Source organism: Brassica napus, chromosome C3, assembly GCF_020379485.1.
Source record: "Brassica napus cultivar Da-Ae chromosome C3, Da-Ae, whole genome shotgun sequence".
NCBI lineage: Eukaryota > Viridiplantae > Streptophyta > Magnoliopsida > Brassicales > Brassicaceae > Brassica > Brassica napus.
The window spans coordinates 13144593-13286799 of NC_063446.1; the positions used below are offsets into that span (position 1 = coordinate 13144593).

The window sequence follows — 142207 nt, forward strand, 5'->3', positions numbered from 1 at the left end:
TGAATGGTTCTATGAACCTTAAAAAATTTAGAATCAAAATCTTTGGGTTTTTGGATGAATATAGAGAGAAAGTAAAAGAGATGTTGTTTTTAGTTCATAAGAAATGAGATAGAAGGAGTAAAAATCGATTTTTATGTGCATTAAGAGCTTCAAATTGATTATACATGGTGGTTTGTGTATTGATAGAAATGACAATATTGCAAATACTTGATGAAAATGAGGATGAGAGAGTAAAAAACTTATTTTCGAAAAAATGATATTTTTGTAAATAATCCAAAGTTTTGGGGTGAATATAACAAATACAAGTTTAGAATAAAATCATGGGTTAGTTTTGTGTTTGACTTTGAGTTTTGAGTCATATTTGCAAGAAGCCCAAAAAAATATTATAAATTATAAAAAAAAATTACGTAGATGATCTTACAAAAACCTTTTATGAAAATTCTCGTCGACTAAACCATCATAAGCGGCTTTATAAAAATCCATGTCTAATGATTCTCTTAAAAAATTATGCATAATTCGTATCTTCAAAATTCCTAACACATACCTCTTAATGTAAAAATTCCTGAGCCTCCACGTCAGCAGGTAAGTGAGTTCCACTTTTAAAAAATATGAAAAAGTGTCAAGTCTGTGACTCGAATCCGGATTACTGAGATATAAACACCAACATTTATACCACTAAACTAAATGATACTTTGTACATTGATGACCGAAACTAATATATATTTATGAAGGTCGGTTTAATAATGTCCCACAAATAAATGAAATGATTTACAAATCATGTTCTCTATTATTTGCTAATTGATTTGTGGGCTTATTTTTTAAACTCGCTATCCCATCTATTACATCAGCTTATACATTTGATTAAAGCATAAACCTATCTTAATAAACCATAAAACTGGCCCTAAAAAGCCTGCAAGTCATCAGCTCTTCGTCTTCGACTGAGACCTTTGGTTTTCCCAATCCTGCGCCTCCCCTCCAATACACAGACGCTACTGTCTAAACTTCTCCAATCAAATCCATGGAACTCTTAGTCTCCCTCTATCTCTTCATCTCCCCCTCTTTACGAACACCATCAAAAACGCTGGCGTCTCATAACTGATACGAACGGCTTCGCTATATATAGGTCATGCTAGATCCACGAGTCCAACCTCTCATATCTACGAGCACTGTTTTTTTCAATTGTTGAGCATGTCTGTCTCTGATGCTATTGTCGTCCTCCCCACCACCTTCAACGCTCTCCGCCTTTGTCGGTCTTCTCAAGTTTGTTGTTGGCCGTCTCCTCAGCTACCGGGATCCCCGTAACATCAATAAAAATGGTGAATTTATGGGAATCACCCTCCTTTTGCTAGAAGAGAAGGTATCGTCATCTTCACTCTAACATGAATGATTTCTTCCTTTCATATTTCATAAAAACTAAAACTATTGGTCTACGTATTTAACTCTTTTTACCGACAATCTTTACGGACGGCAGCGATCGTAGATGATAGGTTTGAAGTTGGAAGATGGACAGAGGTTCGATCATCTCCTGGCTCTTGCTAACACAAACTTAGAACCCCCGGTATAGTTTTATATATCACAGTCAAATTTCTCCAACGACGTACATTCATATTAGCTATTGATTCTTAATTCCATTTGTTAACTTTCAGATGTTGTTGGCCAAAAACGTTTTCTGCTAGGCACTGACCTCAAAAACGCCTCAACAACTACTCGGCTTATGGTTTGTTTTAATCTCATTGACCCAAGCCCGCTTTCACATAATTGTCATGTTTTTATCCATTTGCTCCTGCTTTAAGAAAACTTATATAATCTCATACACCAGTACGGTGGTCGTGTACTTGCTTTGTGTGACTGACGATGATGCGGCCCCTTTAGGGGTCTTATGAACTCAGATGATATAACCCAGTTTGTCATGGTGGTCACCACGGTCAGTCCAAAAAATATTTAGGGATAGTCATCTTTTTTTTCTCAAGAAACATGTTGATGCAAAACAATTTCTGCTGAATATAGTACTTTCATGCATATATTTAACAGAATAACATCATCTAATATAACACACACGTACAACTGTGTTTCAGACTGTCAGCAGCAACAAAACTCCAGACGTGGATTTCCAATCTATACTACCAGCAGCAACTGTTAGCTACACGGTTCATGTGCCCAGGAGAGCCGAAGAAGTTGATGAAGCAATGCCAAGCTTTGAAAACGAAGAAAAGAGGCACGTGAGTGATTGTTTCAAGTCCATCAAACAATCATCCCCACTTAGCTTATGTGTCAATGAAATAACCATTTTCGTATGTTTTTTCCTACTTTCAACTTTGGTTGTCTTTAATTATCTTCAAACTATCTCCCACCAGGAGAAGAGTTATTTGGTCTTTAAATAAAGGGAAACGTTGATGGGTCTTTGCATTTCGTGAAAATAAGCATGTCTTTTGCTTCATGCATGAGAACATGTTTAGATAGTTACATGGCATCGACGTTAAACAATGCAACAAAGAAACCAACTAAAATTCAATAGCCACCAAAACAAAACAAAAACCCCAGAAAAAAGTGACACAAGCACACCATCATATGTTCCTCGGTGGGAATTGGGATGCAGACAACTAAATACAAAATATATATATGTATCAACTGGTCTTCGTTCACAAAGCGCCCTACACGTAATTAACAACAAACAGCTGCCTCCCTTCATAAGTGGAGAACAATGCATACCCAGTTCATCATCACAACTCTAACCCTATAACAATAAAAGAACTTGAAAAACAACTCAAAACGTAAAATTCACAACTACAATAACCCTAGCAAATATTGAGATGAAACAAGAACTCTGTCCACAATCCCGCGCGCGGGGGCAATGCCCATAGTCTATAATATAATAGCACAGTTTCCTCTTTCCCGAGGCGACACGTCAGTATTTTGGTGGGTCCCACTTTTAAAAAGTGTGAAAAAGTGTCAAGCCTGTGAATCGAACACGGGTTATTGAGATATTAACACCAGCATTTATACCACTAAACTAAAGGATACTTTGTACATTGATGGCCGAAACTAATATATATTTATGAAGGTCGGAAACCTTTGCTTCTTAGGTTTTCTCGGTGGGCCGGGCCTACAAGTGTATTATGAGTTTTATTTTTAAATTAGGTTCATCACGTTATATGAAAAAAAAACAATTATAGTTTTTTCATATTGTAAACTGTCTTCGTTTAACACGAGTTAGGGTTCTTTTCATCATTGTCTCAGACAAGTCTGAATTACAGAGTTGCGCCGTGTATCTGTTCGTAATCTAATTTTTAACCGGTGAACTCTTCATCTCCCCATCTTAAATCGCTTAATCTTATATGTTCCTGATTTGTAGCATTTCTATAAACCATATATATATATGATTCTCATCTTTGATGAACCCAATCTGCATCTCCACAAAACTCATTGATTCTTCTTAGCTTTAACGATCTTCTAGAAAATGTCTCTCTGCCTCTCCAGTTTCTCAAACCGGCGTTTGCGGCATCCGTCACTCAACCTTCAAGTCTCTCCGGGTAGGTCATAGTAGTCAGAGCATAGCCTCTAACCTCCTCGCTTATGGGATTCCCTGAACTTCAAGAAAGACAATGAGTTTATGGGAATCACGGTTCTCTTCCTTGATGAAAAGGTAAGTTAATCTTTGATTTATCACACTTATTTAATATAATTGTTTTTAATTGATTTTCTGATTCTTTGTTAAATAATATTATTTACAGATTCCGTGATTCATGAGTTTATTCCCGCCGGACGTGCTAATCATTACATGCCATCTTTGAAAGTCGGTTCCATTGTGAAAGTTTATCGTTTTGAGGTTGCTAGGTGCTCAAGCATGTATAAGATAATTGATCATCAATTCCTCATTCGTTTCATCTCACCAACTATTATTGATGAAGTTATCTCGGGTGCTCCAGAGATCAATCTCCAATCATAATTAGACTGTTTGACAATTTTCAAGTGATTGCGAACACAAACCTAGAACTCCCAGGTATATTATCATATTGCATTTGGGTTTATAATATGTTTCGTTATCATAACTGATATTTAAACTCGCAGATGTGGTTGGACAAATCCGTTATGTCCAAGGCTCTGACCTTAGCAAAGAAACAACTCCAAGTCGTTATCCGTCTCCTCATTGATCCATAAGAAATAATCAACACACAATTCCCTTTATATTATTATCTATATTGTGCTAACATCAATAATCAAAAATATTTTCTACCCAAATTTTTTGGGTCATTCCAAAACCAATCACCTCAACTAAAACTCAACGACACATATATCGAGTCTGCTAAACAAATACAAACTACCCGGCCAGCTATTTAACAATTTACAAACTTACTTTCGCAACGAAGAAGACGAAGACGACAACCAAGATCAGTGAAATTACCTAAACAAAAAAACATAGTAAGTTATGAACTCTGATAAATACAACTAACAATGATTTTTGTTTACATATTACCCATCAAATAAAAGATAAACAAACACATCCACAACAGAAGATAAAAGAGACAATCCCGACAAACACAAAGGCGGCAACAACAGCTTCACCTGCTCACTCCTCTTGTCTTATAAAAATAGCTTACATGTCCAATCTCAACAGGCCAATGCTATTGTCTTCTTATGAAAAATACATAAATTCGTTTAAAACTCATTAAAACCCAAATACTCAGAACTATCACTCATTTTATAGTTATTTCTACAAGTCTTCATGTATTTGTTTTAAAGGTCCGGTAAGAGCAACAAGTTTAAAAATAAAATAAAAACATATAACAAACCTAATAAGGATAATAAAAATTATTACTTAATACACAAAACTTACACAACTAAACTAGAAAAAAAATATCCAGAAACAAAAGATACTCTCAACAACTTTAATATAATTTATGTACTCTCAACAGTACAAGAAACAAATTAAAAAGACAAACAAACAATAAGTCTCAGTGACACAGCAAACAACAACACGAACTATATCAGTCACATTACTAACACAGTTTAGTCATTCATAAGTGGAGAACAATGCATACACAGTTCATCATCACAACTCTAACCCTATAACAATAAAAAAAACTTGAAAAACAACTCAAAACACAAAATTCACAACTACAATAACCCTAGCAAATATTGAGATGAAATAAGAACTCTGTCTACAACTCCGCGCTTGCGCGGAGGCAATGCCCCTATTATTTAAAACCCCTAAGTTAAATATTCACCATTTACACAGCAGCTAATGTATCAGAATAAATTAAAAACTTATTCTTTAGACAAAAATATAGCAATATAGTACCTCAGGGCAAAAGAGGAAAACTCTGAAGCCATATTTTTCCATAAATACACCCACTCACCATCTATGAACATCAGCCCACATCCCTTCTCTCTCTCTCTCTCTCTCTCTCTCTCTCTCTCTCTCTCTCTCTCTCTCTCTCTCTCTCTCTCTCTCTCTCTCTCTCTCTCTCTCTCTCTCTCTCTCTCTCTCTCTCTCTCTCTCTCTCTCTCTCTCTCTCTCTCTCTCTCTCTCTCTCTCTCTCTCTCTCTCTCTCTCTCTCTCTCTCTCTCTCTCTGTGGAAGCTACATAAGTATATACCGCATAAAAAACTAAACAATGTCGACAGAGTTGACGGAGGAGGAGTCGTTGTCCGGCAAGGATTACCAAGATCCACCGCGTGTTAAAATTTTCGAGGCGAGGGAGCTAGGCAAATGGTCCTTCTATAGAGCAGTGATCGCTGAGTTCATAGCTACTCTCCTCTTTCTATACATCACCGTCTTGACAGTCATCGGTTTCAAGAGCCAGACGGATCTCCAAACGGGTGGTGGAGCCTGCGCCAGCGTCGGCCTTCTTGGCATCTCTTGGGCCTTCGGTGGCATGATCTTCATCCTTGTCTACTGCACTGCAGGCATCTCTGGTCTATTTTCTTCTCTGTTGCTTCCTTATAAGTAATATCCATCTTTTGCATCCTCTATAGATGTTTTAGTACCATCGACCATATAGCTCTCATTTCATCTTATGTGAGTTTTCAGATTTTTAGCAGTTAAAACAATAAGTTTTCACAAATCCATTACATGATTTTTTTTTGATTAACCTGGGTATCCGAGACCTATGGGCCGTTACATAATTTGCATAGTTAGTTAATGAACATGCATCATAATTCAAGGCTCTTAAGAGGCTCGTAACAAAGAAGCAATATTTCCAAAAAAAAAAACTAAATGAAACAACTATAATCCTCTAATGATTAATGAAACACAATGATGACCACTATACAGATGTGGTAAGAAAACATAGCTTTCAACAAAATTTATATTCCCACCTATTTAGCTGTTTCTAAAGATGTATGTTTCAGATTTTTTTTCAAGAAGATTAATGTTTTATTAGTCCTACGTAAAATTAATGTTCCATATCTCATAATTCACGCATACCAATAAGTTCATTTCAATGTAAAATTTATATTAAATCAACAACTTTAATTACTTGATGTTACATTTGATATTCCAAATATTTACTGAGAGTGTGAAAACTAGGCATGTGACTTATTATCCGAAATCCGGATTCGATCCGAGATCCACTCCGGATCCGCTTCGAAAATAGGATATCCGGGGTGTCCGGATCCGAATCCGGATAGTAAAATCTTGGATCCGTGCAAACCGAATCCGGATCCGGATATCTTAATTTTTAGGTCCGGATATCCGGATCCGGATCCGTATTTTTAAAATACATTAAATTTTTAAATTTTATTAATATTTATATTTGATATATTAATATTTATACATGAATTAATCTTATAATATTATATTTTAGTTTTTACAATATTATAAACATATATAAATATATTTATAAATATTTAATTTATGTATTATATTAAAAAAAATAGTATTTTTTGTTAAAAAAAATTATTTTTAATTATTTTGACGGATCCGGATCCGGATCCGGATATCCGCGGATAATAGAATATCGAGACGGATATCCGAAACCCGGATATCCGGAAACCATGAATCCGGATCCGGATATTAAATCCACGGATCCGACGGATCCGGATCCGGATCCGGATACCCTAAATTTCCTGGATATCCGGATCCGTCCCAGGGCTAGTGAAAACACACCGAAGTTCACAATTTCAAAGGAAAAAAAAAACTGAGGAAGTAATTAGCTTACTTGATTAAAATACTAACCCTCAGCTGTTTCAGCTGGTTTAATGAAATTAATAATCATATATACATGTGCGTGTGTACATAGGTGGGCACATTAACCCCGCAGTGACGTTTGGACTATTCTTGGCTAGCAAAGTGTCGTTGGTGAGAGCTATATCATACATAGTGGCTCAGTGTCTCGGAGCGACTTGCGGAGTTGGTTTGGTGAAAGTCTTTCAGAAGACTTATTACAACCGTTATGGCGGTGGAGCCAACGTCCTCGCCGATGGATACAACGTTGGTGTTGGTGTTGGTGCTGAGATTATCGGCACTTTTGTCCTCGTCTACACGGTCTTCTCAGCTACAGACCCCAAGCGTAATGCCCGTGACTCTCACATTCCTGTAAGCAATTCCAACTTTTTTACTTTATATTTCGATAGAAACTATAACCGTTGATGTTTAAATATATTTTTATAAAAGTATCTTCGATGGTGAGTTCTTGCGTGAGTCTCTCACCAAAAAAATCTAATAATAAAAGAATAAGAAGTATGTGAGAGAATGTAAAAAAAATAAAGAGAGGTCTTCTATATGAGAAATCCAGCAAAAAAATTGAAAGACTCAATGACTATATATCTTATTACGAATTGTCTAAATTATAAGTTCTAGATACCCACAAAGATAGTCTTACCACAAATAATATTCTAAGTATATACGGAACAATTAATTGTGTACTATTTTAAAAGATTTAAAAAGTTGTTAACTCAAAATACTTTTAAAACTATAACAACTAACTAGAAATTAAAGATGCTAAGTATTTCGAACTAAAATTGATAGTTTTCTTTCTCCACTTATTTTTTTTTAAAATATAGTACTAGTGATGCCAATCAAAGTTGGAAAGAGATCAGGATATTTTTTGATTCCGTTGTCGCAACTTTGGACCCAGGGACGTAACAGAATCTAGTGCCAGCTCTAGAAAGCACTATAAATAGTTAAATACTGAACACGACCTCTTCTAGCCATTTTGGCCTAAACGAAAATAATACGGAGCAAGTAATAATAAGTGTAGCGTCTAATTTCTTCTATGAGATAAACGACGAAATTGTGTCCAATTATTTTTCATTCATCTCTTGTATCTTTCTTTGGTACCAAGACGTCCTTTCAAGATGTAAAGACATAACATCTTTGTTCAAAAAAAAAAAAAAAACATCTTTGTGATTCACGTCCCTTCATCACATTCACATGTCTTTGTATGTAAATGGTCCACTGTTCACAACGACCCATGTGTTATATGTATTTGTACATACATGCATATTTGTACATACATGCATGTTCCATGATCTTAACATCTCCTTTCAAGAATGATTCATTACAAAACCAAAATCTTTCAGTTATGCAACATTGTACACAGTACACACTCATTCTCTTGACTATTCTAATAATACTTGTACATATACCTCCTTCAAATTGATGTCAATATAATTGTTAATAACCACACGAAACTGATTTGTTTTGTGTTGAAATGAATTTATTGAAGGTATTAGCCCCATTGCCAATTGGATTTTCCGTGTTCATGGTTCATTTAGCCACAATCCCAATCACTGGAACCGGAATTAACCCGGCTAGGAGTTTTGGAGCTGCAGTCATCTACAACAATCAAAAGGCTTGGGATGATCAAGTTCGTATTTTTTACCACTCTATAACTAATACTCGTTTTTGAGCCCTAATTAGGTTATGAATGGAGTTATAATTTATTATAATTAAATGCAGTGGATCTTCTGGGTGGGTCCATTTGTGGGAGCATCCATTGCAGCTTTGTACCATCAGTTTGTGTTGAGAGCTGGTGCTATGAAGGCTTATGGGTCAGTCAGGAGCCAGCTTCACGAGCTTCACGCTTAGAATTTGATTTTTTTTCAAACTATCTAAGTGGTGAAGATTTCTTTGGGCTAGGAAGGAAGGAAAAAAAAATATCAAGTAATAATAATAAAATTTTATTGGTGAGTAACATTTAGTGTCGTATTTGTTACTTTGAGGGGGAGGTTTGAGGGTGACTTTTTTTTTTTTTTGTAAAAGTAAAGGGTTAAACCCGGGTCTATTAAAGACACAGACCTAACCCCCGGGTGGGAGGTGCAGCCCACGGATAGACCCTCTCCCGGGTATTCAAATGGGCCGAAATGCAATAGCCCATATCCGTGTAGGTGACCAGGAAAATATGACTTAGTTTCGCATGGTAGGTGGATCGAACTTGAAATGTGGTGACATCCCAAGCCCTTCCCCTTACCACTTAGTTTGAGGGTGACTTTATAAACCAATTTGCAATATCCACGCCTGTAGAATGTATGTTTTCATTTGATGTATTTGTGATTTATATTCTGTACTTATCAATGCTTCTATATTTGATGTATGATGTATCAAAATTATTAAGTTTCTACTTATTTAATATCACTTTCTTCCTTCTAATATAAATACAGTTTAACATTTCTCACATAATTTAAAACCCAAATTTTTTTCCACAACATCTGTCTTTATTCATTTCGGTACGTAAATGAAATATTTTTTGTCAGCATTCACATTAATACTTTTCGACTAAAATAATACTTTTTCCGTTTATGAATAAATGTCACTTTGATATTTTTCACACAGATTAAGAAAATGGCTGAAATATATGTAAATTATTATTAATTATACCTCTCTGGCCAATATAGTATTTGAGATAAATAAAATTATTTAAAAAATCAATGAAGTTTACAATTAATTTTAAAGTGAAAGTAAATATAATTTGCATTAGAAATGTAAACTGACAATTTTTGTGTAACAAGAAAAAAAATGTTAAAATGACACTTATTATGAAACAGATGAAGAAACAGATGAAAGTGTTACTTACTAGGAAACAAAGAGAGAATAGTAACTAATTAACCAACATTCTTATTTTTTTCCTCCAAACAATTATATTAATTCAACTCATTCAACCATATATACTCTATATAAAATCTAAGAGCATCATTAACCCTAGAACCTCATTAGGGTCTCTTAATGACTTTTTAAATATTAAATATTAGTTAAGAACTTAGTTAAGAGACACCAACATTTTTATGCTCCAATGCTGATCTCTAAATTAAGAGTTCTTAAAAAAAAATTATGCAACATCTTCCATCAACTTTACTTTCTTCTCCAAAGAAAATGGCTTGGATGTTATATTCTCAACAAGCTATAAAAAACGAGTACGTGTCTAACCATAGATGAAACGAATAAGCCATCCAAGTTTGTATTGAAACACACAAACAAAAGAGAGATGCTCATCAAACAGAAATAAACAGAGGACTTTTAGATCAAACAGACAACATCTACCTCACAAGAAAGGTAAGTAAAACTAATCTGAATACCTTAAGAGGCCCATGCTGCACTCCAATATTCCAACCAAAAGAGCCAGCACCTTCTCAGACACCTACTTGTCCCTAGTCCACCTTTGCAGCCTGTGCATAGTTATATCTGTTTCTGTTTTAATACAAAACATGTCTTAGGCAACCATGTCTTCCAATATGATCTTCTGTCTCCCAGCAGCTGAAACAAGAGACACGTAAGAACATAAAGAAACAAAAGATTCATTTAAAAGAGGAGGTTGTTCATACATATAGGTCTTCACCGTCCTTGGACTCAGCCTTGACACCATCGGATCCCGCTTGGTTGACCATTGAGATGAGCTGCAATTAATCTAGAAACAATCACCGAGACTTAACAAAGATTTGACTTTCTATGTTTAGAAGGCATTTGCTTGATTCAACGTCCTATTAAACCATAAACACAATCACTATGAGAAATAGAGATTGAGATCTTAACATACCTTCAAATTCAAGTTCTATCTGATCCAACAGACTCGAACGTTCAACACTTTCATCACTTACAGCTCCAACCTAAACACAAAAGAAGATAAAAAGCCCTTTAATTTTACAATGAAACTAACTTTGCAGAAACCTAACATCATCTGCCACCAAAACAATCACGAGAAATCAGATAAGAAACACAGCTACAACGATTCATATATACTAGGGTTTCGAGGTGAGGACCATCTATACAGCTTAGAAACCATGTTCGGAAATGCGCTAGGCGTAACGCGTGCGTTCGGACAGGGCCTAGCGCCGAATCAATTAATCAGGGATTATACGGGGATTAATCGGGAAGTAATTTAACGTACTTATACACGTTTTTATGGGTTTATATATTAAATAGGTGAAATATTGACAATAATGGTGCATGGTGTAGTGGTCAGCTTTCTTTGTTATGTCTCACCCACCACATGTTCTAACCCCTAGTCCGTTTTTTGTCTATTGAAATTGAAATTACAGAAATAACTTTATCTTCTTCCTCACATCTGCGTTTCTCAGAACAAATTACAGCTGCCTCTCCTTTTTTTTTTGCGATTTCTATTGTTTTTCTTGTTAATCTTATATGTTTTAATCAATATATAACTAATTTGTTAAAGAATAATCAGTTTCCGATTCCAAATCGACAGTAACGATGAGTTCAAAAACTTTCCGATTAAGTAAGCGCCTAGGGTCAAATCGCCACGGTTGGAGGCTGCACCACGTTTTTCCGGCGACTTTCCGGCCGCTTCAGCCGCGTTTTCGAACAGAGTTAGAAGCAGTGGACGCCATATGGTAGAGAAACTCGGGATCTGAGCCGTCATCCTCTTCCTATGTCTTCTTCATTTCTGCCAATTGGATAGAATCTCAGAATTCGCTGCCGCCTTCGACGCTGCTCCACCTTGTAACCAGAGACGAGAGACGAGAGAGCAAGGCGTGACGGAGACGAGGAGATGCGGTGACGGAGACGTGGAGGCTTCGCCATCAACATAGATGATCTGTTTCTAGATTTTTTTTTTTTTTGTAAAGAGAAGAGCGTAGAGAAAGCTAGAAAGGAGATGCTACAGATCTGAGAAGTGTTAGAGAAACATTTTGTTAGGGGATTCGAAGGGTATGTGAAGGAGAGGAGACTTCGGAGAGAGGTAATGAAGAGAGAAAGGAGATGGAGACGGTAGAGACACGGAGAGGAAGAGAAGAGACCGTTCTTGCCATCCTTAATTAAGATACTTTCTTGTGTTTATTACAATTTTTCTTTCTTTTTTAAATTATAATTATGCTAAGAGACACATTTAAGAGCATCATTAATATTATTTACTTTTTAAGTAGTAAATGTGAGTTAAGAGACTTAGTTAAGAGATTTTAACATTTATATACTCCAATGCTAATTTCTTAACTAAAGGTTCTTAAAAAAAAATTCCAAAGTCCTCATCTTTACATCTTCTTTGATCTCCAACCATGGATTCAAAAACATCCAACATATTATCCAAACTTTCAGTATCTTCACCCATCTCCTTCATCGCATATACAATACTCTCTATTGTCGACAAACACCCCTCTCTTGGCACCAAGTGCTTGATTCCAGCTTCGATCTTTCTCTGAAAATGCCTTCAAATTCATATTCAATCTTTGAGTATTCTAGTTCTTGGATCCTGGCTTCCTTTGCATTGAGATCAGCTCTAGCTTCCTCGAGTTTGTGTTGGAGATGTTTCACCTCCTGCTTCAAGATCAGTACCATATTCACAGATCCAACAGATCCTTCATTACTCTGCCTCCACCATATTCACAACCTCATGATGATCACGGACTTAAGAATACAAGGAACAACTAACCATAATTACCATACCGCGATAAAAATGTGTGGCCGTGAAAAAAGAAGAAGCAAAGAAGCTCCATTACCGTATTAGAAGCAGCACCTTGTGGCCGGTCCACAGCAGCTAAAGAAGCCTCCATTGCCTCCTCAACAGCATAATCTCAGAACCATCCTCGAATGGCTAGGGTTTCGATTTTCAACTCAATAGAAATAGACAAACAATCTCCAAAACCTTAATCTCCTCTCCTCCTCCGAGAAATTGAAGAATTATTTATACGCAACAGTGCAGCCGCCCAATTAGCCGTCGCTGAATCCTTCTGTGGCTCCATCGCGAGATGTGGAGCAGAGAAGATTTTAGGTGTAGATGGAGGAAAGGAGAAAAAATGACATTGCTTTACAGGTACTTCTGCTGTGAACGATGGGATGACGAGGTTCACGGCGACAATGATTTGGCAGGAGATAGGTGAACGAGAGAAAGAAAGAACGCGACAAAATCTCCTGCCCAATATAATTATAAGACATGTTATATAAGAAACGTCCCTTAACTTAATTGCTATTTTTCTTTTCTAATTCTAATTATACTAAGATATCTCTTAAGAGCCCTGGATAATAATGTGCTCAGGATGTTTTAAGAGGCAAAGTTTGAAAACCAAAAAAAAAAAAAAAAAAAAGTTGTCAATCAAAAGAATCCAAAACAGCCCAATCTATTAAAACAAGGCCCATTAAAGATTCCTCCACAAAAGAAAAAAAAAAGATGAAAAGGTAGCAGCAAGTAGAAAACGACCTCTTTTCCTCACTCTCTAGAACTTCCCACCACCTGTCTATATCACTCTCATTCTCCCAAAAACCCTAATCTCACCAAAATGGCAGCCGCCGCACCTCCCCCACCTCCAACCGCAGCACCAGAGCCAAACATGGTCCCAGAAACCTCCCCCATCGGCCACCCCGTCTTCTCCCGCATCCGCCTCGCCACACCTCTCGACGTCCCCTTCATCCACAAACTCATCCACCAGATGGCCGTCTTCGAGCGCCTCACTCACCTCTTCTCCGCCACAGAGTCGAACCTCTCCTCCTCTCTCTTCACCTCCCCTCCCTTCAAATCCTTCACCGTCTTCCTCCTCGAAGTCTCCCGCTCCCCATTCCCCGCCACACTCCCTTCCCCTCAAGACTTCACGCCTCTCCTCAAAACTCACAACCTCGATCTCCCTATAGAAGACCCGGAGAGCCACAACTTTACGCCGGATATGCTAAACGACGTCGTAGTGGCTGGGTTTGTTCTGTTTTTTCCGAACTACTCGAGCTTTTTGGCGAAGCCTGGGTTTTACATAGAGGATATCTTTGTGAGGGAGCCGTATAGGAGGAAAGGGTTTGGGAGTATGCTGCTGACTGCCGTGGCGAAGCAAGCGGTGAAGATGGGTTACGGGAGGGTGGAGTGGGTTGTGCTTGATTGGAATGCGAATGCTATTAAGTTTTATGAGCAGATGGGTGCTCAGATTCTTCAGGAGTGGAGGGTTTGTAGGCTTACTGGTGATGCTCTTCAGGCTTTCGATAACGTTAACATCTGAGAAGACATGGTGTGTTTCCGCCACTACCACTTTTGGTTGTGTTTTAAAAGTTTGTTGTCTTGTCTTTTGTGTTTTCCTGTCTTGTTTGTAAGTGTTGGCGTTGATGATAATGGATGATGATTCTCTCTGCCATTTGACATACAATGAGAAAAATAAAAACCTTTTGTTGAATGAAAACATGTCAAGTTTTAAAAGTAGATGTGTAATTATAGTGAATCCTCAACGTTTAGACAGCTTGTGATGTTTGCTTTGTCTCTTTTGTTCTTCTTTGTCTTGCAAGTGTAGGCATTGCCACTCAGCACAGAATCAGAAAAACAAAACGTTTTGTTGAATGAACAAGCTTAAAGTAGGATCGTAATTGAAGTTTCTCATCGTTTAGACAGCTTATGATGTTTTGCTACAATGGTCGGACCACAACGAGGCACAAAGTCTTTAAGATGGTTGCCAACAAGCGTTCTTTGCTTCAATTACTCTTAGTTGAGAAGATAGTCTCAGCGTCTTGGATAGATAGAGAATTGAGAAACTGAGGACTTGGAGATGCTGTGTCAATAGTTATACCAACATCATGTAGACCACAACATTATTCATGTATTAAGCTTACTTTTGGTTCGTTCCGAAGAGCTACAAACACCATCCATGTGTTATAAGCGTTGACATTGATGATAATTTTTTTTTTTGGACAAAAAAAAGCCTTTTGTTGAATGATTCCTCATAGTTTAGACAGCTTGTGATGTTTTGACAATGGTCGCAATGAATCTCACAAGTTTAAAAGATTGTTGCAACTATATTGGGACAAGCCTTTTTTTGCTTCAATTAGTCTTAGTGGAAAGAAGAAACTAAGTTTTAGTAGTCACTGTTTCTTGGATAAATAGAGAACTAGTAAGAAACATGAGACTTGAAGAATACATGAAGTTGAAACATTAGATCGTTATAACCAACATCATTCATGTATTATAAGACCACAACAAGAAGGTTACTTTTGGTAATAATAGTAAAGACATAAGTAAAACAAATCTTAGTAGCTGATTACATTACACGGTGCAATTAAATCACGGTCACGGTTTGGGTACAAGGTGATTTTATTAGTTGACGACGCGACAGTTTCTGCGAATCTCACCACCTTCATCTCCAAGTGTAAGGACCTTGATGGAGCTCATCTTGATCATAGACCGACCAAACTGAGCAAGAAAGCTTTCAGAGTTTTGGAAAACACTAGCAATGTGAGCGGCTGAGGGATCAGTCAACAAGGCAGCGTCAGAAGTGAAGAGTCCTTTGTGTTGTAGGAGAGATACGAAGTAGCCACTGTCGAAGGAGAGTGCTCCTGTGGGGTCCATTCCGACAACTGCGGAAGAGTTGAGTCTTTGAGATTTGTCTGAGCATTTGGATTTGAGGAAAGAGGCGTAGCTAGAGTTCAGGGAAGGATCTGTGTCCCCTTTTCCGGTGAAGTTCAACAGTCTCCGACTAAACACACCGCAACGTGCTGTTCCTATTGTGTGCGCTCCTGTTTCATATCACATTATCTTAATTTTAGTAGAAAATCATCTCAAACTTTTATCGACTCTATATATCAAGACGTATATCATCGGATGGTAATGATTTATATATTTTTGTGTCTTTAAAATTTCCTTACATTCAATATGTAAAGTGCAAAAGTTCGTTTTAGAAGTTAAATCAGATTCGCATGAGCTAAAAATGATTCATATGAGCTAAAAAATATTTATAAAATAACTATATATAGTGTAATAGTTAGTTAAGTTTTAGGGCAATACAAAAGGTGAACAAAATTATGTAAACAATTTATGTTATTATCTTAATCAAATGGAGTATTAATAATTTTAATTTATTAAAATAAATATGTAATTAGTTTTATAGTATTAATGTGAATATCATATATAAAGAATCTATTTATTAAATAATGTTATAGAAATGTGTAAAATATCTGCTTGTTTATTAGTTAAATAGTGAGTAAATTATATGATAAATAACACATGATTTATAAGAAAAAAAATTCAATTCTGAACATTATCACGTGAGACGTGTCTTCCAAGACTACCCTCAAATATTTTATGTTCAAAATATATTCTCTACTTTTTATAGTATAAATGATATTTATACTATTTCTTGAAGATGGGAGAATTAAATTTGTAGCATCCCATCATACACTTCCTAACATGGACATGCACGTGGTCTGATATTCCCGCGATTTTCTTATTTCATTGTCCCCTATTTCATAGGCTTGTTTTTATCAGTAACGTAAGAATATTGTGTACAATACATATGATTACAAAAAGACAATAAGTAGAAACGGTAACCTGATAAAGCAACGAGGTCAACGACGTCCAAATCGCTCTCGGCAAAGAGTTTCTGTAGAGAGGTGAAGTTTGCCCCAGCGGACGGCAAGTCTCTGCTGGCCTCAGTCGCCAATGACACTCTTCCATCAACACGTCCGGTAAAGACATTCCATAGCGGCCGACCATACTAGAACATCATTTCCCCAAAAATAAGAAATCTCGAATTTCTGAAGTTTTGTTATATAGAACCATCTAAATCATAAACCGTAATCTAAACAAAGTTCTAAAAGTCAGATCACGGCAATTGTTTAGGCGGCAAATCAGTTATAAACGAAACAATTTTAATAAAATCGGCAAGACGTCCCTTTAGACACTAGTCCCCTATAAAATGCTTAATTACAACATAGCGATTTCTTGAACATTAATCTGAACTATTCCAATAATCTTCTAAAACTGAAGAATATATCGATTCTTGATTTTGATCAGCAAGATGTTTTCTCGCACACTACAGTGCTATTTATTGTTTGGTTAGAAAGTTTCTCTAATCATGAATATATATAGAGATACGAGTTTGTTTATATTACTTGGTACGAGACGGCATCGCGGGCGGCTAAGGTGAGAATGTCAGCGCAGGAGACGGTTTTGGGACATCGTTTTTCAAGAATGGACTTGATCTCATCGATGATTTCAAACCCTACAAGCGAGAGATTAGGTCTCGCCTCCTTCTCTGACGCGGCTTTGCCAGCAACCGAATCTAAAAGCAGTGATGCGTCACACCCCTAGATAACATCAATGCATCCACATTATAGTTGATCTTTACTATAAAGATGTTCAGGAAATGAGAAAAAAAAAACGTTTAATTGCAATACATACCCTAACAAAGCAGTCATGGTAATGAACCCTCAGTAACTTGGCAGCTAAGCTAGGGTTTGCTTTGACTTTCTCGGACACGATCTCGTTCACGATATCCTCGGCTTCAGGACAGGTCTTGTGATAGAATTTCATCTTCAGCTTACCCTCCCATCTTCCTCTCCTCGTCGCATGGCCATTGTTATGACCATTATTATGACCATTGCTGCGACTGTCTCCCTTACCGTCAACATAAAGTAAGACAGCCAAAACCAAAACAAGAGAAAATAGAAACCGAGCTAGAGTCTGCTGATTCTTAGTCATGACTCGACTCTAGACTTTTATATTTGCTTTGAAGTATTTGTGCTAGTTGTGTTTGAGGAAGCACTTGCCCGGGCTGCTTTATAGTGAAGCTGATGCCAACACTCTCCACTTTTTTTCTGTTCAAAGAAATTGAATAATCATTGAAATTATTATCAAGTAAAGTTCCCTGCATGTGTTGTGAGAATGAAGGATTAATTATTAACTTACAAGTCAACACCATTAGAAAATATATAATTCCCACAAATCATTTAGCTTCATTAGCTGAACCATATATAACGTGAACATCAATAATTTATTTTTATTTTTTTGAAAAGGGAACATCCATAATTTAGATCTATATATTTATGGATTTCAATGCTGTCTCCAGGAACAATTTACATTAATCAGGCAATGTTTTTTATATACTTTCACTGTCCTCTGAAACTTTAATTATCAATCTGTGAGGAAAGATTCTACTTCAGCGGGCATGACCTCGATCCTTCTACTTTGAAATAGCCTGGATTGGCCCCCGTCTATATATCAACTCCAGATACAAGTATATCATCTCAATATTGACATACAAGGTGAATGGTGGAACTGAAGAATGGATATGAAAAAAAAAAGAGAAGAAGAATAGTTATGAAAATATCCCTAGTACAAAACCATTACTAGGAATATGATGCTTTTTTGTCAGCCAATTTGTGAACAATATTATTGAGGTCCACAAGACTGCCCTAATTCTTAGTTGAAGAAGTTAGATTTGCAGACAATAGATTACATTGGCATATCAACGGGTGGTTCTTATCCTCTCTAATCAACATCCATAAGAACATTTCTTTTAGGTGATGTTACAGGATACAACAAGGTAAGCTACAGTCACCAAAAAGTTTTGTTACTAGCTTTGCAGATACATATTAAATGTTATCTACATCAAGCTAGAAATGCCTCCAAGAAAACCTGATACGGTTTCTATATGAAATTTATGCAGATACAGGCAAGTAGACTGGATTGGATGATTTAGAAGCTGTTAATTTGCCGTTTTAATATGCACTGCAAGTTTAGATTTATGTTTCTTAGGTGATACAAGCACCTCGATAAGCGGCTAACATGCAGCTAACGCGACATGACTACAAATACTTGTTTTGAGTTGCTGAATTAAGATTATTATACTTCTACAACATAATCCAGATGGAGTAAACTAAACGTCTGCAACGTCTTTTAACTCCTCTGATTTGCTCTCTTCGGTGCCTCTGAATCCAAGTCGGCTGATTCGCTAGTTCCAACACATTTCTTACCATCTCCTTTAACGTCAGATTCTGAGACAGAGCACTTAGCCTCTGGTTCGTCTAAACCACCAACTGTTGGATCCTCCACTGGCAAGCTTTCCTCATTCTCTTTCTGGGAACTTAATGCTGAAGACAAATGCTCTTGTTGCCCCTCCGATTCTTCTTTCTCCACCAAGACACCAGTGGCCACATTATCTTCAGATTGATCGCTTGCATTACCAACTTCACCCATCTGTGTGGCCTCCTCGGTTTCATCTAGATTTGTGGACACATTCTCTGGCTGAACGCTGGCTTCACCATCAATCATGTCTCTATCTTCCGAAGGGTTCTCAGCCTTGTTCTCTTCCTCTGAACTTAAGGCTGAAGATAAATTCTCTTCTTGATCCTTTGATTCTTCCTTTTCCTCCAAGACACCAATGGCCACATTATCTTCAGACTGGCCGCTTGCATTACCAGCTTCCTCCATCTGTGTGGGCTCCTCAGTTTCAGCTACATTCATGGACAAATCCTCTGGCTGAACCGAAACATTAAAACCGCTGGCTGAACCATCGGTCATGTTTATCTCTTCTGGTGTGTTTTCGGCCTTAGTCATGTTTATCTCTTCCGGTGCGTTCTCGGCCTTGGTTTCTTTCTCGGAACTTAATGCTGAAGACAAATGCCTTTGTTGATCCTTTGATTCTTCTTTCTCTTCCAAGACACCAATGGCCACATTATCTTCAGACTGGTCGCCTGCTTCACCAACTTCATCCATCTGTGTGGACTCGTCAGTTTCAACTAGATTCCTGGACAGATCCTCAGGCTCAACAGAAACATTTATACCCCTGGCTTCACCATCAATCATGTCTGTATCATCCGATGGGTTCTCAGCCTTGTTCTCTTCCTCTGAACTTAATGCTGAAGACAAAGGCTCCCGTTGATCCTTTGATTCTTCTTTTTCCTCCAATACGCCAATGTTATCTTCAAACAGGTCGCTTGCATTACCAACTTCCCCCATCTGTGTGGGCCCCTCAGTTTCAACTAGACTCCTGGACAAATCCTCTGGCTGAACCGAAACATTAATACCGCTGGCTTCACCATCGGTCATGTTTATCTCTTCTGGTGTGTTTTCGGCCTTAGTCTCTTCCTCTGATCTTACTGCTGAAGACAAAAGCTCTCCTTGATCATTTAATTCTTCTTTTTCCTTATCTTCAGGCTGGTCGCTTGCATTACCAACTTCCCCTACCTGTGTGGGCTCTTCAGTTTCAACTAGATTCATGGGTAAATCCTCTGGCTGAACTGGAACCTTTTTACCGCTGGCTTCACCATGAATCATGTCTCTATCGTCCGATGGATTCTCAGCCTTGTTCTCTTCCTCCGAACTTAATGCTATAGACAAATGCTCTTGCTGATCCTGTGATTCTTCTTTTTCTCCCAAGACACTAACGGCCACATTCTCAGAATGGTCACCTGCAGAGCCAACTTTTCCCATCTGTGCAGGCTCCTCAGTTTCAATTAGACTTCTGGACATATCCTCTGGCTGAACCGAAGCATTCATACCGCTAGCTTCACCATCAATCATGTTTTTCTCGTCCGATGGGTTCTCGGCCTTAGTCTCTTCCCCAGAACTTAATTCTGAAGACAAATGCTCTCGTTGATCATTTGATTCTTCTTTTTCCCCCAAGACACTAACGGCCACATTATCTTCAGAATGGTCACTTGCATCACCAACTTCTCCCATCTGTGCAGGCCCCTCAGTTTCACCTAGGGTCCTGGACAAATCCTCTGGCTGAACCGATGGATTTATATCAATCATGTTTCTCTCGTCCGATGGGTTCTCAGCCTTGTTATCTTCCACTGAACTTAAGGCTGAAGACAAATGCTCTCGTTGATCCTTTGATTCTTCTTTTTCCCTCAAGACATCAATGGCCATATCATCTTCAGCTCGGTCACTTGCATCACCAACTGTTCCCATCTGCGCAGGCTCCTCAGTTTCACCTAGGTTCATGCACAAATCCTCTGGCTGAATCGAAACATTTATGCCGCTGGCTTCACCAGCAACAATGTTTCTCTCGTCCGATGGGTTCTCGGCCTTGTCTCCCTCTATCACTGGTAGAGACGAAGGGGAGTCTGTACCTACTAAAAATAAATTGAAAGATATATTTAGAGTTCTTCTTTTGCCCCTAAAGTAGTCATGCTACAAGATGTGTCATTGATTTAATGAACGTGCATACCTCCCACTTGCTCTGCAGAGAAAGGCAATTGAACTGATGCATCCACCATCTCTGTGTCAGCGGTACTAGCTTCTCCACCAAGTTTACAACTGTCACCTCCTAGAATCGAAGCAGATTCTCCAGAATCTTGTTCTGCATTGGCAGAATCAGATAGAGGACTACCATAATCTTCATGAACAAGTGATATAGAGTTCTTATTGCTGGTCTGGGTCTTTAGTCCATCAGTGTGCGGCATCGACAATTGGATTGCAGCAGAACTTGGTCCAACATCGCATATCTGATCATCCGGACTCTCACCTTCTTTACGTTTTGCCTCGTCCTCTTCACTCGTCTGATTTGTAGTATCGAGAGATTTGCTATCCACATATGAACTTTCATCAATTCTCATTGGAGATCGTTGAGATTCCTCATAACTTCTCTCAAGCACATGAGACCCAACTGTGGGCTGCACATTCATCTGTTCTACTGGAATCAAGGGGGTAGTTCCTTTTTTATCACCATCGATTTCTTCACCCTTACCTTCAGTAGATAGATTTGTTACTTGCTGTTCTGTTGGCAAAGGTTCTGTAGTTGTCAACGATGCAACAGAAGATAAAATATCTCCTGAAGACAGTTGCACCACAGAAGAATCCGCTTCAACACCAGATATCTTGACAAGGTCATTTCCGGCATCTGCAACAACCACAGACAACTCGGTGCCACTATCCCTGTTTGTAACCAATTCAATCTGACCACCAGACCCAGGGTGAGCAACATCTGAGATCAGATTTTTCTCATTCATCGGAAATTGTGAAGATCCGGGATTGTGAACACCACAAGACGTCTCTTCAGTCACAATCTGGTCTGCAAGAGCTTCCTCAGTCGAAGTATTAGGTGGACAATTCGAAGTATGGCCTCCAGAAATCATTTCAGCCTTTTCGGAAGAAACAGCATCATCGGAATTAGTAGGATTTAACTGCAGATTTTTTTTTGCGGCCGTATCACCCAATTGAGACCTCACACCTACGGCATCCTTTGCCTCCTCAGGATCAGGGACACACTTCAGATCATCGGAGTTAGCTGTCAGAAGCTCGTTCTCTACAACTTTTTCAGATATGGAAACACTCATCTCCAAACAGCTTTTAGTCACAGAATCATTCAGGTTTTCAGGTACCTCTGTGCTAGTTCCAGAAAAATTGCTGCCACCACCAACTTCAGAAGAATTTGTAGGAGTAATGCGACAATCCAAATCAGCACCGCTAGGTTTATGGATTTCAGGTGACTCGGGTTTCTCTGGAGAACCATGTTCAATGGATGCTGAAGGCATTTTCGAATCTTCAACAACACAAACAGAAGAAACTGGAACAGTTTCTGAGGAATCCTTCGATATCAGTCCAAAATTTTCAGTCATCTTCATTGCTTGAGGAGAAACTGAAGGTGATATAGATGGCCCTGCCTGTTTATTAGGAGCCTCAGCGGAATCAGTATTAGGAGTTGGTAAGCTTTGCACATTACCATCATTCTGAGGCTCCGGTGATTGACTTTCTTTGATTATCTCAGGCAAAACCTCGTCTACAGGGCTTTTAGAATCAACCGGGACAGTACCTTGAGCTGGAGTATCATCAGATTGATCCACAGGAGACTTAGATCCAGGTGAAGGTTTTACGGTCTCATGGACCAGCATAGAAGAATCAGAAATTTTCTTTTCTTCTGAAACATTGGGAACAGGCGCTGCTATTTGTACCTTTGGATCAGTTGATGTTGCTACTTTCTGTTCCGTCTCAACTAACTCGCTACCCACAGGAGGTTTTGAGTCAACGAGCATAGTATCTTGAGGTGTTATATCATCAGAGTGAGTAACAGAAGCCTTAACATCAGATGAAGTCTTAATGATTTTATCAACCACGACTGAAGACTCAGACTTTTGCTTTTCGGCCGTAACATTGGAACTGGTTGCTTCTACTCTCAAGTTATGATCGGCAGGTTGGATTATATTCTCTGCCTTGCTGGTCTTAGCTATGTGCATATTCATCGTTTCCGGGGATTTTCCATCTGGCTCATTTGTTACCGTTGTTTCAGAAGGCTCCCCAACTTTATGCTTTAACAGGGAAGTCTCTGAAAATATCTCTTTCATGACACGAGCAACATCAGTCACATCAGTGGTTTGTTTCCTTCCAGTACCACCAACACCTGATATTTCTTTTCTTTTTTCCTGACTTGTACCGGCAGACGAGTGTGCAAGTGACGGGTTGAAATGGGGTTGTTCTTGGACCACAACATCAGACTTGTTTCCAACTGATGTAATTTTGGATCCTGAGGAATCACCAACCTTGACCTCAGTTTGTGGTGTTAATATTGTACTCCGTGCAGAAGAGCCATCAGCAGCAGGTGAAGCTTGAACATGTCTCCTTCCTCGCCGTCTAGGAGTTTCTCCTCTGTTTGGCGTCTTCCGCCCTTGCCTCTTCACAGGCATGGGTGCAGGTGGAGAAAGAACACTGGCGGCTGCAAAGACGACAGTGCATAACCAGTATGTAACGGTTAAATTGAAAAACCAAAACAGTTTAATTGAGTTTCGATGCTTCAAATATTTGTACCTTCAACTGTAGAACCAACAAGGTGGGGACTCAATGGCTGATTAGCATTTAAAGGTGGCTGATTAGCATTTAAAGGTGGCTGATTAGCATTTAAAGGTGTTGTCTGGCTTTGACCTGGGGCTGCCAAAAAAAAAAAATTGATGCTGTTAAGATTCTTGTGAACAATATCTTCTGATGCATGTATGTGAAAACAATTAAGCGATGTGCTTAGTTATATACCTAAAGCAGTAGAGCTTGGCATGTTAACTGGCTGTTTTTGAACTCCTGAACCCTGGTTATTTCTTACATCTGGAACAGCAGGCTTGTTCTTTAAAGAGGCTGCCTTTTTTACCAAGGAATCCTCCGATACATTTAGCGGCTGAACATGTGATCCAGAACCAAAACCAGGCGGTGCATCTAGCAGGCTACTTTCTTGTAGGGAGACAGCAGGAGAGGGCTGCACAGCAGTAGTATCAGAATGTATGGAAGGCCCCGACTCAAGATTAGAACTACTTCCTTTAATAGGCTTAGGGACTTTTGCATCAATAGCAACCGAAGAGACGGGAAGAGTTACTAAATTGGACGCTACAGGATCACCAGAAAGAGATGCTCGGGCATTAGTTCTCTGAGTACCTATGGAACTGTCAGCACCCTGCAATATATTTTCCACTCTCCTTCCTCTACCTGCGCCACGTCCCCTGCCTCTTCCCCTGCCCCGACCTCTCGTTGGCATTGGGGAAGAATTGGAAGCTGGAAGTGGTTGAAAACCAGGTGGAACAGATAAATCAGGGGAAGTAAGACTTCCAGAGGCAACATCGGAACCAATAACTGGTGATGATCTGGTATCCCCTGTTGCATGTGTCCTGCCTGGAACTGATGCAGATAATTGATTTGGCGTTTTATCAGCTCTTTTTGGCCTGCCGCGGCCCCGTTTTACAGGTTCTGTTACTTCTTTCAGTGGCTGCTGTGATTTCTGTAGAGGTTCCACGGGTTGTGGAGTCAGTGCCAATGCTGTAGATGTAGGGAGCACTGTGTCACCAGTGCTTCCAGCCAGATTATCTACTTTATCAGTTGCCAAACTCTTTTCACCAGTGTTTCCAGTCAGAATATCTACTTTATCATTTGCCATACTCGTTTCACCAATGTTTCCACCCAGAATATTTGATGTAGCATTTGCCAAGTTCTTCTCACTTTCTTCTTCCTTGCCTCTGGGAGAATCGGTTGACTCAGTCTGGCACATCTTTTCAAATTCCTCCTCTGTCAGTTGCTCTTCATAAGATCGAACCTGAGAAGTTGCAATTTTGCCAATTTTAAGTAATAAGTAAAGGTGATACCAGCAGCATCATAGTAAGGTACACAATTGAATATTTAAATAAAAAAGACTCAACAAACCTCTCTGGCACGTTTGCCTCTTCCATATTGCTGAGTATCCAAGCCTCCTACGGAACCACCCTTCCGCTTCATGCCAACATTTGGTTCTACTGCAACCATCGGGACATTATTCATTTTCATTGCTTCATAGAGCAGTTTTAAGTCATCCTCGGTAACAAGACGAGAAGGGATAGGTGGTATGGGTGCAGAACTTTTTGACCCTGACCCCTGTACGAGGCTCTTCCAGGTTTCCTACAGGGCCAAGGCAGATTAAAATAATATCATAAAACCTTAATAAAATGGAAAACCAAATTTAAAGTTGTTGAGGAAAACAGGAAAACATACCATCTCATCTTCTTTTCTTTGATTGTCGATGGATTCAAAAATATCAATCTCTGACTCCCTAGAAAGACAACGGAAATGTCAGATCTACAAGAAATGCATGGAAATGTAAAGAGAGTAAAAGTGTAGAAACTCATGCCATTTAACAGCGAGCACATGAAAATACCTAGTATGGAAAACGACAGCAGAAACTACTTTACATTAAGAAAGTAAAAACATTCAATAAACCCGTTTGAACTAATCATAGTGCAAATTTAAGAAACCAAATTAAACCAATATATATGCACAGGTAATATTCTACAAGAAATGGTAAACCAGCAGTCACCTTCGGGCTATAATATCATTTAAGGCATCATCGTCCAACACTGGAGCAGCCTCCTCTTTCTTTGACTCACGTAACAGGGATTCCAAATATTCCTTACGATCTTCGGCGCTGTTATAAAACAACAACGTGATTACATTAGAAAGTTGGTAGCTAGTACTCTTGAAGTAAAAATGGATGTCTCTGGGTTTACCTTGTGTTATTGTCGAAGAACCCAGCAGTTATACTCTGGTTAGCAACTCCAAGCTTATGTTCGGCTGAAGCTCTAACTTGCTCCTCAACAGTATTGACCTTAAAAAACAAGAAAGAAATAAGTCAGACGATTTTAATAAACTAAATATAGTCATGAAAAACAACAATAGATTTATGAGAAGTGCACTAAATTAAGAAGCCACATATCTTTACAGGAATTTAAATTCCTTGCAAACAAGAGCAAACTAACCGTTTCAAAACGAAGAACTAGAACATCTCTTTTCTGACCAATCCTGTGAGCCCTTGCTTGAGCTTGTAGATCAACCTGAAATATAAAATATATGCTCTTCAATATCCGAACTGATGTCCACAGCAAACTATAACTTGACATGAAGGACTGCTATGTCTAACCTGAGGATTCCAGTCGGTGTCAAATATTATAACGGTATCAGCAGCTTGAAGATTAACTCCTACTCCACCAGCCCGTATGCTGAATTCCCATGAAAGATTCAGTTATCACATCCAGATACTTATGAGTATTAAAGCTACTTTACTATGACCGGTAGAGAATTTAATGACAGCGGTTACAACTTGTAATTCTGAATGTAACATGAATCATTCTGATAGAGCATAGAGATTTTTAAAGAAAAGCGAGCCATGAAAAATCATGTGTTACCTCAACAAGAAAATGAAATATGGTGAATCAGACTTGTTAAATCCGTCAATAAGAGCACCGCGATCACCCCCAGATGTGTGCCCATCTAACCTAAGGTATTTGTATCCCTTGAAGGTGAGGTAATCCTCCATAACATCAAGAAGCCTCGTCATTGTTGAAAAGAAGAGAACCTGCGGAAATTCATGCCAAAAAGTAACGAACACTTAGATGCATCTGCAGTCAAATTTGGGTTGACATGCAGCAGAGTAATAAATAATGGCATCCTTGTGCATTTCACAAGAAATAGTATTCTGCATAGTTAAAGCAATAAAGTAAAGGAGAAATCTAGTTGAAATATACTAAGCTTACTCCCAAAATTATAAATGCCTCGTGCAAACAAAACAAATATAAATAAAATTCATGTGGCCAATCTCTAAGAGGCCAGGGCACTGGAAGATACATTAGCCAATTACATGAAATCTCGTAATACAACTTGAATTAGAAAAAACCGTTTCATTAACATGATAGTGAAGAAAAATCATTACCCGATGGTCTGTTGCTTTTAGTTTGGGCAAGAGCCGGTCCAACATCTCAAGCTTCCCACACAGTCTTATTACCGGAGGCAGATAATGCTCAGGAATTAAGCTATTGACCTAGAGAAAGTGAATTACGCAGACCCTTCATCAGAACTTTCTTTATTCCCTAACCAGAAGTTCTTTGCATTTACGTAGATTTTTAGGGGAATTATTACCTCCTCTGTATGAAGTTGGCTGAGATATGGATGATTGCAAATATTTCGAAGCTCCATCACTGAGTTGTGCACTGCACGCGACTGTAAAAAGAAAACTAACTAAGAAATAACTACATAGTATAAAAAATATGACAATAGAGCACAAAACAGCACCTTCATGTTTCCAAGCGAGCCCAGATTATCCTCAACTCTCTTCATCAACAGCTTCTGATATGCAGAAGCCTCGCACCGTATGAGTCTCTCTATCTTTTCAGGAAGTTCATTTTCAACCTACCAAAATAAATTAGATGATGCAGTTAAATTAAAGTTAACACAAAAATACTCAGATGCATGCATTTTATGGCAATATCCTACCAGATCACTAAAATACTGAAAGCGATACTAGAACGACATGGTTGGAGACTACAAAATGAAAGGGAAAAAGGAACTATGTTGAATGGCAAATATCATGTTATGAACCTTATGTTTCAGCCGCCGCAACACGAATGGTCGAAGAACTTGGTGAAGACGATTGATAATCAGCAGATTCTCCTCTTCCGATAGCAACGCCTACTCAAATGGCAATCACAAGGTTGTAGTTAAAACCACAATGTCTTAAGATTAGTATAACCGTTGTTATCTGTAAAAGAAGACAGTCAATGCTACCTCTTCAGCAGAATTATCTCCATTACTTTGAAATGGTTTGTTAAACCACTGTGAAAAGTCTTCTGATGAGTTAAATATATTAGGCAACAGGAAATTAAGCAGAGCCCACAATTCTTCCAGGTTGTTCTATAAGAGATAGAAATGATGAGTAATGTCAACGGCATAAATTAGTAAAATCAAGAGCATGTGGCATAATAGAGGTTAGAAGGAGAAGGGGTGAAATATGCACCTGCAATGGTGTCCCAGTTAACAGGAGTCGGTGGGAGCTATTGTAGTGTTTCAGGTCCGCATTTAACTTGCAAGAAGCATTCTTTATGCGATGTCCTTCGTCAATAATAATGTAATGCCAAAGGATCTTGCTTAATTTAGGCCTATCGTGCTTGTTCATTAGATATTCATATGTTGTCAGAAGCACATTAAACTTCTGATTAACAATTTGCTCCCTGCAATTAAAAATAATAATAATAATGAACCTTTAAATCTTAGACATAAAGAACAACAGTAATTGAACTTTTCTCATCAGTACTTGAAGAGCTTGCGCCTCTCCTCCGGAGGGCCACAATAGACAATTTTCTGAATTGTAGGGGCCCAAAAGTTAATTTCTGACACCCAGCCAGGCAGTACAGAGGATGGTACAACAACCAAGAAGGGACCTCTATCATTTTTTGTGTCCATCAGATAGCAAATCAACGAAATAACCTGTAACAAGAAATAAAAATATATATAACTTATACAACAAACGCATCTTATAACCAATTTAAAACAAATATATCATGTGCATATATGTACCAAATGCAAATGGGTGTCATTAAATACCTGAACAGTTTTCCCGAGACCCATCTCATCAGCTAGAATGCCATTTAAATGATTGTTGTACAGGGAAAGAAGCCACCTTAGGCCATTCATTTGGTACCTAGGAAGACAGATTTTGTAATTTTAAGCAACCCACAACATACGTGTAACAATCTGGCAGGTGCTCAAACGTATAGCTATAGGAGTAAAAAGCGGGTACGGTCCACTTACTCCCTCAATTTTCCACCCTTTAGGGAAGCTGGCTGCTCGCTAATATTTTCTTTTATGCTGAAAAAGCAAAATATTCCTTATAAGCAGAGGAAAGATGATCAAACAAAACTCTATTTTACAAACAACATAACAACCATTTTGGATAAAAAGCGAAGGGAAAAAATGACAATCACGGTATGATTGAATCAGAAAACTATAAAAACTAATTATAGGAAGAAGAAAGATTACCTGTGAGCCATCAAGTAGTATTTTTCATTGCTTTCCAGGTAGTGCTGTTTAGAATACAGATGGTAACAACATCAGAAAAAGATGGGAGGAAGGCTCAAAGAAAATGTAATCTTAGGAACGATGACTTGCCTTTGCCTGGTCACCCTCATCGTCATTATCAACAGTTTTATCCTCAACAGGTGCCTCATCTGCCTCATTCTCAAATCGACTGGCCAACGATTTTGCCTCCTTTAACTTGGATCCAAGCTTTTGAAGGTACTTCTCTGTCTCTTTGAGTAGTTGCATCACTCGATCTGACTTCGCATCCTATATATTTTCACCCATCGACCTTATTTCACAGCCAAGAAGAAGTAACGTAACCCTAAAACTTCCAAAGTTAGTTCAGAGATCAAACCTGCACCATACGAAGATAACCCTCTACATCATTAATCTTTAACAAATTAATCTTCTCCCGCTGAATTTTGTCGATCTTTTCACGATGAAAGCGTTCCTTTCTTTTGTGGAACTCCTTTACGTATCTGTTGAAGCCCTTCCACCTTTCTCTCCTAGCTTTGGATAAATCATCTAGCCTTTCCCTAAAACAAGGTTCAATCAAAATTTGATGTTTAAAAAAGTTAAAACTCAATACACTAATATTCTATTAGGCTCACAAAACAGGTCAAGAGAAAAATATGACTTAAGATGGAAAACTAATTGCATTTACTTGTGAACTTCTATCTCCCCAAAGAACTCCTTCTGCCTCTCACGAATTCTCCTCTGTCGCTCTTCCTTCATCTTCTGCTCATACTTCTCAAGCTGTCTAATCCGCCGGCCATGCTTATGTTTTTTATATGACTTTAGGTTCTCAACATCATTTGCAATAGGTTTGAAGAAGTTGTGAAGAAATTCACTGCAACAAATTAACAAAGAATTAGCAACTGAGAGATGATATGAGAGATGATATGACAAGTTGAACATACAGATAAAATTTGCATTTCCGTCTAGCAGTTCAGAATAGCTAGTTGAATGTCTTATAACCTCGACATATGGGGATATTAGGCATTAAAAGAAGGTGAAACATCCAACCAATGAGAAAACAATCTTAACATTTTTTAAACCAATTACCTTCTCAAACGACGTTGCAGACTCAACAACTGAAGCTTTTTCAGTTCTATTACACTCTTGGTCTTTGTAGATATATCCTCCGAGGAAGTAACAGATTCCTGCTTATGAAGAGATGTACATTAGTCCAAAAAATATTCGCGAGTTACTTCAAATGTAAAACTAAGAAGCAATTGCAAAACAAGCAAAATTATACATGGTCAATCATTTACCGGATAACAATAACATGTCTATCTATATACAGATATAGATATATAAATATGGCTATTAATCTTCCAATCATAAGAAAAAAGGGTATAGAAACCACCAGAAACAACACGCATAATGCATAAAGTTGAACACGGAAAAAAAAATAAGCAGTACTAAGAAATAAGAGTCGAAACTATTACAAGAAAAAGTAAGACAAAAGAAAGGGCAAAAGAGAGACCTTCAACTCATTGAACCGTGCACCAATTGCCTGGTCTGCTTTCTGCTGTTTAAGACCCCAACTCCGATCAACCAAAAGTCTCTTATTCTGTCGATCCATAATCCACTTCTGTGACATGGTGTACTTAGGCGGCGGTAGCATGTTACCTTCCTCTTGATCTGCAAGGTACCAAACATCCATATTAGAAAATTATCAACCACAATAATCCAAACTTTTCTATCATCAACAATTCGCTCATCTAAGGTAGTCCACTGACCTGGAGCACATAATTCGTCTGATTCAAAAGTGAAAGTTGAGGCGTCATTACGGTTAATAGTTCCGGTCCACCCCACCATCTCTACTGGTGCGTGTTTGGTTACACCGCCTGAAGAAGAAGCCAGCTCAGAATGACTCCCAGAAACCTGATTTTGCGCTGGAGCGTCTGGAGTGTTAGATGCCAGAAGAAGCTTTTGTCCATCAGGAAATATGGCATTTGAGATTTTGTCCTCCAATCGTGGGATCGCTGTTTCTTTTGATGAGAAGTCCATCTCAGCCAATCTTCCGGTAGGATTATCCATTCTTGCTGATGGAGCTGAGACTTCGACAATGCTACCCGATTCACTGAGAGAATGTGTTCTTCCTTTCTGATCCAAGAGTTCTCTGCGAAAACCATCTGTATTGCAGGACAATTACAATCCAAGAGAAGGCATATCGAAATAACTAAGCAAATAACCTAAGAGAAAGCAAATAGTTACCATCTTTGGGGAAGACATTTCCAAGGGCGATATCAATGTGCAGCTTCTTTGGCATCAATCCATTTCTAGGAGAAGGAAATCAGTCAGACCTTTTCAGAGTAACAATTGCGCCAAACAGAATAAACAAGAGGTTAGGAGACTGAAATTACCTGAGAGCTAAGAACACAAGGCACTGGGCTCTGAGCTGCTTCAATTGTTGCTCTTTAAAAAGTTGACCTGAAGGCGGAACATCCTCTGCTGCGACAGATTTTCCAGTATCCCTATGAGCTGGAGGCCTGATTGCTGTGATTTCACTGTTTTGCCATCCACCCTGCCATTGAAACGAACATGCCGCGTCAAGAGGACATTGTTATTAACTAGGCTTAGGCAGAAGTAAAAGAGAAGAAACTTTTGTAGAACTATATACTTGGTTAGACTATATGCATGTAAGATCCAAAACCTCATCGAATGGGAGGTTTTGACAGAGATTGCGCTTTTGGAAAAGAATGACCAATAGAAATTCAATAAACTTATCTTAAAAATCAATGAAAATAAGGGAAAAATAAGGGAAAAAAAAAGATGAGATTCTTATGAGAGGGACAAATACTTCCGCAAACAAGTCATCATGTGACACGACTGCATCTCCTTATTCAAATTTCAAAAATGTTTAGTGCAACGAATAAGATTAGTGCAAAGTCGTACCATATGATTTCAACAAGCAAAATGCTATGAATACAGCATGTAATGGAAACCAAAGGATGCCAACAAACTCATAGTGTAACGGTATATACCTGAGGAGTCGTGTATGCATCTGATGACAAACCGACATGCAAATTCTCAGCGTCACCTGGGTTTTAGTAAGAAAAAAAAAGTATACAATTAAACTAACGAGTTAGCAATTAACGGCATGCACAAATAACAGCATAGTAGGATGCAATGCTGTTATCCTTAACTTAGAAATTATAAACAAAAAGGTTGTGTTAAAATTTGTTGATTTAAAAAAAAAAAAAACACCTGTAGCAGGCATTTCCACTTTGCTCATTTTTCTAGTCTGGTCATCAACTGTCCCATGAGTATCAAATTGCTGAGAATTATCCATATTCTGATCCCACGAAAACGATGATTCACCCCTTTTTCTCTTTGCACCTGACTTGGCATCTCTTTGATTCATTGTCTCATTCCTATCGTGAGACTGGGCATTTCCCGGCTTAGAATCCAAGCTGGATGGACTGTCATGATCGAAGGATCTGTTACTTCGAGTTCCAGGCCCTTGGTAAACGGCTTGTGATGCACTGGTTGATCCACCAAGCTGCCTAGCAGAAGTGAATGCATCATATTTTGACATCTCATTTTCAACTAGACTTGCTTTGGGCTCATTGTTAACTCCAACGACTTGAGAAGATCCTGTATGAAAATTTAACACAACAATAAGACACAAGTACACGAATTTTCACATTAAAAAAAAAAAAAAAAAAACTCTAAAAGAGAGAATAGATAAATAAATATACCAGCAATATGTGCAGATCCAGAATCTTCCATTTGGGTACTACTACCACCAGCATGAGGAAGACGAGGGGACGTCAAAGCTTCAATGTCAAGACCATGTTGACTGACCACAGTCTCCATTGCCCTAGAAGTTTTGGAAAGAAAACATCAGAAGAACTAAAGTGAAAACATGAACAAAAGTTATAATTCTCTAAAGCACGAAATGAATAACTATTTGCCACATTGCAAGTGAATTAAGACTTTCATGAAAGCTTAGGTACTTAATCGAGGCAACTTTGTAAATGAGAAAACCAGCAAAGTTTCAAGTAATATAGACACCGTATGTAACCAACTCTCCATCACCACAAGCAGTGTCTTAGTGCAAAACAATACCTTGATATGACTTGATACGGCATTGAGTGTTCCTTCCCACTGGTTTTCATGTGCTGCAATATCTGAAGCAATCAAAAAGAAATACATAAAGTTAAAGCAAATGGTTAAAACCTCAAATCAAAAAAAAAAAAACTAAGCCACACAGACAGACACACACCACATAGAGTTTTGTGGCTAGCTTCGAAGGTTCATCTTTGGAATCTTGAATGAGCTTGTGCAGAAACTTAGCTGCCTCCAGCTCAATATTATGTGAAGAAGAAGACGACATCTTTAAATTCTTATTACACCAGCAACAACCACATCATGTAAGAAAACCCTGCATCACTGAAACCGAACTGATAATTAGATGGCACATCATGCTCATAATCTCCGACAAAAAGCTATCATCTTTGGTTCGTAATTGAGTTAATAGAGCAAGAAAAAACGAGAAAAGTCGACGACTTTCCCCCAGGAAAATGCAACCCTAATCAAACGAGACTTGATGAAACCCAAATCGAAACCCTAGAAAGCGATCTGACGGCAAAATAGGAAGAAGGAAGAGCTTTAGAGCTGTACCCAGTCGGAGATCTGAAGGTAGAAGCGACGGAGAAGACTGGAATTTGAGGCGAGAGCGTTGAGGTGAGGCGAGATTGGAGTGAAGGCGTGTGAGAAATGGCGTCGTCGCTTTGAGGAACCAATAAAAAGAAAGCGAATAGAGTTCCTACTTGTATGAAGGGTCTAAATATAAACCACTGTATACTAGCTTGTATTTATTAAAAACGAAAAAAAATCTTAAAACATTTATTTTAGATACTTCCTCGATTTTAAAATATAGATGTTTCAAAAAGGTGGTGTTCAAGTAAAATCTAAATTGTGCAACTGATTATATTTTGTAATTTGTTTTATAATTATATAAAATGTTTAATAATATTTGAAAATAAATTTATCTTTTTAATATTTGTGTTCACATTGTATGTTTCGAAATTTAAAATAACTAATATGAATATCTCAAAATTGAAAACTTTATCTAATATTTTTTTTTTATTTACTTATATCCTAGCATAATTCTTTGGATATTTTGGATAGAGATGCTCTTGAATTATAATACGGACTATTATTTCTATCATTTATTGTTGTTTTACAAAAATCTATTTTTAATTATTTTAAAAACAACAACAAATAAGTAAAGTTTTAAAACTTTACACGATGTCTACAATTTCCATCATCCGATATTTTTTTATGATAATTTGCTTGTCAACTTAAGTGATCATACCCGGTAACGGAACTAGGAAAATCTTTAAAGACGGTCAATTTTGAAGTTAACATACACTATACAGATCCGGACGAGCTCGCTCAACTGGTAACACCTCAGGCTCTGATCTGAGAGGTCACGAGTTCGAGTCTCAGGCGGGGAGGAGTGTCCAGGGCCGTAATGGTACAGACAAATGCTGGCTCCAGGTTTAGGGGGATTAGGGCCGAACGCTTGAACCTCCCTGATTAAGCAAAAAAAAAAAAAAAAAAAAACATACACTATACAGGTCATTTAGCTAAAATGTGCAATAATTATCTAGATTTTAAGAATTATACTAGTAAGGGTTGGGACATTCTCACATTCATACACCCTAACCCTAATCAAAGATGGCTCTCAAATATGTGCCATGATACCTTCTTCATCGATATCTTGTCATCGTTTTTGGTTGCAGTGTGAACACTGAATTTTCACTTATTTGGGGTCTGGAAGAAAGATTTTTTTGTTTCTCTTCTTGTTTACATTTTTTTAGTCTGCGTTGGTAACTTCTTGTTTCTAGAGTTGGAAAGTAATTTCTACATTTATTTTAGTCTCCGTTGGTAACTTTATGTTTCTACCGTTGTAAAGTAATTTCATGTGGTCGAGGTTCTCTTCCAATTTTGGTGCTTCTTCATCCTTTTAGATTTTAGTGTTGTAGTTAATGAATTTTGGGTTCAAGCTTTAATTTGTACCCTTTAGGCTCTTTTCACTTACCATGCCTTCTTGGTTCTTTCCTGGTTGTATTGGGTCCGATTGGTATATAAGCCGTTTTCATTATGTTAAGTTTTAATTTTGTGTTTTTTTCGCGGTTACGGTTTCATGGGGTGTGGTCGTGAAGCTTTTAGTTCCAACGTTACATTTGTCTTGATTTGTAATTGTAATTTTTTTATTATGCGACTGATGATTGTGAATTGTGATTAGTCTCCGCATGTTTGATCTCAATGTTATGAAAGTGATTAGACTTTATGTTTCTTTGCTATGAAACTGTCACTGGGCTTCTATAGGTGACATGGATAGCATTATCATGATTTTTTTTTTGTCAAATTTTTTGTATTCAATATTGTAACATAAAAATTGATATGATATATCGTATAAAGAAAACCAAAATAAACTCTTAAAAAAAATCTAATCCTATAGAAAATATGATATGACAAATATAATCAATATTTTGGTTGGATGTTGCGATTTCATTGATATCCGAATAATTTTATTCAGCAATTTTTAACAATCGAAATGTTTTTCTGCTTCACAACGAACTGCAACCATTTTTATTGTCTAGACAATAAAAATTATCCGATTGAAAATATATTTTTTTCTTTGGTAATTAATTTTTTAAATCACCATTATTTGGGTAATAGTTTTAGTATTAATATTATCTTATCAAAAAAATCAAGATTTGCTTACCATTAATAAAAGAAAAAAAAATCAAAAAGAAGATTTTATACCATTAATATAAAAAGGGAAAAATCTGCGGTTTTGGAAAATAAAAACAAGAGTAATCTAGAAGACGTGAGTACCAAAGCCACCTGTTCTGTCTTCTTCACATGGCTTTTTAAGTCAAATCATTTCTCTCCTCCTCTTCCTCCTACTGATCATCCTCGAGAAGAAACTTCTTCCATACCAACAAACGCTAATGGATCCTCCCTTCGGCCACTCACACCACCTCCACCATCACCACCAACGCGACGACAACGAAGATGATCGTCAATCCTTCGGCGCACCACCACCGCCACGCAACAACTTCGCCGATGCTCCACCACCCCCTGGTCTTTACCAGCCACAGCCTCATCTCGATCCCTACGCGCCTCCTCCGCCAGTGCCGTCGCCTTACGGATCCGAACCTCAATACGACCCCTCCGCTCCTCCTCCGCCTTACTTCGCAGCTCCGGCACCACCGCCTCCGTTCGGTCACGTGAGCCATGTCAGCCACCACACTTCCGAAGAACCAGACCACCACCGTTACGGAGCTTACCCGCCGCATAATTCGTCCATGGAAAGCTACGGAGACAGCACCGGCGTCGTGCACGTGTCCCACCATAGCTCACACCAAACCGACATGCCTTCTGGTTTCCACCACCTCCCTGATTATGAGAACCGTCTTCCTGATAACCTCGCCGGACTCGCGGGCAGACAAACGGTGAAGGTGTATTCCAAAGCAGAGCCTAACTATTATCTGACGATCAGAGACGGTAAGGTCATTCTCGCCCCAGCCGATCCTTCTGATGAAGCTCAGGTATCATTATTACATCATCTCTCTCTCTCACAGAAAGATCCATACTTTATGCTTCCTCTGTTTTGCTTCCTTGTCCGAACATGTAATTATAACAATTTTAGTTCGTATAAGATTGAATCTTGTTAATTAGAAACAGAGGTTTTGCTTTTTTTTTTTTTTTTTTTTTGAAACACAAACAGAGGCTTTACTTAGAATTAGTTTTGTGGTAATGGTTTACAATGTGCAGCACTGGTACAAAGACGAGAAGTACAGCACTCGTGTGAAAGACGCAGAGGGCCATCCTTGCTTCTCTCTTGTAAACAAGGCCACTGGTGAAGCCGTGAAGCATTCTGTTGGAGCTACACAACCCGTAAGCATGGCCTTGCTCTCTTCCTTTCCTTGGACGAGAGTCTTTTTGGTCAATGCTGTTTATAACTTTAGTGGTGTTTGCAGGTGAATCTAGTCAGATATGATCCTGATACTCTCGATGAGTCTGTGCTGTGGACTCAGAGCAAGGATTTGGGTGATGGGTATCGAACGATAAGGATGGTAAACAATGTGGGGTTGAATGTTGATGCGTTTCATGGTGACAGCAAATCTGGTGGTGTCCGTGATGGCACAACTATTGTCCTCTGGGACTGGAACAAAGGAGATAACCAGCTTTGGAAGATCTTCCCTTTCTGTAAGCTTTCTTATTAACCTTCTCTGCTTGGTTTTAAATTTTGCTTTTCTTGGATTAAACTAGAGACCAAGTGTTGACATGACTTTGACACCATGGTTATTAGATATATGAGTATTGTAAGTTAAGTAGAGAAGCATTGTAATCATCCTCTTTTTATTTGAATGTTGTAACTGCAGGAAATTTGGCGGGTGGGAGTGGTAAAAAGTGGTATGTGTGTTAATGAATAAAGAAAATAAACAAAACTTTGTTTTGTTCATTGTTGTGGTGTCTGTAAGACTTGAGTTTGTAACATTGTGATCTGTAGTCTGTTTTAAATCATATCTTAAAAGTATGCAATATTACATATGTGGTTTATGTATTTTATCATCTTTTTATATCTTTTCTTAATCTCTAAAAATATTTTTTCTAATCTTTTTTTATTTGGTTGTTGAAAAGATCCACAGATTTTTATTCGAATCATGTTTGATAATGTATTTTAGCAAGACTTGAGCACACGTTTATCTGATTTCTGATCACAGCTGTGTTCTTTGTTTGGCCCCATCAACTATAATGTATCAACAACACAATCAACTTGCGATCATCATTAAGTTTGACAAATCATCTGGTTTTTAATGTTCTTGATGGTTGGGCAGACCATCACGGCACCTGCAAGCTATGAGCTCTCCACACGTGTTAGACAATGAAGTAAGATATTGGTATAACTAGTATATTGGTAGACCAAACCCAAATTAAATGATATATTGTTTCTAGCGGTTTCAAATGCTAATATTTCTTTCGTTACTATTGGGTTAATGTTACTGAAAATAGTAATCATACAAATGTTGTATTTATCAAAATTTGATTTTCTTCTTTCATCTATGCAAAATGTTGAGAAAACAATGATTTAGGATTATAGAGAATATTATTTAAAGTGATACTTTGGTAGATATTGTAATTTATCAAGGTTAAGTTATGATTAAAATGATAGAACATCTGTTTGGTTAACCAACTCAAACAAACTAAGCATTTAGATTTTTTTTTTGGACAAACTAAGCATTTAGAGTTTATTTTTTGGACAAACTAAGCATTTAGATTTAAAGTTTATTTTTTCCAACGTAAGATAAAGAGTCTGCATAGGCTTCATAGGCCTCAACTCAAGGTTAAGTTATGTTTCTCCTTTTAAGCCGTGGTGCTTGAGTTTGGAGTCTTCATAGGCCTCACCGATCCTTCAACGTTTTCTGCTCTAGCATCAGACAATTCAACGGCCACGATCGCAACTTCGTTCAGATTGGTTTCATTTGTTGGTTGATTCTCTGTAGATATGAGTTTTGGCAAATCCGTTTTCTTTGAATCGTGATACATCATGTATAGTATCATCTGAGCTATACCGAACAAAAATCCAAGAATGTTTGGCATCTGAAGACAAGACAATAGAGTATAATTAGTATATAGTAATGTTAAAATAATGTAATATAATGAGATATATTTACAGCAATGAACTTGTCCTCGATAAGAAGTCCATAAAAGAACCACATGACGGCGTTAAGAGTGAGAGACAAGGAGAGAAGAAGCGGCATGTATTCCACACTCTTTGTCCTTATCACCTTCCTCTACAAACATGTAACAATGTAACACGTTACACGTCGGTTTTTCAATTTCCAAATCACAATATAAATGACAAGATGTTTGAAGATGGTGATGATGGATCACCATAACGCTTAAGGGAGAAGCAAAGACGGCGAGACTGTAAGCAGCACAAACCCATCCAACCGTTGAGACTCGGTGTTGTTTTGGAATCAAAAGATCAACGAGAAGAATCAAGAGACCAAGTCCACCTATGTTGCATATCAATATCAACTTCAACGTGAATATCTGCCATGGTACATCCACATTAGTTAGGTACTTAGGTATACATAATATCGCAAATCAACATTAGTCCACCAACGGGTATATGATTTACAAACCCTGGCCTCTCTTGGTGCGTAAATGATATAGAGAAACAAGTAGGAGATTTCAATGAAACATCCAAAGGTGTTGATGCTAATGATGAGATAGGCATGTGTCTTCATTATTCCGTAGAAGAGAAGAAGAGTTGCACTTGCAAGTGCACATATGTATGGTATCGACTGAAACCCTTTTGATGATTTCTTCTTGTATATCCCATAGAACGTTGGCCTGTATAATCATATATATATTTATATGTACCTTTTAGATAAATTATATAAATTATATATATATGGTTGAGAAAGAAAAAAAAGATGAATTATATATACTACAAATTCACAAGTACGTGTCTTACACTGGAGACAAGAAAACCCCGAAAGACACAATGTTGCCTGCAAGCAAAAGCCAAAGTCATGAGACATTTGTGTGTATATATGTTCATATAAGCAAAATGGTTATAATACATATATATATATATATATATATATATATATATATATCTATGCATATGTACTCTATTGAGAATATATTATATGTCACTTTCATAGTTGATTTTAGTTATGTTATTTTTTTCTAAAAAATAATGGGAGTTAATTACCCAAAAGACCAAAGAGAAAAGCAAGTTGATGAACTTTGATGAACACCATTCTTCACTTCTCTCGTCCTGATCTCTTTCACTCTTTTGCTAGTTTAAGGTTTGTTTTGATGTTTGTTCCTTCATGCAAACCCCCCATTTTATATTGGTATTGCAGGAGAGTGACATTCTTGTCTTCTTTTTTCATTTACTTGTCTTTCTCTTTTTAAACTAAACACAAAAGTTTGGCTCAAGTTGTCTTGGTTTTTGTTTTATCATAAGGGAGCACTTAATTAAAATTATTGCATGGCTCTTAATCGTTTGTCATTGGCTGTTTTCCTAATTGTTAGGCTTCAAGGAATCCAACTAAGAATTTCACGTTAGGCTCATAAAGATATAGAGTCAAATCATCCCCATCAATTAATTAGCAAATATCACACACGTTAAGTAGCAATCTCTAGATTGTTCAATTTCGAGTATATAACCAAGTTGATTTATAAGAGTATTATGTTTGGAGATGCTCTACTCATCACTCACCAGCTAATTATAAGAAAGAAATGACAATTGTGTAGTCTATTACAACCTTCCATATATAACTGGTTTCAAGAACCAAATGTGATAAGATTATTTGGTTGCACATATCACCATGAGAGGATTTGTGAACATATTAATCAATATCTCTCTCTATATTCAACAATTTAGAGCTGATCTTTAGATTAAAGCTTATCAGTTTTAGGCGTCAAATTTTATATAAAAAATTAAGGGCATCAAAAAATTTAATGTAATGACTGTGTTTTAGACGGCAATTACATATGACCGAACTAAAGCACTCGAGAAAGTATTTTCATTAATTTTATGAGCAACAAGTCATGTGTGTGAGTTGGAGGCATAGATATGTGTTGTTAGGAATATCTCCTGAAGCCTTTCTTGTTTGGGCTATTTCTTTGTTTTATTTTTAAATTTGGTACTGAACAAGACATAAGCTTAACGTTTAGACTAAAGCTAAGCATTAGTCTTAAATAGTTATTGAGTAAATTATATTAAGTTAATCTTATGAGTTATGAGTTGCAATCGAGAACCCCTTTCCTTTTAATCAGAAGATACTTTATTTTCGGTGATGCATGGAATAATACCAGTGGTAAACAAACAAGAATACGAGGCCAGATGTGATCAACTTAACAACGATCTCGTTGAATACGCAAACACATAATGTTGATTCGAGAAGTGACTTAAATCTTAGTGCACCGAATATGAGAACATTTGCCATTTTAAATTATGTTGTGAATTATTCATTCATATAATTAGTATACAAATCCTAAAAGGAACATTTGTATCAATTGAGTTTATCTATAAATTTTCTTGATTTATTTGAATTTGATTCGCGTTTGTTCACAAGTAGAAGATGCAGTTTGATGATATCTCGGAGTATACATATAAGTTTGAACCAAACATAGAAAATGCTTCACATTTGTGCATACTTTACTTCTAGAGGTACTCTCTAAAGCACTTTTCTAGCATTCTTGCTCTCTTATCTTCCTTCATACTCTCGACCAGATTATAATGTTACTTGGATACTCCAAGAAATTGAGCAAAGCTTGGATACTTCGGCTCCCATCCTATTTCCTCTCGTGTCCGAGAGTTGTTCAGCTTCTTCCCTAAAGGACCACTGGTGCCTACACAAAGCAAAAGTTGTCAGACTCTATGAAACTTAACCAACATGTCAGATGTCTGAAGAAACTCACTCGTGAAACCTTTGAACTTCTTATCATATTTTCCGCTTTGATCCATCAGGTCCATCACTTCTTGCCTGAGAAGAATGCGCCATGTTATACTTGTATCTGAAAATATCTCAAACTCAGAAAGGAGGCAGTTGCTACCTTGACAAAGGATGGTTGTCGCAACCCACAAAAATCCGACCACCAGGTTTTTTCTTCATGATTGCAACTGCCAGCGATGCTGCATCCTGTTCAGTAACACAATACAGAACATGATAAGAGACTATGTGACATGTCAGAAAATAATATATGTGAGCAAAATGACAAATAAACCTCATAGTGAATGAGATTCAGGATATGATCAGGACGAGCATCGACTGTCTCCTTACTCAACCAGTAAGTATGTGCACCTCTCGTCTCTGTGTATAAAAAAGTTCAGGAGAAACATAATGCTCTAGAGACCAGAAAAAGCCTTTCATCATTTGCTGATTCAGCTTTCAATATATAAAATACCAAAAGGATATGTAAAGCCCTGCTAGTCTAAGGACGGTCCCTCCACTTTCCAACACTACTTGTTCAGCTCTAAGAAGCACATCGGTTCTTGGGCTCTTTCCTAGTGGAACTACCGGAGAATCCTGCAGTGAAGGGGAATCCACCTCAGAAATGTTTACTGCAGTGTCGTCTAGAATATCTAATGATCCAGAGACTCTCTGTCCTAAACTACGTTTACTGAAATAGAATACTAAACCTCATTGCATTCTCCATTATCAAAGCAATCATAAGGTGCAGAACTAGATGTGAATAAGAATGATCCTTCGCCGTTCCACTTGGATGCTGCCATCCTGATTATAAACACAAGCAAAGACCCCATATAAGGCATGGCTGAATCAAGGCAAAAAAGGTAACTCTTCTGTCTCATTAGAGGAGCATTAGACTTCATCTTCTTTCATAGCTAATCAAGTTAACCGCACGAGAGACCCCTATTCTGGCACTCAGTAGCAGGACTTAACTCACGGTATCAGACTTAAGACGTTAAGAGCAATTCATAGACTCTCCAGCTGTTGAAGCAAGTGTTTTTTTTTTTTGTAAAGTTACCTGAGCTCAGCGGCGTAATCTGGGCTTTGTGAGGGAGGAGCACAAAAGATCACATAGGAGAACTTGCCATCAAACTCAGTTTGTTTAAGAGATGGTTTGATACCCAACTTCTCCAACTCATCATGATGATTTGTTGTTACTGTCTGCCCAAAGATCTGACACTCTGGATGTTCCTACTCCACACACATAAAGCTCCAACTCTTGAGTTCCATATTGTGAACACATAACTCTTATTACTAACATGACTCTTATAAAATCAACCCACAAACATTTAAAAAAAAAAAGGTTTTTATTTGTTCAAACAAGAAACATCATTTGTGCAACTATCAAATTCTAGACCATAACAGTGATGTTACTAATGTAGTAAACTAAAGTAACAAAGAAAGTGTACCTCTCTCCATTTTTCTGCAACTAAGCGTCCAAGAACACCTGGGCCAACAATCAGCAAATCGCTTGCTCCAATTGAAACATGAGACTGGACCTTCAAACCATCACTGGTCTCACCTTCAGAGACAAGGGCACAAAAACATGTAAAATGGTCAGTAATTGGAGAAACAGAACCACAAAATCTTGATGTACCAGACTCTCAGCTTCTATTCTATGTGTAATAACAAAATACTAATCAGTAATCTCTATTAATGAAACTCTAATTAGAGATCAACAAGTTGTGCACTAAACATCCACAATTAACTAAGATTTATCTTAGAAGTCAACGACGAGGTTCACTAATCCTTATACACATGGAAGAAGGAGAGAGAGAGAGTTAAGATACCAATGGTGGAGGAGGAGGAAGAAGAGGCTTGAACAGGAGTCGCCATAATCGAACACGTTGATAGTGACAATGAGAAACTGGGCTTATCCTCGCGTCTCAAAGCAAGCTTTAGCGAATACAAAGATGGTAAAGTTGATTGCTTTAAGAAATGGGTCGATGGAATTCTTGAATTGATCGTCGGAAATGAGGTGCAGGAGATGAAACCCATCAAGGAAGAAGAGATAAAGCTTCGCTTTTGACGAAGAAGATGGAGTTGGCGTGGCGATAAAGTGAGAATTTGGTGATGGGTGTTCTTTGAGTGTTGTAACCAATGGCGTGTTTACATGTCACGAAACCAAACACTTCTATGTTCATGTCGTCGAGACATACTTGTAAATGACGAAACTGTCCTTGGTAATAAAAGGTATAACATGTGTTATTTAACATATAATGTTATGAATTACACATTAATAAGAGCTCTGCTTCTTACGTGGATCCACCCTGCTCCCAACACCATTAACACAAAACACTAAATCCTCTCAGCAGCACGTCCATTAACATCTGCATCCTCATCCATATCTCCAAGCCATGCCTTAAGACTCGCTTCTTTACCAGCCTTGAACTCCTCGAACTTTGTCTTCTCCACCATATGCTCACCTTTACTTGAGGTTTCTTCTTCTTCTAACTCATTGCTTTCCACATTGGGGATAGTCTCCACCTTCTGTTCTTTGAAGTCAAGCTGTGGCCATTTGATGTTGCTTGCTTTCTCCTTAGCCGACTTGAACACCGATGTGAAATAGCTGCCGCTTTCGCTAGTATCCTGGCTGTAATCAGAACCACGCATTGTTGTTGTTAGTGTTGCTACACTGCTGCTGGATCTGCTGCTCCAAGGGCTCCCGGCGTTGAGGATGAGCCCTCTCCTCGGTTGTTTTGAGGACATTATCGCTAAGGAGCTTTTGATGTCTCCAATCATCCCATCGGCTATAAGAGAGCCACACTCTTTCATTGATTTCACCATGGCTATTGAATCTTCCGAGTCTTCAGTATGGAGAGCAGTTTCACGAGACTTATCCAAGACTTGGGCGTTGAGGTTCAGGACGTTGGGTGCTGCGTTGCGGACGTGCTGCTGGATGTAGTAAAGACCCACAGAGGGTTCGTTGGCGATGTACTTAATCATCTCGGCTAAGCTCTCGTTTATCTCCGCAAAACCATCAACAGTAGAGAACTCATGCATTCTGTCAACAACAAAAATCAAAACTCCAAACACTTTAGGGTCTCTAAACTCAAATAGTAACAACGAAAAACAATTAGAACAGAGTCAAAGCAAAACAAGAAACCAAGGATAAGGAAAATAGTTTCAGCTACGCATTCTCCTTTGTCGTGCTTTGATGATGAATCAAAGCAGTAAATGTTAAGAGAGGCAATCAGAATGATATCAGTATTGCTCAAAAGAGAGGTGTTTTAAGACGGTTAAAAGGAACGTAAGATTCACAAGGGAAGCTGATGTTGACAAAGAGAGCCTTGAATAGCTATGAATGAACGATGACTAATCATTTTGCGTTGCAATAACAAGTCTTATTCACTTTGACTACACGAACTATCATCTGATACCATTCTATACAACTTATTTTACCTTCACCAAACGAACTTCAATTACAAAAAAAAGGATCAAAAGAATCATCAAATCTCAATTGATCAAACACAATTTAACACACCTATGAACGATAACTACTCAGCCTCTCATTTTGTGTTGTAGACTAATGAACATAAACATGTCTTATTGACTTTGACTACACTAACCACCATCTCTGTACAACTTCTGTTCCTTCACCAAACCAACTTTTAATTACAAAAATGGTTCAAACTTGATCCAAAATCATCAAACAAAGCTCAATGATCAAATCGTCTAATGCAATTTATCTAACACCTGAAACACAACCGTGTCTTATCCCTTTAACTACACCATTCTTCATCAAAGGAACTTCAATTACAAAAAAAGGTTCAAACTTTTCTCCAAAAGAATCATCAAATCTCCAATTAGAGACGACCCCCAATTTCATAAGCTACGTCTCGATACGAATTGAATTCAACAAGACTACCCAAAACGTAGAAAGGAAAAGGAGCTTACAGGAAACCCTAGAAGACGACGGAGCAGAGAGAAAAGAGGCGAATCGGTGATTGATTTTCAGCGGAGATAAGGAATTGGAATCTTCTGATGTGTTCCTTCCTCCTATCATCTGATAAAAGGGAAGAAAAAAAAAAAGCAAATTTGGCCTCTGCGCTCACGGCTAAGTGCAGACAAAAGTTTTTGGCTTTGAGGAGGAAGAAGAAGACAATGTTAGTATTGTCTTTCCCCCAAATGCTGTTGTAAGGTCATTGTTCGCACGTGCCTGCCTCTTACCTCGCACGTTTGGCTTGTAATCGTTTTGTCAGATTCAACTAAAAAGAAAAAAGTAAGAATAATTTGTAATTTTTCTTTTTTATAAACTACGAGCAGGTCCTCAAATTTCTATATGAAATAAAACATATAATCCTTCGCCTTCATAAGAAATCTCTAATGCCCTCGTATAATTAAGATGTTGTTAGACTCTTGTGGTCTGCATTCATCTTTTGAAAACTGGACCACTATTGTCTCGGCCTCGTTATTTAATGACTGCTCATAACCGATCCAACTTTATTCATTTGCATGAGTAAATTACTAAACAAATTAGGCTGAACCAAATTAAGAGAACCCCAAATCTAACTTAATAGTCATAAATTTTATTATAGTATATTATTTTATAAACATTTTAAATGTTTGAATCAAACTGAATATGTGGAAGTGACTTTAATCTAGTGGCTTTAGTAATGATTTATTAACGATCATATACCAGAGTTTTAAATTTTTAAAAAGATCAATTATAAAAAATATTAGTGAAAAAACTTAGATGAGATTTTAGCATACCGTAAAAAATATCGCCATATGTGAATTTTCATAAAATATGTGAATATTTTTCATGTTTTTCATAGTTTGTAATAACATAATTACCAACGTTAAAAAAATAAATTGAATTCCAAAATTAAATATGTATTTGAAATGTAATTATATATCCAAAATATTAGTGCTATATTTATATATGAAATAACTAGAATAATTAATTATAATTTGAAAATATTATGTTTACCCTAAATTAATCAGATTACCTGAAATATGTATGTCATTAGTTATGGTAACTAAAAAATATTTTGCAAGACTAATCCAAACTTCATCCAAATTAACAAAAATATTTTTTCTAGTGTGATTCGGAGTACTCGGTTTAAAATTATTTATTTGTATAGGATAACAAATATTTTTTCTAGTGTGCTTCTTGAAAAGAAAGTAATGGTGGCAAAAAAAAAAAAAAAACTAAAAAGGAGGATACCATTAAGTTAAAACACTAACGAATATTTAAATAGTCACGCCGACCAAAGCAATGGCCATGGCGTATAGGACTCAAATGGGTCAAGATTAAACAATAAAGCCTGAGCTAGTAGGGTCGTTAAAACGAAATTTAACCACTGCATATATTTTTGTTTTTATCTGGAGATGAATAACTTATATTCTATTCAAGTGATCTGACCATTAGACTCACCATCTCCTAGGCTTGTATCTCTTGGCTTGGACTATTCAATAGAGGTTATATGCTGGTATAAACAAACTAATTATATTTTAAAGAAGTTTGAAACTGATGTTTTCTTCCAACATACAAACATCTTCTAGCATAATCTCTATAATATTGTCAAATTGTAAATATGGACATATGGTTTCAATGTTGATCGCTTTCCTATTCTTTATGATGTAATATTTTTCTACATGCATAGATAAATATAGAGTTATTCTTGGGTTCACCCCCTAGGGTGAACCTTTAGGTTCACCAACCAATAGAAAGTTGTCATTTTAAATCTAGTATCTTTTAATTAAGGAAACCAAATAACTTGCAAATTATATTATTTTTTCAAAATAAAATTTAAAAATAAATAAAAATAATATATAAAAAACGAATTCAAAAAAAAAAAATGTTGTCAACAAAACACTAAACCCTAAACTCTAATACTAAACCCTAAACTCAAATCCTAAACCCTAAATCCTTAAGTAAACCCTAAATCCTTGGGTAAAACCCCTAAACCCTTGGAAAAACACTAAACATGTTGTCAACAAAACACTAAACCCTAAACTCTAATCCTAAACCCTAAACCCTTGGGAAAACCTTAAACCCTTGGGTAAACTCTAAACCCTTGGGTAAACCCTAAACCCTAAACCCTTGGAAAAACACTAAACATTTGGATAAATTCTAAATTATAAATCTTAAACACTAAACTCTAAATCTTAAAAATAAATATTTTTTCTAAACAATATTTTTTTAGAACTATTGTTATTTTTATTTACTTAATTTTTTATTTTTTATTTTAAAAGCATAATATAATTTGGCAAGTTATTTTGTTTCCTTAATTAAAAGATACTAGATCTAAAATGACAACTTTCTATTGGTTGGTGAACCTAAAGGTTCACCCTAGGGGGTGAACCCAAGAAAAAGTCATAAATATATAAGACTTATTCTTGGTTTATCTCCTAGGGTGAACCTAGAGTTTCACCAACCAATAAGATTGTGTTATTTCATATTCGATATCTTTTAAAAAAGGAAACAAAATATTGTCAAATTATATTATTTTTTTTTTAAATTAAAAGGTAAAAAAAAAAAATACTAATTACAAAAAATATATTTTTAACGTCGTCGGCAAAACACTAAACCCTAAACCTCAAACCCTAAATACTAAACCCTAAACCCTTGGGTAAACCCTAAACCCTTGGATAAATCCTAAACTCTAAATCAATATCACTAAACACTAAAACACAAAAGGGTTTAGGGTTTAGGATTTAGGGTTTAGAGTTTTAGTGTTTAGTGTTTTTTTATTTAGAGTTTAAGATTTATCCAAGGGTTTAGGGCACTACAAGAAAACAACGGCATACTGAGGGAAAAAATCGTCGGTATGTCGTCGGAATAACGCTATTCCGACGATATACCGACGAAAAAAGTCCTCGGAAATAACTCCTCGGAAATTCATCTTTCCTCGGAAATCCCTCGGAAATTTCCGACGGAATTCCGAGGACTTTTTTCGTCGGAAATTCCTCGGAATATTCCGAGGAATATGTCGTCGGAATATTCCGAGAGATACACTTCCTCGGAATATTTCCAAAATTCAAAAAAAAAAATTATAAATTTATTTTTTTAAATTGAAATTCAAAAATATAAAATTAAAATTGAAATAGAAAACATATTTAAAATACAAAAAATAATAAAATAGTTTTTATAAATAAAAAAATGTTTATAAATACAAAATTAGTTTTAATAAATATAAATATTTTTATAAATATGAAATCATCTTTTTATAAATACAAAATAGTTTTTATAAATACAAAAAATAATAAAATAGTGTTTATAAATAAAAAAAATGTTTTATAAATACAAAATTAGTTTTAATAAATATAAATATTTTTATAGATATAAAATCATCTTTTTATAAATACAAAATAGTATTTATAAATACAAAAAATAATAAAATAGTGTTTATAAATAAAAAAATGTTTTATAAATACAAAATTAATTTTAAAATATGAAATCATCTTTTATAAATCCAAAAAACGAATTTATATACAAAGAACGTTTTGTATATTTAAAAATAGTTTTTATAAATACAAAAATAAAAAAATAGTGTTTATAAATCAAAAAAATGTTTTATAAATACAAAATTAGTTTTAATAAATATAAATATTTTTATAAATATGAAATCATCTTTTATAAATCCAAAAATCGAATTTATATACAAAAACGTTTTGTAAAATCGAATTTATATAAACGTTTTGTAAATACAAAAATAATAAACAATTTATAAAAAAAGTTCTAAATCAATTCAACACAACCAAATCACAATTCTAAACCTATTACACAACAAATCACAATCCTACCCAATCACCCTAACAAAAATCTATCAAAAAATTTCTAAAATCATCAAATCTACTTAAAAACCTAACAAATAGGACCTAAGAGAGTGGGATAAGGTCCTTACATGATTTGTAAAGGAATGGAAATGATTCGCCGGAGAGATCGTCGCGAGAGAAGGTGGAGAACGCCGGAAGGAGAGAGAGATCGCCGGAGAGGAAGAAGAGAGAAATGGGGAAGAAGAGAGAAATGGGGAAGAAGATGCGGTTCGAGTTTATAAAACCTTGGGTCTGACGGATATTTTCCGTCGGAATTCCCTCAGTATTTTCAATTTCAATTTTCGCGAAATATTTGGCGGCTTGTTTGTCCGGTTAAATGAAAATATTCCGAGGAAATTCCGACGGCCACTTAAATATCCGTCGGAATTTCCTCGGAATATTTTCATTAATTCGAGGAAAAAGAATATCCTGTGCATGTATTTCTATTAATTTATATTGTTCCTCGGAATTTCCTCGGAATATTCCGAGGAAATACCGAGGAACTAGTGTTTGGGGTTTCAAAACATCAATTTTTTTTTGCTGTATTTCATTTCTTATACAATTGTAATGCATACCATTGAAGATTCTTTGTATAGATGAGCATAAACCATGAAATAACAAATTTCAAAACGAATTGTAAGTATTCCCTTTACCGTTCATTAAAGTGTATAAATGTTTCTCTTATGTTGTGGGGATTTCGTTCATACAATCGGAAAAGTGTTTATTATAGGGTAATGAACAAATTTTTGACTTCATAATGAACGTAAGACACTTAATAAGGGTTATATAGGTGTTATTCAAACCGCAAAACGTTGTTTTCGGTTTAAAAACCCTATTTCCTCGGAATTTCCTCGGAATATTCCGAGGGAATTCCGAGGAAACCCTTTTCTTCCTCAGAATTCCGTCGAAATATTCCGAGGAAATTCCGAGGAACTAGTGTTTGGGGTTTCAAAACGTCAATTTTTTTTTAAACGGATCGATCGATGGATATATGTCCAAAAACGCATCGATCGATCACTAAGATGGACCAAAGCGTAACAATGTGATCGATCGATGAGATTATCCCATCGATCGATCGAGGATATCAAGTGTTCCTCGGAATTTCCTCGGAATATTCCGAGAAAATTCTGAGGAACTAGTGTTTGGGGTTTCAAAATCTCGAATATTTTTTTATAAACGGATCGATCGATGTATTTATGTCCAAAAACGCATCGATCGATCACTAAGATGGACCAAAGCGTAACAATGTGATCGATCGATGAGATTATCCCATCGATCGATCAAGGATATCAAGTGTTCCTCGGAATTTCCTCGGAATATTCCGAGGAAATTCTGAGGAACTAGTGTTTGGGGTTTCAAAATCTCGAATGTTTTTTTATAAACAGATCGATCGATGTATTTATGTCCAAAAACGCATCGATCGATCACTAAGATGGACCAAAGCGTAACAATGTGATCGATCGATGGGTATATGTCCAAAAACGCATCGATCGATCACTAGTTCGTCGGAATTTCCTCGGAATATTCCGACGGATTGATGTTTCCTCGGAATTCCGTCGGTATATTCCGAGGAAATTCCGAGGATTTCATTTTCCGTCGGAATGTCCGTCAGAATACCGATGTTTTCTTGTAGTGGGGTTTACCCAAGAGTTTAGGATTTACCCAAGGGTTTAGGGTTTAAGGATTAGGATTTAGGGTTTAGTGATTAGGATTTAGGGTTTAGTGTTTGCTGAAAAAAAATTAATTTTTTTCTGTAAATACTATTTTGTTTTACTTTTTTTTATTTTAAAAAAAATAATATAACTTGACAATATTTTGTTTTCTATTTTAAAAGATATCAAATTTGAAATAATGAAATTCTATTGGTTGGTGAACCTAGGGTGAATGGGGTGAACCCAAGAATAACTCAATATATAACTATCCGCACAAAATTATCCACACAAAATCGGGGTTTTTATACATTGGACCTTCACTGCTATAATCTTCAGAAAGTAACAATATCTCAAGATTAATAGTTTTTATCTGGTGTGATTCATGGCTAGAATTTAATCTTTCATGAAGATTTTAATGAAATGGATGAATTTATTACTTGATTATGCTATGCTTTTACATCTAAGCCATTTTACATTTTTAACGAACTCACCTCAGATTGATTGGTATTAATCAAATACAACAGTGAGATGGTCGGGAGTTCACGTGTAGTGTATTTAACATTGGAGGCGATTGACACATTGATTTCACAACCCTCCTTGCAATTTTCAGACTTTTGTGTTTGTGAAAAATGTAATCGCACCTTATGAAAATCTAATATAATTCCCAAGATATTTTTTTTGGGTCAAATTTTCCCAAGATATTATAATGATGTATACATGCACACTGGTATCTGACTTAACATGAATGCACCTTTTCTTGCTGGAATGTAACTTATTTGCTAAAGCAAAATATTTGAGAAAATAGATTCACAAAATACACCACATAAAAACACTTAACAATGTAACACATAAACTAACCATTATTTATTTCATAGATACATGCGAGCGAATAAGTATATACGTACAACTCAGTTTGCACATAGAAACACTTAACAAATATGCACCATATATTATTTTTATTTTTATTTTTCGAACACCATTATTTTATTTTCTTAAAGCACACAACATATATTATACAATACGGGTGTTTGCGCAATGCGTATGCATATATTTATAAAGCCATGCGATAATTAGTGGTTAGACAAAAGTACAGAAAGGATTAGGTAGTAAACACTAAACACTATGGATTGTTCCTTAGGCTAAACAGAAGAGTCAAAGAGAGAATCTTAGTACAAAGCTTAAACAATTACTTCACTTCTCTATATACTTTCTTAAAGGCAATGTCCTCTCACTATATAGTAGTTACTATATTATAACAAATAATTAATTAGTTGCAAGATTATATGGGTCGTGACCTTTCTTTTCATGGTTTGTTGTTGCATTATTACAGTGGACAATAGATATGAGGTGTACCATATTTCCCGGTTAATAATAGCCCTTTATTGTAAGAAAATATATGTGAAAATAACCAATATATATGAAGAAGATAACAAAATTAATATATATTCGGAATTGAAATGATAATAATAAAAAATTGGAATGTGGAAAAAGGTGGAAGAGATAGAGGAATCCATGTGTATCCAAGCACTTGCAGACAAAATGAGCTTCAGAGAAGAGAAAAGCAACCTTTAGCTTTTTTAAGACCACCCGACTAAGAAAAGGAGATTTCAAACACACTCTCTCCTCTTTTAGGGTTCTAATACTTTTATCTCTCCCTTTAATTATGTCCTGCGAAATTTACGTCCTTCTCACTTAATCTACCCACCACCATGATGCCATCTCTCGTGCTCATGCATGTGTGATCTGGATGTTGATGTGTATGGATGTCATCATGGATGTCTATATTTAGTGAGGTGGTGTGAGAGGATGAGACGCAAAAGCAGACCCACAAGTAATCCTTGTTTCACTCTCAAAAGACTAAACAAATTAACCAAAAATAATTATTTATGCCCTAACTTTAGCATTTTGCCTTCATCCCTTCTTTCTTGCCCTTTCCTTAGGGTTTCTTGTGGGTCTTTCTTTTTTCATTTTCATGTGTTATTTTTATCTTTTGACCCAAACATCTCTCCTTTAATATGCTTGCCTCTTGTCTACATAATACATATATACATCTGAATCTCTCACATCTCATAATTGTTTATATAAACCATTTCTCCTCCTCTCTCAATCACCTTCCATATCTCCCTTTCTTCTCTCTCTGGATCCTCAATCTCGACCCTCATATTTTGTTTGTTGATTCTCATCTTCCCGTTTTTGTTTTCAAGAAATCGTCATTTAGGGTTTGAAGAACAATAACTTCAATTCTTCCTGAGGAGAGAGAGAAAACAAAAAGATCTTCTCAATCTCATTTTCTTACATGCAAATCACAATTCATGCTTTAGATTGTTTCTATAGTCATCCATATATGCTGTTTATATCTGTTCATGCATGTCCAGGTGGAGATCTAGCTAGATATAGCTTCACTTAAAAATAGAATAAGACATCCGTTTTGGGCAATTAGTTTCAATACATAATAACATGTATAGGCATCATGACAGATATGCAAATATATGTTGAGGTATGATATATTTGTATATATGCCTGGCTCCCTGTATGCCATACACTAAGTTCATCGATCTTCGGCGACCTCCGTGGATGGCGTATGAGGAGCCAAGCATAATCTCATCATATAGATATTTTCTAATTATGTTATGGTACTAATTAAATTGTGTTGAGCTTGTTTTGTATGAATCTATGTTAATTACTCCGTGCAATCATGTGACGAAGATTAGAAGGTACCTCACAAAACCGTCTAGCTACCACCTATGCTTCTTCTTGTGGTCTCGAAATATTCCACTGACAGATATTTTGGTGAGGTCTTTCGATTCGTATTTTCCAGTACAAATGTTTGTCACGTCACAGCACTTTTAACGAGGATTTCTTCTGTGATAACATCAATATATAGCTCATTTGCTTATACAAAAAATTGTTAATAATATCGATAGCTAATATATATCCCCGTACGGTTCATATTCTTGTATTGTTTCAATCATATCGATTACATAAATATATTTGTATATGTACTTGTGACCTAGTTAATTATAACTTATTTGTTGTATTTATTGAATTGTAGTTTTAATCTAACAATTGTCTACCCATGCACGAAGTTGCATCACACATTTCTGACTCCGTTTCCGTGAGGTGTTGCAATGATTGCATTTGGTTTGTTTATGTCACAATGAAAATTTCCACGTATGGTAGTCTTGTAACAAAAATATAGACTTAAGGTAGATGTTATAAATAACTGAAGTTAAGGAATTCAAGATTTTTGTTTAACAAAATAGAGTTGCTATTTTTGTGTATATTTGCTTTGATTAGGTGAAATTCCTTAGATCATCTGAAATTGTATATATTTATGTAAGAACAGTGATAAAACGAATCATTCAAGCTAATAACGCTATTGAAACATAGTTAAATAGTCCTTTAACATATTTTTTTATGAAGTGCTGAATTTACATAAACATATGAAAGCAAAAGGATTGCATTTGGTTTGTTTATGTCACAATGAAAAGTTCCATGTATCGTAGTTTTGTAACAAAAATATAGACTGATTAAGGTAGATGTTATAAATAACTGAAGTTCAAGAATTCAAGATTTTTGATTACCAAAATAGATTTGCTGTTTTTGTGTATATTTACTTTGATTAGGTTAATTTCCTTAAATCAACTGAACTTGTATATATTTCTGTAAGAACAATGATAAAACGAATCATTCAAACTAGTAACGCTATTGAAACAAAGTAGTTAAATACTTTAACATATTTTTTTCAAGAAGTGCTGAATTTACATAAACATATGAAAGCAAAAGGATACAATTCGTCACATGTATGCTATACACAATACCAGGGTCTAGCCGTTAGCCCGTTAATATATAACACCATATATAATGTAAATATATTGACGACATTCATCACATATCCGTCGTTAATTGTTTTTGGGAAAAATTAGTACTCGTTATGAAGTTTTGATCTTTTAAAGATCTTATTGCATAAGTACGTTAAAAGGATATGTAAGAGAACTTCAATGAGTGGTACAAACATTAAGAGGGCTTATTTAACTCATTTTGTTTGTCTTGTTCTATATCCAAACCATTATTATTTCTTCCGCTAACTAAATTTGCATGATATTATATCTAGAAAAAATAATATATAAATCTTACATTTTGAAATGTTACTATTAAACACTTGGTGAAACCCTAGGAAATGTTTCAATATGCCTGCAATTATTCCAACATCCTTCTAACCACGCATGAGACTATTTGAAACAAACGCATGAAAATGTGTAACTTTATTTTTTGGTATTTCTAACTTAATAAGATTTTTTTTAATATAGCAATGTTATATACAAACATGCACTATTTGTTCGTAGAAGTGCAGGGGAAATGTTTCAACTATAACTCAAAGTTATATATACCAATTATACTGTTTATAGTCTCAATTATTTGATTTTGCCATTTAGTCAAAATATTCGTTATGTAGACTTGTAGTACATCACTTCACTGAACATCTATTTACTTACATTTTTTTATATAAGAAGTGATGTAGAGACTATAAATCATGGGTTGTAAAAAAAAAAGAAAAAGAAAAAAGGATAAACCAAATCATGGGTTGTAGGCTCTGATCGGGAACGCGAATGGCGCTAATCCGACGGTCGAGTTGAGACTATTGCCTAAAAAAAATCGAGGATTAATCGAAAATTATGCGGACAGAATTTTTAGATTGTTTACTATGTTATAAAACATGTTAATCTTTAATTGTGTATAATATTAATACATTTTCATGTTTAAGATTGTATAAAACACACAGATAGAATATATAAACTTAATATAGTGTAATTTTCATCAAAATTATGAATATAAATGATATTTATAAAATTTTAGATCAAATAAATAAATAAAAATATTATTAAAAATAAAATAAAAATAAAAAATATATAGATTAGGCGGCTGTCTAGGCGGTCATTTAGGCGGTTTAGACGGAAAAAATCGGATATCCAATTTTTTAAACCAATTTGACATAAATCGGGACAGAAAAATGACGCGTAGTGTCCAGAAGGCCGTTAAAATAACAGTGATAAGAGATGGACCACACTAGTCCCCCTCTAGACCTTGCGATTGGGCATTAGCGAATGATCAATCTATTTTTCTATTCAGTCAAAGTAGGTCAGCCAAAAATTCAACAACCGAGGGCCACGCTCATCATTTTGACAAAAGTTTAATTCGAATACTTATAATACTAGACTATTATCGATCTGTGTGATGTGATGTGTGTTTTTTACACGTGAGACAGTTGCTGCCTCTTAGTGTGGTTATTATAACTTGCATATATAAATCATATATGTAAAGATATCAGTTGGGCAGTTGGGCTAGTGTGGTCTGGTCCGAGTCCAAAGAATTTCCGGACCATCTTAACAGAAAATTTGGGTTGATAGTTCACTTTGGATGGACATGTCAATTAGGATCGAAGTCCGACAGTCCGAACCGGCCCAGCCCTAAAAGTTACCGGGCTTAGGCTAAGTTTCATAAACAAAAAAAAATCAGACCTTTCGGACTAAACCCATTTGGGCTTTGGGTATTTTGGACCTCAGTCCGTTTGGGCTAGGACCGACCCGAAAACCCAAAATTTAATATTTTAGGTTAAATATTATCATTCTTGCAATCAATACCAATATTAGTATTGACATATTATTTTAATATTTTTATTCAAACTCTAATAAAACAAATATAAAACTTGTTCATTCACTTTGTTGTTTGATCATTACAAATATCACATTTTAAATTTTGCAAATGTACCTTCTTCTTTTATGTACAACATGTTTTTTTTTAATTTCAAAATCTAAAGTATGAAACATTTGATCAAGTTTATAATAAATTTTGTTCTCTTATATATTTAGTTTTAATTTATATTTGATTATTTAAATATTATTAAATTTGGTTTGTTTATAATATATTTTTAAAGCATACAAAAAAAGTAAAAGATGAAAAAGAAAAGTTGAAACTCACTTTATATTTTAAAACAAAAAAATGAAACTGTTTTAAATGAAAATTCACATGTATTAAGAAGATGGAAGTGACAATGACAAATTATTTTTCGAAAAGCCCAAAATAATCCGCAAATCCCTATAGCCCTATAAAGACCGGGCTGAGCTTTGAATTCTAGGTCCAAAATATTTATGGGCCGTGCCGTGCCGGACTCAAATATTAACAGTCTTAGTGGGTTTAGGCCGGACCGGGCCAGGCCAGCCCGAATTGACACCCCTAACTTTGGATATGTTTCGATTCAAAATAAATAAGTTAGGACCCTATTGTTGGAGATGTTCTTAATTACCTATGAATGTTTTAGCTAAAGTGAAATAGTAAAAACTCACAATATTCAATGAATTATAAATTCAACCTATGAACACTTAGAGCATCTCCAAAAATATTCTATAACTTCAAATACGAACTTTTTTGCTCTTCAAAAAGAAATTTCAAAACTTCAAATTTGAAGTATCATATTTTTATTTGCATTTTACTTTTTACAATTGCATATAACGTTTATGATTCTTAAATACTTGGTTGTTTATCGTTTTAATCCTTGAATTTTTTATATTTCATAAATATTTCAAATATTGTTTTTCATAAATTTAAGTTTTAAAGTTAAATAAAAACCTTAAAATAAGATTTAAAATATTTTAAAATTAAATTCATACAACAACAATATTACAAAAGAAACTTAACAAATGTACTAACTTATCATATATGAGAGTATTATGAAAATAATTTTACAGATTAGTGTGGTATTTTACTCATAATTTAGATTTTAGTGTAATTTTTTTATTAATTAATATTGATGTACTTAGGCGTTTAGTCGGGTTTTCTCTGGGGTGTCCGGATTACCTGGATTATCAAAAAATTAATATTGATGTAGTATTTTTATATATGTGCTAGTTATTTATAATATTGTATAAATTTAAATTAATTATGATAAATATAAGAAACATAATATAAAATATAAAAAATTGAAGTTTAGTTTAAAGTTTTGTTTAGGAGAAAAACTTCAAAATAGAGTTTTTTGGAGATACTCTTGTGCCAATTCACGTGTAGTTGTATCATGTCATGTCGTGTGAGTAACCGTCTATTTACAGTGGACGTTTTCTAGGGGTTTCAATATAATGGAAAGTATACTACTTTACTTTGACTAGAAAATATACATGATAGTATGAACAATATGGATAGCAACTTTTTCAGTAACGTTAATATTTCTTTTTTAACATTTATAAATGAAAAATAGACCCGTCTTTAGCAGAGTGTACTGCATATATACAATTATACATTATTATGAACAAATTCAATAAAATAAAATATTCAATGTAAAATTTAAAGTGATTTGTATTAAAATGATAATCGCATAGTTTCCATAAGCCACAAATCATACCTACACGTTTTGCTTTTCTTTTTGAGATCCTTTAAAAGACACAAAAAAACTGGCCAAAACTATGGAAACAGGTTGCTCTTCTCGTGATGTGAAGTTTTTGTTATTACTGTAGAAGTTCTGAACTTTAGTTCCATAATCTTTCGTAGATCCATAATATGCTATAGTCCCGAAGTCAGCTATTTGAAATTCTAATTTTTAAAATATCACTTCTTACCAAAAGTAGTTTACACTACCAACACTTTGTTGTGATATGAAGTTTACCTTTCAAATCTTTTTTTTTTTTGCTAAAAAGTTTACCTTTTGAAATTTTGTATGCTCGATTTTCATTATTCAGAAAAATAGAATTTTAACAAGTTTCACATACACTTTTAACAAGACATTCCAAACAGATTAGATCTAGACTGAATCTGTTTTATACAGACAAGGAATGAATGTGATCTAAAGCGGGTAAAACCAATCTCATATAACCGAGAAAGGCAAAAGATAGAGCCAATGAGAATCCAAAACAGGAAGGGAGAAAATCTGCAAGCTGCAAGCATAGACCATAGCCAGCAACTGATTACATTTGCCTCCATAGCTCAAACTATGTTTATATGTTGATGATAAAAATGGAAGAGATCTTGACCATAGCCTACAACTGATTGATTAACACTACTAAGATCACTTTCTAATACATTTTGACAAAGAAATCTGTCAGTTTATTACTTTAATTAATCAATAATTGTACAATTTTGTAACAAAAGCATAAAAAAACAAGGCTGATAATATAATTCACATTTTGTAACGCTTCTTCAAATTAAAAGGTGAGTCCAGTCTTGACAATAAGAACAAGAAAGCTCAATAGATTTCTCATACTTGGCCTCTCGCTCGGATTCTCCCTCACAGCAAGCTCAGCCAACTCAGCCAACTTAAGCAACGGCTCAACATTTCTAGGCAAACCAATGTTCCTATCGATAATCGCGGCAGCTTTACCTTTCCTGATCAAAGGAACAGCCCATTCCGCGACCCCGGGAGGATCAGACTCTCTATCGTTAGCTTTCCGCCCACTTAGCATCTCAAGAAGAACAATACCAAAGTCATAAACATCACCTTCTCTATCACTCTTGCTTGAGTCTCTTTCACTCGAGCTAACCAATCCAAAATCAGCAATTCTTGCACACATTTCGCCGTCCAACAAGATGTTAGACGTCTTCACATCTCTATGAATCACCGGAGGATCCACCTCGTTGTGTAAGTAATCAAGCCCTCTTGCAGCTTGCAACATAATCTTCAACCTCATGCTCCAGTCCAGCTGAGAAAGGTCTCCATGGAGATGATCATGGAGCGTACCGTGCGGCATGTGCTCATAAACCAAAAGCCTTTCACCCATCTCCGAGCAGTATCCCAAAAGATTTACAATGTTGTTATGCCTGATCTTGCAAAGAACCTCTAACTCGGACTCGAAACCTCGGTTGTTGGAATGAATAATGGTCGCAGCATTGGCTCTCTTGACCGCGACTTGAACCCCATCAGACAAGACAGCTTTGTAGACAAACCCGAAGCTACCTCTCCCCAGCTCGTTAAACTCTTTAAACCCGTGAGTCGCGTCCTTCAGCTCCGAGAGACGGAAGATCTTGGTCTCCCCTAGGGAGACAGCGCTCGGGAGAAGCCCCGTCTGAGGAACAGGATCAGGATCAGCTTCGACAGAGTTCTTGTCGAAACAAAAGCAACAAGTCATCCTACTCCTCTCTTCATCATCTCTTTTACTGCCTTTAGTCATCCTCGGAATGAAAGATAGACCAACCAACATAACCAAGAACCCCAAGACAGAGCATCCAATGATGATCACAAGCCTCCTCACCTCTCTCTGCTCGTGCTTACGCGATTTCTCGGCAGGGATCTTGCATACACCGTAGCAAGAACTGTTCTGACATAACGAACAAGGAGTGCATACCCTGTCCGCGTTAGGGTTACAACCACTCGAAGGGAAGTAGCCTTCCAAGCAATCAACCCCGCAGCGTAAGCAAATGTTTAGGTCATGAAACGAGCACAAGCTCGTGAGCTCAGACTCTTTTAAGATACTTGCGTTGAAAGCAAACCATCCATCACCGCAGTTACCACGAGGGGAACACACCCCGGGGCTGCATAGCTCCAGAGGAGGACTATAATCCAGTTTAGTAGAATCATGAACTCTCCAGCAATCAAGAACCAGATCAAGCTCCCTAACACCACACGTAGTTGAATCTGAAGACGAGATCGCAACAAAACCTGAAGTGTTAGGAGCTGAAGAGGAAGAATTCACGTTTCTTCCCCAACACGCAACCCCGTGATCATCCTCTCTGATACCACAGTAATGATCAGCACCAGCTGAAAGAGAAATAAACCGGACCCGGTTCGGTACTTCTCCAAACTCCGTCTCATCTCCGAAGCACTGAAGCTGACCTGACTCTTTAGAGACACCACAAACAGAGTTTCTCCCGGAAGCTAAAACCTCAAACCCTTCTCCCTTGTCGGAGAGACCCAAACCGTTTGACTTTGGTCCCCAACAGACCAACTCTCCATCTTTAGTAACACCGCAAGTAAACCCATCTCCCGACACAATCTTACGAAACATGAGAGTGTCTATGTAAGGATTATGAAAAGACGAGTTCCAGAGAACACCAGATGTGTCCGTATACTCCCAGCAATGGACAGGACCGTAGTCAGGACCTGAGTAGTACAACCCACTTATAGCACAGACATGGTTGTTACCGGAAGCGATACTCGAGTAAGAGTTGTACTGAAAAGCTTTCGGGACGAGGTTTTGAGAAGGATCTTGAAGGTTCCAGCAGAAGGCACGCGAGGTGTTGGAGGTGATGGCGCAGAGGAAGCCTTCGCCGCCGGAGAGAGAAGACATCGCCGGAGGTGAGTAACCGGAGATTTCTCCGGGAGAGTGGTTCGTGTTGCCTCTGTCCCAGCAGATGACTTCTTGCTTCCCGCTTGCGTCGATGGCGCAGAAGAACCCGTTTGAACCGAAAGCTGCGGCGATGGTTCCCGTCGAGCCGTAGCCATGGACGGTGATGAGAAGTGAAGTGGTGATGAAGAGGAAGGGGAAGAAGATGATTATCTGCATTTCTGAGGTTTTGAGTTGATGAAGGTTGAGGAAAAAGAATCGATCTGAGGGAGGTGATTGAGTGAACATGTTAATGAATGCAGTTCTTGTTTTATTTTAAATTGTTTTATAATATAAATAATAATAACGGAAGTGAGCTGTTTATGTCTGCGCGAAGGTTCATTGGAGAGAGACATTCATGTTACACAAACTGGTCAGGGAGATGGAACATACCAGAGAAATCATTTTTAGTTTTTAAAAAGAAAAATATAGAGTTAATGAAAATGTACGGACAATTACTGTAATTCTTATACAGAACTTTAATGAATAATTTATGATAACAAATTATATAACTTAAAAAACTTGTGGTGTCTACAAGTCACACGTATGTGAAATTTATTTTTGAATTAAGACAAGACTGACAGTAAAATTAATTTAAGCCATTTAAATTTGTTGAAATTCACGTTTAACTTGAAAACTATCTAAAATGAGCTATTATGTAGTTTGACCACAAAATAAACAGGACTACTTATGTATAAAATATATCCATATGCATGTTTACTAAAGTACGTACGCAGTTATAAAGAATCTTTGTTAGGAGTAAATACCAAGAGATAATTATAACAAATAATTTGAAGTATTCTTAACAATTTGAATAATTTTTGGAATGAATTATGACACCAAATAGTGCGTAAGAAATGCATGTGGCATACTGATTTTTCAAATAACAACTCGTTGTTAGTTGTGCCTCGGTTTAGATACCCCAGGTTAAAAAACACAAAAAAAAAACAACTCGTTGCACAAAAATATTACGTCAATTATTATATAAATCGATACACTTTTTGTCTTAAATTCTTTCCAAATTTTAACGGGCGCAACTAGATATAGAAAAAGGGTTGATATTTTTGACTTTGCATTTAATCATAACTCGCACATGCCCTTCTCCACGTGATATTTACTTAAACAGTGCTGTTTATTGTATGAAATCGAATAATACCTATTAAAATATCCTTATATTGTGGAAGCCCCTTAGTCCGACTAAGCGTTCATCGAGCCTTCTACACCAGGAGGTCCGGGATTCAAATCCTAGAAAACCATATTATAAAGATTAAGAAGAAAAATGGTTACAAGAGGTCTTCAGCATGGTGCATGGCGTATCATCGAACATGGATTTCATAGAGTGGCTCGCAGTGATGCAGACAGACGTGTATTCTCTTATGATGGTAGAATTATCGGCTGTAAAACCGTCTTTTTAATATTTCTCAACGTTATAATAGCATAATTAATTAGACGTTAAAAAAAAATATATCCGTATATCATTATTTTTTTTTCCTTTCGAACATCCATATATCATTTGTTTTCGTGGATAAAATTTGAATTAGTTACCAAAAAATTTGTTGTACGAAATCGAATAATATCTATTAAAATATTCTTACACCATTTTTTTCAACCTCCATATCGATTTCTTTTATTTAATTGAAATATGAACATATTAAGTTTCAATCTGGATGATACTGCAGTAACTGTAAAGTTGATGTAGGATTTAGTCCGTAAATTTTTTGTTGTATATATATTGTAATTATAAAAATTAAATAAAAACAGAATTTTTTAGTCAGAAAAGACATAAAACATAAAATAATTTCAGAATTATACCGTATAAAAAATAAAATATTAGTTAACAAAGCTCTTACAGCTATTTTATTTTTAACTTTTGTTTTAAAAATTAGTAAAAATCATAACTGATAATTTTAAAAACTAAATAAAGATTACAGTTAAAGTTAACACAGTCCCTAGTTTACAAAAAAAAAAAAAAAAGTTAACACAGTCCCACCAGTCACTCCGGTTAGCTTTATAATCAAACTATCATGGTGAGGGTTGGAAAAACAAAGAGTAAAAACCATATATAAGTTCCATGTCATTCCCGAGCGTAAAAGACTAGATTATAAAAAGAGGATGAGCCTTTTATACTTATAGATTACATCACCTTTTCCGGATCACAGATTTTTTTAGTTTAAAAAAAAACTGTGTCCCCAATTGCACGGACAATTTGCCAGAAGACCTAAGCTGGAGCCGGAATGGAGAGATTATGGCACCTTAAATACCTCTCCTTCCAAAGTAGATTCACGGTTCTTTGGGTTTCTAGGCGTCCCAGTAAATTAGAGCTAGGCTAAATGTCATTTTCACTCTCTGTCTCTTAGTAAATCACAGCAACAAATGTATAGCTTGCAGTAGTTCCAATCATGTAATTATATCTGAGTTGATGTTCAAAAAAATTATATATGAGTTAGTTGCAACATTTAATGCGTTTGAGTTTACATTCTATAGGGACTTTAACCAGAGCCGGCTTACTAGCGAAGGCGGCCATTGACACCACTCCAGAGTCTGCTTAAAATCCAATAATATTAGGGATCCAAATTATTTTCACTAGCGTATTTGATCTAGATTTGGACAGCACTAAAGCATAATAACAAAAAAATGAAAGATAAACTAACTATGGAGCCTTAAAAAAGTTTTGCCCAAAAGGCGCCGTTCATATCAAGCTGTCTCTGAGCTAAATAAAACTTTGTGTTTGAATACCTATCTCTCTTCCTTTTACCTTCAATCAAACTCTTTAGTGGGTTCATTTTAGTACAATTACTCTTTCTTACTTTTTGGTAGAACCGACCATGAGATTTTGGAAGCTATAAACGATTTAAAAAGAATTTCTATAGTTTGCGGACATGATTTTTAATACAAATTTGGAAGCCTATATATATATATAATTTTTTTCAAAATTTTTGAAAGTTTGAAGCGGATATTTCATCCGGTCCTGTTTCTTAAAGAGTAATAGATATTCCTTAGAAATGACTATTTCTACATCCTAGAGAAACAGTATATTTGTGAATTGACCGGGGCGGGGGCGGGGGTGGGAGGGGGGGGGGTTGGAATTTCATTTATAGTTTTCCCCTTATCATAGTAAAATAATTGCAACATTTAATGCGTTTGTTTCACGTACCTTATATGCGGTACTCACCAATCTTGCAACTGTTTTTGTTATAATAAGGTATAGTCCGGACTGATATTCAATTAATTGTTTAGGTGAGTACAACCGTCAAACGGTTAACTGGAAGTAAAAGAGCTTTGGATCGTAACCAAATCTACAAAGAGCGAGTTTAAACTATTTTTCCAAATCCTTTAAAATGGAATCTGTTCACTGTCAATTCAGAATTTAATTATAGTGAAAAGTCAAGTCTCTTGTTCATAAAAAAAGTCAATTCTCCTGTTATGTGCTTAATCATATTAATATGTACATTAAACTCCAACGAAAAACTACGTAATAGCATGTGAGAGAATAAAAAGAAGAAGAATAAAGCAAGTGTTGGCATAATAATAGAAGAAGATCGCACAGGATCACACAGATTTAGAGCAATTTTGTTGAGATAACACGGTGTTTGCTGTTTGGAACGGCGAGAACATCGGCTTGTGTTAAGTGGGCCAAGTAGATTCTGTCTTCTCTGTCTGTTACTCCATCTTAGATACATTCATCTTAAATATCATACATAATACAGCCCACTTGTGTATTTTTTTTGTCATTGAATTACAGGTGGTTCTTACACATTCTTCTTTTAACGTGTATCTCATATATCGCTAAGACGCAAATAAAACTCCCCATTATTACAAGGAATAGTTAGCAATTAATTTCACGCATTGGTGGGTTTGTGTCCGGTCGTCACGGGAGAGTTACAAAAATTGTAGATTTGTAGGTTAAATACACTGCACATATTTTTTTTTTTTAAATACACTGCACATTGCAGTCTGTAGAAGTCATTGTTTCATGCAAAATACAGACCAGATCAACCGTTAACCTTTAATTTGTATCTGATTTTTAAAGAGATTAAAACAGAGATTTTAGCATACTAAATAATAATAAAAAATATTCATTAGTAACTAGTATATCATATTTAACTTACACAAAAATATATAGACTATATACTTATCTATTGACAAAATATTTAGACTATTATCTATCGGCTCTATTAAATTTTATCACATATTTTAATAATTAAAAGCATCGGTTAATAATGACTGATGTTAAAAGAGTTCCTCAAAACTATTCTATAATTGTTTTAAAATAATTTAATCTCTCTCTTCTCTTTTTATATTTTTCTCCATTTCTCTACTTATAGAAGCTGCTTGAAAACTAATTGATCCAAATGCCCTCATAGGGTGAGGTATAAACCATTTTAAATTCAACTTTTTAAAAGAGAAGACTCCTTCCAACAAGATTTGAAATTGTGATCCTTTAGAGCAACTTTAACAATGAGTTCTAGTAGAATTCTTAAAATTAAAAGAAAATGAAAAAAATAAAAACATGAGAGAGAGTGCATAAAAGTTCTTAAGATTGAACTTTTAAAAACCTCATAGGAATCCAATATGACAGAAGTCACTCAATTGTTTTCTCACTTGATTAAAAAAAAAACAAATCTTAATTATGTAATTATAATAGTGATATTTTTTTTCTTTTATAACTCAACACATATTTTTACCGATAAAGATGCTCTTAGATGATAAATAATCTAAGAGTTCTAGTGGCGTTTATCAATTTTATAGGCCATTTTTAAAGTAACGTTAGTTCTATAAATATGGTGGGTTTAAGTAGTTTATGGACATTTCTTTTATGCAGATATTAGTTATTTTTGGCTCAATTCTTCTGTTGTGTGTTTGGAGCCCTTGGATTTCTTGTAAATCTAGAGAGAAAGTGTATTGGAAACAGTGTGTTCATTGTATTGACAACGTCGGATACATATACTCGTTACAATATCTTCTCATAAGATTCAACTATATCTATAACTACTCAATCATTATCTCTAATACATGATACTTATCTCTACAACCCAACATATCTCGATCACCTTCTAGACTGGTTTAGTAGACCGTACTAAACCGTACCACTCTTAACACTCCCCCCTCAAGTTGGTGCTGGTAGATTGCGAACAACCAACTTGTTCATTAGATAGTGAAATGTCGAGCTTTCCAACGCATTTGTCATTATATCAGCTAACTGTTGAGTTGTCCGAACATGTCGCATCGTAATCAGTCGATCTTATACTGCATCTCTAAAACTGTGGCAATCTGACTCGATGTGTTTCGTCCTCTCATGAAACACTGGATTGGTGGCGATGTATATAGCTGATTTACTGTCGCAGAAAATCTATGTAGGATCATTGTGCTTGACTCCCATGTCTGCTAGCAAGCGCTTTAGCCACTTCAGTTCTCGCAGGGTTGCCGCCATTGACCTATACTCTGCTTCTGCAGAAGAATGCGACACTGTATCCTGTTTCTTAGTTTTCCACGAAATAAGTGAATCCCCCAACAAAACTATGAATGCATATAATGATCTTCTCGTGAGGGGGCACGCTGCCCAATCAACATCGCAGAAAGCTCTTACACGAAGATCACTTACCGCTTTCAACATTATCCCTTGTCATGGACAACCTTTCAGATACTTAAGAACTCTCACCACTGCATCCCAATGAGCTTCTCTCGGTCGGTGTATCACCTGAGATAAAACGTGTACTGCATAACTCAGCGCTGGCCTTGTGATTGTGAGATATACGAGATGTCCTACCACCCTGCTGAACCTCTCTGGATCCTTATACAAAGGTCCTTTATCAGCCAACAACTTGTGGTTCTGCTCCATTGGAGTTGATACCGGCTTACAACCCAACAACCCCGATTCAGAAACTATCTTGAGAGCATATTTCCTTTGCGTGAGGAACATCCCCATCGGTCCTCTTGCCATCTCTATACCAAGAAAGTGTTTTGCCTAGATTCTTCATCTTGAAGCAATCACTCAAATATGATTTGAACTTCATCATCATGCTCAAGTCATTACTCACAAGTATTAGGTCATCTACATAGACCAAAACTCGCAAGCTTCTTCCTCCTTTGATAAACGTGAACAACGAGTAATCAGAATAAGATTGCTTGAAACCAAACTTCTTGAGGGCAACAGTAAGCTTCGCAAGCCAGCATCTTGGAGCCTGCTTCAACCCATAAAGAGATTTCCTCAACTTACACACTTTCGTTGGACTATCACCATAAAACCCAGGCGGCATCTTCATGTATACTTTTTCCGTCAAATCTCCATGCAGGAAGGCATTGTGTACATCCATCTGATGTATCTCCTAATTTTTCGCAACTGCTATTTCCAACAAAGTTCTCACCGTGGTTATCTTAGCAATCGACGAGGAAGTTTCGCCATAATCTCTTCCTTCCACCTGTTTGTTCCCACATACTACTAATCTAGCCTTAGGCGTTTCCATCGTTCCGCCGACATTGAACTTGTATTTGTACACCCACCTACATGCTAATGCCTTCTTCCCTTTAGGTAGCTCTGTAACATCCCAAGTTCTTTGCTCTTCCAAGGCGAGAACTTCAGTCGACATTGCCCCATTCCATATAGGGTCTAACATCCTTTTTCCAGTTTCGCAGTTCCACATACGATGAAATCGCTGCAAGAAACGTTTGGTGTCTCTCAGAGAACACCACATCAGTAATATAAGCCGAAATGGGATAAAAGCACGCAGAGTTACCTTGACTCGTTTCTGAGTTCCGAGACGGAGCAAGATGAACTGGAGATGTGTTATGTTTATCGGGAGCGCAATGCGCATTGTATGTAACGTAGTCACACAGTTTTACGGAAGGCCACAAAACTCGTTGACCTCTCCCAAGACTTTCCTCGTGAACTTGCTCTGTTTATGTGCCTGCAGGAACTACATCGACTTGTGATTCTGTTGCTATGTAAATCTAGAGAGAAAGTGTATTGGAAACTATGTGTTCATTCTATTGACAACGTCGGTTACATATACTAATTATAATATCTTCTCGTAAGATTCAGCTATATCTATAACTACTCAATCATTATATCTAATACATGATACTTAACTCTATAACCCAAACATATCTCGATCACCTTCTAGACTGGTTTAGTAGACCGTAGTAAACTGTACCACTCTTAACATATCTGAAGCCAATAAACTCTGGTCACTTTCTAAGTGCTTTCTAACTTCCGTTTGAAATTTTTTGTTAATCATCTTACCAAAAAGCCCGCGACAATCCATAATGCTGAGAAGAAAAAGAATAATGCTGCAAGGATATTTTAATAGGTATTATTACTTGATAATGGGCCTAGGCCCATTACAATCAAACCTTATCTCCGACTCCCGGAAGCTCCTCCTCCAAAGGCCAACGTGGATCACTCCTCTCCGCCACATACAAAATTCGAAACAAAAATCAAAATTCAGACAATGATGATCTCTCGCTGTCACTCTTCCATGTCTCTAACCTAACTTACTTTCTCCGACCAATATCATGGCGTCTGTATCGCCGCCGTCACCGTCCTGCTCAACCATACGCACGCCAGTTCGACGCTCGCCTCGAACAGGAGGAGCTTTCGCCGTTTCTGAATTGAGGCGATTGAAACAAAGAAGAGCGGTTCTGCCACCTGTCGCCGTCAGTCTCGGCCACGTCGCCGATGTTGTGCGCAATGACGTTGAGTTTCTCAAGAATAAAATCGGCATCGGAATAAAATGGGCCAACGTGGCTTTCCGCGTCCCCGAAGTGACTAAGTCCGCCGAGGAAGTGTTTTGGCTCCGCCATCTTGAGGATTCAGCTTCTCCGCCTCTGGAGCAACCGTCTTTGCCTCAGCCTTCATACTCAGGTAAAGGTTTTATTTTCAAGTATTTGTAGCATTAGCCTCTTAGTTAGATAGCTTGCAAGTTGCAATGACAGCAGATTTGGGGACTTTAGGGTTGGAGTGTTAGGGCAATCTGGTTACTTGATCAACAAGAATGCTTGTTTAATAAAGGACTAGATAATGTGTTAGTTGTAAGTGAAAGCAGTTTTGATTTGTGCCTCAAATGAGCTTAGAACTAGCTCATAGAGCTTTACTGTGCAAGAGCTAGAAAGGAAGAGAAAGAATTTAGATTGCCTTCAAGATGCAAAGAGGATTCGATTCATTGATCTTTCATACAACAGAGGAAAGACAGTTGCTTTGTGGCAACCCTCAAAGATGACATTACACAATATCATAAGAAGCATATCTATAGTATAGTAATCTACTTGGTTGAACCCCTAGGTACATGGGCTAATTGACTTGTCATGAGTAACAATTTACAAATAATGGGCTTCTTTGTATCCTTCAGTAGTAAGCATTTGCTGATGCAGTTTGAACCGTTTGGCAGGGCTCACTGGGGTGGATTTGTTAATGGCTGATGTCAAAGCCTTGGAGGCATATGCTGGTTACATTTACTGCCTCTCTAAGATGTGGTCAAGACCCCTTCCTGAAGTTTATGATCCACAAGCTGTTGCAGATTACTTTAATTGTAGGCCGCATGTTGTCGCCTTTAGGCTTCTGGAGGTATTTGTCAAGAGTTTTGTTTCATTCTGCAACTAATCATTGAATCATTTTAATGTTTGGTAATTATACTTTAGAGATATTGATGATCTCTGATGAGGTTTTCGTTTTTGTATCTTCCACTGAAACTAAAATGACCTCTAGTTACCAAACTGTTTTCTTTATCATAGTAAAATTTTTAAGAATACTAATTTCAACTCACTTTAGTATTCTTGCTTTCTTTGAGAGACAGAAGTGTGGATGTGGTTTTAATTTTATTTTTTAATTCTAATGTGTAGGTATTTTCTGCGTTCATGGTTGCTGTCATCAGATTACGGACATCATCGGAATCAGACAAAGGCAAAAAATTGGAAGCTTCAGGGCAGAAATTTGGGATGGTACTGAAAGAAACCATGCTACATTTGGGCCCCACTTTCATCAAAGGTTTGGCGACTCACATCTTATTTTGAAGTATCAAACTATCTATCACTCACCATTTACAGTTGACACTTTGCTCTGTTATGAATGATGCTTCCTTCTTTTCTGTTGGTTCAGTTGGTCAATCCCTTTCCACAAGGCCAGATCTCATTGGGACTGAAACCGCCAAGGTCAGATAGAAGTTATGTTTATGTTCTTGCGTTTCTAAATCTCTGACTGTGTTGGTTTTCATATGTTATTAACTAGAATATGATTTGGAACTGCAGGCACTGTCTGAACTGCAAGACAGAATCCCTCCCTTTCCATGGCCGGAGGCTTCAAAAGTCATTGAAGAGGAATTAGGAGCTCCTGTTGAATCATTCTTTAGCCAGTTCTCTCAAGAAACTGTAGCAGCAGCATCCTTCGGTCAGGTATTTACTCTGGTTTCTGTCTTGCAACAAGTAAGCATCATATGAATCAACATGTTAGAGGCAAGACTAATACTTGATATGCTATTTTTGTAGGTCTACCGAGGAAGGACCCTCGATGGTTTAGATGTTGCAGTGAAAGTTCAGCGTCCTGATCTGAGACATGCAGTGCTACGCGACATTTACATTCTGCGACTTGGGGTTTGTGTGAAATCTACCAACTGTTCTCAAATCATTCTGCTTGAATAATGTATACATATATGATGTATCCTTTTGTTGTTGCAGTTGGGTGTATTGCGAAAGATAGCAAAGAGAGAAAGTGACATTCGTGTATATGCTGATGAGCTTGGAAAAGGTTTGGCCGGAGAATTGGACTTTACTTTAGAGGCTGCCAATGCATCTGAATTTCGGGTACTGGCCATTAGGTTCTTCTTTTTGTCTAGACAACGTTAAGAATCAAAGTTAATGCTTTCTGCGTCTTTTGATAGAGAAGTAGCTTCCTTTACCTCTAAGTTGCTAGTATCTCTATCTTCTTTCCTTTAACAGTAAGCGTCTTGTTTACTCTGACTGACTAAAGTACTATGTTTCTTGAAGGAAGCACACTCACGGTTTTCCTATATACGAGTTCCAAAGGTGTATCAACATCTAACGCGCAAAAGAGTTTTGACCATGGAGTGGATGGTTGGTGAAAGCCCAACCGATTTACAGGCAATAACTACTGGTTACTCTGAGAATGACACTCAGAGTCATGAGAGACGAAAACTGGAAGCGAGAAGACGTCTTCTTGATCTGGTAAGTTAATGTCATAACAACCTCCTGATATTCTATTTTATGTTTACTACTAAAGGCATGTGGCTGTTATTAGATTTAGTTTGACATTACTACAATTGTGGTCAGTGAAAAAAAAGTGGAATCAATCTTGCAGTTGCCTTCTGTTGGTGGAATCAAAATTGCATTTTCAAAGTAGTTTTGTTTTGATTTTTTTTTTAGTTGTTAGTACCATTTTGTTGGAATATACTATGCTTTAATGGCTTTGATATCTCTCTTAAAATTTTATTTTATAGGTGAACAAAGGAGTAGAGGCAACTCTAGTACAACTCCTTGACACAGGTATCTTGCACGCAGATCCACATCCTGGAAATTTGCGTTATACGACATCAAGACAAATAGGGTATCTCCTGACTCATTCATCAGCGTAGCTTAAAAAAATCTGACTGTGACAAAGTGAGTTTTATTTGATAACAACGTGTTTCTATGCAAAGGTTTCTAGACTTCGGTTTAGTTTGTCGGATGGAAAGGAAGCATCAGCTTGCCATGCTCGCATCAATAGTGCACATCGTGAATGGTGATTGGTCCTCTCTTGTTGAAGCGTTAGGTGATATGGATGTCACCAAGCCAGGCGTCAATACCCGTCGTTTTACGCTGGTAAATATTTGGTAATTCAAATATTACAATGTATTGTTCTTATAGATTTGAAGAAATTGCTGTTCTTATATCTGAATATGGTTCTTAAAAATGATAATACAGGATCTGGAATTGGCGTTGGGAGAGGTTGAACTTAAAAATGGGATTCCTGATATCGAATTCACTAAGGTGAGACATGTTTTTCAAAAACAGTTGTAAGTGCGCCTCCATTGACCCAAACAATATATTTACTCATAGCTCATACAAACGACAATGAAACCAATCTTCTGAGTAAGTACTAGTGGACTCGCTAATTTTTATATGAATGCTTGTAATTTTTCCAAGGTGCTTAGTAAAATAGTCCAAGTGGCCCTGAAGTATCAGCTACGCATGCCACCATACTTCACACTTGTCCTGCGTTCTCTTGCTTGCTTGGAAGGTACTTGTAATCCAATCCTTGGTTTCTTTTTGAATGATGGTTTTGATTTATCGTGGGTAGAATAAATGAAATACCACTCGAGCATATATTGAATATGTCAAGAGACAATCCACCTTTTGATCTGGTACATGCATCTGCATGGATCAAATTTATGTGTGTTAATGTTAAATCATACATTTTCTCAACCTGGTGTCCCTTTGTTATATGACTGAGGTAGATAACAATAAACGTTATCCAGGAAGTGATCTTGGATGACAGTATAGTCAGATAGATAGCTTCATATTTCATCTCTTTCTAGCTATGCTTGGTTTCCATAACATGGCGATTTGCGTCATGCTTTTAGTTGTATTCATGTTTTTCCAGGTCTGGCTGCATCTGGAGATCCAAATTTCAAGACATTTGAAGCTGCATACCCCTTTGTGGTTCAAAAACTCCTCACTGAAAATTCAGCGGCAACAACGAAAATTCTTCATTCGGTAATACCATAAGTTTTTAGTGCCATTTAAGGGACTTCTTAGATTCACAGCAAAAGGAAAAAAAAAACATTGTTTACAAAACTAAGTCTGGTCTCTCTGGAATTGACGCTTGTTGATTTTCACTATGCATTCTCTTGTAGGTAGACTGAATCAATTTTTCTCAACTTTTCTGTTGGTGTCTGTAGGCAGTTCTTAACCGAAAGAAGGAGTTCAGATGGGAAAGGGTTGCTCTTTTCCTGAGTAAAAGCTCTGTGAGGTATAGTGAATCAGACATTTGACCCTCATTATTTGAATTATGTCTAGTTATTTTATGGCGCTGTTGCATAAAGAGGTGTGCTATGTAATATGAGAGATGAGAAATTTGGTGCCTCTCTGTTTATTATTTGTTAGTATTTATGTCTCTCTGTAATAACATATTTGATACCTACTCTAGGAAAGGTTCGCCATTGGTAACACCATCAAGAGATGAAACATCTGTTCATAGCAGTTCCAATCAAACGGACAAAGATGTTGACACGGTAAGTCTGGTCATGAAGCTTTTGGCATCCAAAGACGGCGTGGTTCTTAGAAGGCTCTTAATGGCTGCGGTTAGTTTCTACAGCTGTGGTTTAAGTCAATATGCTTTATTTCTAAGGGAAAGGGTCTTTACGTTATGGTTCTCTGCTTTGATAAACAGAATGGAACTTCACTGATCCGGACATTTATTTCGAAAGAGGCACATGCCATCCGCCAGAAACTTTGCACAATGGTTGCAGACACATTGTACCAATGGATGGTCGGAATCTCCGGAGTTAATTCCCTTAAAGTCATCTCTCTTCCAGACCCACCACCATCTTCAGGAACCAACATTACAGTAAAAGATTTCAAGAGTTTGATTGAAGACAAACGTGTCAGAGTGATACTGAGAAAGATACTTGAATCTGCAAAGAGTGACCGAATGTTGACGCTCAAATTCTGCTTGACGTCCTTTGTTATGTTTCTCACCGCCTCTGCTCTTGCTTGCCATCGGTTTGTGATCTCAGTCTCTGAAGGTTACGTCAACTACTTGTCTCTGTCTGCACCTGTCGCACTTCGTACCTGAACAGAACCAGAAGCATCTGATGTATATTGTTGTCAGGCCCCCAGGTAATATAGTCCTTGGTAGAAGGGTGAGATTCCATAGAAAGTCTCCAAGATTCGAGTATAGATTTGGCTCCATGTATAATACTATCAAACAATTATTGTCGCAGACGTAATGAGATATGACTATTTTATTTTTTTCTGAACAAATGAGATATGAGTATATGTTACTATTACAAGCATCATATTCGTGACATCAAGAACCTTTTTCTCTGCTTAAAAACGCTTACCCACAACAGTATGTTTTGGAACATAACAATAGCAAATTTGATGAGAGAGAGGTCATTTAAAATGAACGTTTTGATTTTTGTGCTGACAGCAAAAATAAAGAAGAAAAAAGAACGAGATGTGTTCATTTCAAAGTTTATACCATTTACAGACTGATCAAAAGTATAGAACTCGTATCACTTCTTAAAAGTAAACTCTGGCAAATCAATCTTGACATGCTCAGTAGTCTCTTTCTCTTCTTTAACAGGACTAGTTACCTCAGCATGCTGATGCTGACTAGCTATATCAGCATGCGGATGCTGACTATTGCTGATATCAGATTCTGCAATCTCAAGGTGGGGAGAGACATTTTGAGATTCAGGATCAAAGAAATGCTGATGTCCATGGCCATGGCCACCAAAATCAGAGAATCTAGGAGGAGAAGAAGAGGCAGTGAAGCTGGTTTGATAATCAAGGCTGCGATTATGACTGTGGAGGAGATGCATAGGTGACATGCCATGTGTTGGCGTGGCAGGGCGGCTAGAGTGAGGTGTGTTGGACCCTGAGGTTCCATGTTTGGACTGTTTCTTGGCTGTCTTGTGCCATTTTTTCAATGCATTGGCTACCCTGTCATTGAATATGGTCGGCCTCATTGAAGTTCCCATCTGAAGTTACAATTAAGTGTTAGAGAATCCTACATAGACAACTTGAGACCTAACAATACGAGAAATGCATCAATCTAACGCATTGCCATTTGATGTTGAGTTAAAAATATCTAAACATGTTGACATGATATCACAATTAAATTTGATCTATACTAAGCATGTTATCGATGCTAGAGTTTTTTTTGTTAACAATGGAAGTTTCGCCTTTAGGTCCATAATTTCTTCGAGGCTCGGAGTCCGCATTTAGATATTCCAATTAAAAAAAAAATAACCCTTATTCCAAAGACGGTTTGAATGTATCAAACACAACTTTTAACAGTTTGGGTTATATACCTGAGTCACAAGAGCATAGAGGGGTAGAGTGATGTAGCTGCATACAACTTGTATCAATACCCTGTCGTATACAACAAGATGAAGTTCAGTAAAGATACTTAATATATGTTAGTGTTTTATGTATTAGTTGAGGAGTTTACAAACCCCATGGTGATCCTGAGTGCAATATCTACGGTTTTGTGGTGGAAGCAGTTCTTTAGTGTGAACTCGTACTGCAAAATTAATAACAAAACCAATCATCAATTTAATTTATTAAAAACAACCTTTTAAATATATTTTTTTTAGAAGAGCGGGATTGTTACTCACAGTGCTCCAGACGAAGAAAGCCAGTTGAAATGCATTCTGTGAGGAAAATGCATAAAACTATATCTTATAGAAAACCCACAGCTCAAACATACATAAAACACACATATGATTGATTAAATTAGTTAATACCGTGAAAAGAACCAAATGAATGAGGAAGAGAATAAAACGAGGACGACCAAACCAAAAGAGATCATCACCAGGTTCAACCACAGGAGCTCCTTTAACCACATCTCCTTTATCTTGAATCCTCAATCCTAATTTCGATATTATCACTTGAAGTTTTGCTCCTACTATTAATATCACCTTCATTTCATTAAACATACTAAACCCTCATTAATACTTATATCACGACTGCATAACAAAACCAAATGAAAAGTTTGAAGTGATGTGTTTGTAATAACTTACAAACAAAGGGATGAAAGGCAGCCAAAAATAGGATTCCGATCCTATTATAATTTTTAAAAAGAAACACAAGTTTTTTTTTATCAATTAATAAATGATTTTATTAATTATTTAAAAAGATATTATAAAGAATTAGGACCAACCATGTGTATTAGTCAGTATGAATAAGACAGCAATGCACCATATCACCGGGCTGCATTTCCATTCACAGACAATAACTTATTTGATCAAAAATTTGTAATATTTTAGAAAATTAGTTAATAATTGGAAGAAAAAATCAATTATTTTGATCTAAATAAAGAAAGTGACTAACCTTATACCGACAACAGCCTTGAAATCTTCTTCCAGAGATCTTTGAATGTACTTTTGGAAATCGAAACGAGCTTCACTTCCTGCTGGCATATGCGCCTGCACCCATTCAATAATTTTAAGAAACTTAAAATTTGATTCTAGAATTGAATAAATTGCAGCTTTATATATTTTATTATAAATTTGGTGCTTTTTGGATGTAGTTATATAAATTTTTCTGTAAAATTTTGGTTGTAGGTTTAAAAAGATTTAATTATTTACTTATAAAATTTTCAAAGTTAAGATATAACTTATAAGTTCTCTAAGTATTTTGTTTTTAAGCTAAAAAAAAGATAGCTTCAAAAAATCTTTCTAAATCATAACTGGAAGAAGTTTATGCTTTAGAAAAAAAAATTCACTGTAGAAATATTTTACAACATTACTACACCACTTTCCCATCATCAGTAATATTTTTTGGGGATCAAGACTAGTAAAATGATTATTACTTTTTTGAATAAATATATATTACTCACCATTATAAAGCCATGTCTTAGTGTAAGATAATCCACTTTTGTCACTGATCCAAAGAACTGTCTGAAGAAACATGTCTGCATGCTCCCCATTTATCCATTATTTTTTGTAAGTTAAAACCAAATTATAGGGAAAAAGATAAAGTAAATTTTTAGAACATATAATAAAAACTTACAATCCAGAGGGTAAAGGAAGACTTGCTCCATATATTCAAATGTCTACGTCCAAATGATGTATCTCTTGCAAATCTGAACCTCTCTGGATCTACAATATGTAATTGCATTAAATAAGAGGAGCACAGAACACATGTCGTTAACAATAATGATGGTACGGTCTTGCGTTAATTTGTTTGTTGCAAGTCAAACAAAAGGCGTGGTATTATTGGATATTTTACACAGATCTGATTATATAATTCAATAAAAGTATATGAGCATGAAAGATATTAGCTTCTATAAATATCAGTAAATTTTGATTCGATTTGTTATTCGTTTCGATTTGAATCGACAAACTCTAATATCCATAACTTTGCAAAGCAAAACAAATACTAATATGCAACATTCTTAAAAATCAAAGTAGATTACAAACATTAATATTTTTAAGGAACATATATCTAATCTGATCCTACTATACATATATACATATTATATATATATATAAATTAAATAAATAATATATTTTATTAGTGTTTTAAAAAAATTAAAAGTAATAAAAAAGATATCCAAACACCAATTAACTATGGATCAAATCGGATCAGATAATTTATTATTCGAGTGAAATGAATCGACTCACAAAAACCTTTAAAAATCAGGATGTTCCATTAGAGCAGTTCCAACCATAGCATTACGAAGGAGTTCTAAAACTTAAAAAAAAGGAGATAAAATCAGAAAAATAAGAGAGAGACTTAGAAAAAGTTCTTGAAGTAAAACAATTTAGTACCTTTTAGGAAACTAAAGCAACAGATGTAAACTTTGTTAGTTTTTCAAAAAGTTCTAAGAAATAAATATATATATTTTTTGGTAGGAATAAATATATAATTACATGATTAGAATACTAATATATTTTTTTCTTTTAGAACCCTTCACCACTTCCACCGTTAACGGTGCTCTTAGTGTCCAACCGAGATATGGATGAATAAGCAAATCCAAGTGATACGTGATGATGATGCTAACGTTGCCAAAGTCAAAACACCGACGAATACATCGTTATCTGAAAATACTCATTTTTGTTTTGTTTTCTTTGATGATTACTGCTGCCAAAAGAAACTCAATGGAGATGAGATAATGGCTTATATGTTTGTGCTTACCATTGGCATATTGGTATTCAATTGTTTTGGTCTCTCTTTCCCATGATTTCCATTTCTTCATCTGCATATTACATCACGAAGTTAAAGACATACATAATTACATATATACATACACACATATATATATATATATATATAATTATATATGCATTTGTGAAAGTTGTAAAAATATCATGTACCTTGGTTTTCCCCAAAGCATAGGTTATAATACAGTAGAGAATATGAAAAACAGCGAGCACGAAGATGAATATATGCAATTGGTGGATACCATACGCAGATATTAATGCTACTTTCCCCTGAAAATAATAAGAGAAAAAGACAAAAATATCACTAAATCAAGTTTTTGTTCCCAAACTAGCACTCAAAGTCAAAACTCACAAAAATAGCACTTAATATTTTATCAAAAGTCACAAACTTAGGGTTTAGAGTTAAAGGGTGGGGTTTAGGATTTAGGGTTTAGGGTTTAGAGTTTAGGGTTTAGGGTTTAGAGTTTAGGATTTAGGGTTTATGGTTTAGGGTTTAGGGTTTAGAGTTTAGGGTTTAGAGTTTAAGGTTTAGGGTTTAGGGTTTAGGGTTTAGGGTTGAGAAATGAGGTTTTGGGGATAAGATTTCAAATTTTGAAAAATAAAAAAATTAAAATTCTCAAAGGATAAACTTAGAAAAGTGCTATTTTGGTCATTTTAGTTTTTGAGTGCTATTTTTGTGATATAAACTTAGAAAAATGCTATTTTGGAGATTTGGCCAAATAATAATTCACAAAAAAAAAAAAAATCAGATTCATATAGTATCTGTTAAACGAAAAGGAGGAAGAATTTTTTTAAAAGGTTAAAAGTATCAGTAATTAAAATATAAAACATGCCTTTTCTGCGCATTTGTCATAACCCTTGGTGGCTAAACTTCGACGAGGACTATAAAAGTCGTTGAAGTCATAGTCTTCAAGAACCTCACGACCATCGTCAATATAATCTTTACCATATTTAGCGAGCTCTTGTTCTCTACTGCAAGGATGCCAAGTCGCAGCAATTCTTTCTGGGATGCAAATTTGGGAGACTGGTGATTGCAATACAACAAGTAAAAGCGATATGAATCCCAGTAGCATCAATTCTATTTTCACCACAAACCAAAAACCAAAAACCAAAAACAAACAAAAGTTAGTTGGAAGTCCAAATAGAAAAAAAGATAGGTCATATTGTGATACAAAGCTACATCCAAACCTATGATAAATAATCTTTATAGAAGATTAAACTTGCCTGCTTTAACCTTTTCAAGAGCTTCATATAAAGCCTTCTTGTGCTTCCTTTTAAACCACTACAAAGATTGAAAAAAAAATAAAAATAAAAGACTATATGGGAGTTACGGACTGACTTTTGATTTTCTAGTAAAGAAAAAAAGAGAGATGATGTAATAAGCTTTGAAGGCCTTATATAATGAAAGTATCTTGTAGTTTCTTATCACTTGGAGAAGAGCAAACAAGAGAGAAACAAAGAAAAAGAAATATACGTACGTGACCAATAAAGTGTAAGAAATATTCGATCATGATAGAGATGAAAAGAATAACGAAGCAAACAACAGCAAGAGCCCATGTTGGTGTCTCTTCCAATGATCTATCTTTTATTGCCATTACTTTCACTTCTCAAAACTCTTTTAACTTTCTGATCATTTAAAGGGCTTCACAAGTTTTGTAGATTAGGGGAAAAGGAGAGAGATAAAGTGATATGGCTTTTGTTCCTGTTATGTCCATATATATACACATGTTAAAACTTAAAATAAAACAAGGTATTTTTTATCATTAACAAAACAAGATTCATATACACAAGACTGTTATTTAATCTTTGCAAAGAGAATATACCAAAGACAAACAAGTGAAAGCTGCAATATATATTATTTATAAATAAACAGGGGAACGAAGACTTTTGACTAATTCTAAGACAATAATTTGTTAAGGTTTTTTTTTTTTTTTTTTTTTTTTTTTTGAACACAGCTTTCATTAATACTTAAACTTCCGGATTACACTTTGAAGAATAGACAATCCTAGCACTAGAAGCAAAACAGTAAGACAATACAACATAACTAATAGATGTAGAGAAACCTCTAGGATAAATCGACAGCGAATTCAGAGAACAACTCGAATGCGTCAAGGTAAATTTCACAGCATCGCCGGAAAGTTGAAACATAGTCACATTAAATCGTGACGTTGATAGCCAATCCACACCTCGGAATATCGTCGAAACGAAACCCGTTGCATCTTCAGGCCCCGTACAGACCGCTCCGCAAGATAACAAAACGGTTAAGGATTTTGGCAATTTCATCTGCTTTATTGCAGGAGAGGTGACACTTCTCATGAGAAAGGTCTTTGATGATGGTGCTGATGAACCCACCGGCAACCACGACGATGAAAATCTCTTTAGAATAGACATATATGGCGTTATACGAACTCTAGATCGGACCAAAGTCTCGGTGAACCCACCAGAGATCATTGGTATAAATAAAACCAAGGCCGCAAAGCAATTTTTGGGCCTGGTCCTCTCAATAAAATTAATACTTTGAGAGATAGAAACTGGACTGATACCTCTTGAAAACAACTTGGGCCTGGCCCATGTAGAAGAAAGGTTAGGGCTGACGTCTGCAGCCTCACTGGATTTGAGCTTGATGGGAAAGTTGTGTGCGGCGGAGCTTCTCCAGCTACGAAGCACTTTGTCGCCGGGATAACGGTCTGTGGCGCAGGGTGGAGGAGAGGAGATCGTGATGGTCTGGCGGATGGGGGTTGAACAGCCGCCGAGCAAGAAAACGGAGCCCCGTTTACAAAGCGAAGATGATGGACTGCGGCGGCCTGAGACGCTCAACACGCCTGAGCTTTGAGCTTTCTTCAAAAGTAGTTCAGATCCGGAACATTCTATGGAGGTCCTCACAGATCTGGAGCTCAAGTGAAGTCCAAACTCAGAGAAGGGAAAGCGGTGAAACAATGCGCCACTTGCGCAAGTGGAGTTAGTTGCAAGGTGAAGCTCAGAGAGCCCTTCCTTCGAGTCGTGGCGTAGAGAGGTGGTTTGTACAGTTTTTCCGGGAACCCCCGGTATAGAATGCAGTTCTGGTGGTCTCAAGAACACGAGCATAGACCATGAAGGTCTTTTTAATGTTGAGGACCCCAGATCCAATAATGATTGAGAAAGCGAACAAGAAACATAATGGAAGCTTTGACTTGGAACAGAAAAAGACATGTGGAAAATGGAGCGGAGGCGACGCCGGTGAAATTTTGCTCCACCGGCGTCGGAGAACGTTTGTCTTGAAAGGTGCGTCAGAGAGAAAAGCCTTAGGCGCTACCCAGTCCGGCTGTTAAGGTTATAATATGAAAATGATGACTTGAGATGAAGAGGCTTTAGGAGTCTGGTAGCATTGTGTGAACGTCCACATTGCAGTCGTTATGAAAAAGACCGAAAGTTTGTTGACGAGACCACGTTGATCATGATTGTATATGGACATGACTTCAACGAAGATCAAATAAATGATTTTTGGCAGTTATTACGAATGTAAGTATTTGTAACTAACCAAATATTTATCTTTCAACATATCAAAGATGATTGAATGAGATTACTACAGATAAGAATTACAATTTCGTACTAATTAGTATTGAGTATTACGTATATTCTAATTTTTTTTGTCTAATTAAACTTGTGATTGTGAACCTTGATTGAAATTTCAACAATCTTTATCTCAAACCAAATACCATACAAACTCTTGGTCTCCAACCTTCAACAGAACATGACACACATATTATATCAATACACACCAACAGAATTATCAACTTAACCTTTGCAATACCATTAAGAATTCTCCACCTAATTTCTTACAAGATCATTACGAACATCTAATCTTTGTATCACCATTAGTAAGAAGCTGTCGACATAACTCGTCGGTACTCTTAGTTGCGAGATCATCTTGAGGATGCTACTCCCACAACCGAACATCAAAGATCTTTTGATTGCTTTCTGCCATATACCTTTTCTTTCCATCCATGTAAAGCTCCTCGAACATGAAGAGTATTTAACCTTTTTGTAGATTTTTGTTATTTCAATTTTAATATCAATTGTTAGAGGGGTTTTCAAGTATAGACACAACTCTATCTTTACTGATTAGTATGATAATATTTATTTTTAAAAAATAATGCAAAATCCACATGGATTTGTTTTAGAACTCATTTCCGATACTCATCAGAATTTGAATTTACTTATATCATAGACATTATTCGTCTAAACAATTTCTTATGTAACTAAACGATGCATATTAACGTGGCAATAAGAAACATTGAGGTAGCATTAACGGGAATATCCCTTGTAGTTGAATATATATATAAGCAAATAAGTTACTCAATTCTTGTTCACCATAAGACAATTACGCAATCCTTATACAGTTTACAAAATATTCTTTTGACACAATGAATTACTTAACGTGAAGAATATTTTCGTTTGGGGTTGGCTAGGTAAATGATCAATGTTTCTATGCCATACCATGGATTTTACTCTCGGAAATACACTTTTTAGCAAGTTTTATAGTTTTTGATGACTCCTAACATGTTATATTGTTCACCAGGATATAGTGCTGCAGGACTTCAATTATAAGAAGGTAAAAAATTTCGTACATATGATGATGTAATTAAATTGTAGATTTTCATTTCATAAAGAGGAAATTTCTCAAATAAAAACAACAAAGGATTTGATACAGATCATCTCCCTCTCGTTGATTCGAAATATAATACTTTTAAATTTTATTAATAAAAAGAAAAAACGAGGAAAGTTGATTTTCTTTTTGTTTTTACTATAGAACCTCTGAGATATTCTTTAGGAGCTAGGGCAAGCTTATTGATAGTATTTAGAAGGGATATCTAAAAATTTAAAAATAAAATTTATCAAAAAATGAAGAAAGAGATAGAATTTGGGCATAGAAAGTTCTCTTCTCAGATTTCTAAAAATAAGTTTTTAGACCCCTTTGACATATGTCACATAATAATTAGTAGCTTTTCTTTATTTCTACAAATTTAATTGAATAATTAAATTATTATACATATAAGAGTATAATATTTATTTAGATACTACATAGGGTATGTAACTAATGGAGGTGCTCTTATTAGTCAGAGGCCAGAGCCGTGCACACCATGTACTGAAAGAAAGCTTTTGTCTCAGGCCCCTAATAAATATAGTTATTTTAGGATCTCAACTTTCAGTATATCTATTGCAGTCTAGTGGTTAAGAGATACTCCCTCCGAAATAAGATTTTCTAGATTTTTTTCTTGTTTCACAAATATAGATTTTTTATATTTTTAAAATACTTTTGTATACGAAAAACATTAATTACAAATATTTGAATTGATTATGTTTAGTTGGTGAAAAATAATTAGAAAGTGTATAAAAAAATAAATAAATAATTAAATTGTAAACATTTATTATATTCTTAATAAGCATGAAATCTTACTCTCCATACGGAGGCAATATGTTTTTCTGAGAAGGGGCCGGTTCCATTCATTTTCTCTATTTTTTTTTTCTTTTGAGATTTGCCTTAGGCATCATTTGGCCTGAGCACGCCACTGAGCCATTTGTTAATTTGTAAATAGTTTTTTTTTTCTATAAACAATAAAATTAAAATTAAAATTAAAATTTTTTAATGAACAATATTAAATTAACAGTATTTCATGCTTTAGATATTATTAATTTTCGGGGTTGCTCTCGATAAAGATATGTCAACCATTGTCATGACTCATGACTAAAATTTATTTTCTTACTTCCAATCTCGATGAACCGTGAACATATTAGTACGTAACGTAGGGAGTACGTGATTGTCAATTCAATTATTCGGTAGGTGTCCACAAAATAGCACTTAATTTCTATTTTATCCCCCCCCCCAAAAAATTTCGCAAGCAGATAATATACTCTTCTGTCTTGGAGGCGTGAATTGGGTGGGTGGTCAACTTAATCCTAGTGAATAACACAAAAAATCTAGATTAGTTTATTGTAATTTTAATGAATATATGAATAACACAAAAAATCTAGATTACTTTATTGTAATTTTAATGAATATATATATTGTAGGAAAATATAAAAACTGTAACTTACAGCAGGTTTATCTGGGAAATCTAGAGGGAGTATCTGCTATGTTTTTTTAAAAAAATAACAATAAAGATGTGAGAAAGATGTAAGATGTTAAGAAAAGTTTTCATTAGCAAACCTCTCAGATATGGATTGTAACAACTGTCACCAAATTGTTGGTTTAAATTTTGAAAGAAAAATGAAAAGTTATTTATTATTTAAAAATTATTATTTTTCCTTTAAGAACTTGCCACGCTGATCTTAGTCTATCTAGGGATGAATACAAATCGAATGTTTTTTTGAGATTTTCCAATCCATTTCGTCTGGATAATCAATTACAAATCTGACTTGTAGCTATATGTATATCTGAAATTTATATTTTAGCCAGATATCCGATTTAATTCGTATAAACAAAATAAAAAATAAAAAAGAGTATATAATAATAATATTTATTAAAAAATAAAAACTTATTTACTTTTTAAATTATAATAACTAAAATAATCAATTTAATAAATATAAATATTGTAAAACTTTCATAAAATATAATAATTATATAATTTATATAGATAGTTCTTTAAATATATGTATATGCATATAATGGATTGGATCAAATATTCGTTCTATTAGTATTTGTAATTTGATTCGTTTCTTATAGATATTATATATTATTATTTGTTTTGCTTTGAGGAGTTACAAATATTCAAATTTTTCGCTTCGACTCAAAACATATAAGAAATCGATCAAAATTTACAGACATTTTATCTAATCCTAAATTTAGTGATACATGTTAGTTTATTGCATGAGACTTGTCACTAGCTAGTTTAATAACATTAACTAGATTTTTCACCCGCACATCTGTGCGGGTAGATTTCATTTTATAAATATATAACGGATACCATCGCAAAACTTTAAAAGATATTTACATTTTAGAGTTATATATGTGTAAACCTATAATGTTATTGGTTATGTTTCTTATTCGATATTATTAATGTATAATGATTTGTTTTACATATTTTACTTTATTATTAATTGTTATTATATATTAATATATTTTCGAGTTTGGTAAAATAAATTGAGAATCTTCTTAATTTTTTCTAATTTTTACAGACTGAATATAATACATTTTAAAATTTTATTTAGTTTTACTATAAAACTGATATTTTCTTAGCATAATTTATATTTCTATGTTATTTATTTTAGTATATTGTGGGATTTTATAAGTAAATAAATTATAATAATAATATATTATTAATTATGAAATCAATCGCTGCATTAATTTAAAAATATTTTAAAATTTTATTAAGATTTTGTTAGGTTTTTTAACATATTTGTTATAAGTAAAAATAAAATTTAAATTTACAGTTAAAATTTATTTATTAATATCTATATAATTTATAAGATTTCTTAGAAATGTTATATATCAAATAGATTAACTTAAATAGTCAAATAGATGTAATTGATGAAATAGACCTAGTATGATTTTTTATGGTATTTCTTTTAGTAAAGAAGATATAGAATATAATTATAAAATTTGGAAAATAGCATACACTTTTATTTTATTTAGTTTTATAATAAAATTTTATTTAATTTAATGTATAATAGTATATATTATTAATTACGAAATTAATCAATGGTATTAATTTAAATAAAATATTTTAAATTTTTAGAAATATTTTGTTAGATTTTTTCTCAATATTTTGTTATAACTAAAAATAAAATTTAAATTTACAGTTAAAATTGGTTTATTATTAATATCTTTATATATTGAATAAATTAATATAAATAATTAAATAAATGTAATTAATGAAATGGACCTAATAAGACTAGTATGACTTTTTTATGGTAGATAAAAATGGTACTTCTCTTTTAATAGAGAAGATTTTCAAAAGTTTTTTTTATTGAAAGTGGGATTTGCACTTGTAGCAATGTGCATCTTAAAAACCTTGTTTAGTAGAATTGATAACAAAATAGTAGCAATATGATGTAGAAGTTGAGACGGATCCATGTGGTAATTAGGGGTGTCAACTGACACTTTTAAAATATAGAATTTTTTTGTAAGCTAGACAAGAGAAGTGTAGACAGCATAAATTTATATGTATATATACTATAATAAAAGGGTTATATGAGGAATAGGGAGGCTGTCCACGTCGACAACAAAAATCAACCAATGAGAAGATTCATTTTTGACACGTCATCTCGGCTGTGCATTGTTGGGCTTCCTTTATTTTTTTGAGCCCAAATATTGATGTCAATGGATATTGAGATGACTGACGAGACCGGAGCCACCGAAGAGTCTCCATAATTTCACGCTCTCGAACTTGAGGTGGGGGAGCCAGCAGACACTTCAAGTGCATGAAGATCGATGTTTCCATGAGTTCCAGCTATCATCGACTCCGACGGTGATCTTCGTCTTTGCGATTCGCGGCTCCTCTGTTTCGATCCCGTTTCGGTTCGGCGAGTCTCCACTACATCATCATATTCGGCTGCACTAGGTTCAGTCCTTCCCGAAACACCGCCTTTTATCCCGCGGTTTATATCCTTTTCACCTTGCTATCAGATTGTCTGCTCAAATATATTACTAATCTAAGATCCACATTCTTTTTGTTATTTTTTTGTTTGGCTCCTTTATACTGCTCAGTGATCCTTTTTCTAGCTGATTAAGAGGAACTCACCACTTTGGATCGAGAAAGATGAAAATGATGACGGCAAAATTTAATTGATTCCACTTTGAATTCGAGCAAGTTGTTTCCTTTCCCGAGTTTTTTCTTGGGTTTCCACTCAAACTATGCTAAACTTTTGTTTTCTTTCAGAGTGGATCAGCACAAGAACAGATTGAATCATCAAAAGCTTGAGAATTGTGAACCAGAAAGGAAAGCAGCCGACTTTAGGTTGAGTACTCGGCCTTTCCTCAGTCTTGTGGAGAAGAAATGGTTGGCGTTTCAGGTCTTCTTCTCTGTCTTGCATCACTCTATTTGAGGCTTTTTTATAAAGCATCCTGTTTACTGAACTTTGGTTTTTTTCTTCTGCAGTTACTTCTTGCTGTGAAGCAGTGCCATGAGAAGGATATATGTCATGGTAAGGTTTGATAGTTTGTGAGTATATGATCCTCATGATGGTGAAGTAAATTTGTGATGTGTGTGAATTTGCACCGTTTTTAGGTGATATCAAGTGCGAGAACGTCTTGGTCACTTCCGGGAACTGGCTTTACCTTGCTGATTTTGCGTCCTTCAAACCTACATACATTCCTTATGATGATCCTTCAGACTTTTCCTTCTTTTATGATACAAGGGAACGAAGGCTTTGTTATCTGGCTCAAGAGGTACTATAGAACCATTATCAAAATTATTCCTTTTATTTGTCGTATCGTTCTATTTCACCTCTGCTTAGAATATTATTATGCTGTATTTATTTCTCTTTTAATAAGCCCTTTGTCCATGGTACATTTCGGAAGTTGCCGTTACTGGAGTCAGATTAATGATCGAAGCGGAATACTCATGGGGTTGATATGATCCCTGCTTAATAGAAAGGTTCTCCTCTTAATATTCCCTTACCTATATTTTCCAACTCTGATTTTTGTATCAAATATTAAAGATCTAACTTTTGAGCTCACATAACTTCAACTTTGCATCTACATTGATGTTGGTTAAAATGAACTTAATTCAAGGTTCTGGGTTCGCTATTTCTTTACTTATATGAAGAGGATCTTTAATCTACTTCACATGATTTGGGTTTAGATTGTGGATGGAATCACTTTGTTTTAAAGTATATGGTCCGAGCTATGTGGGTTTTAGAGCCACGAGATTCTTAGTGTTCTGTCATGATCAAATCTTCTTTCTCTGAATGTAATTGGTGAAAGTTATACAATCTTTTAGCTTTAAAGATTGTCATTGATGTGTCAAAAAAATTCTTAATACATGAAAAACGTTTACACTTTTCTTATCATGAAAATACATAAATTTTATTACTTGGATCGTTGTTGCTTGCTTTTATGATTATTGTACTTGCTTTATGAGCTCAAGTTGGTTATACAATCACAGGTATTTGATCTTACATAACTGAAAGCCCATGAATTTGGACTTTACGGTTTGACGTGTTTGCAGAAAAACTAGATGAATGTGCCAGAGAGTTCAAAGAAAGGACGCATATCATGGTGAGTAATATATATACATCTTTAACCTTTAGGTTATGGTTATTAGATTTTTTTAAGTTAGTGGCAATGATGATGATGATAGGTGGCAGGTGGTGATGATACAATTGGTTCGGTTGTCTCGATACAACTTGGCTCTGTACGCTCTAAAAATTCTTCAATCCAAATTGTAACAAGAAACATCAGGATTCTACAAGAGACGAGCCAGGTTTTGATTCGTCTACACTGTCGATATGTAGCTTTCGTTTCTCTGATTGACGTAGTTTTTAATATCTCCATTTGTTTATGATGCAGTAATTTTCTTCGTTGGTAGCTTCTTTCTTTGCTGCAGTGTATGTAACAAAATCGAAAGAGTTCTTTCCCCAAACAAAATTAGAATTCAGCTCAAAAGTTGTAATGTGTGCATGTGCTAAGAATGTATATCGCATGGAGACAACATGTCTGTAAGACATTCTGACCCTCAGGTGATGATGAGGATAGGTGACAGGTGGTTTCACTGGCAATGATATGAGGATAGGTGGCAGGTGGTGATGGTATAGTTGGTTTGGTTCTTGGTTGTCTCGATGAGAGACACAGAGAATGGCATGATGCTTTTGATATACACAACTTTGCTATGTAATTTCTACAAATTCTTCAATCCAAGTTATAATAAAATTATATGTTTGATACATGGATAATAATTTGATCATTAAATGAGAAAACATGATGTTCAACCAAAAAAAGAAAAAGCAAACATAAGAAAGTATAGCTGTAACAAACAATACTAACTTTTATATTGTGTATCTAATTAAAACATTTACTCTATTACATTGAGTTAATTATTTCTTCTTTCACAATATCTAAATCAAAATTTAGGGGGAAAAGTATAACAGAATCAGAGTACCAATTTTTTCAAAAACAAATGTATAAGAGTACAAAAATAAATCATGATTTTTTTGCTGTGTATAATTATTTGCTTGATGACATATTCTTTGATTGTTTAGAGCATTTCCAACCTCACTCTATTTTTCAATCTAAAATAGAGTTTAGAGTAAAAAATGCTCAAATGGTATTATATTTCTCACTGTATAATAGAGTGAAAAATAGGTTTACTCCAAATGTAGAGTATTTTTTTTTTATGTTCATCATTCTATTTTCTACTCTAAAATAGAGTAACTCTATAATAGAGTTTGAGTTTACTCCATTGAAGATGGTCTTAGGTCTGGAATATACGATGACATATTCTTTGCTATGATATGAAACTCCAATAAAATTGTGCTAGAAATGTAATACTTTATTAATTTATAACATTTTGTAAAAATATTTTCAAATAGCATGAGCGACATTTCCAACAAATAATTTATTATAAAAAATTCAACAAATGCTAAAATAATTTACAAAACATAATTGGTAAAGCACTAAAAATTAAATTAAGAAAATTTCATTATAAATTGAATATCTAATATAAACTGAAAACATAGATTATAAAACATCATTTTTTGTTACAAAATATATAATAATTATTATTTATGACATTATTGAAACTTTTATATTACTTTAAAGTATAATTATTTATAATTTTATCACATTATATTTGATTTTTGACTCATTTAAGTTGGAGGTGGTGTATTATTATCGGAGAAAAATTAGTTATTGTAATAATATAAAAATTTGATACTCTTAGAAATAAAAAATATATTAGTTATTATTATTTCAGATTTTCTTCAACTATATCAAATTGCAATAGATATCAAATAGAAAAAAAATATAAATCATTACATTTTCTTTAGGTTTTTAATTTAATAATTTTGTGTCTAACAAAAAAAATGTGAATGGTCTTTTCAACTCAAACCAACAAAACTGAAGTAAATTTATTATTTTTTTTATAAAATTAAAATATATTTTAGTATAAAATAGTTTTAGTGTAAATTTAGTTTTAGTAATATAAATAGTGTAAACAAAACCATTATATACTCTGCAAAAATAGAGAAACAAAAATAGAAGAAACTACAAAAGATAGGGATGATGACTGCAATGTGTGTGTAAAAAAATTTGTTGAAATAAATTTGAGATTTATTTAGCAATTGCATGGGTGGTGGCAATGATAAGTAACAACTAAATTTAGTTTGGCCTTCCAAATTAACTGAACACTGATTAATAAGTTATTTAGTTAAATAACAATTGAATACGACAGTTTCTAAATTTATGCAAAATTAACCCAACAAATTAGATTGTATCCAATGATAAAAAAAAATTATTTTAGAATGCATTTACAACCAAAAAAGAGAAAATAAAAGCTGGTAGTAGATGAGGAGGACGATGTCAAGAAAGAAGGGCATAGGTTCCTCACTTAGTAAGCATGACTGAGTGATCTTATTTTCCGACAAAGAAGCTTAGCTTATTTCTGAAGGAAAAGGTCAGGTTTTTGATAGAAGCCTGGTTTTTTCAATGGTTTGGTTTTGCTTAATTATGTCATATTTTCATTTGTATTGTTTTCTCATGAACTATGCCGAGGTTTGGATGACAATACTCTTTTGTAGTTTTGGTTACAGTTTGACTTAACTTATCCCTGATCATAAGATGGTTCGGTTTTGCATAAAAATAACAGATTTAATTCATGGGCTATGTTAAACAGAAACCATGTTAACTAATTTCATTTATTCTATTTCTGCTGAGATTTCATCAACGCTATTTGACAAATTTTCTACAGATTTTTTTCTTGGTCACTTAGAAAACATTTTCAATATGTATATCAAACCATGTTTGCCTAGCTGTGAACTTAGTTAGACCAATTAACTTAATTTCTCAAGTGAAATAAACAAAGTAAGAAGCCTGTTAATATGTTGGTTTGTACTTCTTTTTGAGGACCAAAGACCTATAAATGTGAACTCAATAATTCTAAAACCATAACAATGGTTAAATCATTTGTAAATTTATCAATTATTTAACATAAAAACAATCAAAATAAAATAGATTTCTGAACATTACTATAAAGTTTAATAATTGCCAGTCCATTTTTCTGACCATTCTATATATAAATTCCTAAAAAATACACAACAAATTGTGAGTTTTAACCATTTTGAATTCATTAGAAAACAATTGATACATAAAATAAATTTAAGATTTCCAAATAAATTTAGAGTTTTCTATTATTTTATAATTTATAATTGATTCTAATGTACATTTACAAATACAAATGTTAAGTTATGAATTCAAGTTATAAATTCTACAACTTTAGAAGATAAACGAATAATTTAATTTGAACTAATTTTTTTATTCAGTTTGGTTACCAACTTATATGTATTTTGATATAGAAAGAAAAAAAAATTAAATTTTAATAATTTTAAAATTTAGTCAATAAAATCAATACAAATAATTGCAAATTTGTTTAATAATTTATATAGCATATCCAGTTTAAGTATAAAATATGTAGTCAAATCTAAACTCCATAATAAACTAAAAAAAATCTTTAGTGTTTTTAATTGTATAAACTGACATCTCATAAACATGAGTTCGACCCCTCTTGTGCACCTTTCTTGTTTTGGTTTTATCCATTATATATGGACTTTGGACCCATTCTATTTTGTCCTTTTTAAAGTCCAAGCCATAAAAAGCCAATTTTTAGTTGCTCTTAATATGCTCGAATATTTAATAAAGTGATTGACAGAATCGTAAATGATTTATATAAAAAGTAGTATATATAAGATTTTTTTATTTTAAAATAATATATATAATATATTTGTAATAAATATGTTTTAATAATTTTTATATTTTTTAAAAAAATAGAGAAGTTGCCTTACATAGTTGGGAGAATTTTAAGTTTACTACAAATTTGATAACACTTTTCAAGATAATTTTTAAAAAATAATCATTTTCATAAACACATTTTCACAAAAATCAAAATGACTATTAAAGGATAAATGACAGTTATACATTTTCCTAGATATATACTATCTTTGTTCTTTAAAAATAGTTTTTCTAGTGTTTTCACACATATTAATAAAACACGTTAAATCAATTGATCTTTCAACATGGGTGTTAAAAAAAAAGATGCATAATTGTTTTTGCAATTTTCTCTTTCCGATAATTTTTAACAAATAGTAATTCAATAAATTAAAAATAATTTTCTAGAATATCACAATTTCTGCATAGAAAAATAAAACACAAATCTTTGTAAAACAATTTTTTTCTTCTAAAACATCTATCAGGTAGAACAGATGGTGTACAAAATAAATAAATATTTAAATAATAAAAAATTCATTTTTAATTTTTTTTTTCAAAACGTTTTTTAGGAAGCGATTTTATTTAAGTGATTTAGGAATACATTTTTGAATGTATATGATTGGTTCGACAGTGGCGGTATGAATTTAGCTGTAAAAATTTAGCTGTAGGTAAGTTGGTTGTAGCTGTAAAGTTGTTACTGTAAATTTTCTTGCAGAGACCTTTGTTGTAGTTAAATTTGTTGTAGCTGTAAGCTATAGATATTTCAAAATAAATATATGATATATATATATATATATATATATATTATAATTATTTTTTCAACTAAAATAATTTTTATTAATGATTTTTATAAATTATCAAAGTTTACTGTTATTTGAAATGTGATATGTAAATAATATTTATGTTATTTAAATTTTTTTGATAATTTTAAGAATATCCAGAAGTAAACTAAAATATTTATAGATGTTTTTATTATGATTATCTAATTTATTTGATAGTATAGATAGTTTTTTCATTGTACAGTTTCTAGAGCCTATAAAAGAAAGATGTAGGGTTTCTTTTGCCTAAAATACATAAGAAAAAAATTGCTTTAATTTTTTTGTTGTAGCCTTAAAAATAAAGTTAAAGCATGATTGGTAAAAGTTAATAGAAATTTGTTGTAGGCTTTAACTTTCAAAAATAAAGCTACAACATGATTGGTAAAATTAAGTGCTTTAAAAATAAATAAAACTAAACTAGAGAGATAAAGTCCAACCAATCACCCCCGATATCTTCATGAATATATGCATATTTAGAAAAAAAATTAATGAATAAGTCTAAAGACAATTCTTATCAATATCACTTTTTGTTTTTTTTATACCAAAAGAGCACACAAAAAAAAAGACTAAAAGAAGTTTCATTAAAATGGTAAAATACTTTTGTACCATTACTCTATGGATGTATAAATATATAATAAATAATAAAAATACTTTGTTTTCTTATTTTTTTTTCAAAAATACATTTTCAATTGAAAACTTTGTTTTTCATTATTTTTAATTCTCTTTTTGATTTTTTTTTTGAAATCCAAAGTTTCTTTTTGAAACTATTTTTAAAATTATTTTAAATTTAAATTTAAATATTAATTATTTTTTTAAAATCTTAAACCCCACCCACAAACTCCACTCTTCAAATCTAAGTCTAAAGTCTTGATTAATTAACCATAGTTGTATAAGTATTTTTACATCTTTAATGAAACATTTTGCGACTTTTATATGTTGTATATGTGATAAATGTTTTTTTATCCTAGCGTATTTTTCTAAGTATAACATATTTTAAAAAGTTAAGAGAATATTGATATATGTATAACATCTTCATAAATTTTAGGAATACATTTCTAAATATATGTTCAGAAAGATATTGATGAATATATATATTTATGAATACCTTAAATGAATTTAAATTATACTAGAGATTGATCCGCACACCGGTGCTGATATTGGTTCGTACATTTTTATACATTGATATTTGTTTTCATAATTAGTGTTATATATTATAGATGAGTCGTAATATAATTAATTCTATTCAAAAGACTTGGACCGAATCATGTAATATGGTTATTTTTTGTAAAAATATCCGAACCCGTTTCAGATACGTTTGTTATTTAGATATTTTTAGGTTTCTATACATCAAAACCGGACTCATCCAGACCCAAAACATCAAAACAAAAAAAACGATACCTGAAAAGAACAACTCGTAACTAAATGGATAGGTAATATTCATGCAAAAGTGATTTTATAAACTATTTATGAATACCTTAATGAATTTAAATAATATATAAAAGTTAGATATTCTCAAATATGAATAATATCTTCATAAAGTTATATGAAACTTTTTGGAATTTGATATCTAAATTATATAAATATATTATACATATTTAAATATGTATATAAATCAAATTCAGGAAGATTTCGTATATATTTATGAAAAACTTCTTAAATATACATACAAGCTAAAATCAAAAAGTCTAATTACACGTTTATAAATGAATTCAGGAATTGTTTTTACAAATTGAGGAAGATATCCTACATATTTAAGAATGTATACCTAAATTTTTCAAAGAAAAAAAATGCTTCCCAAATATAATTTTGATTTTTCTGAAAAATTTAAAATATTTCGAGTTTATTATTTCATTTTTATTTTTATTTATTTAATTTATTATTAAATAATTAATTAAAATAATAAATGAATGTATAATGGGGTGAGTTCTGCTTTTATCTCATTTTGAACCATTTTTTCATGTTTACCTTCAATAGATGGTCATTTTCACAAATTCCTAAAGTGTGAGGTTTCATTAACGAGGCAAAAGACTTTTGTACCTTCACTTTATAGATATATAAATATAAATAATTATTTAAATGAATAATAGTATTTTTTTTAGTTTCAAATTTTACATTTTTAAATTCGATTTTTATATTATTTGATTTTTATTTTAAATTTTAAGTATTTCTTATTTTTAAAATCTAAACCCCAACCTCCAAAACCTCACAGCTCAAATCTAAATCTTAAATCTAGATTAGTTAACCTTAAGAGTATAAATATCTATTTACCTCTTTAAAATTAAAGGTAATTGTGGTTTAGTTAACCATGAAAAATGATATTAAAAATGTGGTATTTTAAGTAATTTCTCAAGTATAATTGTCATTTATCTTTTTAACGAAACTTAATTTAGTCACTTTGATCTTAGGGGTCTATTGAGGAGATTTTACTTGTGCAAATAATGAATTTTATATAATATATACTAGAGTGTTATATATTGTTTAACTCTATAATCATATTTTTTAAGTTTCTTTTTCCACTATTAATACATAGTGAATTTTTATACATTTTACTTTGTTCTTAATTGTTATTAAATACTAATATATCTTTGAGTTTGGTACAATAAATTCGTAATCTGAAACAAACAAATAGAAAATCTCTTTCAAAATATTTTTTATAATTTCTACAATATGCATACAATACATTTCTAGAATTGATTTTGTTATACTATATAAAAGATATTTTTAGGAAATTTATATCTATAATAATCTATTATTTTAGGTACAATAAGTTCATAATATGAAAACACAAAAATATACTTTAACATCTATCATTTTAGTATTTTTGGGAGTTTTTTAAATATATTTTATTTTTAAATAATATAATCCTATTATTTTAGTAAATTTTATACAAAGTATCATCTATCATATTATTTTAATAAATTTTATCATATGTTTTGGATGTTATGGTATCAAATTTTATGATTTTTTGGTATTAATTAAATTTCAAAATATTATATTATTTTTGCGTTTTACAACATAATTCGAGAATATTATAATTTTAATTTCTTAAAATATATATATATATATATATATATATATATATATTATTTTGGATATAAACATACTTTTTTATATTACCGAATAAAGCAAATTAATTCTTATAAAGTTTTTTTTAATATTTGTATATTTTAAGTGAAAAATACTCTGTCAAAAACTCCATATAGAAACAATTAACAAAAAAAAATTTGAGTGCATTTGCATCTTCTAAATGTTTTTCTAATAATTGTTGGTTGTATAATAAAGAGCTTAATGTTTTTGCAAATTCTTTCCGGTATATATTGTGAATCAAGTCTGGCGGGCTCTCCCTGGACCAAAAAATATCCCATTTGCTCTTGTTCTTCTTTTTTTCGATTTTTTATTTATTTATTTAGTTCCAAAAGCAGAGTAAAAGACCACTAAAATTTAAGGAATTAAAATCCACCCAAGTATAACTATCCAATCCGATTGGATATCCATCGGGTCAATCCTCCTAAATCGACTTCCTTGAAACAGTGGGTGGGGGGGGGGGGGGGGGGGGGGGGGGCATCAATCTTCAATCTTACTGATATCCTTTCATTCTTTCATCCTTGAAAGGATAATCGTCCAACAAGAGACGAGTCAATTAAATCTTTGTCTAGAAAAAAATAACAAAAAAATGAATCACGAATTACCCATCGAAAGAAGAGAAAAAACTGAACCCAAAATGTATAACTTAGTAAAACTTGGTGCAGCTACAAAACTTTGGACAACTTATTAAAAATTTAACTGATTTGGATTGTATAGGACTTCGATTATATATGATGAGGACATGATGGATCGTATATTGATTCTTGATGTCTTTTGTTAAACTTTGATTTTGTGATTGGTTAAGTAAAACTTTGGAAATTCGTAGTTCCTTAATATAAGCAATCAAAAGAGCTAAAATCGGTATAACAACCGGAACTTGATCATTGTTTTAACAACAAAAACAAACAAACAACCAAACAAACAAACAAGAGACTTATGCAACTTAATACAAGAAGAAATTGAAAACGGTATAGCTTAGTAAAATTTAGTGCAATGGAACTCAGCTTCATCACCATCAGGCGAAATTTCACAATTCATCTAATGAGAACTTGTTCTCACAAAGAATCGCTTCTCCATGCTTCGTATCAGCATCATCCTACGGGTTGTCAATGACCTAGATATGTGACAAAGGCTGTGGATTAAAACTTTGCTAAAGAATGACAAATGTAAAGAAAAATAAAAGCAAAGGAACTTAATTATCTTCAATGAGGTGACACTGTCTCAGGGAATCGTCTGAAGATGGCTTCTCTCTGTTTCTTATCCATCGCCATCTTACGAGTTGTCAATGTGAAAAAAGTTGTAGATTAAAACTTTTCCGAAGTTTGACAAGTTTTAATCTTTGCGTTTGTCAAACTTTGAAAACTTAGCAATCCACATTATAAGAAAAAATAATTTAATCAAATAATAGCCGCAAGCAAACATATTATATAAATCTGATGTAATAACCGGATCATCTTACGAGCTGTTAATGTGACAAAATATGTGGAGTAAAAAAATTTCGAAGTTTGACAAAGTTTAACCTTTGCCTTTATCAAACTTTGAAAAACTTAGCAATCCATATTATAAGCATAGATAACATAATATAATCAATAAACGCAAACAAACATATTATATAAATCCGGTTTAATAACCGGATACAGCAATATTTTAATGTTAAAAGAAAACATAAATTTTTTAAAAAATTTGATTAGGGAGGGAAAGGAGGAGAGGCCACTCAAGGCTTAGTTATATAGGACTCGTCAAGCTTGTCCCAGTTAGTGTAAGGGACTTTGATAGTGTTTAACTTACAAAGCATCATTTTCGAGACATCAATCCTTTTGGTCCACTTCAAGAGCACTTGTCCACAATTTGGTGCTGTGCTCCAGTCTGAAAGGTAATAGAAGATCCATCGAGATCAATTTACCTTAGAAGAAGAACTGAATGAGCCCAGAACCCAAAACGTACAGGTTTGAAGGTAACATAACAAAAGCAAAGACTAAACTTGTGTCTTTCAAAATGATTTGATGTTATAGAAATTTTTGATTTGTGTTCTAACAGCTAAATATAAAAGAAGAAAGTGTTCATTTCAATGTTTATATCATTTACAAAGAATGAACAAACAGGCAAAGTATAGAACTCATATCACTTCTTGAAAGTAAACTCCGACAAATCAACGTTGACATGCTCAGTAATCTCTCTCTCTTCTATAACAGGACTAGCTACGTCAGCATGGGGATTATGACTATTGCTGTTGTCAGAATCTGTGATCCCACGGTGACTAGAGATATTCTGAGATTCAGGATCAAAGAATTGCTGATGTCCATGGCCGTGGCCGCCAAAATCAGAGAATCTAGGAGGAGAAGGAGAGGCAGTGGAGCTTGTTTGATCAAGGCCGTGGTTTTGAGAGTTTCCGCCAAAATCAGAGTATCTAGGAGGAGAAGGAGAGGCTGTGAAGCTGGTTTGTTGGTCAAGGCTGCGGTTACGATAGTTGTGGAGGAGATGCACCGGTGACATTCCATGTGTTGGTGTGGTGGGGCGACTTGAGTGAGGTGTGTTTGACCCTGAGTGTCCATGTTTGGTCTGTTTCTTGGCCGTGTGGTGCCATTTTTTCAATGCATTGGCTACCTTGTCGTTAAATATGGTCGGCCTCATTGAAGTTCCCATCTGCAGTTACGGTTTACTGTTAGAGAATCCTACATAGACTACTTGAGACCTCAGAATGAACTATATATTTATCAATCTAGTGCATTACGTACAGTTTGATTTTAAGTTTATAAAATGTCTAAACACTGTTGACATGATATCAAAAAAATTTATCCAAATTATGTGTATTATCGAGGCTAGAGTTTAATCGACTCACTACTAAAATGAAGATTAATCATATGGTATACTGTACATGATTGTATCAAACGTAAACTTTTAGCAATTTAGATTATATACCTGAGTCACAAGAGCATACAGAGGTAGAGTGATGTAGCTGCATAGAACTTGTATCAATACCCTGTCATATACAACAAGAACAAGTTTTGAGTAAAGAGATACAACACATACTTAATGTATAACTTCTTGAGGATGACAAAAAAAAAAACTTCTCGAGGAGTTAACAAACCCCATGGTGATCCTGATTGCAATATCTTCTGTTTTGTGGTGGAAGCAGTTCTTGAGTGTGAACTCGTACTGCAAAAGCAATACCAAAACCATAACCAATTATATTATTGAAAACACCATTTTAAATGATTTTTTTTCCAGAAAAGATGGGTTGTTCCTCACAGTGCTCCAAACGAAGAAAGCCAGTTGAAATGCATTCTGTAAGAAAAATACATAAAACTATACTTTTTAGAAAACCATAATTCAAAAATACATAAAAACATATATGATTAATTAAATTAGTTATACCGTGAAAAGAACCAAGTGAATGAGGAAGAGAATGAAACGAGGACGACCAAACCAAAAGAGATCATCACCCGGTTCAACCACAGGAGCTCCTTTAACCACATCTCCTTTATCTTGAATCCTCAATCCTAATTTCGATATTATCACTTGAAGTTTTGCTCCTACTATTAATATCACCTTAAATTCATTAAACAAACCAACCATATAGTTAATAGCATTAATCATATATGTTACATCACAACTTCATAACAAGACCAATTGAAAAGTTTGAAGTATTGTGTCTGCAATTACTTACAACCAAAGGGAGGAAAGGTAGCCAAAAATAGGAACCCCATCCTATTGTAATTTGAAAAGCAAACAGAAGTTTATGTCATTACTTAAATGAAATTTGCTTAACTACTTAAATGAAATTATAAAGAATTAGGACCAACCATGTGTATTAGTCAATATGAACAAGACAGCAATGCACCAAATCACTGGGCTGCAGTTCCATTCACACATAATAACTTATTTAATAAGAAATTTATAATATATCATGGAAAATTAGATAATTTAAAGAAAATATTAATGAGTTTGATTGAAATAAAGAAGGGACCAACCTTATACCGACAACAACTTTGAAATCTTCTTCCAAAGATCTTTGAATGTATTTTTGAAAATCAAAACGAGCTCCACTTCCTGCTGGCAAATGCGCCTGCACCCATTCAACAAGTTTTCAAATTAAAAATTCGATTCCGTAAATAAATAAATATATAGTAAAAGTAAACTTACCATTACGAAGCCATGTCTTAGAGTAAGATAATCCACTTTAGTCACTGATCCAAAGAACTGTCTAAAGAAACATGTCTGCATGCCCACAATTTATCCATTACTTTTTTGTAATTTAAAACCAAATTACAGGAATACATGAAGGAAAATTTGAGGAGAATATATAAATGAAAACTTACAATCCAGAGGGTAGAGGAAGACTTGCTCCATACATTCAAATGTCTACGTCCAAATGATGTGTCTCTTGCAAATCTGAACCTCTCTGGATCTACAATATTTAAAACAATCAATTGAATTTAAATGAATTAAATAAGAGGACAGAACACATATAATTACTTGAAAAGTGATGGTACTTTCCTGTGTTAAATTGTTCATTTATAAGTCAAACAAAAAGCCTGTTGTCATTGAATATTCTACTCATAAGTCTGATTATATAATTCAATTAAAAAAAATATACGAACGTGAGAGATCTCGATGAATAAACAAATCACAGTGATTTGACAAAAAAAAAAGAACAGATCACAGTTGAGAAGTGATCAACGATGTTTTATCGTTTTGCCAAAGTTAAACACCGACGAAAATATTTTATCCGAAAAATACTCGTTTTTGTTTTTGCTTTCTTTGATGATTACAGCCAAAAGAAGTTAATGGCGGTGAGATAATAGCTAATTAATATGTTAGTGCATACCATTGGCATATTGGTACTCAATTGTTTTGGTCTCTCTCTCCCACGATTTCCATTTCTTCATCTGCATATTTACATCACAAGATTAAAGACATACATAATTACATATGTATATGCACTTGTGAAAAAAGTACGGAAAATATCATGTACCTTGGTTTTTCCCAAAGCATAGGTTATAATGCAGTAGAGAATATGAAAAACAGCGAGCACGAAGATGAATATATGCAATTGGTGGATACCATATGCAGATACTAATGCTACTTTCCCCTGAAAATAGTAATTCACAACTAAAATAAATAAACACACTTATTTTCAAGCATAAAGAAAGAAAAAGATAAAAGTAATAATTAAAATATAAAACATGCCTTTTCTGCGCATTTGTCATAACCCTTGGTGGCTAAACTTCGACGAGGACTATAAAAGTCGTTGGAGTCATAGTCTTCAAGAATTTTGCGACCATCATCGATATAATCTTTACCATACTTAGTGCTCTCTTGGTGGCTACTACAAGGATGCCAAGTCGCAGCAATTCTTTCTGGGATACAAATTTGGGAGACTGGTGTTTGCAATACAACAAGTAGAAGCGATATGAATCCCAGTAGCATCAATTCTATTTTCACCACAAACCAAGAAGAAAAAACAAAAGTTAGTTTGGTAATTCAATTAGAAACATTGATCAGATTGTGATACAAAATGACATCCAAATTTATGATAAAATCTTTATAGAATAGTAAACTTGCCTGCTTTAACCTTTTCAAGAGCTTCATATAAAGCCTTTTTGTGCTTCTTTTTAAACCACTACACATATTAAGAATTTTTTTTAAAAGAAACGTCTATATTTGGATTTTCAAGTAAATAAAAAAGACAGATGATGTAATAAGTTTTGAAGGCTATATATAATGAAACTATCATTTGGCGAAGAGCAAAAAAGGAGAGAAATGAATACTTTGGATAATATAAAGATGGAAACATATAGGAAAAAATATATACGTACGTGACCAATAAAGTGCAAGAAATATTCGATCATGATAGAGATGAAAAGAAGAACGAAGCAAACAACAGCAACAGCCCATGTTGGTGTCTCCTCTAATGATCTCTCTTTTATTGCCATTACTTTCACAACTCAAAACTCTTAACTTCCGATATGTAGATCAGCTTTTAAAGTTTCACAAGTTTTATCTATAAGGAGAAAACGAGAAAGAAAGTTATATGGCTTTTGTTCCTGTTATGTCCATATATATATATATATATATATATATATATATATATACATGTTAAACTAAAACAAGATACATATATACATACATTCGCTGCTATTTCTCTACAAAGAGAATATAAGAAAGACAAGCACGTGAATGCCGCAATTATATATTTTTGTTAATTATTAGAAACTAAGGAAACGAAGACTTTTGACTTATTCAAAGAGGACTTGAGATGAAGATGTTTTACGAGTGCTGGGAAGCGGAATAAATCCGCTCACTTGATCTATCCTACTGTGCATTAGTAGTTTTTATCAAAAAAAAAATGATATGTATAATCTGTAAAAAAATTAGTGTACTTACATCCGTTTATTTGAATTTGTAGATAATCCGCGAGATCTGCATATCATAATTATTTTTTAAAAAATTAATAATTTTTTTAAAATATTATAAAATAAGGGGAAATACCTATTTAAAAATATATAAAATTTTAGTTAATATATCTATCTATCTATATATAATATAGTATTTCTATAAAAATTGATAAATAATAAAAATATTTTCATTTTTATAAAGTTTTTGGATTAATTGATATTTATATATATCTTATAAAATATATTAATTGGTATGTGGCACGTTTCAAAAAATATGCATCTGTCTCGTAAAAGAAATTTAATATAATTTGACCTGCATCAGTCAGTGGCCGAGCCTGGGAATTTTGATTAAAATTTTCAGCACTATTTAGGAGACTGGTATCGCCGTGTGAACGACCACTTTTAAACTCATACCCTTTTTTTTGTCAAACTTCTAAACTCATACCTTAACACGACTTTCAATTATAAAAATCAAATAAAATGTGCAGTCGTTGTGAAAGAGACAGAAAGTTTGTTGTGAGACTACATTCATCATGATTATATACATATGAATTTTACAAAGAAATTTGGCAGTTATTACGAATGACAATGTTTATATAAAAACCCTTTAACAAAAAAAAAAGTTTTTTATAACCAACAAAAAAATATCTTTCAACATATCAAATATGACTGAATGAGATTAATGAAAAAAATCTTTCAAAATCTTTTCAATTTTGGCAAGAAAAAGGGAAAAATTTTTTTCAAAAGAGAAATAAATCAAGGTGGTGTAGTCCAATGATACTTTGCGATTGGTAGATAACTCGTCATCCTGTAAATCAAAGCTAGGAAACAAAATCGTACCACCTACGGGAGACATCTACGTTTGTCAATAAGAAAAGTGGCCAACCATTAACGGGAGTAAAATTTGAAGTGGTCATGACTCATGAGCTAATTATCCCTTCTAATTAAATAGACTTTATAAAAGCCAGTAAATTACTTAATTCTTGTTTACCGTAAGATAATTACGTGATCTTTATAACGGGTTACACAAATAGTGTTATGACAAAATGAGTTACTTAACGTGAAAAATATTTTTGTTTGAGATTGACTAGTTAGATGATTAATGTTTCAAGGGTGCCATGCCAAGGATTCAAACCTCGGAAGTACCCTTTTGGCATGTCTTATTTAAAACTTCTGATAATTTTAAAGGTCAGTTCTAAGCTAAAGCTCATGAAATACGTGTATGGCCGGCTCTAAAAATTTTAAAGCAATAGATAATTTTAAAAATGTTTTGATAGTTTTTTCAAAACAAATGTTGGGGTTTAAGTAAATTATTTTTAAAATTTTAAGGGCCATAAGCGATGTTTAACTTTGACTGTGTTCATGTCTGATGTAGATTAGTTTACAAAAAAAATGTCTTATGTAGATTATACTGTTCACATGGATATAGTTGCGGACGGTAGAACTTCGTTCATAACAGTATACTAGGTTCTGAGGGTGTATTTTAAAACTGTTGTTAAAAAAATTTAAAATATGATGGATCGATCGTATATATTTTTACCATTTACCATTAATAAATGTTTAATATAATTTTATAGTTTATATGAAGCAAGTTTATTAATTTTTTTTTTTGAATTGTCATTTGTTTTAATTGTTTGTACATATATATATATATATAACAATAATGGTGAATTATCATTTATTTGTTTGTTTATATATCATTTATTTAATATGATAATTCATTTTTATGTCGAATATACATTTTTAGTTGTTAATAGATTATATAAATAGGGGTATTAGATGATATTTTGTTATAAAATTATACACATTTATTATATATATTTTCTTAAAAATAACGACTTTGTGCAATATATTATATTTTATAGTATAGATTAGATAAAATAGGTCAATCTATACTATTAAAGCAGAATCCCTATTAGGAATATGCCCTTACTTTTTAGAATTATTTACAATGCTATGCCATTTTCTTATTCAAAAATTTTAATTATTTTTGTCACTTATTAATCAACCAATCAGCTGCTCAAATTTAAATTATTTAGAAATCCCACACAAAACAGAAGCCCATCGAATCAAGTTACGATGACAAATTCAAGGCCCATAAAATCTATACATTTGGAGCTCATTAATATTAACTATACTAAACTTATACGACAAAAAAACTATACGACAAAGAGCTTTTTTGGGGTCAAATTGCTTATGCCTAATATATTATATAATATTCTGGTATACAAAAGCTATGACAAGTACTCAAGAAATCACTTTGCGATATTTACAATAACTACATCTCTCTCGATCAATAACCTGGAAGCTCTTTAGAGTTTATAATAAATCTATCAATTAAAGGTTTTCTAATGGTTATTTACATTGTTTTAAACAATATAAAAATATTAGGATTATATCATTTTCGTTTAAAGAATATTATCAGTATATTCTTTAACTAATACCGATTTCTAGCAAATCTTAACATGCTCATAATTTTATTTAAAAATACTTTCCAAAATTTAATGGATATTAAAATCCATGATCTTAACAACTTCATTATAGATTGATTGATGTCAATATGAATAATAATAATTCAGGCCGATTTTAATGTTATAGAAAATAATAAACCAACAAGAAGACGACCATATATATTTAAAAGAATTATATTTGAAATTTCTGGCGGGTTGGGTCCACAACCCGTTTAAATTATTTAAAAAAATTTTAAATTCATATATATATTAAAATTTTAAAAATATAAAATTAAAATAATATATTATATAAGTTTGAATAATGTATGTCAAAATACCTAAACTTTACATATAGATTGGTTTTGGTATGAATATTTGGATAAAAAACAATGATATTTCAAGTATTTTTGGTGTTTTGAGTATTTTTTAGCTAATTTAAACATTTACTTTTGGAAAATTTCAAATATAATACATATTTTGGATACTTTTTATATATTAAATTAAAATAATTAATATATTTAATTATATAAATCTATTTCGGATACATTCAGGTATCTGAAATATTTTGGTTCAGATCATATTCAGTTTCGGTTCTCTGAATACAAAATTTTTGAACTCATTCGGATATTTAATCTATTTCGGTTTGGTACTACTTTTCGGATTGGATTTTGTTTGGTTCTTCAAATTTGATTTTTTTGCCCAGCCCTAACCAAAATAGTCAAACTGAAACCAAATACAAATTCATAAATAACCAAACGGTTTCTAAATCTTAGCTTTAAAAAAAAAAAATTAAACCAGAACCAATTTTTTTTTTGGATTAAGCCGAAAATACTCCAGTGCTTTTAAAGCGCGGGTCAAAATCTAGTTGCTTTATTATTTTAAATTATATACACATTTTGGGGTTTTATATCAATCCATTGTACTAAATCCACCTAATCACACAAGTAGTATAAATGGACAATTATGATATAATAATAACAAACATGTGCTAACATAATTAATAAAAAAAATCGTGCAAGTCTAATTTGATAAGCAAATAGAGTTTTTCCAAGAAAAGGATTAGTTCTTTATAAATAGGTATGTGAAATATTGATTTTAAATGTAATTGGAATTTATGATTAAATCGACAGATTTCCATTTATTTGATAGTATATAGAGAGAGAATATTCCATAAATTAGGCAAGTGCAGATTTTTTTATTTTAAATATTGATATTATATTAATTAATGAGTGCTTAAATATAGAAACTGTTATTAATTAAAAGATCAGTGGCGTAAACTTGTAATATTAGAGGTGAAGTGGGGGTTAAATTTCATTTGTACTTCACTTTTAATAGATTAGATATTTAATGAGAATACGTGGAAGGCTACTGTATCTCACATTTAAAATAAATACAAAATTTTTTAAAAATAGGAAAGAAAATGTAGTCATGAAGTTTTCATATGAGGACTCATGAGAAGCCTGCTAGAATTACTAAAGCCACATGTCCATTTATTATCTATTTATTGATGATTTAAATCTTTTCAGAAATTTAAATTTAATTATATAAACTAATTGTATTAAAATAGTAATTTTGCTGAAATACTTGTTTTGAGATAACAATAAATCAATAATGTTGCTCTGAGAAGGTAAAACAGTTCCGTACATGATGTTCAGAAGGGGAATATACGTAATATTTTGTTCTGAAAAACGCTTGCGTACATATGATGATGTTTTAAAACTGTAGATCTTCATTTGGTTAAGAGGCAACTTCCCAAATAAATTTGTTTATATAACCCAACTTGGCCATTATAATTAATTACCTACTAAACCTTTAATACTTATTTGGATGATTAATACACAATATGTGAAATTGTTTTATATTTTCTCCCTCGATAATTTTTTCTTGAGGTTAAATATTTAGTCAAAACTATAATTGGAAGTACTTTAATCCGATCTAAATCGTGAATTGTTAAACTTAAACGAAACTGAAACTTGAAGTACTTTCGTTTGACTAAGATAAGAATTTCTTAAAGCAAAAGGGTCTGCCTTTCTTGATTAATTACATAAGATGATCAATTCGTTGTGCAAGGATTTTATACAAACGTAACTAAATAACGAGAAGGCACTCAGTAACGGTATTTAAAGTTTAAACATTATAGTGATTAAAATATATTTTTCTTACTTCTAATCTCGATGACATACCATACTAATACGATGTTATAACTGTCCCAACTCATATTTTCTTATGGGTTCGACAAATAGCAGCCCGTCTCGGAAACAAAATAGACCATATGAGTTAAAGAAAAACTGAGACCTATTTCTTTAAACAAGTGTAATTTAAGAAAAACATAGACTCTAATTTAGGCAAAAAATTATAAACTGCATTAGACTTTCTGCAAATGCATGCCCAGCACATTTACATGGCCGGGCCAAACAAATAATATTTAACTTATATTTAGTTTTTGATTTCATATGGAAAAAACAGAGTAAGTGTTCCGGATCAAACAGATCGAACGAAACAAGAGTAAATAAAACGGTACAAGTGTTGATCAAACAGATTTAGTGATCCAAAACATATGTTTGAAGGATAAAAGTATACAAAATGGTTTAAAATACTGTATAAATTTAAAATAGTTTATATAATTTTACATTACTACTTATTTTCATAATTAAATTAGATTTTGTAAAAAATATAAATTTTATTTAAAATATAATAGAAAATTACTTCATATGTATAAATATTTTCTGTTTTGTGTTAACTATATCTAATTTTGGATAAAATAGTATAATATTTTTGAATTTTAATATTATCTAGCACATAATTTTTTTAAAAAATATTTAAAGACTTTTCTAAAAGAAAATAATAAAATATATATAGTCAATATGATTAGAGGTGGGCATTCAGATTTTGTTTGGGTCTATTTTAGTTTTGGATATTCAGATTTAGATATTTAAGTTTCATTTTAGTATATATAAATTTTGGTTCTGGTTTGGTTCAGATTTTTTTGCATGTATGATTCAGTTCATGTACCATTTAAATTGTATTACAAACTAAAAACAAATCCAAATATACTTTAAGATATTCAAAATACAAAAAGAAATGGGTTGATAAACCTCGTCAAATTAAACTAACTCATAATTAAATTTAAATTAAGACTAGAAATTTTGGTTGGCTCGGTTCAAATAAATTACAGAATTAAAAATAAAAGACATAAATGAGAATATAAATTTGAGTTTGAATAATTTTATAAATAAAAATAATTTACTTAAAAAATAAAAACAAAAGCAAAGAACTGATGGCGGCACCTCGAAAATTGTAGAGTACCTACGGTAGTTAGTAATCCATAATTTTTGTTTACCAATTTGGACCATATGCAGTTTATTGTTAAATAAAGTGAATTAATCTACAGCTAAAAATAAAATGCCGAATAACAAACCGGGGTGCGGTTTGCACGCCTATATGTATATCTTTCGTTATTTAGCTATATCCTATTCAAATTTTTAGTCAATCTTTTTCGTGCGCAAATAATACTTTTATTATTAGAGGTTTAAATCCGACGGTCAACCTAAATTTAATGAATAGCATAAAAATTGAGGTCTATGCTATCAATTTTCAAAAATTGCAATATAGTCTTTGCAAGAGACTTGTCATGAGTTTGATGCTATCAATTTTCAAAAAGGTTTTTTTTTTTAATTTTTCTCATCAGTAAAGAGAAAATTAATTAAGAAAACGCATTTATCTTATTTTCTTTTAAAAATTTCTACAAACTCTAAAACCCATAATCAATTATTTTTCTTTACACTTTTCATATTTTTGTTATTTAGTCTACTTATTCAGAATTGACTCACTTGATAGAAAAAACGGTTTTGGGCAGCTTTTTGTACAAAATTATTATAAGCATTTCTTATAGAAAATAACTATAAACATAAATTTTACAGGTAAGGAAATAAAATAAGATAAAAAATGAAAACATGGTTTTCTATAAGAAATTTATTACAAAACATGGAAACAATTGTTAGTTGCTAAAATAATTTGGATAAATAAAAAGATTTTCCCTACACATCTTAGATGAGAAAAATATATTTGTTATGTGATTCTCTCACACTAAATTATAATAATTTTTTATTTATTTTAGATATATAGTCATAATCTTACAAAACTTATCGCTTGGGGCAGCTGTAAGTGTTGGCAAAGCTCAGTAAAATACGATAGATTAATCCAACAATAATCATTGGTTTCTAATATGAAAATTAAAACTGATATCTCTTAGAGCCTTTTTTGTAAAATAACACTAAATCAATGGAAATGTAAGAGGCATACATCGTAAATCAAGGGACAAATTTTGTATTGACAACGACGAAGGAGATTTGGGGTTCAGAGATCTTTCGGATTTCAATACAGCTATGTTAGGAAAACAATTTTGGCGTTTTATTGAGAAACCTAATTCATTATTTTTTCGTGTCTTCAAAAGACGGTATTTCAGGAATGCTTCATCCCTGGAACCGGTTCGTTCATACTCTCCTTCCTACATATAGCGTAGTATTGTATTTGGTAGATCTATGGTTAGCAAATAACTAATCAAAAGGGTAGGATCATGATCATCTATATCAGTATGAAACGATCATTGGCTCCCAACCATTCGCCCGAGATCAACAAAAAGTAGTCAACAAAATCTCTACCTATATCTCACTGTGGATTCTTTCATCAATTCAAAATCACTCACATGAAATTCTCAAGTAATTCGGTAATTGGTGGAACCAGAGGATGCAAAGATCATAGAAAGTATACCTTTAAGTAGACATCGACTGATTGATCAAGATGGATGGCATTTTACCATTAATGAGAAATATACCGTAAAATCAGGTTATCAGTTGGAACGAGTATAACCAGACAGAGAAAAATCGCTGGCGTTATATTGACCTACGATCAACCCGTTAAAAGCTTACTCTTGGAATATTCGCTGCCCACCAAAAATAAACATTTTCTTTGGCAGTTGGTATCGAGTTGTATATCAGTAAAGAAAAAATTGCGGAGCAGGGGTATGCAAGGTGATATTCAGTATGCAAGATGTGGAGCTAGTGCGGAATCAATTAAACGTGTGTTTTTTGAATGTCCTCCAGCGGTTCAAGTCTGGGCTTCTCTGAGATCCCATTAAATCCACACACTTTTCCTTCTAGGGCACTGTTCACAAACATAGATTATCTATATTGGAGGGCATCCCCGTATATAGATGATCATCAATTTGCATGGATTTTATGGTACATTTGGAAGGGACAAAATAATAAAGTTTTTAGTAATATTGATATTGATCCTAGATATATCCTGAAATTGGCAAAGATTGAATCTTTATTATGGGCAGAGACTCATGCCTCAGCCACAAGTGGAATAGCCCAATTGCGAGAAATAGAAGAAATAAGTTTACCGTCAATTCTGGGCCGCTTGTGTTTTACGGATGGATCATGGAAAGAGAAATATTTATTCTCGGGACAGGGCTGGTACATCACGCTACCAGGTTTTGAGGGACTAATGGGAGCAAGGAACACAAGAGCAAGTATTTCGCCTTTACACTCGGAGATGGAAGTCCTCATATGGGCAATGAAAGTATGAAGAACTTACGTCAATACAATGTTACTTTTGCGACAGATTGTATTCAATTGGCGAGGATGGTTTCTGCACCAGAGGAATGACTGGCCTTTGTGAATTATTTGGATGACATCAAGATTCTTTAAGGAAGTTTTACTCACTAAGAGATCATTAATATTCCCCAAACGCTGAATACAAAGGCGAACAACTTGGCGCGGAGTGCCATGAAGCAAACGTCTTTCATTATTCATATGGATGATGAGTTACCAGTTTGGTTTGCAGAGTTTTCATAGAATTTGTTCAAGTTGACGACAAAAAAACACTGAATCAATGTTGTTCTCTGCCACCGTGCATCTCTTCGCCACAAAATCGGCAAAGTTTTATGAGTTCTCGAAAATAACTTTTATCAATATAGTTATGGTTGGAACTTCAATCTTCAATATTTCTCTACGATCTTTTTTATGCACCAATCCTTTATTTCTTATGTATTAATTGAGAAGCATTACAATATTTTTTGGTAGACATATGTCATCACTGGAACGATTTTTAGAATCTTTAGAAAATATGTTGGTATATCTAAACATATATTATATTTTTTATTAAACTAACTATCAAATTAATTAGTAGTATATAAATGAATATTCTATGTTCTTTCCTTAAATAAAAGTTACGGAATTACCTTATATGATAACATATATATGAAAATTAATGATTATGAATAATAAAAATTTGATAACAATTTTTGTATCTTCCCTCCTTTTTGTTTAATTTTATATTTTTTATAAGAAAATTAAACAATTACATTAACCATATAATAAAAAAATATTTTTTTCTTATATATTATATTTTGAATTTTTAAAACGACCATAAATTACTTAAAATGTCTTTTCTGATCAATGGCTTAATATTTTTTTTTTGTTATAATAAGATATAGATGATCATAAAATCGTATGAATATGAAGTCTCATTTGATGCATATTAAACATATATATCTATTTTAATATTTGTTTAAATTAAACTATATACCATATAGAAATACATAAATATGTTAATTTGAAATTTTGCATTGAAAAAATATTGAAGCCTTAATATCTTAATTTTGAAATTTGCATTGAAAAAATCTCACATTGAAATTTTGTGATTAATGGTTTAAATTTTTGTAACAGCAAATATACAAATGTTAATAAAATCATATGAGTAGAAAGTCTTAATAATAAATATTTATATTAAAATATACTATATATCTATGTAAATATCTGTGAATTTTAATTATATACCATATAAAATAAATAAAATGATTGTTTTGATTTATTTATCAAAAAAAATATTGTAAATAAACAAGAGTTATTGAATCATGATTTGTTTCTATAAAGTTATTCACAGCTTGTTTTAGGTAACTGAGTCATATCAGTTCTTGATTTAGGTATTATTGTACAATTTTAAGAGATAGATGTCCACTTCATCTATCTCTTGTGGAAGAAACATGGAGCCAGCAACCTCAGGAGTCAGTCCTTACGAAAATCTGTCGGGTTAGAACGAAGATAGTGGAGTGGACAAAACTTCAGAACCAGAACAGCAGAGAGCTTATCCAGTCTACACAAGAACAACTTGAAGCTGCATTATCGGATACTATACCAAACGCAGGTCTCATTGACTCGCTACAAGCGGTGCTTAGTGCAGCTTATGCGGATGAGGAACAATACTGGCGGCAACGAAGCCGCATCCAATGGCTAAGCTGCGGTGATAGGAACTCCACCTTTTTTCACTCGGTTACAAGAGGGCGCAGAGCACAAAATAAATTTGCTGTCATAGAAGATGCTACCGGTAACGCGTTTGTGGAAGAGAGACAAATTGTGCAAACCATAGCAAACTATTACCAAGATATCTTCTCCTCTCGTTCAGTTGGAGACCTAAGTGTTGTCCAGGAAGCTCTCAGCCCCAAGGTCTCTCCGGAAATGAACCAAGCTCTCATTGCATTACCTACCGACCTGGAAATCAGAGCTGCTGTCTTTTCTATTAATGCGGATAAAGCTCCGGGGCCTGATGGGTTCTCAGCGGGTTTCTACCAGTCCATTTGGGATATCATTGGCGACGATATCTCAAGAGATATCAGGGGCTTCTTCTCTTCCGGCGAGATTCATAGGCGCCAAAATGAACACATGTACGCTTCATACCAAAGATCTCTGGACCAAGGAAGGTAGCGGACTATAGACCCATTGCCTTGTGCAACACTCATTACAAGATCATCGCTAAGATTCTCACCAAGCGACTTCAGCCCATTCTCTCACATCTCATCTCAGAACATCAGTCGGCTTTTGTTCCAGGTCGGGCAATTTCCGACAATGTACTTATTACCCATGAGATTCTCTATTATCTCCGTACGTCGGCTGCCCGACAAAGATGCTCAATGGCGGTAAAAACCGACATGAGCAAGGCGTACGATAGGATTGAATGGGATTTTCTCTGAGAGGTGCTGACACAACTTGGGTTCCACAGTGTGTGGATTTCTTGGATTATGGAATGCGTATCTTCGGTCTCATACGCTTTTCTCATAAACAGTGCACCACAGGGCAATGTCGCTCCGACGAGAGGACTCCGGCAGGGCGATCCCTTGTCCCCTTACCTCTTTATCCTGTGTACCGAGGTATTATCTGGCTTATGCAACAGTGCACAAGAACATGGAGAGCTAACGGGCGTTAAGGTAGCTCGCGGAAGCCCCCCGATCAACCATCTATTGTTCGCCGACGATACCATGTTCTTCTGCAGATCAGACCGGGCTTGCTGTGAGACACTCGTGAAGATCCTTAACCGGTATGAGCTAGCCTCGGGTCAGTGCATAAACCGTAATAAGTCAGCCATCACCTTCTCGTCAAAAACACTACCGTCAACAAAGCACAACGTTAAGACGGCCTTGGGGATTGGACAGGAAGGCGGTATTGGCAAATACCTTGGGTTACCGGAGCACTTTGGAAGGAAGAAGAGAGACATCTTCTCCTCTATTGTTGATCGTATCAGACAAAAAGCCCACGGGTGGACCAATCGATTCCTCTCGGGAGCGGGAAAGTTGGTTCTTCTAAAAACTGTGTTGACAGCCATGCCAGCTTATACTATGTCATGCTTTAAGCTGCCGGTATCGTTGTGTAAACATATCCAATCGGTGCTGACACGCTTCTGGTGGGACCTTAAGCCGGAACACAAACGACTATGTTGGGTTTCTTGGGATAAACTCACCTTGCCCAAGTCAGTGGGAGGACTCGGGTTTAGAGATATCGAGCACTTCAATGATGCGTTATTGGCTAAGTTAGCGTGGCATCTTTTGAAAAACCCAGCCTCCCTGTTGGGAAAGACCTTGCTCGGGAAATACTGCCATTCCTCAAGCCTCCTTGATTGTCCCACAAGTGGAGCTATGTCTCACGGCTGGCGTGGTATATTGGCAGGCCGAGAAGTTCTAAAGCTAGGTGTTGGATGGGCCATAGGAGATGGGAAAGAAGTTAATCTTTGGGAGGAGAACTGGCTATCAACATAAGATATGCAGCGCCCGATCGGTCCTCCTCCCTTTGACGCTCAAGAACTAACGGTTCACGACCTCTTACACCATGACTCGGGTGATTGGAACTTGGAAGCTATCCGATCTCACTTACCGCAGTATGAGGAGACGATTCGCCTGATTCACCCAAGCTCATACAATATGGAAGATGCTCTTGTCTGGCTACCTGGTAAGACAGGAAGCTACACAACAAAGTCTGGATACGCCCTGGCCAAGATCGCACGAGATCAAGATAGACTGCAACCGGTTACAAGCCAGGTTAACCAGTTTGGCTGGCGATCGTGTGTCTGGAATATAGAAACCGCCCCGAAGCTTAATGTATTTCTATGGAGACTGGCCAACAAGGCCCTCCCGGTGGGTGCAGCATTAGCTCGTAGAGGTATCCAAGCTACAACAACATGCAAGCGTTGTAACGCCATTGAGAGTGAAATCCACACCTTTTTTCACTGCCCCTTTGCGAAAAAAATCTGGGATCTCCTTCCGGCATTACACAAACCGTGCAACACTACCTCTACAATTTTGAGCCTCATGGAGAACGGTAAAAGGATGATCTCCCTCCCACCAACAGGTATCTTGAAGCCTCTGTTTCCTTGGATATTATGGAACTTATGGACAAGTAGAAATCAGCTCCTGTTTGAAGATAGAAAGTTCTCTGAAGAAGAAGTCCTAAACAAGGCTATTAGGGACGCCAAAGAATGGTGCCAGGCGCAGCCATGCGTGGTGAAACAGCCTCCCGTCCGGCCATCAGTGAAACCTAGCGGTACTTCACCCTCCACTCTAGACTGCTATACAGATGGGGCCTGAGATTCGACATCAAAAACAGGTGGAATGGGCTGGATCTTCAAAGATCGTTCAGGTACGGTTAGTCTCCAAGGTGCAAGTTCAAAGAGATATGTTGGGTCCGCTTTAATGGCGGAGGCTCTAGCTCTGAAAGCTGCACTAGAAGCGGCAAACCAACATGGTCTTATCGATCTGAGGTGTTTCTCAGACTCTCGTAGTCTAGTCTCTCTGCTCACAACGGACTCGTCCACAGTTGAGCTCCAAGGGATCCTCCACGACATCCGCGTGTTGAGTAGTTCTCGTACATCTATCTCCTTTTGTTTTATTGGCCGGTCGGAGAATGTTTTGGCCGACGGGTTAGCAAAGTCTGCCCTTCGTTTATGCTTGAACTCTCCTGTTGTCAAATAACCTTTTCTATTTTGAATGAATGAAGTATGATTTGAACAAAAAAAAAAAAAAAAAAAAAAGAGGAAGAAATCAACTTTAGTTTCTACATCATTTTTCAATGTAGCATCAAATTCGCCTTTAGTTTCTAAATATATAGCCTTATGGGTTTTAATCAATAAATTACGATGTCTTAAACTCTTTTTACAAAAAATAAATAAATTATGGTGTCTTATATATATAGATATATCCTTGGTATGAAATAAATGTATTTTATATGTAAATACATATACTATATAATAGATATTTTATAAAATGCTTTACTCCGGGCAAAACGCGGATCGTCGTCTAGTTGATTATATTAAAACTTCAAAACCTAATAGAATTAAACGATTTTATTTAGAGGTAAATCTGAGGAGAAGGCGAATAACGAAAAGAATACAACAAAACAGAAGATAGATGTGTTAAAAATGTGGAAAGACCCTGTAGAAAAATTTCACTGTTGCTCAAAAGAACAAATGATAGTCGAAGTGATCAAAGTTGAAATGCCAACTTCACTGTTCAATAATTCTCTAAGTTAAAAATGGACCGTTTCGTCAGACAATAAAATTGATCAATTGAATAATTTGTATTTTACATATCGATGGTTGGAGTCAACTAAATTCATATATATTGACGTTGTCGTTGCCATTCATTGAATTGTATGGATCTAAGTTCTTAAGTTCCATGATCGTTTGTTTTGCCATTTCTTGTATCTTTCTTTCATATTCTTTTTTTTTATTGTAACAGTGTTTCTTTCATATTCTTCTTTTTTCTTTTTCTTTTTCCATCCTTGTTGTAAAGGTACTCTGAGAAGAAGAAACATGAATGAAATATTATTAAAAAAAAGTTCTTAAGTTCCTACGCGTTGACCCTCTTTCGTAAGGTCGCGGTGTAGAATCATGTGTCCATCTTGCTTTGACCCATAGTTCCAAATTTTCAGTCTTATAAACGGTCTCAAGTGGTTTTTTCTTTGAATTTTATTACTTGTCCACATCATCATCCACTATAAAATTTTTTTTTTGGCAAGTTGGACAAATAACAATAAATATTAAATAATATTCTATTCACATTTTATTTGTGCATATATGTACATAGGTTAACAGATTTAATTTTCTGTAAGTAGAAAAAAATCCCTAGATAATAGTCAATTATTTTCAAAAAAATAGTATACAATTCTTCTTACGTAATTGGAATTATATATAGGTAGACTTACTTAGCTAGACTATATTAAGTAACACCACTTAGGCAGGACTGAGACGGATCCGGATATCCGGGAAATTTAGGATATCCGGATCCGGATCTGTGGATTTAATATTCGGATCCGAATTCGGATATCCGCCTCTATATTCTATTATCCGCGGATATCCGGATCCGGATCTCCGGATCCGCAAAAATAATTAAAAATAATAATTTTTTTTTAAAAACTAAAATTTTTAAAATAATACATAAATGAAATATTTATACAAGATTTATAAATATATATATATATATGTCTATAATATTGTAAAAACTAAAATATAATATTACAAAATTAATTTATGTATAAATATTATTATATAAAATATAAATATTAATGAAATTTAAAAAGTTAATGTGTTTTAAAAGTACGGATCCGGATCCGGATATCCGGACCTAAAAATTAAGATATCCGAATCCGGTTTGGACGGATCCAAGATTTTACTATCCGGATTCGGATCCGGACACCCCAGATATCCCATTTTCGGAGCGGATCCGAAACGGATTTCGGATCGAATCCGGATCTCGGATAATAAGTCTCAGGCTTAACACCACTCGACAGTTTCATAATTTAAATTTTGGTTATTCCTGTTTGTCTATCCGTTAAGTTTCCTCGAAGACAAACATAATTTAGCAAGTTTCTTATCCTAGAACAACAAAATTTGGAATGAAGTTTCCTTTTGACGATATTAAACATGCTCAATTACACAATCTTGTGTTACTATTGACTATGTAGATATTTAAAATTTGGTGCATTAGCAAGAGCATCTCCAACGACACTCTTTATTTTAAAGCAGAGACCTACATAAATTAAATGGATAAAATGGTGGTTCTCCAAAGATGGCCCTTATATTTTCTTTAAATTTTTATATATATTATATTTTAGTCTTCAACAGTATAATAATTAAATATCATCATTAAACTTTCAAAAATGAATAAAACATACTATTTGATAGATATTAAAATAAAATATTTTTGAAAAAAATATAATAATATGTAGTCAAATATAACTCTAAATGATATAAAAATGTTAATAATGTATTTTTAATTGAAATAGTTTTAAAAAACTATAATGATAAGTACTAAAATATAATATATAAAAAGTTATTATGCAAATGTGAGACATATATAACTGTAAGGACTAAAGTGAAAAATGAATAGTGTTTAAAAGATTTGAATAGTGACTCTTTATATTTGAAGGTGTACTGTTCACCCCTTTAAAAAATAAAGGGATAAATGGCTGTTGGAATACAAAACTCTTTAAAAATAAAGGGATAAAGGACTGTTGGAGATGCTCTAAAAAGTACATATTTGATGGATCGGACGGTATATCTTTAAAATTAAGAAAATTGTTCTAATAGATTAGAGTTTCTATTTTAAAATATTATATTTTGAAATTATATAAATATGAGTATAATAAATAATAAAGTATTTATTCACATAATAAATTTACAATCCTAAACAGATATTTGTCTCAATTATATATTTTTATGTTTTTTTTCTTTTCCATATTTAATTCACGTTTATTCACAACACAAAATTACGAAAAAAGTTATTATAAGGAAAAATAATAATATATATTAATATATAAGTTATTCATTCGAAGCTAGATTACTAACGGAAAATAGAAACTATTTTTCAATTTATTATGCTAGTACAAAATATTTTTGATTATCTGTTATAATTTTCAAAATAATAATTTTTATTATAGATATTATGTTTTGTATTTATATATTTGTGTTTTTATAGAATATCTAATCAATTAAATTAGAGTTCTATGACTTTTTTATGTGTGATTTTTTATTTGGACCATTCCTTAATTTTGTTTATCATCAAATTGAACATAATTTAATTACAATACCTTTTAATATCTTAATCTTTTATTTGAAATACAAATAAACAGCCTTCCTTATAAAGTTTTAATAACAAAATCTTTTAAAATCTATTTACAATTTATCCGTAATTAATTAATTTAAATTATGATTATCATTAAAATATAATTTAAAATCTAATCAATTAAATTAGAGTTCTGTGACTTTTTTTATGTGTGATTGTTTATTTGGACCATTCCTTAATTTTTTTAATTAAATTACACATAATTTATTTACAATATTTTTAATATCTTAATCTTTTATTTGAAATACAAATAAACAACTTTCTTTATAAAGTTCAAATAACAAAATATTTAATAATCTATTTACAAAATATTTTTGTAATTAATTTATTTAAATTCTGATTATTATTAAAATATAATTAAAAATTAAAATTAATTCAGTTTTGATTTAAAAATTAAAATTAAAATCACATAAAATATTTTAACTATATTCTACTGATAATTGAAATTTAAATTAATTGCTTTTTGGAAATAAATTTTAAAAATATTTTTTTATAATTTTTTAAAAATATTCATTTGTATTTAAAATAAATAATTAATATTAAAATATATCCAATATATTAAATTAGAGTCATATTTTGGACTTCATATGTTATATTTTAATTTTGAACTATCAAACACGAGTTAAATTTTATTATATAGAATATTTATAAAATATCTTAAGCCATTTAAAACTGGATGGAAAATTAAGATTAAGATTAATAGTTTAGGATGACTCATTTAGAGTTAGAACTGGTCTCGACTTTTGGTTGACACTTCATATACAAGGATTTATATTCGGCTTTCAGATCCCAGTAACGAACAACAATCTTTCTAGAAGATAGAAAAGACAAACTCAAAAAAACTATTGAACAAATAAATGTTTAAAATGAAACTTAGCCGCGCATGGCGCAGATTCTATTCTATTAACTGTTTATTAAAAAGTATTTTAAATCTATTTAGAGCAAGTTTAAAATATCTTAAAATAATTTTGAATCTTGATTTAAATATTGTAACTGGATGTTATTTCCAGAATATGAAAGATTTCGGCAATATACTAAATTAATATGTAAGAATTCATCATTCATTATTGGGAAATTAGACCATATAACCACACAAAAAAAAGCATAATTCACGTACTAACCATTTACCCTACCAGACATATACACGCCGTTACATATACATATTAATACTGTAATACTCCTTGCATCAACCGGTGCAACCTGCTAAAAAAAATTAAAAAAATTAATTATTAACCCCCAAAAGTAAATCGTGGTTACCGTCGATGGTTTGCTCCATCTCTTCGAGCCAACTGTTTTGTTCCACATCGTCGCCAGCGTAGGGTCGTCAACCTTCTCTGAGTTTATTCCTTCTGAAATCCTCCACCGCCACCATCGTCCCCAATTCTGAAATTGATTGCGAAAAGACGTCGTTACAGATCCAAGCGGATCGAAGGAGCAATCCGAACCTCTTTCCCTTCACATCGGCGCTTCGTCTCACATCGCTGCTTCGTTGTTACAATACTTTTCTTTTGTCTCTGTGAATTATCTAAAGTTGATCGGAGAAGATGAATATTTTTTGTTATTGTGTTCTATTCTATTATATGTATATAGAATAGAATGTAAAACAATCTGTATTTATATTTTATTGTGCGATATATTCTGTTACTATACTATTTTAGCAAGTTCCATTCCATTTGACGGTTACTAAAAAGATAACTATTTTGTTAAGAAATATAGTTTTAGAAATATAGTTTGTAATTTTCTCAAGTTCTTACTATCATTACTTGTTTTTGAACCTATAAAAATTGTACTATGATCGTTACATAATATTATGTACTTTTTAGATTTTAACATTTGGGTTTAGGGTTTATATTTGGGTTTGAGTTTAGTGATTAGAGTTAAGAGTATAATATTTAAAAGGTGAGGGATATGGTTAGGGTTATCATTAACTTCTTCCATGCAATCATATACATTTCATAATTTCACCAATATGTATTATGTTATTAATCTTCTTCCATTCTATTTGAGTTGATGGTTTGTATATGAGTTTAGGGTTAATATTTGGGTAAGGGTTTAATGATTAGATTTTAGGATTTAGTATTTAGAAGGTGAAGGAGTATGGTTGAAGTCAGCAATAACTTCTTCCATGCAATTATAGATATTTTATAATTTCACAAATATGTACTATGTTATTTATTTTGTCTAATTCTATTTGGATTTTGTGTGTTTGGAGTTATGGTTTATATTTGGGTTTATGGTTTAAATTTGGGTTTAGGCTTTACTGATTAGAGTTTAGGGTTTAGTATAAAGGTCGGATGGAATTCAAATAAGGTTTAGTATCTAAGGTTTAGTATCTAAAGATTGGGTTTGAAATATGCTTATATTTAAGGGTCGTAGATAAAATTATAATTTTATACTATTTCGGTGATATATAATAGAATTCAGTGGATATGTATGTGGTCAATAAAAATATATGTGGATGACTCTTCCTTCTAGTGGCCACGTTATTCTTTTCCACCATTTTACATGGTACCTGCAAAAATAAAAGATAAAACCGGATACTTTATGGTATAAATTTTAGATCACTAAAAGAAAACACATGCTTAACGACGAAAATTAACGAGGGAAAACAATCCTCGTAAATTTGCGTCGAGTTTACGACGAATTTACGTGAAAAACTAAAGTCATCGTTATTTCCTCGTAACATAACGACAAAACTGTTTCGTCGTAAAGTGGATGTAATTTTACAAGTATTTTACGAGGAAAAACTATTTCCTCGTAAATACGACGTAAACTTTGCGTGGTATTTACGAGGGAATAGTTTACGTGTATTTAGCGAGGAAATTTTTGAATCCACCAACTTTATAGGTGTTACACGTTTTTTTTGCCCACCTAATTAATTTTCTTCGTAAATTCATAGCAAAATTACAACTACCAGATTCGAATTTTCCTATAAATATGGATGTTTGAACATCATTTTAAACACACCAACAACAAAAAACGTGAAAGAAAAAAAATGGCTGGCCCCGGGACTATTTACGAGTTGCAGAAGTGGATGTATATGCATAGAGATGCTAACGGGAGAGTGACGAAAGAATACCTTGCGGGTCTGGAGACATTTATGCATCAAGCAGATTCAACACCGCTCGCCCAAGAAAGTGGTAAGATGTTCTGTCCTTGTCGGAAATGCAACAATTCGAAACTGGCAAATCGTGAAAATGTTTGGAAGCATTTAATAAATAGAGGTTTCACGGCAAATTACTATATCTGGTTTCAACATGGAGAAGGTTTTAATTATGATCAGAATGAAGCTAGTAGTAGTAATAGCAATTTTCAGGAAAAAGAACCGGTTGATCATCATTTGCATAATGAACATAGTTACCATCAGGAGGAGATGGTAGATTATGATAGGGTTCATGATATGGTAGCTGATGCATTCGTAGCTCATGATGAAGATGAAGAACCTAATATAGATGCAAAAAAGTTTTACGAAATGTTAAACGCGGCGAATCAACCACTTTACAGTGGTTGTAGAGAAGGTCTCTCTAAATTGTCGTTAGCTGCTAGAATGATGAATATTAAAACTGATCACAATCTACCTGAAAGTTGCATGAACGAATGGGCGGACTTGTTTAAAGAGTATTTGCCGGAAGACAATGTGTCTGCTGATTCTTATTATGAGATTCAGAAACTGGTTTATAGTCTTGGGTTGCCTTCGGAGATGATAGATGTTTGCATCGACAACTGCATGATCTATTGGGGAGATGATGAGAAGCTAGAAGAATGTCGATTCTGCAAGAAGCCACGATTCAAGCCGCAAGGACGGGGACGTAATAGGGTACCGTACCAAAGGATGTGGTACCTACCAATTACAGACGGATTGAAAAGATTGTATCAATCAGAGCAGACTGCTGGAAAGATGAGATGGCATGCCGAGCATACTCAGACGGATGGTGAGATGACTCATCCATCAGATGCAAGAGCCTGGAAACATTTCAACAAAGTACATCCAGATTTCGCTAGCAATATCCGGAATGTGTATCTCGGATTATGCACAGATGGATTTAGTCCGTTCGGAATGTCAGAGAGACAATATTCATTGTGGCCAGTCTTTCTTACTCCATACAACCTGCCACCGGAGATGTGCATGCAACGGGAGTTACTATTCTTGACCATATTAATACCTGGTCCGAACCATCCAAAAAGGTCCCTGGATGTTTTCCTACAACCACTGATAAAAGAGTTGAAGGATTTGTGGTCAACAGGGGTGAGGACGTATGACTGTTCAACGAAGACGAATTTTATGATGCGAGCGATGCTTTTGTGGACCATAAGTGATTTCCCTGCCTATGGGATGTTGTCTGGATGGACTACACATGGGAGATTAGCTTGTCCATATTGTAATGGAACGACAGATGCGTTTCAACTGAAGAATGGTAGGAAGACAAGTTGGTTTGATTGTCACCGTCGATTTCTTTCCATTGGCCATCCTTACCGAAGAAACAAGAATTTGTTTAGGCACAAAAGGGTTGTGAGAGACACTCCTCCTCCATGTCTAACTGGAGAACAAATTGAAGCGCAAATCGACTACTACGGAGCTAACGAAACAGTTCGTTGGGGTGGTAATTGGCATGTCCCTCGTAATATGCCAGATTCTTACGGTGTTCATCACAACTGGCACAAGAAGAGTATATTTTGGGAGTTGCCATATTGGAAGGATCTTCTTCTGCACCACAACTTCGATCTTCTTCATTAACATTCTCTTTATTTTTGCAGGTTGATTATGACGACGACGATGCAGATTATCCTAAGTGGTTACACGAAGTAATTCAATCTCTACTTGTAAAGGTCACCACATCACAGATGTATTTCACACGAGGCTATACTTTTCATACATATGACTATGGTAGACAGCGGGCGACCAGTAACTATGGAATATGTGTGAAAGGGGAAACAGATTTCTACGGGATCTTGACGGAGATTATTGAAGTCAAATTTCCAGGGATACTGAAGCTGAAATGCGTCCTCTTCAAATGTGAATGGTTCGACCCCGTCGTCAACAGAGGTGTTCGGTCTAACAAATTCTGTGTAGTTGATGTCAACGGTGGACGAAGGTACAACAAATTCGAGCCTTTCATCTTAGCTTCACAAGCAGACCAAGTTAGCTTCCTTCCATACTCTCGGATGAGAGATTCAGGTATAAATTGGTTAGCAGTGATCAAAGTTACACCTCGAGGACGAATCATCAGTGGAGAAGAACCACCATTGCAAGAAGAACAGAAAAATGAAGTTGAGGAACCTGAACAAGAAATTGATGACATCCTTCTCATTGATCCGCATAATCACGAGTACGAAGATCTTACCGATGATGCCACAGACGAAGCTGTTGAAGACGAGTTTAATGAAAATGATGATGTTTCTAGTGATGACGAGAATGTCGATGTATCCGATTGATGTATTTGTTTTATGAATAAGATGAGGGAGTTTGTTTTATGAATAAGATAATGTGGGGTTTGTTTTATGAATAAGGTAATGCCGGGAGTTTGTTTTATGAATAAGCAAATGTGGGAATTGTGGTTTGGAATGGAAATAAAGATGGGGTTTGGAGTATATGAAGTAGAAAATAAGGAATATGGGGTTTGGGGTTTCGGATTCAAGGGATTTAAACATAACACTCGTTAATTCCACGTAACAAAAAATCGTCGTAAAGGACTCGTAGGTCAACGAGGAAATAACGACGAAATATAAAAATAAAGAACGCGGGACTCGTTAATTCCACGTAGGACAAAATCGTCGTAAATACCACGTAGGATGAATTCGTCGTAAAAACCACGTAGGATGAAATCGTCGTAAATACAACGTAAGACAACGAGGAAATAACGACGAAACCTAAAAATAAAGATGGGGTTTGGAATATACGAAGTAGAAAATAAGGAATATGGGGTTTGGGGTTTGGGGTTTGGGGTTTGGGGTTTGGGGTTTCGGGTTTCGGGTTTGGGGTTTGGGTTTCGGGTTTTTGGTTTCGGGTTTCGGGTTTAGGGGTTTGGGGTTGGGGTTTGGGGTTCGGGGTTTAGGGGTTCGGAGTTTGGGGTTTCGGGTTTAGGGGTTCGGAGTTTGGGGTTTCGGGTTTTGGATTTCGGGTTTCGGGTTTTGGATTTCGGGTTTCGGGTTTCGGGTTTGGGTTTCGAGTTTGGGGTTTCGGATTTAGGGGTTCGGGGTTTGGGGTTTAGGGTTTTGGATTTCGGGTTTCGGGTTTCGGGTTTCGGGTTTCGGGTTTCGGGTTCTAGGGATTTAACCATAACACTCGTTAAAAATAACGACGAAACTTAAAATTAAATATGGGGTTTGGAATATTTGAAGTAGAAAATTAAAGATGGGGGTTTGGGTTTCGGGTTTCGGGTTTGGGCTTTCGGGTTTCGGGTTTGGGGGTTGGGGTTTGGGGTTTCGGGTATGAGGTTTCGGGTTTCGGGTTTCGGGTTTGGGCTTTCGGGTTTCGGGTTTGGGGGTTGGGGTTTAGGAATAACGATGAAACTTAAAATTAAATATGGGGTTTGGAATATATGAAGTAGAAAATTAAAGATGGGGGTTTGGGTTTCGGGTTTCGGGTTTGGGCTTTCGGGTTTCGGGTTTGGGGGTTGGGGTTTGGGGTTTCGGGTATGGGGTTTCGGGTTTCGGGTTTCGGTTTTCGGATTCTAGGGATTTAAACATAACACTCGTTAATTCCATGTAGGATGAAATCGTCGTAAATACCACGTAAGCATAAATCGTCATAAAGACCACGTAACCAGAAATCGTCGTAAAGACCACGTATGCAGAAATCGTCGTAAAGACCACATAAAAAGATTTAAACATAAAACACGTTAATTCCACGTAAGCATAAATCGTCGTAAATACCTCGTAGTGTAAAAACTAGAAAAAAGGGAAAAGGATCAAAATACCAGAATAACATGTGGCAAGACTTCCAGCAATTATAATACGTAAGTCTCGCCCACATGAATTCTAATATCTTATCATTTTCCTATTTTTTTCAAATATTTATAATTTGAATATAATTTTGCTGAGGAATATGATTTCAGATAGGTGTGTGATTTGGGAGTTTATGTGTGGTTTGAGAATGAGAGTTGTGAGTATATTTATAGGAAAGCAAGTTTCGTTAATTCCACGTAGGCAAAATCGTCGTTAATACCTCGTAAACAAAACACGGGCCTTTGTGATTCCTCGCAATTTCCTCGTAAAAAAGAACACGGGCCTTTGTAACTGCTCGCTATTTCGTCGTAAACTTACGACGATTTTGCGACGATATGTAATCTTATATATACACCTGAGCGCTCACTCTTTCTTTCCTCTCTACTTCCTCTCTACTTCCTCTCCATTTCGTAGCAATGGTAAGCCTCTCTGATTCCTATCTAATTTGGTTAGTTTATGATAGATTAGGTGGTTAGTATAGGGAATTTAGATAGGTTTGCGGATTTTATGTTATTTAGTGTTGATTAGGTGGATAATGTTGTGAAATATATTGTTGATGTTAATTTTAAAAATTTCATTTTTTTCCCAGGTTCGAAAAGGAAGACTTACTGCCCATTACAGAGAGATCTTCGGTGAGCCGGGTAGTCGTTTAGACCCGACCTCTTCTTCCGCTCCCAGTTCTTCGGGCCAGGAGACTGTCCCCGAGACTCAGTACACTCAGAGACTCTCTGGGTCTACTTCTTCTAGTGCACCATCGGCTCCTCATGTGCCTCCTCCGATGCCTCCTCCTGTGCCTCCTCCGATGGCACCTCTGATGGCCGCCGATATTCATCATGATCTGATGGTGCCTCCGAGTGCTCCTTACTCGCAGTACACTGTAGAGGACATTCTCAGTCTGCCAGGCAGAGAAGGTTTACCAGTCATCGACCCAAACCGACCGGACGGAACGTTGTGGTATGTTGCATTAATTTTTTTTTAATTCGTTTAAATTTCTTTTATAACATTAAAAAATAATTTATATTTTAAATTTGTATTTTCCAGGTGGGGGGTTGACGGATGTCTTGCATCGGACGTAACCGACACGATCAAGGGTTACTTCTCCATGGCACATCCAAACTGGAGTAAGACGCCTCACTACGTCAGAAAGACGTGGTTCAAAATTTACGCTGTAAGTTTCTATTAATTAATTGTATATATTTTAATTTTTTCATGATTTATATATATACTTTCTAAAAAACTAATTGTTAATTTATTTTTTCCAACAACAAAAATATAATTGGGCCTTGGGGATCACTGAGAGGGTGAGGAAGAAGTTTAACGCGAAAGCGAAAGTTCGCTTGTTGGACACGGTCTCCAACTGGAAGGGTGACTAGATCGTGAAGGGGTATGAGCGTGGCAAACCCGCTGAGCTCACCACGGATGTGTGGGATGGCCTCATCCGTTATTGGCACCTTCCTGATTCCATTAAAATCGCCCAGGCTTGCTCTAACTCCTGTAACACGGTCGATGAGCACGGGAACAGGCCGATGCTTCACACTACGGGCCAAAAACCCCACGCCGGTGTCCGTTTGGAAATGGTAATTAAATATTTTATTAAATAATTTTTTTAATACATATTAATTTATTCTAACTTTCTTAACTGTTTTTTAGGCCAAAGAGACGGGACATCTCCCGTCTCTTATGGAACTTTACGAGAGGACCCACAAGAACAAGGCGGGCGTATTTGTAGATGGCAAGTCCGAGCAAATCTACAACGACGTAGTTGCTCGGGTTGAAGACCGCCAGACTCAGCTGACCCAGCAGTCTACCGACGGATTACCCGTCACCTTATCCACACTTGAAGTGGATAAGATTTACGAGGAGGTAAATTTTCAAAAAAATTAATTTTTAATTATTCATTTAATTTAACTTTAAATTTTTACTTACAATATTTATTTTTTGTTTTTAAGGTTGTCCCTAAAAAAAAGGGACGGACGTTGGGTATTGGTTCTGTCAACGATGTTCTGAGAGCGACATCATCTTATGGTCAGCGACGGGATGATGAAGTCACGGAGCTGCGTAGAGAGTCCGCTCAGCTGCGTAACGAGTTGACCGCGACAAAATCTCGTATGGGTGGAGTCGAGGGCTTCTTGGACGTTATTGCGGCCACAAATCCGGAATGGGAGTCCATGTTGAGGAACATGCGACAACAACATCCAATTCAAGGCGAGTCATCCGACGTACATAACGAGGCAGATGTTACGAGGAGGAGTGATGAATTCTACCGGGCGATGAACGACCCTTAGTTTTTTTTTTGGTTGTTGTATTATATAAATTCAAAACTTATTTATATATAAAATATTTTCATATTGATTTATTTTTATTTTGAATTTTAATTTATTATTAAATTAAATAATTTTAATTATTTTTTAATTATATTTTTAAATTCTGTAAAATAATAAAAACGAAGTAAATTCATAGCCAATGTACGACCTCTTTACGTGGAAACCTTACGAGGAAATGACGAGAAACATTTAACGAGTATTTTACGAGGAACCATTTACGAGGAAATAACGAGGAAAAGTTTACGACCATTTTACGAGGAAATCATTTCGTGGTTGTTACGTGTATTTTGCGAGGAAACTCTTTCAAGGTATTTACGTGTAGATTACGAGGAACTATTTTCGAGGTATTTACGAGGAATTATAGCGACGTCCTTACGTGGAATATTGACGTGGTCTTTACGACGAATCGCCCTACTTCGTCTTTACGACGAAATATATTCCTCGCTAAGTTACGACGAATTAGCGAGGAAATATGTGTTACGACAGACGTGTAACGAGCAAACGCGTTTCCTCGCTAATTCGTCGTAAAGCCTCTTTTACGACGAAATAACGAGGAAAACCGCCCTCGTTAAGATTATGTTTTCTTGTAGTGGATACTAAATTATGTCAAAATCAATGTCATTTAAGTAACTAGGTGGGTAGTCTCCGCGCAAGCGCGGGGTCGTTGACTTAATTTGTGCTTTATATAAATATAGTAAAATGATGTTGTATTTTTGTTTGATCTTTGATTTCCCAAGTTGTTTATTGTTATGGGTATAAGGTTTTGTAAGTAAGTGTTTATTCAATTGTGTTTTGTTGTTATTATTCATTTTTGTAGTTGTAGCATAGTGCCAATGATGTTTTTTTGTTGTTTCTTGTTTTGAAATAATGGACATTTTTCTAAATTATGGAGTTATTTTTAGTTGGGTAAATTTCAGTTTGATGTGTATAAATGGTCCTAATTAAGTTATTTGTTAAAAATGTAAAAGTTGTGAAATTTGACACACAGCAAATGAACTTAGAAATGAGACGATTCGGGCCTGTCATTGTCTACACTGCCAACTGGTTTGTCTGTTTCGTAGAAACACAATGGCCATTAAATACAAAAGAGCAGAGGAACTCTTCAACGACAACTTCAAAGATAAGTCATCTTCTCTTATGAATATCAACTTAGCCGTTCCCACGTTAGATATGGCACTTGCAGAAACTATAATTTTCATTTAGAGGATCTTGTAAATCACTATAACAGCTCTCTATATATATTCTTAGACAAGTTTCAACTTTTTTTTTTTGAAAAAGGACTTTCAATTTAAAACATAAACTATTACGTGATAAGACCAGAGTCTTATAGTTGGAAAGAGTTTGCACGAAACAGGCTTCATGATGTATTGAATCCCAAACCAATGAAACAAAAGTAGAGATTAGAGAAGCCATCAATGGTAGTAAAGACAATAGCTAATGATAGGAGCCACGGCCACGACGGCCACGTTTTCTTCTCCCTCGTACTGTCTGCCATTCAATGTTCTGGTACTTGATAGGAGGTTTTGATTCTCTCCCACCTCTTGTCAAGCTAAGCGAGCTTGGAGGCTCAATCTCAACTTCATCCCCATCACCTAGCACTGTAAAACGAGAAGGACTCTCAAATGCACGATGGTTAGGTGTCGTGGTCACGGGATCAACAACGATAGATTCTAAGACCTCATTGTTGATAATGTTGGATGGAGTAGACTCCATAATCGGTGTATCAATGGGAATAGATTTTGAATCTATTAATGTGGTGAAAGTGGTAACTGAGTTATGCGGATCAACGGGCTTCTCATGTAGTGACTGAGAAGAAGAGGATGAAGTTATAATCATTGGGTTTCCTAAGCATACCTCTGAAGCATGTGAAGGACCATAAGGAACGTCATGAGCATGTCCTTTTGTTGTCCTTTTGTTGCGCTTACAAAATATAAATCAACTTGATTTTCTTTAAACAACTTGTATCTACTTTAAAGAACAGGTAAACGGTTGTTAAGTAGACATAGAGACACTTTCGTTTGGTTTTACTAAAACAAAGCTCAATCATTCACACAACCTTTCTCCTTAGAAAACACAACGTTTTAGCTCAGAGCATATCTAATCTCATTTCATTTTTCACTTCAACTTCTGAGTTAATGAAGTACAAAAACATTAGTTTTGCGTATGTCAGAAACCTTTTTAAAAGTCACACATGAGAGTTTCTAACATCAAAAACAAGACAGAAAAGAATTCATCAGCACATATTTCCCAATCAGAAATCTGACACAACTCTCTTTTCTATTTCTCCAAGAGTGCCAGACTTATGGTTTCCATTTCTTGAGGCCAAGAGAATGTATCGATAACTCAGACCTTTGGAAGAAAGTTTCAGATCATAGAGATTGGATCTCTTTCTCTTACCGGTCTACTTCGCTTTCTCTTACCGGTCTACTTCGCTTCCTAAAGCCGGTTCAACCTCCTCACCTGCAACAATGATTTTAATCAGGTTCTGTTTCTAGCTAGGAGCATAAAACAATGACAAATCCACAAGTAGAACTTGGTGCACCGCATACAGTACTTTGACACTTGGTTTAAAATGGCGAGTGGCGACGCCTAGCGATGAAGTGATCGAGTGTTGCCTAGCGCCATGGCGACCAGAAGCGAGCGCCATGTGTATGCTCTGACAAAAATTAATCAAAGCCTATATACACTAATGTTAAAAGCTCTATGCGCTCATGTTACGATCTAATTGGCTTTATAGAAACTTATTTTAAAAGCCAAAAACACCAAATCCACTAGAATTTAATCTAAAAGTTCAAAACACCATTATATATATTTTAAGCTTAAATAGCACGAACACCAACTTAATAGCAAAACAACAACTGAAATTACCAAATCAAAACACCAATTCCTAAAGCTTTAATACTCAGATTTCGAATCATTTTCTTCCTTCTCTAAATCTTTAGTGGAAGAGAATTATTAGCAAGGCCCAAATAAAGACCGGAAGCCCATTATCTAAGCTCATTGTATCTAGGTTTTCTAGCATATTGAGTTGATATAAATATCTGTGTAAGGTCACTTTGCAATGTAACGAAGGCTGCGTTGAATGCAGCCTCTCCCTTCATATTTATGAATCATTTACAATCTTACTTATCTTGGTGACAAGCATAAAGATTCTTCCTTTCTTTAGTTTCATTGCACAATAAAGCTTCTTAAAGCTATTTCATTTTCTGTGTCAATAAGCTCTTATGAGCAGAATCTATCTTGTTTTGAGTTTGTCTACATGGTATCAGAGCACCAGGGAGTAAATCCTTGGATCTATGGGTTTTATTTTCACCAGCTTCCAATATACAACCCTTTCTGTCACTAAAGCTCCAAACTTGCTTCACTCACGCTGCTCTCCTTCAGTCACGCTGGTACAATTCACTCCATGAAGCAAGAGGACGAAATCATCCAGCCTTTTCAACACCAGAACAACAAGACGTTTTCTTTAAGCTTCAGTTAGATGAAGCTGTGTGTTTTCTGGGTAGCGATGAAGCTGAAGCTGTGAAGTAGGGCTCAGAACAGACAGAGAAGAAAGAAAGACTTCCTCATCACTTTATGGACGGTATTGTCTATTTCTTTCTACTGAGACAGAACAAAAGATGAAAAATAAATGTCTCTGTGTTGGATTGAGTTGCTGGTTAGCTTAGATTCTTGGGTTAAGATAGGTTTGGAACCGAAGCTATAATGAAATAGGCAGGTTTGGGTTTGTTGCGTGTGGAAGCTCTGGCTTTAATGCTAATGCACACAAAGTGCTCGCTGAAATGCTCACAAGAAGGTCAGTTTGTTTAGAGGCAGAGTTTTGGTGATATTGATGGGAAGCAGAGAGTGAGTATAGTTGTATTTGGTAGGTGTGGAAAGAGTGTTCTTCATTAGACACATTAGAAGGATGAAATGGGTAAAGTAAACCTAGATTCATAGTGAGACAAATAGGCCACAATTATACCTCTGAGTGAGATCAACTAAGCTCTCCAAGTTCAAGAGAAACCTCTGAGTGAAGCCATGTGATACTCTCCAAGTATAGGTCTGAATAGATCTCACACTAATGTTTGTCTACAATGGTGAGTAGAACCATTTGCTAACATCTCAAGCATCCTACTTCATCTACTTATGCTCATTTCAAGCCATATCCATCTGTGCTTTCAAACTCAGCGTAGCTGCTCCATCCACGCTAAGTTTGCGGGGGAGTATTAGCAAGGCCCAAATAAAGACCGGAAGCCCATTATCTAAGCTCATTGTATCTAGGTTTTCTAGCATATTGAGTTGATATAAATATCTGTGTAAGGTCACTTTGCAATGTAACGAAGGATGCGTTGAATGCAGCCTCTCCTTTCATATTTATGAATCATTTACAATCTTACTTATCTTGGTGACAAGCATAAAGATTCTTCCTTTCTTTAGTTTCATTGCACAATAAAGCTTCTTAAAGCTATTTCATTTTCTGTGTCAATAAGCTCTTATGAGCAGAATCTATCTTGTTTTGAGTTTGTCTACAAGAATGAGGGTTTGCATATAAACCTTACGTATGGTCTTACTAAACCAGTTTAAATCAAACTAATGGTATTGCAGAATCATCTCCTCTCTTTGCAGCCTCGCGAAACTGAGCAAACACACCATCAATTTTCAGAAAATTTTCTCTTAAACTAATGGTATTGCTCATATTCAGCTAAAAAGGCATTAGATAAAAAAAAAAGCTGCACATTTAGTTACCTGTTTTGCCCACTCTTCACGCCTAGTTCTCTTCAGATAGTTTTGGACAAACAACCTGTCCGTTGAAATCAGTTTGCATATACCGGTTAATACTTTCTTTAAGGTTTGCCTTTGTATATTCTTCTTGCTAAGCCAACGGAGCAATCCAAACCTTTGAGCAGTTGAAGAAGCTCACCTATTTCAGCCTTAAATCTGAAAGATCCAGGGCCAATCACTTGACTTTTGCAATCGTATAAAGCATCTACAGCCTACACACCAAAAGTTTTATCTTTGAATAAGCACTCAACTCCGTACCCAGTCGTTCTTTAACAAATGAAGAACTTTACGCATGTCTTGATGATCTTTTGCTAACATGGACAACGGACTGAGCAGTTTGTTCGTTAATGGGCTTTACCAAGAGGCGTTGTCAAAGTATGCGCTTGCTTTAGAGCTTGTTCCGGAGTTTCCCGAATGCACAGAGCTTCGGTCTATATGCCGTTTAAACAGAGGAGTGTGCCTCTCTGAGGAAGAGCTTCAGCTTCTCTGCGAATACGTACGCCCATCTTCTTCTTCCTTAGATTAATCTGTATCTTGTTTATTGAGCCATTCATCTTGACAATTATTAGTCTTTGTTTGGAAGAGACTGGCCCAATAAAACTGCAATTAGAATTGGTTCAAATGAGGAAGTAATTGCTTCTCAAGCATCTCATGTTCTTCTGTTGTTGGATTATAGATAGATACCAAATGATTAGTTTACGCGAGACATCCATTGTTACATTTTGAAGTATTTATTTTCCATTTGGAGGCATTAAATTGTTATTTTTTCTCTTTGTTGTAATCTTTAGACATCCAGCCAATATCACACTTCTGCGTGGAAATCATGAAAGTAGGCAGCTAACGCATGTATACATTATCCCTGAGTAGATGTATTTGTGTCTGTAGCTAAGCTGAAGGAGATGGGAAACTCAATTTTGGGTCGATTTGGGAAGAGCATGGACAACTTCAAGGCTGTTAAAGATCCCAACACTGGCTCCTACTCTCTTTCTTTCCAAAACTGGTCACTATATCATTATGTTGTTCTTTCTACCACTTGATTTATAGCAACAAAATGTTTAATAATATTGCAATGTGTTATGTTCTTGACGCATTGGTAGTGAAATGATGAGCAATCTTTTTTGGATTTTAGTATAGCTGTAAATTCAAAATTCAATGTTAAAACTTACAACAATGGATAATGTTCTCACAAAATTTTCGTTTATTTTACTAATCTTTATTTTTATGTTTTAAATCTATGTTTAAAATGTTATGTTTAAGAATTTAATAAATAAATTTGAAGTTTAATAAAATAATGTTTAATATTTTTTTAAAGAACCCTTAAATAAGAGACTTGCAATGGACAACACAAATATACCAGTCTCTTAAGTAACTCTTAAACCTACTTTTCCAACTAAAAAAATATTAAAAAAAGATTAAGAACCTCTCAATGAGTACGTGGGATAATGATACTCTAATGTCTAGAAGAGTCTGTGTTTCAAAAAAAAAAAAAATGTCTAGAAGAGTGATTTGACTAAACTAATAAACAACGTATAATCTTTGATCAATGCTTGATAATTTATATTTCTAAAGGATTTTTTTTTCCAAATAGAGATTAGCAGATTTTAGGAATATGATTTATTTTAGGAATATGATTTATCTAAAATCTATAATAATTTAAAGAATATAATCTCAAAGACTAGTGCATACTTGACATCTCTTTTACCATGGCTTGTTCTAGAGAAGATAGAATTCTTGCAGTAGCCTTTTCTGGATGTGTGGATAACTGGAAATGCATCGTTGCTTCTCCCCATGTTATTCCAGGTGGAGTTTCTTAAAACATCCTACTTGTCACATTGTACTGAATGCTGCTTCCAATTTATAATTGTAGTTTTTTCTGTTGTCTACGGAGGATTACACCAAGCCGGAAAAGGAGCAATCATGCATATCACCCGGAAACTAAGAAGACAACTGAAAAGTACCTAACATTACAAAAACTAGGAAGGAACAAGGTCCCTAAGAAATTTTGAGCTAATAAACAATTATCAAAGGAAGGAAGCAAGTCTATAAGAGCAGCCGGGACAAACAAGAAAGCGATGAGGGTCAAGATTATTGAGGTGATAGCAAGGCTTCAAAAAAACTTCTGATACGAACCACAAGCAACCGCCACTGACAAACAAGTTTCCACTAAGGGAAGCCACAAGAAAACGGATTTCCACCCAAGCAGCAGACGTAAAAACGGGTGACAATCAAACTACTCAATCACCCAACGCAATTGAGCTGAATCTCCATAGTCTCTTACCAAAAAATCCGGAAGAACCTGTCGGTTTTAAACCAAGGAATGGCACGACATCACCAAACTGAAGCTTCACAATGGATAAGTCAATAATAAACCCAAAGGTTGAGCACCGAGACCTTACCGAAGATAATTCGAGAAGAAACATGACTATCGAGAGCAGAGGACAGAGCCTTAGATCGCAGCTGGGAGACCCAAACAGAAGATACAAAGAAACCAACACTGCCTCACGACCAACCAACTCTATCACTTCAAAGAACACTTAAGCTACTTAAGTTAAGCACTAACCAGAAAAAACCACACTCCAAAGATTAAAGGTCCTTCAACAAAGACGACCATTAAACACATACCAGGGAGCCGAGAACTCATCACCACCTACACCAACCTGAAATCACCTCACCATATCTGATGGAAAAAGTAGCTACCCGTCAGAGCCGGTTGAGTCCTGCACCGTACACCAGAAAACAGATACGAATCAAGGGATGAAAGGCATCTACAATAACTTAGTTGATACCTACTCTAGGAAAGGTTCGCCACTGGTAACATCATCAAGGGATGAAACATCTGTTACGATCAAATGGACAGAGATGTTGACACTGTAAGTTTGGTCTTGAGGCTCTTAGAAGACTCTTTTAAAAAGAGACACATGTCATCCGCCAGAAACTTTGCACAATGGTTGCAGATACGCTGTATCAATGGATGGTCGCGATCTCCAGAGTTAATTCCCTTAAATTCATATCTCTTTCAGTCCAACCACCATCTTCAGGAACCAACATAACAGTAAAGGATTTCAAGAGTTTGATGTGAGACAAACGTGTCAGAGTGATGTTGAGAAAGTTACTTGAATCCGCAAAGAGAGACCTAGTGTTGACGCTCAGAGCCTCAGATTCTGCTGGACGTCTTTTGTTATGTTGTCAAGCTCCCAAACAAAAGTTTCCTCGGTAGAAGGGTGAAATACCATAGAAAGTCTCCAAGATTTTAGTATATAGATTCGGCTCCATGTGACCACCATGTCTATCAAACAATTGTTGTCAGAGTTGTAATGATATGACTATATGCTACTGTTATAAGCATAATATTCGAGACATCAAGATCCTCATGCTCTGCCTAATTTAAGAAGATAACAAATGCAAAGTCTCAATGCATTAAATTTTTTAAGTTGATTATAAACGGTTTGGTTTTTATTCTGGCAGCAAATATATATAAGAAGAAAAGAACGAGAACTGTTTATTTCAAAGTTTATATGATTTACAAAGAATGAACAAGAAGTCCAGTATAGAACTCATATCACTTCTTAAAAGTAAACTCTGGTAAATCAATCTTGACATGCTCAGTAATCTCTTTCTCTTCTGTAACAGGACTAGCTACGTCAGCATGAGGTTGCTGAATATTGCCGTTATCAAAATCTGTGATGTCACTGTAGGGAGAGACATTTTGAGATTCAGGATCAAAGAAATGCTGAGGACCATGGCCGTGTCTGCCAGAATCAGATAACCTAGGAGGAGAAGGAGATGCAGTGAAGCTGGTTTGATGATCAAGGCTGCGGTTACGATTGTGGAGGAGGTGATCAAGGCTGCGGTTATGTTTTGGCGTGGTGGGGCGGCTCGACCGGGGTGTGTTGGACCCTGAGTTTCCATGTTTGGCCTGTTTCTTGGCCGTATTGTGCCATTTTTTTAATGCATTGGCTACTCTGTCGTTGAATATGGTCGGCCTCATTGAACTTCCCATCTGTAGTTACAATTTAGTGTTAGAGAATTATACATAGACAACTCGAGATCTAATAATGAAACTATATACGAGACATGCATCAATCTAATGCACTGCCATTTGATGTCGACTAAAAAATATCTAAACATTCTATTGTTGACATGATATCATAATACATATTATGCATGTTATGGATGCTTCGATTCTTTTTTATCTTGTTAACAGTGGGATAATCTCCTCCAGTCCCTTAGTAAGCTTTTAGATATTTCAATCCAAAAAAGTATCCTCCGTCGCATAGGTGGTTTGAGTCCGGGGCACAAGGAAACTAACCGATTAGTCAGCTCATTACTAAACAATTAGTTTTGATCTTAACAAACACGATGTTTAGCAATTTGGATTATATACCTGAGTCACAAGAGCATAGAGAGGTAGAGTGATGTAGCTGCATACAACTTGTATCAATACCCTGTCGTATACAACATCAAGAAGTTTAGTTCAAAGATACAAAAAATAATTAATATATATTTTTATGTAATAGTTGCGGAGTTTACAAACCCCATGGTGATCCTGATTGCAATATCTTCGGTTTTGTGGTGGAAGCAGTTCTTGAGTGTGAACTCGTACTGCAAAAATTAATACCAAAGCAATAATCAATTAATTTCATGAAAACAACCTTTTTAAATGATACTTTCAGAAGAGTTGGATTGTTACTCACGGTGCTCCAAACGAAGAAAGCTAGTTGAAATGCATTCTGTAAGAAATATACAAAACAATATTATTTAGAAAAACCATAACTCAAAAATTCATTAAAACACATATTACTAATTAAATTAGTTATACCGTGAAAAGAACCAAGTGAATGAGGAAGAGAATGAAACGAGGACGACCAAACCAAAAGAGATCATCACCCGGTTCAACCACAGGAGCTCCTTTAACTACATCTCCTTTATCTTGAATCCTCAATCCTAATTTCGATATTATCACTTGAAGTTTTGCTCCTACTATTAATATCACCTTCATTTCATAAAACAGACCAACCATATAATTAATATTATGTATTCACAATCACAACTTCATAACAAAACCAGTTGAAAAGTTTGAAGTAATGTGTCTGTAATCACTTACAAGCAAAGGGAGGAAAGGCAGCCAAAAATAGGAATCCCATCCTATTAAAATTTGAAAAGAAAATAGAAGTTTGTATCAAGTTGATGTATAATTTACTTAGTACTTAAAATGAAATTATAAAGAATTAGAACCAACCATGTGTATTAGTCAATATGAATAAGACAGCAATGCACCATATCACTGGGCTGGAGTTTCATTCACACACACAATCACTTATTTAATCAGAAAATTTTAATATATTATGGAAAATTAGATAATAAAAAAATTTGGTAAAAGGAAAATTACATAATTGAAAGAAAATATCAATGAATTTGATTTAAAATAAGAAAGGGACTAACCTTATACCCACAACAGCCTTGAAATCTTCTTCCAAAGATCTTTGAATGTATTTTTGAAAATCGAAACGAGCTTCACTTCCTGCAGGCAAATGAGCCTGCACCCATTCAATAAAACAGTTTCTGAATGAATAATATGATAGTAAATCTTCTTTGGGTCAAAACTAGTAAAATAATTATTACTTTTAACATTAAGCAATGATTACTTACCATTATAAAGCCATGTCTTAATGTAAGATAGTCCACTTTTGTCACTGATCCAAAGAACTGTCTGAAGAAACATGTCTGCATGCCCAAGATTTATCCATTATTCTTTGTTGTAATTTAAAACCAAATTACAGGAAAAATAAGTAGAATTTTAGAAGAATGATATAAATAAAAACTTACAATCCAGAGGGTAAAGGAAGACTTGCTCCATATATTCAAATGTCTACGTCCAAACGATGTATCTCTTGCAAATCTGAACCTTTCTGGATCTACAACAATTAAAATAATAAATTGCAATAAAATAAATTAAAAAGAGGACAGAACATATATAATTACTAAGAGTGATGGCCCGGTCTCTTGCGTTAAATTGTTCATTTACAAGTCAAACATAAATCGCGTTCTTATTGGATATTCTACTCATAACTCTGATTATAAAACTCAATAAAAAATATACGAGTGTGAGAGATGTGGATGAATAAACAAATACAAGTGATACGTGATCATGATGTTAACGTTGCCAAAGTCAAACACCGACGAAGATATGTTATCTGAAAATACTCATTTTTGTTTTTGTTCTTTGATGATTACTGTCGAAAGAAACTCTAATGGACATGAGATAATGGCCAATATGTTTGTGCATACCATTGGCATATTGGTACTCAAGTGTTTTGGTCTCTTTCTCCCATGATTTCCATTTCTTCATCTGCATATTACATCACAAAATTAAACAGATACATATGGACTTGTGAAAAAACTTATAGAAAATATCATGTACCTTGGTTTTCCCCAAAGCATAGGTTATAATGCAATAGAGAATATGAAATACAGCGAGCACGAAGATGAATATATGCAATTGGTGGATACCATATGCAGACACCAATGCTACTTTCCCCTGAAAATAATAATTCACAACAAAAATAAAAATAATAACAGTATTTGTTAAACAAACAGGAGGATCACTTTAAAAGGTTAAAACTAATGAGTAGCTAAAATATAAACATGCATTTTCTGCGCATTTGTCATAACCCTTTGTGGCTAAACTTCGACGAGGACTATTAAAGTCGTTGGAGTCGTAGTCTTCTAGAATTTTGCGACCATCGTCGATATAATCTTTACTATATTTAGCGAGCTCTTGTTGGCTACTACAAGGATGCCAAGTCGCAGCAATTCTTTCTGGAATGCAAATTTGGGAGACTGGTGATTGCAGTACAACAAGTAGAAGCGATATGAATCCCAGTAGCATCAATTCTATTTTCATCACAATACCAAAAAATAGGAGGGAAATTTGTTAGAAAATTCAAATAGAAAAAAATTGATCGTATTGTGATACAAAACTACATCCAAGGTTATAATAATATATAATCTGTATAGAATAGTGAACTTGCCTGCTTTAACCTTTTCAAGAGCTTCATATAAAGCCTTCTTGTTCTTCCTTTTAAACCACTACAAATATTGAAAAGAAAAATTAAAGACTATATGGGAATTACCGACTAGATTTCGATTTTCTAATAAAGAAAAAAGAGACATGATGCAGCTTTGAAGGCATTATATAGTGAAATTATCGTATATTTTCTTATCGTTGGAGAGGAGCAAAAGAAGAGAGAGGAAGACTTGGATGATATAAAGATCAAAACATAGAAGAAAAATATACGTACGTGACCAATAAAGTGCAAGAAATATTCGATCATGATAGAGATGAAAAGAATAACGAAGCAAACAGCAGCAAGAGCCCATGTTGGTGTCTCTTCCAGTGATCTATCTTTTATTGCCATTACTTTCACTTCTCAAAATTCTTGAACTTTCTGATCAGCTTTTTGGGTTTCAAGTTATATAGATAAGGGGAAAAGAAGAAAGAAAGTGATATGGCTTTTGTTCCCGTTATCTCTATATATATACACATGTTAAAATAAAACAAGAACATACGAGAAATACCCACTAAAGAACCACTTCATATTTATATTTTACTAAAACGTGTATATTTATGTATCTTGTTCCCGCTATGTATTATTTTCTTTGTACTTATAATCATATATCTTCAGAATATTCGAGAAATACCCACTAAAGAACCATTTCATCAATTGTAAAGCAAAACGTGAGTCTAGAAACAGGAAGACAGAGAAACTGAAATCAAAGGAATTGAAAACATTCATTCTCCATTGAAAGACAAAGTGTGAGTTAATTTTTTGTTTTGTAAATGAATATATCAGCGACAACTTTTTAAATGAATATATCAGCGACAACTTTTAATGATCTTAGGTTTTGTGGAAATTCTTTTTCTATGGTTGACGTCACATGGGGCGATGAGTGAAACATGTGGATGAATGATCGGTTTCATGTTTATTTTTCAGCTTTTGTTCCAGTTAATTTTGCAGAGGTTTATGCCCAGTCAAAAATCAATCTTACTCATAATTTCAGTGAAAATCAAACCATCTAACCATTGAAAGAATCACCAACGAAAACTAGCTTGAAAAGAAGACAAAATAGCATCTAGACACCCTAATGGCGTCTTTTGACAACTAGGTAAATTGTACTAACTTTTTTAAAAAGTTGTCGCTTTTTCTAGTCCCGCAACCATTCATTATTACCTTTCGGTTTATTTTATTGATCTTTACAATAAGCATTTGTAATACCGTTTCAATACAATTTATGAAACCATCAACATTGTTAAATTTCATTTCAACATTGATATTTGACTAAAGTTTTCGTAAGATAAACAAAATCAAATCAATGAAAAAATAAATAAATAAGAAGAATTGTTAGTATATGAGTGTTTCCTTTCTTTGGTTAATGGTTTAATTACAAAACATATAATAATAATTTATTTAGTTGCTATAAATTTTAACATACATGTTTCTTAAAATGAGTATGACTTTATTTTAAAACATCTCTAACTATTTAATCGTACTTAGCAAATTACTTTATACTTTTTATAAATATATAATTATAATTAAGCAATAAAAATAGCTAATACTTATATTTATATTTACCAAAACATATATATTTACTCCATTCATATACCTTAAATATATTTTTTAATTAACATTTCATATTGATAACTGTAGGTGCTCCTGCATGGCAGCAGCCATAATACTAGTTGTTAATAAAACAAGATAACATATACACATGCGCTGTTATTTAAATCTTGCAGAGAGAATATAAGAAAATAAAACAAATCAAACGAGTGAAAGTTACGTTTATATATTAATTTAAATTAAATCATGGGAACGAAGACTTTTGACTAATTCAAGGACAAGTACTTGTCGAGGTTAAGGCTTGGCAAAATATTTGTAAGTTATGATTGGGTTCGTTATCGGCATCGATCGATCAGAACCGAAAATCCACATATCCATAACTTTACGAAACAAAACAAAACAAATATTTATAAACGAATATCTGATCCGATTTTTTATATGCTTATAAATACACATATTTCAAGAATTATATATGTAATACGTAAACGTTATATTTTATGAAAGTTGTACAATAATTTAATTTATTAAATTAATTATATAAGTTAATTATAATTTAAAAAATAGATAATTTTTTCTGTGATAAAATATTATTATTTATATTATTTTAAATTTTTATTAAATTTTATTTTATATTTTATTTGTATGAATCGAATCGGATATCTGATTATTTAGGACACCAAATATCTAGATAACTACAGACGAGTCCAATTGAGTTTGGGTGGACTATGGACGCAACCAAATAGTAAATGGTCCAATTGGACAAAAGACCAATTGGTCTATGGTCTAATTGGGCAAAGACCAATAGGACAATGAGTGTCCATGGACCTTCTAAAAACATATTTTCATGATTTGGAAAAAAAATATATAGTTTTACAATTTATTGAGAAAACAACATTTTAACGAA

General features: G+C 34.4%; 14 protein-coding genes and 2 long non-coding RNA genes across 23 annotated transcripts; 6 read left to right on the forward strand and 10 right to left on the reverse strand.

The window, feature by feature from the left end:
- Positions 1–5375: 5375 nt before the first annotated feature.
- Positions 5376–9576, forward strand: LOC106410834 (probable aquaporin PIP2-6). Of its 3 annotated transcripts, none has more exons than XR_002656837.2 (5): positions 5376–5915; positions 7241–7536; positions 8669–8809; positions 8902–9178; positions 9427–9576. XR_002656837.2 is itself a non-coding variant. In XM_022699101.2 (4 exons), exons 1-4 carry the CDS (start codon positions 5615–5617, stop codon positions 9028–9030), a joined length of 867 nt encoding a protein of 288 aa, XP_022554822.1. In that variant the 5' UTR covers positions 5376–5614; the 3' UTR covers positions 9031–9576. The 3 variants fall into 3 exon arrangements, 1 of the variants encoding a protein (XP_022554822.1); XR_007321276.1 differs by having other exon boundaries at positions 8902–9171; positions 9420–9576; XM_022699101.2 differs by having other exon boundaries at positions 8902–9576.
- A 3966-nt stretch (positions 9577–13542) lies between these two features.
- Positions 13543–14560, forward strand: LOC106411504 (probable acetyltransferase NATA1-like). Its single transcript, XM_013852279.3, has one exon. It carries the CDS (start codon positions 13665–13667, stop codon positions 14364–14366), a length of 702 nt encoding a protein of 233 aa, XP_013707733.1. The 5' UTR covers positions 13543–13664; the 3' UTR covers positions 14367–14560.
- A 701-nt stretch (positions 14561–15261) lies between these two features.
- Positions 15262–17931, reverse strand: LOC106409861 (peroxidase 24-like). The gene is made up of 4 exons (XM_013850412.3): positions 17531–17931; positions 17242–17436; positions 16679–16844; positions 15262–15867 (listed from the first exon to the last, which is right to left on the reverse strand). The coding sequence occupies exons 1-4, from the start codon at positions 17828–17830 to the stop codon at positions 15449–15451; spliced, it is 1080 nt and encodes a 359-aa protein (XP_013705866.2). The 5' UTR covers positions 17831–17931; the 3' UTR covers positions 15262–15448.
- An 891-nt stretch (positions 17932–18822) lies between these two features.
- Positions 18823–34248, reverse strand: LOC106438109 (chromatin structure-remodeling complex protein SYD-like). Of its 5 annotated transcripts, XM_048752590.1 has the most exons (36): positions 34061–34248; positions 33663–33829; positions 33506–33567; positions 33136–33257; positions 32642–33031; positions 32419–32474; positions 31798–31958; positions 31649–31713; positions 31171–31566; positions 30915–31072; positions 30491–30588; positions 30090–30275; positions 29781–29961; positions 29516–29692; positions 29387–29430; positions 29159–29215; positions 28952–29048; positions 28662–28834; positions 28365–28578; positions 28136–28261; positions 27950–28039; positions 27644–27760; positions 27491–27571; positions 27285–27392; positions 26761–26930; positions 26496–26574; positions 26335–26409; positions 26086–26183; positions 25896–26003; positions 25574–25631; positions 25250–25480; positions 24098–25142; positions 23977–23998; positions 23879–23937; positions 21306–23786; positions 18823–21210 (listed from the first exon to the last, which is right to left on the reverse strand). In XM_048752590.1, the coding sequence occupies exons 2-36, from the start codon at positions 33771–33773 to the stop codon at positions 19028–19030; spliced, it is 9879 nt and encodes a 3292-aa protein (XP_048608547.1). In that variant the 5' UTR covers positions 33774–33829; positions 34061–34248; the 3' UTR covers positions 18823–19027. The 5 variants fall into 5 exon arrangements, with proteins under 5 accessions (XP_048608547.1, XP_048608548.1, XP_013734623.2 ...); XM_048752591.1 differs by having other exon boundaries at positions 23879–23998; positions 31222–31566; XM_013879169.3 differs by having other exon boundaries at positions 18823–21207; positions 23879–23998.
- A 2007-nt stretch (positions 34249–36255) lies between these two features.
- Positions 36256–38075, forward strand: LOC106409008 (ricin B-like lectin EULS3). The gene is made up of 4 exons (XM_048752592.1): positions 36256–37005; positions 37232–37354; positions 37438–37666; positions 37843–38075. Coding segments are annotated over exons 1-4 (954 nt in total). The 5' UTR covers positions 36256–36405; the 3' UTR covers positions 37845–38075.
- A 574-nt stretch (positions 38076–38649) lies between these two features.
- On the reverse strand, positions 38650–40362 carry LOC106410175 (bidirectional sugar transporter SWEET9). Its single transcript, XM_013850662.3, has 6 exons — positions 40188–40362; positions 39945–39981; positions 39610–39820; positions 39356–39517; positions 39136–39255; positions 38650–39061 (listed from the first exon to the last, which is right to left on the reverse strand). The coding sequence occupies exons 1-6, from the start codon at positions 40234–40236 to the stop codon at positions 38825–38827; spliced, it is 816 nt and encodes a 271-aa protein (XP_013706116.1). The 5' UTR covers positions 40237–40362; the 3' UTR covers positions 38650–38824.
- Positions 40363–41505: 1143 nt separating this feature from the next.
- Positions 41506–44123, reverse strand: LOC106410635. The gene is made up of 9 exons (XM_013851179.3): positions 43746–44123; positions 43365–43477; positions 42974–43146; positions 42627–42720; positions 42403–42513; positions 42212–42301; positions 42041–42126; positions 41906–41970; positions 41506–41836 (listed from the first exon to the last, which is right to left on the reverse strand). Exons 1-9 carry the CDS (start codon positions 43951–43953, stop codon positions 41727–41729), a joined length of 1050 nt encoding a protein of 349 aa, XP_013706633.1. The 5' UTR covers positions 43954–44123; the 3' UTR covers positions 41506–41726.
- LOC106410636 (BLOC-1-related complex subunit 8 homolog) lies at positions 44122–46234 on the reverse strand. Its single transcript, XM_013851180.2, has 2 exons — positions 45853–46234; positions 44122–44959 (listed from the first exon to the last, which is right to left on the reverse strand). Exon 2 carries the CDS (start codon positions 44956–44958, stop codon positions 44254–44256), a length of 705 nt encoding a protein of 234 aa, XP_013706634.2. The 5' UTR covers position 44959; positions 45853–46234; the 3' UTR covers positions 44122–44253.
- An 8244-nt stretch (positions 46235–54478) lies between these two features.
- Positions 54479–62305, reverse strand: LOC106407481 (serine/threonine-protein kinase-like protein CCR2). Its single transcript, XM_048752593.1, has one exon. It carries the CDS (start codon positions 61922–61924, stop codon positions 59561–59563), a length of 2364 nt encoding a protein of 787 aa, XP_048608550.1. The 5' UTR covers positions 61925–62305; the 3' UTR covers positions 54479–59560.
- Positions 62306–69052: 6747 nt separating this feature from the next.
- Positions 69053–74676, forward strand: LOC106410405 (uncharacterized protein sll0005-like). The gene is made up of 16 exons (XM_013850897.3): positions 69053–69536; positions 70060–70235; positions 70511–70655; positions 70767–70819; positions 70916–71059; positions 71153–71257; positions 71342–71467; positions 71651–71848; positions 72121–72227; positions 72319–72481; positions 72584–72649; positions 72806–72899; positions 73263–73375; positions 73561–73631; positions 73809–73962; positions 74052–74676. Exons 1-16 carry the CDS (start codon positions 69188–69190, stop codon positions 74454–74456), a joined length of 2469 nt encoding a protein of 822 aa, XP_013706351.2. The 5' UTR covers positions 69053–69187; the 3' UTR covers positions 74457–74676.
- Positions 74677–74776: 100 nt separating this feature from the next.
- LOC106408328 (MLO-like protein 12) lies at positions 74777–80395 on the reverse strand. The gene is made up of 15 exons (XM_048752594.1): positions 80034–80395; positions 79780–79837; positions 79389–79633; positions 78709–78825; positions 78530–78590; positions 77402–77490; positions 77229–77303; positions 76721–76815; positions 76551–76600; positions 76411–76451; positions 76135–76308; positions 76006–76041; positions 75844–75911; positions 75700–75760; positions 74777–75366 (listed from the first exon to the last, which is right to left on the reverse strand). Exons 1-15 carry the CDS (start codon positions 80148–80150, stop codon positions 74899–74901), a joined length of 1755 nt encoding a protein of 584 aa, XP_048608551.1. The 5' UTR covers positions 80151–80395; the 3' UTR covers positions 74777–74898.
- A 46-nt stretch (positions 80396–80441) lies between these two features.
- On the reverse strand, positions 80442–82714 carry LOC111212396. 2 transcript variants are annotated; one of them, XM_022713934.2, is made up of 2 exons: positions 81099–82714; positions 80442–80894 (listed from the first exon to the last, which is right to left on the reverse strand). In XM_022713934.2, the coding sequence occupies exons 1-2, from the start codon at positions 81742–81744 to the stop codon at positions 80524–80526; spliced, it is 1017 nt and encodes a 338-aa protein (XP_022569655.2). In that variant the 5' UTR covers positions 81745–82714; the 3' UTR covers positions 80442–80523. The 2 variants fall into 2 exon arrangements, with proteins under 2 accessions (XP_022569655.2, XP_022569656.2); XM_022713935.2 differs by having other exon boundaries at positions 80465–80931; positions 81099–82709.
- Positions 82715–86481: 3767 nt separating this feature from the next.
- LOC106410406 lies at positions 86482–91236 on the forward strand. Its single transcript, XR_002656839.2, has 7 exons — positions 86482–87546; positions 87633–87678; positions 87762–87922; positions 88055–88130; positions 88641–88753; positions 88836–88958; positions 89045–91236. It is a non-coding gene; the product is annotated as an uncharacterized LOC106410406 (long non-coding RNA).
- Positions 91237–98398: 7162 nt separating this feature from the next.
- On the reverse strand, positions 98399–102396 carry LOC106435715 (MLO-like protein 12). Its single transcript, XM_013876625.3, has 15 exons — positions 102174–102396; positions 101920–101977; positions 101545–101789; positions 101330–101446; positions 101183–101243; positions 100674–100762; positions 100498–100572; positions 100326–100420; positions 100158–100207; positions 100022–100062; positions 99730–99903; positions 99604–99639; positions 99443–99510; positions 99274–99334; positions 98399–98997 (listed from the first exon to the last, which is right to left on the reverse strand). The coding sequence occupies exons 1-15, from the start codon at positions 102288–102290 to the stop codon at positions 98476–98478; spliced, it is 1809 nt and encodes a 602-aa protein (XP_013732079.1). The 5' UTR covers positions 102291–102396; the 3' UTR covers positions 98399–98475.
- A 27368-nt stretch (positions 102397–129764) lies between these two features.
- Positions 129765–133813, forward strand: LOC125584294. Its single transcript, XR_007321277.1, has 2 exons — positions 129765–133181; positions 133474–133813. It is a non-coding gene; the product is annotated as an uncharacterized LOC125584294 (long non-coding RNA).
- A 2347-nt stretch (positions 133814–136160) lies between these two features.
- LOC106435718 (MLO-like protein 12) lies at positions 136161–140774 on the reverse strand. Its single transcript, XM_013876629.3, has 15 exons — positions 139987–140774; positions 139717–139774; positions 139335–139579; positions 139107–139223; positions 138974–139034; positions 138512–138600; positions 138335–138409; positions 138128–138222; positions 137925–137974; positions 137790–137830; positions 137505–137678; positions 137380–137415; positions 137220–137287; positions 137070–137130; positions 136161–136685 (listed from the first exon to the last, which is right to left on the reverse strand). The coding sequence occupies exons 1-15, from the start codon at positions 140101–140103 to the stop codon at positions 136245–136247; spliced, it is 1728 nt and encodes a 575-aa protein (XP_013732083.2). The 5' UTR covers positions 140104–140774; the 3' UTR covers positions 136161–136244.
- Between the last annotated feature and the right edge of the window lie 1433 nt (positions 140775–142207).

Excerpts from the sequence above, each read along its gene's own strand:
- LOC106435715 (XM_013876625.3), bottom strand. The coding sequence starts at position 102,290 with ATGGCAATAAAAGAGAGATCATTAGAGGAGACACCAACATGGGCTGTT. Across the intron at positions 100,421-100,497 it reads TAAGACATGGCTTCGTAATG|GCGCATTTGCCAGCAGGAAG; the intron begins GTAAGTTTACTT and ends GAATGGGTGCAG. Across the intron at positions 99,511-99,603 it reads CTTTCTTCGTTTGGAGCACT|TACGAGTTCACACTCAAGAA; the intron begins GTGAGGAACAAC and ends TTGCTTTTGCAG.
- LOC106438109 (XM_013879168.3), bottom strand. The coding sequence starts at position 33,773 with ATGTCGTCTTCTTCTTCACATAATATTGAGCTGGAGGCAGCTAAGTTT. Across the intron at positions 33,032-33,135 it reads TGGATCTGCACATATTGCTG|GATCTTCTCAAGTCGTTGGA; the intron begins GTATATTTATTT and ends ATTTTCATACAG. Across the intron at positions 28,040-28,135 it reads GAGATAATTCTGCTGAAGAG|GCGTTGCTATCGGAAGAGGA; the intron begins GTAGCATTGACT and ends CCATTTGAGTAG.
- LOC106409008 (XM_048752592.1), top strand. The coding sequence starts at position 36,406 with ATGGATCCTCCCTTCGGCCACTCACACCACCTCCACCATCACCACCAA. Across the intron at positions 37,006-37,231 it reads ATCCTTCTGATGAAGCTCAG|CACTGGTACAAAGACGAGAA; the intron begins GTATCATTATTA and ends TACAATGTGCAG. Across the intron at positions 37,355-37,437 it reads CTGTTGGAGCTACACAACCC|GTGAATCTAGTCAGATATGA; the intron begins GTAAGCATGGCC and ends TGGTGTTTGCAG.
- LOC106407481 (XM_048752593.1), bottom strand. The coding sequence starts at position 61,924 with ATGTTCACTCAATCACCTCCCTCAGATCGATTCTTTTTCCTCAACCTT.
- LOC106410636 (XM_013851180.2), bottom strand. The coding sequence starts at position 44,958 with ATGCATGAGTTCTCTACTGTTGATGGTTTTGCGGAGATAAACGAGAGC.
- LOC106435718 (XM_013876629.3), bottom strand. The coding sequence starts at position 140,103 with ATGGCAATAAAAGATAGATCACTGGAAGAGACACCAACATGGGCTCTT. Across the intron at positions 139,775-139,986 it reads TCTTGCACTTTATTGGTCAC|TGGTTTAAAAGGAAGAACAA; the intron begins GTACGTATATTT and ends CAATATTTGTAG. Across the intron at positions 137,975-138,127 it reads AAGGCTGTTGTGGGTATAAG|CCCAGTGATATGGTGCATTG; the intron begins GTTAGTCCCTTT and ends ATGAAACTCCAG.
- LOC106410834 (XM_022699101.2), top strand. The coding sequence starts at position 5,615 with ATGTCGACAGAGTTGACGGAGGAGGAGTCGTTGTCCGGCAAGGATTAC. Across the intron at positions 5,916-7,240 it reads CTGCACTGCAGGCATCTCTG|GTGGGCACATTAACCCCGCA; the intron begins GTCTATTTTCTT and ends GTGTGTACATAG. Across the intron at positions 8,810-8,901 it reads AAAAGGCTTGGGATGATCAA|TGGATCTTCTGGGTGGGTCC; the intron begins GTTCGTATTTTT and ends AATTAAATGCAG.
- LOC106410635 (XM_013851179.3), bottom strand. The coding sequence starts at position 43,953 with ATGGGTTTCATCTCCTGCACCTCATTTCCGACGATCAATTCAAGAATT. Across the intron at positions 43,478-43,745 it reads TTCCTCCTCCTCCACCATTG|GTGAGACCAGTGATGGTTTG; the intron begins GTATCTTAACTC and ends TTGTCTCTGAAG. Across the intron at positions 43,147-43,364 it reads TTGCAGAAAAATGGAGAGAG|GAACATCCAGAGTGTCAGAT; the intron begins GTACACTTTCTT and ends TGTGTGGAGTAG.
- LOC106411504 (XM_013852279.3), top strand. The coding sequence starts at position 13,665 with ATGGCAGCCGCCGCACCTCCCCCACCTCCAACCGCAGCACCAGAGCCA.
- LOC106409861 (XM_013850412.3), bottom strand. The coding sequence starts at position 17,830 with ATGACTAAGAATCAGCAGACTCTAGCTCGGTTTCTATTTTCTCTTGTT. Across the intron at positions 17,437-17,530 it reads ACCATGACTGCTTTGTTAGG|GGGTGTGACGCATCACTGCT; the intron begins GTATGTATTGCA and ends GATGTTATCTAG. Across the intron at positions 16,845-17,241 it reads GCGATGCCGTCTCGTACCAA|TATGGTCGGCCGCTATGGAA; the intron begins GTAATATAAACA and ends ATGATGTTCTAG.
- LOC106410175 (XM_013850662.3), bottom strand. The coding sequence starts at position 40,236 with ATGGTGTTCATCAAAGTTCATCAACTTGCTTTTCTCTTTGGTCTTTTG. Across the intron at positions 39,821-39,944 it reads GGGGTTTTCTTGTCTCCAGT|GCCAACGTTCTATGGGATAT; the intron begins GTAAGACACGTA and ends ATGATTATACAG. Across the intron at positions 39,062-39,135 it reads TCGAGGACAAGTTCATTGCT|ATGCCAAACATTCTTGGATT; the intron begins GTAAATATATCT and ends TCTTGTCTTCAG.
- LOC106410405 (XM_013850897.3), top strand. The coding sequence starts at position 69,188 with ATGGCGTCTGTATCGCCGCCGTCACCGTCCTGCTCAACCATACGCACG. Across the intron at positions 71,849-72,120 it reads GAAGACGTCTTCTTGATCTG|GTGAACAAAGGAGTAGAGGC; the intron begins GTAAGTTAATGT and ends TTTATTTTATAG. Across the intron at positions 73,963-74,051 it reads GAAGGCTCTTAATGGCTGCG|AATGGAACTTCACTGATCCG; the intron begins GTTAGTTTCTAC and ends TTTGATAAACAG.
- LOC111212396 (XM_022713934.2), bottom strand. The coding sequence starts at position 81,744 with ATGTCTTTTTCTGTTCCAAGTCAAAGCTTCCATTATGTTTCTTGTTCG. Across the intron at positions 80,895-81,098 it reads GCCCAAGTTGTTTTCAAGAG|CACCATCATCAAAGACCTTT; the intron begins GTATCAGTCCAG and ends TGGGTTCATCAG.
- LOC106408328 (XM_048752594.1), bottom strand. The coding sequence starts at position 80,150 with ATGGCAATAAAAGATAGATCATTGGAAGAGACACCAACATGGGCTCTT. Across the intron at positions 76,042-76,134 it reads TTCATTTGGTTCTTTTCACG|AATGCATTTCAACTGGCTTT; the intron begins GTATTAACTAAT and ends TTTTCCTCACAG. Across the intron at positions 75,761-75,843 it reads GCACTCAGGATCACCATGGG|GGTATTGATACAAGTTGTAT; the intron begins GTTTGTAAACTC and ends TGTATACGACAG.